This window comes from Leptosomus discolor, chromosome 4 (assembly GCF_034619465.1).
Source record: "Leptosomus discolor isolate bLepDis1 chromosome 4, bLepDis1.hap2, whole genome shotgun sequence".
NCBI classification, from domain to species: Eukaryota; Metazoa; Chordata; class Aves; order Leptosomiformes; family Leptosomidae; genus Leptosomus; species Leptosomus discolor.
In genome coordinates, this window is record NC_141394.1 from 4,299,599 (window position 1) to 4,443,777 (window position 144,179).

Sequence of the window (144,179 nt, forward strand, 5' to 3'; positions counted from 1 at the left end):
CAGCTAACTCCCTCCCGTTCATATACTGGGCGTGACCTCCTATGGTATGGACCACCCTTCGGGTGGTTTGGCTCAGCTCTCCTTGCCGTGTCCCCTCCTGGCTCCCTGGGCACTCCGTGCCTCCCCTGGCAGGGCAGTATGAGAAGCTGAGAAGTCCTTGACTTTGTGTAAACACTGCTTAGCAACAACTAAACCAGCAGTGTGTTATCAACATTTATTCTCATCCTAAATCCAAAACACAGCTACTAGAAAGAAAATTAATTTTATTCCAACCATAACCAGGACACTCAGAAAATTGTTTCTGATGTGACTGGCATGTTATTCATAAAAAAAGACGAGAAGGAAGTTCCACTGGGTGACTTTAATTTATGGTTTAATTGTTGGAAATTCTTTCGATTATAAGCATACAAAAGATGAATTTTTACAGAGAGCTTGAGAGTTCCTTGTTAATTTTGTGCTTTGTGTGCAAAAACACATGGTAATTCTGAGGAAAAACTGTTGCCACTCAGTTCAATCCTTTGTTGCTTTGTAGTGATTCATTGAGTCACATTCTTCCCCACTAGAAAACTCACTGAGGCCACTGAATGAGGAATAGGGCCCCTAGTTCTTCTGTAGGTTTGCTAAGGAACTGTGCCATACGGGGGAGTGTGCTACCAATACGGTTTAACAAGCATCTGAGCCAGAGTACGGCAAATAAAAATTCTTACAGTTGCAAACTGTGACTGTGTATGTGGTTGATGTGTACCAACCTGCTGGATGTAGATTTGGAAAGAATTTGCTGTATCCCCTGGTCCTTATTGGTTCTCTCAACTTGCTAAATCCTTTCTTATCCCTTTGATCTGAAATAGAATAAATCTGATCTAAGTGAAAGCTATTTGTCTCTAGAATAAAACCAAAATAAAATCACTCTTTCTGTAGAGAGGGCTGATGCTTTAGATGTGAAAACTTTTGGGTTTTTTGTACAGTCCAGGTTTTGTGATCTTGAATTTACAATAACTTAACTTTCCCCCCCCCTTTCTTCCTTTTTCTTTTCTTGTAAGACCTTCTTTTAGGCTGCTTGGGCATATTCCAATGTACTTTTGCAGCTTATGGGTGTGTGTATAGTTAGGAAGATCATAAACTGGAAGAGAGAGAGAGAGAAGATGGATGTATCTCAATTGTAGTAAACCAGTGGTCTAGGGTGCCCTCTAATTGAAACTGCAAATATCATCCTAGAACTGGAAATCTATCCACAGCCACTCATAAAGGAAATATTTGGAAGTGCTATTGTCCATAGCTGGTCCTCGGTGTTAGATGCAGTGCAGCATACCCTCAAATACACGGTCCTGCTGCACTGAATGTAAAGTACTTGTCAGCTGGGCTGTGACTGTTTGGCTGTGCTCCACCCCAATATGCTATTGAATTGTTTGTGAATGGGTCCAGTGTTTGTACCTGCAGAAATCTGCTGCTTTGGCTTTTGCAAGTATTCATGATTTTTTTGCATGCAACAAGGCTTCCTGACATCTGCTTCAAATCAAATATTTTCTTATAATATTCATCTATGCCCTCTTGTCCTGTCTTGTGTATTAAACTGGAAATAACTCTTGAATAGACATCCATATCATGTAGGATTTTGTGTACTTTTTATAAACGCCATCTGGATTTGATACTGCTGTAGAGAGGCAGGATGCTTTCTTTCTTGACAAAGTTCTGTATCAGAAACGTTGTCAGGAAGGAGTCCGTGGGCCTTTCTTCCTTTCAAACCTGAGATAGCGCTGTCTCTGTCTACAACTTTACTTCATAGGCTTTTCTGAAAGTCACCAAAAAAATCCATAACCATAAAAGGCTTCAATAGTCTAACTAGCTCGGGAGGGGGTTTCAGTAATGTTGCTGCAGACTCATTTATAGAGTCTGCAGAGCTGTAGCCGGCGGTTTGCCAGGGCAACAAATTAACATTATTTAACATTTCTGAAACTTTTAATTAAGCTTGGTTTAGGCTTGCAGGCAAACTGGAGCATATATTCCCATCCCCTGTTTGAGAAGGTTCTTGGCTTCTAGATGAGTTTTCCTAAGTGGTCCCAGCTCTAATAATGTCATCCTAACGAGCTGTGCAAAACATGGTGTGTTTTGTTCTCAAGGCTTCATGCGCAACAATTTTTGCTTTCAATCCACATAGGTCTGCACCCCATGATTTTTACTTTGAGTTTCAGGTTCAGTTGGGAAAGAAAAAGAGAAAAGGCACCATTTCAGAGGGTTTTATGTCGGTTCCATAAACTGGCCTATATTCTCTGTAAAGATGTGTGAATCTTAGCTAACCTTTTATGAAAAGTTTTGTCTTTGTAAAGAAATTCAAAAGGGGCATGTTGTGTAGTTTATGACTTCATTGTGAACATTTTTTACAGCTGTAATCCTTCCTTCTGAATGTTATGTTATGGCTGTTGCTCGTGCTATATGGGTAAGGTAACAAAATGGTTTCCCTTATAAAGCCCTATTTGCAGATGGCTTGTGAAACATTCAGCTTTGCAGATGAATTGTTCTATATTTTGGATTGTGGCCACATATACATTTTTTTTTGTTTTTTTTTTTTTTGAAGGCTTGAGCAAAATGAGTTCAATCACTTATAGGAGAGTGAGGAAAATGCAAGTCCAACATTTAGAGCAACTAAGGCTGGAAAGCTAGTTTTACAGGGAAGTATTTTACTCTAAAAAGAAGTGCCTGAGTGCAATTTAGAGGGGGTTATTTCTGGTTAAATTATAAGCCAAATCTAGGCAAACTTGGAAAATGCACCTGTGGAGAGAGATTGTACAGAACGGCTCCAAGTCTTTCTGGATATTTTCCTCATCTTTAATAAAGCTATGACTTGGTGAAGGAGATGCTCCTCATGTTACATCCTTCAGCAAAGTAATCAATTACTTAAGAAAGGTGCAGGGAGCAATAAACATAGGTTTTTTTTTTTTTTTTTTCCTCGGTCAGAACATAAAGTATTATCAAAGCTGAAGCTTTTCAATTGTTTTTAAGTCAAAGTGTATTCCAGTTGGAAATGTTTCAATCAAAGGAAGAATTGCATATGGAGGAAAACAGATGAGATCTGTCCCCCTCCTGCCCCATTCTGGGCATGGATTTGTAGTGTAGAGAAGACCCAATTCCAATTCTTTCTCTAAAGCATTCGTCATTGTTGTTGTAATAAGTGGAGTAGCTCCAACAGAAGTAACTGAAAGTTGATTTCAGCATAGTGAATTGTTTGAAGATGATCAGCTTGCTTGTGGAAGAGCAGTGGTGGTCTGCATCAGAAGCCTTTTTGGAGTGGCTTGAGTAACAGGCCGCTTATGAGTGTGCGTGGAAAGACTAGAAAGGTTTGTTCATTCATTGTATAATGAGGAAAACAAATATTCTTGAAATTTATTTTGCTGTGTAGCGCATCTCTTTTCAGAAGCTGTAGCTTTGGTCTTACTTCGTTCATTGAATAATCTTTTACAATTGTCTGCCATCCACAGCTTGGACCCTGGCAACCCGAGTGGCAGCATCTACAGATAATTCACAAGGAAGCTTTTTTCTGAGGACATGAGGTGCATAGTCTTAACTTATGGGCTTACTGTATCTTTCCTGTACTTCAGTATTGTCCATAAAGAATATGAGTATTCTCTTAGGAGCTATATGTAATAGATCCCTGAAGATTGACGTGCCTTTGTGAGTGTCTCCATTTTTTACAGCTTTTTTTCATTTATCTGTTCCTGTTACATGATACACCAGTGTCTGCATCGCACTGAGATAGCATTTACATTCAAGGGGCAAATCATTATGCGTACCACTGATTTAATACGACCAAACATGTCCATGGAGTAATACCTGATTTCTAGTGAGTTGTGCTAAAGTTTGCTTTCTTTTTTATCATAAAAAGTACATGGGAAATACTGTAGTACTCTTCTGCCAGGTAAAACTCAGCTTGATGTCATACTGAAACTTTTTAGTTCTAATTTGTAGTTTATGGTCTGAAAATAGGATAACAAAGCACGGAACTGGGAGAAAGTACTTCCATAAGAAATAACAGCATTTTGATGATTTTTGGTATAATTTTTAGAAGTGAGTCGTCTATTGTTAAAAACACAAGACAGACATTAAGGTTTTGCTGTCCTGATCCATGTGACAGTTAGTACGATAAGGAGCTGGTGAAGTTTGTGGTGTTTTCTGCTGGCTATGCTGATGCCAGTCTGATCAATGTTCTGGATGCTACATACGTTTGGAATAGTGTAGCTTCAGGTTGGCTGATTTGCACAGACATAAACATTGCTGCCTTTCAATAAAGCATAATAAACGTGTACGTTTCATTCAAATGGGCTTTTCAATCTGTAATTACTGAAATGAGAAACGTGTGAGAACACAACATACTTGTTCTTTTAGACAACCCTTCAGTAATTACGATGAGCTGAAGCTTTTTCGGGAAATTTTGCAAGAACGCCCCATATGAAGCGATGAGGAAGCAGCCTCCTGTTCTGGTGCTGTGAAACTTTGAGCCGTTACTATTTACAGCGTTCTGGTAACTAGTAGTAGAAGGGTTTTGTATTAATTCAGATTCACTGGAGTGGTTATTGTTTATGTTGTGGTGATGGTAGAATGTATTGTATGTGTCTCCATTTCATGGATGGGATAAATGGCTTCAGCTTGGCCTGCGAATATAAACCATCCTAATTTGAGAGCAGCCCTGTAAAACAGGAATGCACACCTCATTTTAGGTCCAAGCATTTATAAGGAATGTGTCCAAGACACCTGTAGAAAATTAAAGCCTTTACTCCCCTTGTACGCAAAATTTTCGGGAGGTAATTACCCTCAGTGTGAAACATAATACAGCTCCCATTAGGTGGAACACATGGAGTGAAAATTGAATGGACGTCGGGAATGCTTCTGAGAATTAATAGGGCTGGCGAAAGCAGCCGTAGGAGTGTTTTCTTTGCCTTTGTGTACAGCTATCCCTTATCTGCTGCCGTTTATGATGAGGCTGTTGCATTCGGCTCAGCAGACAGACCCAGGCTTCTTCCATGTCACTGTCTCCTGCCAGCTGCTTTGTTTCTGCAGAGCTGGCTGCTGCCTTGAAAGGCTCCCACTTTTGTCCGCAGCCTGCCTGACTCCTTTGCGCTCAGTTCCCGGTCACCGTGCCAAGGGCTGGCGCGGAAGCCCCGACTTTTCTGTGAGCTGCGAGGATGAGAGTGACAAAGTGGGGCTGCTGGGTTCAGTATCTCACTTTGTTAAGCCGTTCTTTTATCCTTCAGGGAACTTCCTCCGTGGAGATGGAGCTGAAAGTTAAGCTTTCATGCTTTGTTCTGGCGGCGGAGCCACAAATATCCAGTTTCCTCTCTTATTGTTTGACATTTTGTTTATGTCTCCTAGAGAAATAGAGCAAACGGTCTTTGTGTTCAGGTTTTCTGCTCGCTCTAACTACTGAATGATGATAAGGTTCTGGTTCGGAGCTTGCGTTGGTATTTCCTCCGTTCCTGCTGGTTTGAAGATCTCTGCCAAGTGGTTGAATTGTGTGCCCCTGTATCTGCAGTACCTACTTACTACTGAGTTTGTAGCTATTCAGTTCCACCTGATGGTTGTCAGGTAAACAAGGTGTGAGATGTGCTGGCAGCTTTTGGCACTTAGAGAGCTTTCGCTTGCACTTGGAGAGGCAGGTGGTGCCTTGGCTAATGTCACACTGTAATGGGGGTGTCTTGCTGTGCAACCTTCTGGGCCGTGTTGGCTCTACTCCAGAGCAGTTCAGTGTAATTGCTGAAACTTCTGCTTGGTTTGAACGTTAAAACCTGTTTAAACGTAAACTGAAATCTCTAGCCTGCAGTAGTGACTGTAAGTTTGACTGAAACGCTGCGAGTTGCAGTGAACTTGTTCAAAGGGTTTATCCATTAATTCATGAGCATTTTCAGCAGCTCTATTGTAGAGTTAATGATCAGTTCGCAGCCTTGCCAAGTGGAGTTTGAATTATCCCCAAGCCCTCCAGAACGGAGACTACAATTTCAGATGTCACGAAAATACTTCAGGTTCTGTCCCTCATGCTGAGTGATAAGCTTCTATGGTTTAATGCGTAGTGGCATGTTGATTGTGTTTGAGAGTGGGTGGAATTAAGGATCCATCCAAGCCTTTGACTACCTCAGTAGGAATATAGCAACCCCATGATGCCTGCTTCTCTTTGCTTTTTCCCTTCTCTCCTCTCTTTCTTCCCTGCAACATATATAATGATTTGTCTCAAGGGATAGTGAGGAGATGGAGTCTTCGTGTACACAGTGCTTTTGGCTTTCTTGGGCCAGTCTTACGACAAGCTATGTTCTGTCCTTTTGACAGCACTAAACATTGGCATAGTCAAAATGTCTGCTTCTGCCACTTCAGAAATAAGTCGATAAAATGCCTACAATGCTTTGCGCTGTCTCAAAATGCGTGTCTGGTTCCACTGCTAGCAGTGACTCCGGGTAATTTGCATTGCAGAGTTGCATTTAATGACTTCTAGATAAAACCTCGTTCATTTGTGAGCAAAAACTTGGTTTTGCCACATCAGCCTTGCAAGCTAAGTGTGGAATTGGAAAGCTAGATCTGGCTTTTCACGCGTGTCATTCTCACTGGTAACCTGCATTTTATGCCTGTTGTAAGAGTATCTACAGAGTGCATCTTGGCATGTATGACGGCTCTAGTACAAATCAATTCCAAGTTTGAACAAATAGATTTTTTTGATGTGCAAATTCAATAAAATGATAACATTGTGCAGTTACATTTCACTCTGTAGATCTTCCCTCAAAACTTCTGAGCTACTTGGATTCATATCTTGATTTTTCTTAGGGACTGGTTTCCATGTGAAATTAGAGACTCAGACACTTAATACACTTGTAATTCAGCATTTCCTTTTAAATAGTGGTTTAAAGATCAAAAGAGCTCGAAGCCTGTGTTGTCTATATTTTCCGGAATGGGAAACTTTCCTTATGCTGCTTGAATTGTCAACTTTTCCTGTCCTTTTCTTGCCCTTACTTTATTTCAATGTAACCGTGCTCATGTTTAATTTAGATGGTAAAGTTGCTTCTGTAGTTGCCTATGTTTTTGCCGGGCACTTTGGGTGCTGTAAATGTGATGTATATCAATTAGAATCAAGCTAGACTCTGAAATTATAGTACAGATTTGGACTTGAATGTTCCCTGGGTTCCAGGAGGTTTTGGGAAGGGTAAAGTTGTGCAGTTTTGGGCTTCTATGTGACTTTTTTTTTTTTCATTCTTAATCACGTTTTGTCTGAAAGTGGCCAAATAGCAATTCAGCTGCCCTTCTGGTCTGAATACTGATCCTAAAGTAGATTATTAGTGGTGGGGTTTTTGCCTCCTATACCTTTTTCTATGCACTTAAAAAGATTGTGCTTAAAACTTTTGGTATGGCAGTTACTTGTGATTTGTGAGGATACTCTCAGGTTTTTAAGTCTCCTGAACTGGATTTGCTGAAAAGTTAGTTTAAAATAAAGAAAATGGTGTGGGGGCTCTGTTACATGCTCTCACTGTGGTAGCCATTCGTAAATATATCCTTGTAACTGAAAGGCTGTCGTCTAGGAACGTTCAGAGCTCCCTGTGCTATGGTTAGATTTTAAAATTAACTTAAAGACCCAAGTTCACAGAAAATTTTAAAAGTATGGAATTTTTCCTGTACATCAAGTGTAATTATTTTCTTCACGTTACACGATGTCACTCTGTTTTTTCCTCGTAACAGGGGTAATACCCTGATTTGTACCTAAAGTGGCAAGGTAGAATGGAAACTGCTTGGGGCTGACTCCTCTGATTCTCTTGCCTTCAGCAGCCCAGCAGCATCTTGTTCTCATGGACCACTGAGAGGCCGAGGCTCTTCACTGCTCATGTTGCCACTTATGTATCTGGTAATCAGCACTTCGAGAGTTTGCCGAGGGTGGTTGAACTAGGCTGCTGCTATCCCAGCTACACCAGAAAAGCAAACCCACTTCTCCCTTTCAGTTGCGGTTTTGGGGCGGCGTTCTCCCTCTGTTTGCATCACCACAGGCTGCATTACAGAATGGTGTTGCAGGGTCTGCGAGTCCCTCCTCGATGGCAGCCTTCTGATCGCTTCCTGTGAGCGTCCCATTGACGGCAAACCCTCCGGCTCACTGCTTAATGGTGACCGCCCTCCCTGCAATACCTCTAGAACTTTTCCTTCACCTGTAATTGCTTCTGCTTCATAAACTTTTTAAAAAGATACTGCTGTAGTATCCAGCAGAACGAGACGCTTTTCTGGGTTTTAGAAAGGCAGTCATACAAATAATGATGAACCATAAAACATAGCAACCTTGACAATAAATGCTGGCTAGGACAACTTTTCCTCTCTGGATCATAGACAGGTGCTATCCTAATGGAAACTCCAAAAGTGAGGGGAGACTGAAGAATTGTTTCAGAATCTGATGTAAGAACCAAATGGCTGCAGTTCAGTGTTACTTCAGGAGTTGGAAAGTTACAAGTAATCCCAATAGCCGAATTAGTGGGCAAACAAAATGCTGGTCAAAGGTGCATAATAAAATGAATGTTGTTACATAGCTCTGCAATTTTCCATGTGTACTTGCAAGAATGCTGTGGATATGATTTGTTTTTCTGCACACAGACGTGTGCATGTCCTTTAGCTTTTCAGTACGGTAGCTTTCCAACAGAGGAGCAAAAAGCAGTTTTGATAAATAGAGTTTTCAGGGACACAGTGTGTAAACCGTTTGAGTGTAAGATGTCTTAATTACTTTCACAGGATCTATGAAAACCAAAGTAGTTTGGCCAAGGACTGATTTGCATGTCACGACCGAGCACTTTCTGAGTCTGTCCTGCTCATTTGCCTTAGCGCTGAGAAAATGTGATTCCAAATAACATGCAAATTTCAAAATCAATTTTAGTCTATAGGGAAAGATCTGAAGATGGTGCTTTCAAAGTGGTGTTTTATTTGTGGTATGCTAGCCTTCTGGTACTTGCAGTGGTGTTCTTTTTGTGGTTGTTTGGAACAGCTTTCGGAATAACGCGAAGGTTTCTGTGTGTATAGGTGGGGTGTTTATACCTATATGTGTGCCATCAGTCAGGAAACGGAGATGTGTCCCAGTAAAACCCATTAACTTTTCATGCTCTGTTCCATCTCTTGTTACTGTTTGTTTTGAATGGCCCTGTTGTTTTTACCCAAGTGGTGTGCTGGTTGCTCTCATGATACATTTTTTTAAAATATAGGGGTAGGGAGAGACCTTCCAGGCATCTGTTTTAAATCAAAGTGGCTTTAATTTCCACATATGCCATCTTCTATCCATCATCTATGCTAATCGGCAAATAGTCCACATGTGCAGGATTTCACATGCTGTCTCATAGGCACATCTTTAGCTTGTGTTTTCAACTAGTTCATAAACATGTTTGCTTTAACGTATTCTTAGCTTTCTCCTCTTGGTTTTGAAATCCCGAATGAAGAGCACAGTGTCCTTCAAGTGTCATTTCAGTGCGTTCAGCATCTTTTAATAAAACGCAAGCTAAACAAGCCCAGCTGGCAGTTCACAGGAGATGTTTGGACATTCTTTCTACTTAGATTAACAGGACTAAATCTTAGATGCATTTGTAATTATGTAAATCCACATGGACTCAAAGCTGTCATTCAGATGGTTTCAGAAGAAAAGCGCTTGCATCTCAAAATATCAGTGTCACTGTCTGGTCTTGATGGTCTTGGAAAATTTTCTCCCCTTCCATAGATGTGCGGAATAGATGATAGCAGTTGGGGAGGTAAAAGGCTAGATAGGGTTCTGCAGTAAACCGTGCATTAAACATGGTCTGTTTTGATCTGCTGTGAGCTGATTGGTGCCCGATTGTATTTAAAGGACAGTTTCCTAGTTCAAAATGGAAAAAAGATCTGAGCCACAAATCTGTGTTCTTTAGGAAGCAAGTACTTCTTAAAACAAATAGCTTGGCTTTTTTTTTTTTTTTAGTCTTTCTGGAGCGAGTAATAAGGTGTGGGACACACACGATAGTGCCTAGGCATAAAATAAATCCCAAGCTAGAACACAATGCTCAGTTTACCCAGGAGAGGGTGAATTTGCCCCCACACAGCCCGCAGGATATAGGTGCAACTCCTTTGGATGAGTTCCAGAAATGATCTGAACATTGGCATGCGTTTGATCTGAGTGGAAAGGTCATGTCCGTGGCGTTAATTTGTCCGGAGGTACTCCTGTGTGCTGAGGTCTGGGGAACGAGGGTGTGGAGGGTGGAAGACGGCACAGGGTTGTATGCCGTAATCCTGATGTGGAACAAAACTCATGACCAGCCATCCTGTTGTTACCTCAAAGCAAACACTTTTTAACAGCCTTTGGAATATTGTAACTGATGTAAAATACGAGGCTTTGTCTTTGTTTCCCGTCTGTAGCACTAATCTGTCATGAATGGTCACGTACAATACATAAAATCACTCCTGTGAGGCTCATTTGGGGTGAATCAAGAGAAAGGTGAACGTTCTGTAGGAATTCAGAATGAAGGGCTTTGGTCAGTGAGCATGACATTCCCCTAGAGGCTGCTAAACTGGGCTTGGAAAGCTGTTTTCTTAACTACTAGAACTCAAAGATAAACTTTTTGCTTGTATCACTTCTCTTAAATGTGAATAACTTAAATATTTGGACTCTGTGATCTGAAAGGTGCCAGCGTGAGCTGCAGTATACCCGGCAGTTTGCCCTGCCAGCAGAGCGGAGGCTTGCTAGCCCAGCAGGCGTAGCTCCTGGAGGTTTATAGAAATGCAAATTACATGCCAAATAACAAAATGAGAACAAAGAGAAGTGCGAAGCTACTGAAGTGGCTCAGCATGCTAATGGCAGCCTTCATTAGAGTGTCCTAATATGGACAAGTGCTGTAACTATGAGCAGAATAGATATAATGACTCTTCATTCACAGCAGAGTAAGCACTGAGTATTAGGGAATTATTTAGTGCCGTTTTCCTCAGAGTGTCTGTTGGACAGACTTGATAGAATGAAACCTTCTTCTTATAGGGTATGATTCTGAATGAGATGGGCAAACAAATGTCTTTCTTACTGTCAGTTTTCTTTAACTTGACATCTGCAATGATTTTTAATGTGCAAATTTTTTGGGGGGAATAGATGAACTTCAGAAAGCAGGAAAGGGTGAAAAGATGCAAGACCCACAGCCAGTAAATGTGAAGCTCTCCACACCGCATACATAAAATAACAACTCGTATCAGGAGGCCTGTTTGATTTACTGTAGGGGTTACTACAGCTTTCGGTCTCCTTTGGAGTAATGAGATAAAAGGAAGTGTTAAATTTAGTGACTTATAAATAACATCAAAAGAAAATTCTAGTAGCCATAAACCCTTCCTTCAGCCCCCAAAAGTTGGATTTCATGCTAAGTATCTTCAGTATTACATATATATATTGAATTTATTACACAATTTATTATTGAAATTATATCTCATCCCTTGTGCAGGTTGTGCCCGTGGGTGTGCAGATATGTATATTATCATTTAATACTGACCTTTTTGATTCTTCTGTTAATGATCATGGCAGAATTCCAAGCACAGGAGGTCATCAAACACATTCCAGCTGCAGCCTTGTCTAATAGAAGAGCATCAGCACAAATGTGTTTATGCCTCTGAAACGAAAGCGTGATCTGTTTCAGATGTGCAAGACAAAATGAAGTGTTAAACTACTTTCAAGCAATAGTCATTTTTTTCCCTCTGTTGAAAAAGGAAGGTGCTTTGGGCTTTGTACCATACACCAGAGGCACACAAATCTATTTTGCAGAAATCTGGAGTCAAAAGATCTATAACTCCTTATAGAAAGATAACGAACAGTAGGAGGAATGCAGTATTGAAGGGCTAACTGGAAAATGGTTCTCATTTAAGAACTCCATATGTACAGGTTGTAAATAGTTGCTGGATGCAGATGTGCCTGAACCATGTTGTCTCCCTCCTTTTGTTTTTTTTAAAAATAAACTAGATACATTGCCAATATAACTAGAATAAACACATCTCGCAAACAGAATTCGTTACAAAAATTTTCAGTCTTTTTTTGTAATCTGTTTCATTAATTGCCTATTTGGTTTTGGGCCTTCGTTCCTGTAAGTCATGAAGTGCACAGGGCATTTGGTGTATGTGTCCGTGTAATGCTCGCACCTTGCTGTTTGTCTTTAAATGACTCCCTCACAGCGAAACTTCTAAAAAAAATTTAAAAATACATTCGATTTTGGCAAATCTCAGCCTGTCTTAATACCTTTCCATGCGGTAACGGTCTGGGTTTTCAGAATGCTTGCTTTTTCCTCCTGGGCCTCAGGAACATCTTTGAGTGTTTTTTAAGTGTATCAAATAACGGACACCGAAATTTTGAAGTCACGGAATGTTTCTAAGAGACTCTTTTTAAAAGTCTGTATTTCTTCTGTTGCCTTTGTGGATTGCTCACCTGCTTCTCTTTGCCTTGCTCGGCAGATTTGGGATGAACGATACTAAAGGTGTGAAATCATATGCGTTCTGATATTACATACTAGCTTGAGTAGGTGGACTTTGGAGCAGAAAGTGGTATCACAGTCAGTATTAAAAGCACAAAGAACTGAGGAAAGCTCTTTGATATTATCAAGTGTATAGTTCAGCAAGAACTGCCAGAGGGAGTTGTTGTAGCCTGTGTAAAATACGTGTCCTGTGCAAGTGCAATAAAGTCGTGTCCCTTACATTGGGAAGTCAGTACTGGGGCAGCAGGTGAAATGTGAACAATCATAGGGAAATGAAGCCAAGGTGTCTTTACCTTCTTTCCTTCCACTCCTGATGTTTTTTTGAATATTTGTACTGTCGAACGTCTACTTTCAAAAACACGATTCTTAATTATTTTAAAAATCTAGCTCGCGTAGCTGCAAAGCAATGCTCTGTTGCAGGGACAGTTGAATTTATTGAGACTTTTTCTTACTGGTCCAATATGAACAATTTTCACCCTTGCAAATGATATACTGCCTGTGAAACAGAAACATTTAAGCTGTTCAACAAAATGTGCTGGAGCTCTGTACTTAGAAGACTTCAGTGGGGCTGGCATGCGGTTAGCTTTTCTAAACAGAGGGAATACTTACTGACACCGTAGGAATGAAGTAGGTTAATGTGAAGTACAGTGATCTTTTGCTGAAGAAGCTACTGTACTTCATCAGTCTGAAAGGCTCGGACATAGTATTTGTGTGCTTGCTTTTACGAGATGTGCTTGTTGTAAAAGATGAATTTTTTCTTTCTTACCTGTTTGTCTAAGCTGTGTTGCCTTTCTTAGTAAATGCCAGCTGGAAATCAGAGGCAAAACTACCAGCTGTGGCTTAACTTGGAGCAGATCTCACTGGGAAGGAATCGACCTGTCTCCAAACATTAGCTTCTTTAAAAAAAGGAAATAAAAAATTAGTATCTACAAGTACATGAGGTACTTGTACAATGATACTATGCTTGGGGCAAGGAAAAAGGGGTAAATGAAGAGATTATCCCTTGAAATGGGGAGCTTGTGCGAGCTTTCCTTATCTGATGAACTCTCAGATCACCCATTCAGGACACTTTTTTGCAATAAAGGAAAAATAACTTCTTCTATCTCAGCCAAACCTAAATGTTCATATTTGTAAATTGCTTCCTCATCAGATGTAGTGGTCGTTGGTGAACTGGTACGTGAGTCGCACGATTATTGCTAAATCGTCTATTAGATTTGGAAACAAGGGGACCGGCCTTGAGAAGCGAAGCACAGTGTTGCCACAAAATCTTTTAGGCAACTGAAGCTTATTTTGTGAAAGTAATTTCTTTTAAATACCTGAGTCATTTGACTTTATTGTGATACTTTTTGAAAAAGTTTATTGGTATATGGAGATAATTTTGCAGATTATGGGCGCTGTGACTGAATGCCCTGAGAAGACTAGGAACCCATCTGATTCATTAAATACCGGGGGCTTAGGGAAAGCTGAGTATGTCAGCCAGTCCGTATAATCTCTTTATAACACAGTGAGATTCACAGGCAGCAAAATGATGTATCATTTCCAGTCTCCAGGCTCTTCCTGAAGCCTCTTTGTTGCTTTCTGTAGGGAGCGTTAACTTCTGTGGAAATATTTTGATATGATAAAGACATTAAAAATATTTAGTCTGCACTGCTGTTTTCTCACAGTGTTTGTCCAGATGATAAAGCCATGCAATGGTTTGGGCTAAAATAAAGGTGATGAGGGACTTTGTACCTAAAGCCTTTGCGTGCTTGACTGCTATTCATTCCTCTTTATGGCTCCTGCTTTGACAAGTGAAATGTAGTTGCCTTTGCTTTCCAGACCGTATCCCAAGTGTTCCAGATGAGATGAAGCCAGCTCATGGAAAAGCATGGAGGCAGAGACAGCCAGTTTTTGTGTTGATCCCCACCCTGCATAATCCCCTGTGGTAGACAGGCCAGTTAAAGGTATAGGTCAGCACTGATTTTGGACAATAATTTCTCTCTTCTGTGCTGTTGCATTACATTTTCTCTCAGCAAGCTTAGGTAATACAGTATGATGAATTATGCTGGTGGCTTATTATCTTTATTATTTCTCATTTTGCGAGGCCTGACTGCGTTTTAAGCACTCCTTTGTGCAGATCATGGTCTGCTGCTTTTTTCAGAAAAGTTATTACAGGAACTCTTGGAGTGCTTGCATCTCCGAACCAGGTGTGCTGTGTGCCTTTTGGAGGACTTTAGCTTCTTTGCCTGCCAAGGAGGGCAAAGAAAACTGCCCTGAGGATGTCACAGCAGGGCTAAAACCTTCTTGGAGACCAGCAAGTATCATTATTGCTTCTTTCAGAATGAGTCCTGACTGTCTCCAACAGGAAGGTGTGGGCTTCTTATCCAAAGCAATGCTGACAGCAAGATTTTGCTGGTATTCAGAATGGACCTTCCAGGTCATTGGTCATTTTATCTTCATTTCTCTCAGATTTCTGCCGTTCCAGCAAAGAAAGCACACTTTGTTGGGAGTTTCCTTAGTGCTATATTTAACCTTCACATTCGTTCCTCCATGTTATAGCTCTGGGTGAACAACTGAGGTTAGAATATTTGATATTAAAGGACGCATATTGTTTAATAATGAGATCACTTTTCATTTAGTATGTTAAACTCAGTAATAGCTGAGTTTGTTCACATGATCCACCTCTGGGCATAAGTCATTCCGGGAAAACCTCAGCAGGAGTCTGAAACTACTGGAAGATGTGAGTGAATATAAAGAAGAGGCAGTGATGTACACTGCACTGTGTGCACGCACGTGCGTGTGTGCACATCTTCCCTATCAAGCATTCTAAGCTGATCCCTTCAGGACTCATTTTTCAAAGTTAGAAGTTTTTTTTAATGTAGTAATTGCAATATCTGCAGTTTAACAGATATAAAGAAAAATACCTGTTGATAGATGAGCTTAGTAGTGTTCAATAATGCTTAAAGGAGGTGGAGGTGTTTGTGGTACTATTTACCTCCTTCCCTGTATCTTCAACACTCTTGAGCATAAAGCAGTTTTCAGGACTTAAGACTTAAAACTTTTATGGTGTGTGGCATTCCTCTGGCTGACTACTGGGTAGCAGTTTGCCTCGGGCAAAACACGTTCTACTCTTGATGAAAAAAAGTGAAAGTTTAACTGTGTGTGTTATCTTAAAAATTGTTCCAGATGAACACACAACATTTACTTCAAAGGAAATCACACTGAGCTGATGGTACGAGTTGTCAGTGGTGAGTAGTGGCTCTCTGGTGATGGTCACCTGGTTGGCAATTTTGCAATATAATGGAGTATATAAATGGGATAACATTTTCCATTGCGTAAACTCTGAAGAGTTGGAAGGGAAAAAAAACCAACACCTAAACCAGAAATAATAAAGAATCGAAATAGGCAGAGGGTTATCTTCCATAGTTCAAACTTACATAGCTTAAACTTGGCAAAATTCTGCAGCAGTCCCTCAGCATAAATCAGTGTTAGCCTGTGTTCCATGGTCATTCATACCATGTAATGCTCCTCTAAGCCACGACCACCAGGTCAGGTGAATTCCACTCTTGTGGCCAGCTGATGGAAGTTTGCTATCTTGGTGGATCGAATACTTGCCACGATACTTCGCACTATGTTAAATTAAAGAGAAAGATTACTGGTAGGCAAAACACATCTGTCTAGTGCTGTGTGTCTGAAGAGAAATGCTCTGAAAAAATAATTGTGAATAGGTTGCTTGCAGGCTATTCTGCTGCCGCCTTCATCGGCTTCTCTCAGCGCTGAATGAAGAGGGCAGTGTGTGAGAGCTGGAGTCAGGGGGTTTTGCGCAAGCGGCATGTTTCTACAAAGCTCTCACTTGAACACAATGAAGTGCGAAGTGCTGGTTTGATCTAGCTTTTCACACAGCAATGAGTAATGACTAATAAAAGCTGCTTGCCTTTTTTTTTTTTTTCCAAAGAAGAAATGAGGGGAAAAAATGCTTTTTTGGATTTTTTTTTTCAATATTAGATGTACTAGGTTTCTGTAAGTTTGATGTTGCTGGTATGTGTTCTTTACTTGTTAGCTGTTTTCCCTTGATGGTGGTGTTGTGAAAGATCCTAAAAACACAGCGCTATGTAGCTCATGTAGGAGATATGCAGGTAGTTAAAAGGAAAGCATGAAGTGCAAATGTGTTTTAGGAATGCTCCCATTCTTCCTTATTCTGGTTACATTAAAGCTGGAGGAGTCTCTTAAAACCCAACTACCTGGCAAGCTTCAGGTGTGCAGACTTCATGACCACGTGTAACTCTTCCTACTTGTGGCTTCTTTTGAGCTTCTGTGTGGCCTGTCCAAGGACTCTGGCAAGGCTCCTGGGCTCGGGGTGTCCGTCTTCCTTACAGACGCTGAAAGGTAGGGGTGGATTATGTATCTTTTCTCAGAAAATTGAGATGTGCGATCTTGTGTTAACAGGTGAAGGAATTATCAGTGGTTAAGATTGGAAAAAAAAAAAAAGCAACAGCACTGGGGCAAAGAATATAATGTAATGCTTTTTGAAAAAAAGCAGAACTTATTGTCAAATGTTTATTTTTTTGGTACCTGTAATCTTGTCATTTTTTCAAATGTTCTGCGTGAACTGAAGAGATTGAACATACTGGAAAGGAAGGGATGCAAAGTATTGAAAAGACATTTAAAGCTAGGGTAAAATATTGCTTAGTGTTTATAGAAAATATGTGGGAAGCTGAATACTTTTGTATATAGTATGTTGATGTATTTTACAACACCACGTATAAACTATGGGGACGTCACTGAAACTATGCAGACGTAGGCCAGCTGAGTAGCATGCCTGTACTTCCCTGTCTTTTCCATCATATATAGAAAAATGAAACGCTTGCTGAACTCACCCTCTATATTGCAGAGGCTTGTATTTTTTGCTAATTTCTGTGGGAGTTTTGGGGAGAGAGAAAATGTAGGATCAAGCCCATTTTTTAAAAAAGGTAGAGTTACGGAAGAGAAAATGGCTATGTAGGTGCTGTAAGTAGGTGGTGACAATGCATGTAGTAACTGCTTTTATTATAAAATAAATCTGGGCAAGAAACCTAATAGTTCTTCATGTACAGCTCTGAGGCCTTCTGAGACGCTGATATCTGATGGAAGTTTTCCTGAAGGGTCTTTTGGACGAATTCTATTAATAAAGACTTTGGAATTAGGGTTGTGGTTTGAGGGATTTGTGAGAGGGAGGGAAAGGAAAAAACTATTCAGGCAGAGAAAAACATCTATTTAATAATATGTGAAAACAAAAGGTTGGCTTTGTGGGTGTATGGTGGACTTTAGAGAGAATGGCAACCATCTGTGTATGGATCTGCTGCCCGCCCTGCATGCTTTCCTCCCGATACCGGGCTGATAAATCATTTTGCAGTCAAGTGCCAGGTACATGACGTAAGTTTTGGGAAGAATTAAACGTTGCACGTAAGAGCAAGGAAGATGGAAAGCCTTTCATCGATGTCTGACAAGTGCCATCTTCAGTGGTGATGTCTGAACTACTTTGTACCTTTATATGCTTTATACCTTCCCTGTCTCATGTGAAAAAAAAAAAAACAACCAGAAATCCAGGCTTTGCTGCAGTACAGCAAGTAATTGCTGATTGTGTTATGTTCTGACTAACACTCGCTGCAGACAGGAGACAGAGCAGTGTAAGTTTTGGCTTCCTAAGCTGAAATTGTCTCAGCATTGGATTACTGTTTTGCCAATGAGCAGTGTGGTGATTTTTTTTTTTGTTTTTATTTTTTTGCTGTGGTCTTGTGGTCTAATATTAATACATTTTAAAAATGGAAACTCAGTGAATTAGATCATTTTTCCTCAGTCTGTATCCCTTGGGATATCTAACCTATGTTGCTTGTTTTAATTAAATTACCACATTTTCCATGTGATTAAATGCCTGAATAATGAAGACTTATGGGACTCAGTTTTAATGCACCATACATGAATATGAGCAACGAGGGGAAACATACGATTTTACTCTAAGTGAAATCTTTTAGTAGCAAACGTTTCACCTCATCTCTTTTCAGATCAAATGAAAGTTGCAGAACAGTAAAATAGAAAATGTGGTATCAGATGGTAGTGTTCGATGGGTGGGAGCAAATATTCTCTGAAGGAAGTAGGCTGATGGGAGAAAACCAGAAAATGGTGTAGTATATTCTGGGGACATGCCAGGCAAACATTTTCACAGTTATGGTATATTATACTTTGGGTTTTGGGGCAAGGGCCACTAACCATAGAGCAAGGTATGTTTTGGAGCAAATTTAAAAGGACTCAGTGTATTTCTTCATTTAGAGTTGCCTGGGGTTTAAATCAGGACAGGATTTGGCTTAGCACGGATAGGTACTGGGTATCTAATCTAAAAACCACGCCAGTCATTTTTGAAGCACTGAGCAGTAAATGCAGGCAAGAAGTCAGGAACTTCAAGTGGGGAAAAATGCATTTAAAAGTCCATTTAATTTTAGTTGCAGAGGAAGAAAGTACTGCAATTGGTTTGCTAGGTGAGCACATTCTTATTTCACTGTATTAGGCTTGGTAGGGAGAAAGTGTTATGTGTGATGATGGAAGTGGCAGAGACACCCATCCTTGCATGCGGTGGACTCAGGAGTAGCATTGCAGAAATAGTTGGGTATAGAATCATAGAATGGTTTGGGTTGGAAGAGACCTTGAAGATCATCTAGTCCAGCCCCCCTGCCATGGATGGGGTCACCTCCCAGCAGACCAGGTTGCTCCCAGCCCCATCCAGCCTGGCCTTGAGCACTGCCAGGGAGGGGGCAGCCACAGCTTCTCTGGGCAACCTGTGCCAGTGTCTCACCGCCTTCAGAGTGAAGAATTGCTTCCTAATATCTAATCTAAATCTCCCCTCTTTCAGTTTGAAACCGTTACCCCTTGTCCTATCACTTCCCTCCCTGCTAAAGAGTCCCTCCCCACCTTTCCTGTAGGCCCCTTTCAGCACTGGAAGCCGCTGTAAGGTCTCCCCGGAGCCTTCTCTTCTCCAGGCTGAACACCCCCAACTCTCTCAGCCTGTCCTCACAGGGGAGCTGCTCCAGCCCCCTGAGCATCTTTGTGGCCCTCTTCTGGACCCACTCAAGCAGCTTCATGCCTGCCTTGTGCTGAGGGCGCCAGAGCTGGCTGCAGCCCTGTAGGGGGGGTCTCACCAGAGCAGAGCAGAGGGGAAGAATCCCCTCCCTCAACCTGCTGGCCACGCTTCTTGTGAGGCAGCCCAGGATGCCGTTGGCTTTCTGGGCTGCGAGTGCACGTTGCTGGCTCGTACTCAGCTTTCTGTCCACCAGCACCCCCAAGTCCTTCTCCCCAGGGCTGCTCTCGATCCACTCATCACCCAGCCTGTATCTGTGCTTGGGATTGCCCCGACCCAGGTGCAGGACATCGCCCTTGGCCTTGGTGAACTTCATGAGGTTGGCCTGGGCCCACCTCTCCAGCCTGTCCAGGTCCCTCTGGATGGCCTCCCTTCCCTCCAGCATGTCCACTGCACCACACAGCTCGGTGTCGTTGGCAAACTCGCTGAAGGTGTGCTCAATCCCACTGTTCATGTTGCCGACAAGCACTGGTCCCAGTACCGATCCTTGAGGAACAATACTCATCACTGGTCTCCACTTGGACATCGAGCCATTGACCATGGCTCTTTGGGTGTGACCATCCAGCCAATTCCTGATCCACCAAGTGGTCCATCCATCAAATCCATGTCTCTCCAGTTTAGAGACAAGGATGTCATGTGGGACAGTGTCAAAAGCCTTGCACAAGGCCGGGTAGATGATGTCTGTTGCTTTTCCCCTATCCACCATCGCTGTAACCCCATTGTAGAAGGCTACCAAATTTGTATAGTGCAGGAACAGCTTCCTGTCCTGACCTTCAAACTCCTAAATATCTGGCTTTATTAAATTTTAAAGGCTGATAAGAGACTGTAAGCTGCTTATGAGGCAACCAAGCTGCGAAAGGAGAGAATAAAGGTGTCTGTCATATTAACCGTGGTGACAGCGTCAATCTCTCCTCTTTGGTAAAGCATCATGGACAATTTCTTTTATTTTTTAGTTAATTTCCTTCCCTGCTTTTGGTGATTATAGAACACTGTGGTGGCTTTTTCAGATCAGATGTTTTGTGTGAAGACATTTTTTCCAGTACAATTTGGGAGCCACTGCCTTATCTGCCATGCAGTCATCTTAATCTTGGCTTTCTCACTCCCACAGAACTGCAGGGTCTCAGACCATCCTTTTACCTTGTCTGTGTCCTACCCTAACTGCATCCAGGTAAATTCTTCCTCTGTTTCCAGATGGCTAACTCCCAGCCTACTGAATAATTTGGTGTTTTGTTTTGTTTTTGTAAATATTTTCCCAAAATGACTGACCTCACAGTTGGTACCAGTCACTTTCATCCCATTTCTAGCATCATAGTCTCAGGGACTGGTCTCTTTCTCTTTTGCACTGACCTAGCAACTGATAGTTCTTTCCAGTTTTCAGTCATTAGGAAGTTCTTGTTTTGTAACAAGCTGGTAAGTGACAATAAATATGAAATCGTTATCTCAGACCTCAAGAAACTTCATTTTCAACTTTTGTTCCAACCAAAATTATTCCTCAGTACAGCTAAGTCCCATTGTCATTTTAGCCATTTCTTGATGTACTTTTTGATTTCTGCAATTTTCCCTGTTTTTCAGCTACAAGCTCATCCTGTGATGTGCTCTCATTATCTGGAAGATCGATCAGCTTACCAAAGAAGGGTCTGCCTCATACTTCCTATTCTTATTAGAGCCATGTTGTATTTGATGAAATTTTTCAACCGCTTTTCTGTTTTAAGTGTGTTCTTTCCTTTTTTTTTTTTTTTTTTTTTAATAATAAAAGAAGATCCTGTGTGCTGTTGAAGCCAGACTTATGTGTTACTCCTTCTCTGTTATTTTTGGTTATAACCACTCCACTGGTTGTTTACAGGTGTAATTTCACTGCTCCTGTGTAGTTTTACTGGCATACTAGACCTAAAAAGATTTGAATTTCTCCAGTCTTTGGGGGAGTTGAAGGCAGCAGGAAGTTTAGAGGATTGTGTAAAAGAGAAAGGGGTAAAGAAATGCTGCATTGTTTTTTGAATCTGAGAGGAATTACTGCTTCATGACGTGGCATTTCAAATCTTCTCTGGTAAGAAATGAAGGAAAAAAAATCAAAAATGAACGGACACAGACAGACTGAAACTGTTTAAATCATTTTCTCAAAGGATTGTCCCATATTTTTGTTCATACTTCAGTGTGGTGGTTCTTTGGGATGCATTAGGTTTGTTGTAGTTGTTTTTCCATGGGGGTTCTATGCCTTCTCCTTGAGTGTGCTAAAAGGGCCGGGTAGATGATTTTTTCTTCTGGTATGGCACACCCTGAGAGTTTTGCTTTGATTCCTGCGGTATTTGTACACTTAGCTTCAGGAAAGGTAGCTTATTTTCTCCTTCTAAATTAATCTTTGATGTTTCATTCATGTTATATGAATGTTATTAATTGTTATAACAATTTGTTATAAATTCACTTTCTCTCCTGTGGCGGGGAGAGTCACTGATGTAATACTTTCTCAGAGTTAAGTTCTGCGTAGGACTTCACTACTGTGACATGATGGGGTGGGCTAGGAAAGGGAACTAGGAAAGGGCATTTTTCATTTTCTGCTCTCCACTTGCTATTAACAGGTTTGTTGGATTAGTCACCCTCCTTTTCTTGCTCTTGTTCTCTTTCCATACAGCTCACACTTTCCTTCCCACGATCTGTCATCCTACTTTCCTACCAAACAGAAAAGAACCATTTGTTATAACATTAAAAATAAATGTTAAACAACCAGGAGTAAAGAAAGTTAACAGGCAGCCAAATAGTTTTCGCTGATGATCTTTCCTGATCTTTGTCCCACTGCATAAATAAGGGAATAACTGAACTACCACCACATTCAGAGATGAGCAAAATGCATATGTGAATGTTTCTTAGCTTTCCACTTCAGAGATTTATTTCTCTACTTGTTTAAATATTTTGAGAAACATACTGCAGCATTTAAACATGCAAAGCATACATTTTATATAGCTTTCCAGTTCCTGCTCTTCTATGGATGAAATCAAAAGTATTTTGTCCTCGAAGCATCAGCATTTCCAGCCTGACCTCTGGATGCCTATTAAGCAGCAGTGAAAGAATTTTGGGGAGAAAAAAGTGTATTTCATCATTGCGTTTAATCAAGAGACATTGCTGTCCCCCAGGTTTCTGCATCTCCACAAAACGTAACAGTACTAGCTTAAAAGCCAAGTTTTAAGCATTCCTTCAACAGATAATCACTGAAACAAAAATTATAGTTGATTATTTTAAGTAGAGAGGACAGCATGGAAGAGCTGATCATGGAAGATATCTTGGCCTAAGCCATTCATAGGTGATTCAGTTGGATTTCGGTGTAAGGGCTCACTGGAACGGATGAGTAATTAGTGTAAGTGAAAGAAAGACTTCTTAAAGTCTTCTCAACCGGTTGAAGAACTTAAGGACACAGAAATTAATGGCAAGTATTTTGGGAGGAACACCACTGTTAGGATTGGTGTATAGACATTTCAATAAAGATCCTAGGAACAGTAACTCAAGACTCCACAAGAAGTTAACAAAGGGATTAATGAGCTTACAAAAGCTAAATCTTGAGTGCTGGGTGGATTTATTAATGGGATGGTATAAAGCTATTGCCTGCTGTATTAGAAGACCCAGCAAGTTTTTCAAACCCTATGACTGTCTGCTTGGGAATGGATTGCCACAAGCTAGGCTGTTTCAGAACTTGAGAGGAAAATGGAATCAGTTGCAAAATATGTTTAGCTACGTAAGTATTGCAATATCAAGAGGATAAATAGAGGACGTATGAAGAGCCAATGGAATAGAGATTGACCAGAGTATGATTAAAAATGCATACATGGAAATTCTGTCTCAGTTCCTAGTAAGCAAGTTGTTGTAGCTTAACGAGAAGATAGCAACTAGCAAGGACTTTATTAAAAAGTTGCTGTCATAATGGAGAAGGAGGCAAAATGCAGAGCTCAGAGTTAAGGACTGGACATCTTTCACGCAGAATGGTGAAGGAAATCTCAGGTGAATGAAGTCTCAGGTCCAGGTTCCAAGAATTTTTCATAAATCTTTCAAATTGAAAGGGTTAGTATACCTCCTTAGTTACAACTTCAGCGTCTCCCCTAAAGAAAGTCAAAATAATTATTGAAGTATTACTCTGCTCTCAAGAGTAGGCACTGCTGTACTTTTCCATCCCTCTCAAAAAGCTGATTTTGAGCAGAAAGGAAGCCTTTCTAGCTTCTTGTGAGTAGCTGTGGAAAACTAATTTTTTACCTGTTTTTCATGAGGCAACCTGTTTTATAGACAGTATTCTAGATCTTGTGTGTTTGGAATGACAGATAATAAACTGGCAAATGTTGGACTTTGGCAAAGGAAATGCAAGACTGGAGGGAAATTAATTGTTAGAGATCTTCCAATCAGTTTTGGGGCATGTGTTGTGTGTTTTTTTTTTTTTTCTTTTCAAGCTTGGAGGGGCTTAAAATGTGAAGGAAGAACAAATTACCACGTAGAAAGACCTGGGTGGTCTTGACAGCTAGACTCTTTAGAGACCTCTGAATACTGATTGCACATTGTGGATGTAGAGACTATTTCTGAAAGTTTCAAGTCATTTATGTGGTGAGGTTATGGAAAGAGTAAACGGCATCCTAATTTATGAAGCACAGTGTTTTCAGTAGAAATATGGAGTAATTTTAACCGCTCAAATACACGAGTCCCGATGCAAGACCACAATATAGTGCAATACCACATACAATTCTAGTCGCCTGTGAATTAAAAGACATGTGGTAAAAGGCAAGAGGAATATGAGAGGGAATGGAAAGTCAGGTTTTGATGACTGGAGGGCTTGATTTGTTTGCCGTGGCAAGTAATGGCAGAAAGCAAACAGGAGTTCTTGATACTGAAGCTAAAAATATTTTTTTCTGTAAGAAAACAAGTTATTTTGTCCATAAATAAATTCCAATTACAAATTAGAAGATTTACAGTCACGACAGGAAGATTTTTCTGTCAAAGCTATTTGTTTCAGGCTAGGCTATGTGTGTTCAGTTTGAGTTGTGTGAGATTGTCTAGACTGGAGTTGATGAGCCAAGTCATAGACAAGTTGAGGTCTTCAGTGTTTGTGGATTTTTTAAAAATGTAGCTCTAGCCTGATGTTACTGGCATGTCTGTTCTTTCTCATGATTCATTTTTGTCTTTTACCGTGTTTATATTTGCATCATCACTGACTCATTGGGCGTTTTTTGGTTGAAGCGGGATATTTTTCAATGTGTTGGGTGGAGGAGCTGTAGGGATTACTGAATGTGGTGTTTGCTGGGGATTACCTCCCAAGATATGAATGGACTGCCAAAAATGTAGGTACTTCAGGAATATAGTCATCGTTAGTGTGTCTCTTTTTTCCAAACAGAGGGTTTGGTCTTGACCTTCCAGTGTAAACAACCAAAGGAACTGTAATTTGTTACTTTGGGAAAGGCTCTGTCCTACAAACATTTATCCTCAATAATAAACTATCCCACGGATGAAATAGTAGCATAAACACGTAAGGTAAATTGACATCAGGCTTCTGAAATTCCCGCCAGCAAAATATTTTAATGCAAGTAAATGTCTAATATTCTTAACTTAATTGTCTTTTTCTCATTAGCACTTGTGACTTGAGAGACTGCCAGCATAGATGGTTACCGAGATGGGTAGGTTTTTTATAAATACTTATAATACAAATCTCAGTAAAATGGCTTTTTCCTGAAGAGGGAGACGTTCACTGCACTTTATCTATAAAGTTATACTGGTGTAAGTCGAGAACAACTGTTGATCTCAGGAGTGTTTAATAGAAAGATGGCTAGTTGGTTGTTTTCAGATATGCAAATGTGATACCTGTAGGGCTTGAATATTTCAAACAATTTATATTGCCGCCTTTGCTTCAAAAGCTTGAGAATTGTTACAGAAGAACTAGAATAATGCTATCAAAGAAGCCTTTCTAAGCAGAGAAAATAAACCAGCCAAACAAGAACAACCTTTATACAAACTGTCCAAACGCATCAAAATCAAACTAAAAAAGGTCTCCTGAGCTCTCTGTTAAAATCCCTGTACTTCATCAATGGCATGTATAGAACTGTAGTAATGTGGGTAGAAGAACTTAAGCATGAGTTACTTTGCCTCGGGCAGACCAACTTAATTTAACCCTGTCTCACTCTACTCGCAGGTACAGACATCTTGCCAGATGGGTGTTCTGACATCTTGCTTTTCGTGCCCAGGTGCTGTGTAGCTGGAGCCGAGAGCTCACAGTCTATACTGACAGGAAAAAATATTACTGCAGATTTTAAAAATGGGAAAAATGTGAGTGATGGGGAAAAATATAGACAGCTACTTCAGAGCATAGGTATTCTTTCTGATGTTAAAGAATATGACTTATAAACATTTGCTCCAAAAGGAGTAAATTGTCTTTATCAGCTTTTCCACGGGAAAAGAGGGAGATCTGAATTTACTCAGAATAAAGTCTAAATTTAGAAGAGTCCTGATACTTGAATGTGGGGGAAAATTAACGTGGCTGGCTATTTGTTTGAGGTATGTGCCAGTTTTGAGCAAAGAATAATATCAATAATAATTCCTTCAAGTGTGACTGTAATTTATATTGATCTGGGCTCCTTTTTCATCTGTGTGTCTGTTGACTTTGGTCTTGTAAGTTGTGTCTTTCCATGTCTTCAGTCTTTGCTGTAAAGTGACCTCATTAGGTCTGGTAACTGCTTAATTTTGCTGGGGTCTTTTGGTGGTTTTTTTTTTTGTGGGAGAGGGGTGGTGTGTGTATATGTCTCATATTTCTTTTGTTTATTAAAATGCTGATAATACTTCTGCTGCCCTTTTTAAGTAGCTTTGCAAAGCAAAACCAAGAGTAAGCTGGAGAAGCTCTGTTTTGAAAAGTGAACTTTACCAATTGATGCTGTTTGCCATCTGCTTTTGTTTACCTATTTTTACCCCCAGTGCTTAGAACCAACCATTACATTAAACAGAATTACAATAGCTTCACTCTGCAAAGTTGTGCACAGTTTTGACCCTTAAATGAGTAGGCTCCTTTGCGCTTGCCTGACAATAAAAGTATTTGTCAGCATTTAGAAATTCAGGGCAAAAATAGTTAACCGCAAGATGGGAGGGGTGAAACTCTTGGCCCCCCAAGTTAGTGCTATAGAGTCCAGGGCAAATAAAAGACTTAAAATTCTGATTCTCGGGTACGTATGCAATTTAGTGCTTAGGAATAAATCTTTTCAAGTATCCTCAATCTCCTCTACTAAACACCCTGGATAAATCCATTTAATAAAGAGTAAGAGTTGGAGATAAATGCAATGTTTAGGGGACAGTTGTTAACTCCCAGTAGAAGACTTTCGAAATAGTCTCTTGAAGTGTTAGAACTGTTCATTACTTGTCTTTGGTCACACTAGTGTACTTTTAACCATACCTTTCCAGTATGTTTTTGCTGAAAGGGCAGAGTGCTGTCTGGGTTTTTCAAGTGTAGTAGAAAATCCGTGGTTCTGTCACTGGGGTTTCTGAGACGAAGACACCTCGGTCAAGTGTCAAAACATGGTTTAATACAAGTTGCCGCCTTCTAACATGACTGAAGCTTTTGTGTATTTCATGGATTTATATTAGTCTCCAAGCAATCAGGGAATGAGGGTGGTGTATCACTAGGGGAGACTGGGCTCGTGGTTTAATTCCCACTTTTGTTCTGTATGTTGTTGGTGTGAATTTATTAAAGTAGGTTCTTGAAAGGAGCAGCATGTATGGAAATCTTAGGTGATTTTGGCATCTGCTTCTTTCTTAAAAATCTTATCCTCTATGCCTTTGGTGCCCTAGTTTTGTTTCACCTGTGAAGGGAGACATCTCAGGGATGCGTATGGTACAAGTGATTTCAGTGTGAATGAAGCACTGAGACACTGAAGTAACAGCGGTGCTGTTTGCCTCCGCCAAATGCTGCCAGAAATCTTGCTTGCACTGAGATACATGTGGAAAAGAGCCAGGGAGGGAAATGTTGCTAAGTGAGTATGATGCTATGTATACACACATGCTAGATGTTGGCGTGAGCTTGGACGAGGAGACAACACCTGAAGTCAAGAGGCGATACCAGAAGAGGAAAGGCGTTATACTGTGACCGAGGGAGACAGTGGTCCAAACCCCCTGGACACCCTCCTATTGCCCCAGCTTAGCAGAGAGGGTCTTTCAAGCAGTTGAGAACATGAAAAGCGAAATACCAGCTTTGTGCAAGAGGGAGATAGACCAGAGGGGTTATTGTGCTGGCTGCGCAGCTGTTTAAGGTACAAAGCAATGGTGGGATTGGGCTGGAATGTGTTCAGCAGCGGATGGAGGATAGGGCTGAGGGGTACAATCTCCCAGCAGAGGTCTATGATGTCAGTCTCTGCTTAGTTAGCAGCTAAGCCTTCTCGAGGGGGCTTAGGCACCGCTTGCTGAATTTTGGAACAAGACAGATGTCATTTGCTATCTCAGTTAGGGCCCTTAAAATAGGCGTAACAAAGTTTTATGTTTGGTTAGGGGCAAGGAGCTAGCGTGCCAAAAGTACTCAGTCTAGGCTGATAGAAAAGGATTGTTGATGTTTCTTACCTACGTTAAGTCTTGGGAAAGACAGGATGTTGTTAAACATCAGAGGGAACCAGAACAGACAAAACTCCTGAACAATTGCTATTAATGTGCTGCGCAGAAGTACCCTGTTCTACATGAATTGGTTTGCTGTTGAAACAGGATCTGGGAATAACTATGGGAAGTCATCCTGGAAAGCACCATTGGAAAGCTCCACAAGAGAGAAAGTTGTCTCTTAGGAAAGAGGAGAGAGTGGGGGGAGTGGAGTGTGAAAAAGTCAAAGAACTACAAAGGATCTGTCAGTCTTTAGCAGTTTGGGATGAGGGAGAAAATAAATAGCTGCTATGCATTGCTCTCATCTAATTCCTGATTTTTGGTGGTGGTGTTGGAGAGCGGATATGTGGTAGTTAAAGGCTGTTTGCCAATAATATTAATGGGGTTATATAATTCAAAATGCATTCCTGAATTCTGTAGATTTAATGGTTTTTGGAATTGGGTCTGTAAGCCTGTTCCCATGCTGAGATGGAGAATGCCAAGTTTAAATTATACCAGTTAAATGTGCAGTGTCCGAGTGAGGGAATTCCTGAAAATCTATACATGGCTAACCATTATTTTTTTTAAGAAGTTTATTAAATTTATTTAATATTTGTAAGTAGTTGATTATTTTCCTCCTGGTCAAAGACTCAGATTCGTGGGTAAGTTCATGCTGTCTGCCTGGAAGGACTTTCAGAATATCAACTGGTGATTTTCCCTGACCCCAAAGCACATGCTTTCTGATTGTGGTAAGAAAATCGATGAGCATTCAAGAGAAAATGAGTGTATTAGAGATGCATCCAGTTTTTGTTGTTGATCTGTACACAGAAGACCTAGAGGTAAAGGGAGCTGATGGAGTATCCTTCAGTACACTTGTTGCATCTGTGTGTAGTTGCTGGGTTTTTTTCTATACTCTTCTCAAAGCAGCTTTTGTTAGCTATATGCCTACGGAATGTACTGTCAAAGGAGGTGGATTTAATTATGCATCTATTTATTTAATTTAGATCTTTGTTCTTTTTTTTTTTTTTTATTGGGAGCTTGAGAGAGTACTATTATTGAAAAATAACTTTAAGGCTTCATTTACAGAATTTCTGTGGCGCCGAACCTCATCAGCTGTCAGACAGAGGCACAAGAACATGGTATTGGCAAATGCTGCGTACGTGTGGCCTCTTCTGCTGTCTTGCTGCCGATAGTGGCTACAGAGACAGTGCCCATTGACTGTGCGCTGAAACGTTCACACTGTAAGAATTCCTGATTTACCTGAGATTTCTGGGATGTAAAGTTTTTGTCTTCTTTTAGGAGATCGTGGCACTTTGAAATAAGGACCTGTCTGTCTCCTACTTATAAAACAAAGGAGTAGCGAAAGGGTCTCCAGTTGTGGAGATAGCTTTGTCACGATTCCTCTCCTTCAGCATGTCTTTAGCTTGCTGCCATCTCTTTTCTGAGCAAGACACATGAGATTAAGTAGTCATTGCTGCTTTTTCCACGTTACCTTTGTATCAAGTTGCTGTCTTTGTTTTTAGGTGAATTCTCAGGATGATGAAGCATCAACTTTTTTCTTGCATGTTTCACTTCGAAACGCTACAATAAAAATATTTCCAGGGTTGCATTTTCATTTAACTTGCTGACATTAATAAAGTTTGAAGATACAGTTGGGGGCGGGGAGCCACCTTTTTTTTCTCTGTTTTGTTAAGATTTGCTTTTGCTGTGCCTGAAGTTGCTTATTTTAGTGATATCTGCATTTAAAGGAAAATATGCAGCCCCAGTTTGCTTTTGTTGTTGGAAGATCAAACAATAGAACATGGACCTCTGTAAACAGAGAAGACAAAATTTTTCCAGAACCCCAGAGAATCTCCAGTGAAGTGAGACAGATTGCTCACCTTTCTGTGAGTTTGGCTTGTCAGTTGATCATCCCTGTTATTGTGTGCATCTGGTATCCGAACTAAAGAACAACTCCCATTTGGTGCTAGCAGACTGTGATCCTAATTACAGACTGATTCTCTTGCCTGACAACTGACACTCGGTGTAAATTTAGTACACTTGTACCAATTGCAGTTCCATCAAGAATGAAAATAGGGTAACTGACCGTTGGGAATTCGAGGGGAAAATCAGGGAGGAGCCTTTGGCTGGATTGTGATGATTTCCGTGGTATCTTCCAACTGAAACTTCTTTGAAGATGACATGTACAGTAACTATGTCAGGATGAACGCAGGATATTGGCATGAAACTGTTGTAGGTACTTCACAGAAGAAAACTAGGTTGCATGCCAACTCAGCTGGTTTTTGGTACTTCATTCTCTCTGCTCTTTGGCCCTGCACCATTGCTCCCCCATCCCATACTGTGCACGTTCCTGCCCTACAGCTGGAAGGAAGGCTGTGCTACTTCCTTCTCCCATAAAAGCACCCCCCCCCGTGCCCCACAGAACTTTGAAAAATACTGGCTTTTTCTCTCATCTTGAATTCGAATAATGTGAAATCCAGATTTTTTTCATCTTGATTTTTGCCTGTATACAAGAGCTATGTATAATGCACCTGGATAAGAACAGTAATATAATATCCGACACTGTCTGAGTTGCTTTTTCATGTCTATTCCATGATGGCACTATAACAAATGACCTAGAAATACTTAAGAGATTTTTTTTTTCCCCTTATGAGGAGTTTGTATGTATAATTGTGGAAATACTGGGACAACATTTTTAATAAAGTTCTCATCCAGCCACAGAAAACATGTCAGAGGTAAGGTGCTGCAGTACAAGTTCCCGTGTATACTCTTGATGGCGATGATAACAATACTAGGTCTGGAAGGATTATCTGTTGGCCCCTGGATCCCTCCTCCGGGTGGCTGAGCTCCCTGCTGGAACTGTTACCTGCGTGGCTATCTGTGCCTGCTGTGGTGGTGCTCCCAGAGCTGTAGCATCCAGATCCCCGAGTCTGAAAACTCTCACCTCTCCCCTTTCGCTTGTGACATCTTGGCTGAAGGACCAAGCATGGTGAAAAGAAAGATATAAGCCTTTACCTATGAGCCACCTCTGCTTCTTAGAAGCTCTGAAATGGGCTGGTTAGAGTAGGTTTGTTTTCTCCTCAGCTTTGGTGTCGGGCTCTGCCTTTGCATGGATGACTTGATGCTGCGAAGCTGATGTAACGCCAAGCTGTGCTGAAGTTTTTGATCCAAGTGTCTGTTAGCTGCCATTGCTGGGAGCAATGAAGAATGCCTTTGGTGCCAGTGAAATGCAAGTCCAAGCCCATTCCTAAATGCAGACTCACTTTCCATCCTCTTTATTTTTGTGTTTGCAGCTCTGGGTTCAAGGTCGGTGTTATGAAGACACCAAAATGGATCCAGTCACTTGGTCATCAGGTCTGGATGAATCATTACAGTACAGTCTACCACCAGGTAGCCTGAATTTGCCTCAGCATGGTTTAGATGCTTTAAGCCAAAGCTACAACCAGGCTTTTGATTACCAGTGTGGTTAGGAAGCATGAAGTCACAAGTGGCATGCCTGAGGCTGCTTTTCAGCAGGCTATGAGGGCATAGCTCTTGAGTCCTTCTGTGTGTGCAACAGAGCTTTGAATGTGATACGGGGTCCCAAAGTGTCGCCTGCTGGCCTCATGGAGTGTCTGTTGTGGTCCACCAAGGATGTTTTAACCATGGTTTCCCTTACCAGAACTGCTGATCCTTGGAGGAACAAGGAGATTCTCTCCTAGGGTAGGAGTCTGTGTGTGTGGAGGGAGTGTGAGAGCCATGGAGCCGTTGGGGATGAGGCATCACGGCAGCCATGTCGCATATCACGGACTGTGCTGCCAGCCCTCATTCATCTGCTACTGCAGGAAGCGTCCTAAGGGACGGGAAAGGAAACGTCCTCTCCCGTGCTCGTAAGCTCTGGAGAGAAGAGGAGAAGGGGGTTGGAAATCTTCTTGTCTCGCTTCATAGCACCTGTATGTGGGCTGGGTTGTGCTTGGACGGAGAAGCGCTTCTGCAGAGCCTGCAGCTCCGCGCGGCCTGAGCTGTGCAGGTGCAGCGGTGGGAAGGGCAGAGGGGAATGCTATACATCTCCCATGTGGCTTCTTGAGCTGCAGGGAGGCAGCACATCAAACCTCTGGGCTGCTGAGTCTAAAAGATAATCTCTGAGTAGTGCCTGGATACTGATCAGGAACAATGAGATAACAGAAAATGAAATGAATCGTGGAAAATATAACTGGAAAATACCGGTTAGGTCATCTAATACATCAGCCTTTCAAAGCGGGATTGTTCTCAAATGTATTTGCTGGTGTGTTGTCCAGTTTTATTTTAAAGAAACCCATTAAAATGTTTAAACTGAGTATTGTACTTCACTTTGGAGTGAATGTATGCTGCATGATCTCTGTGACACTGCTGCATAATTTAGATTTCTTGCCATGCTATTAATAAATCTAGACAAAGACCAGATGCAAGCAAGCTGTAGCTGAACTCAAGAATCTGTGAAAGCTGGGCTAACTTCTTTAACAGTATAACATATGGCTGTTACATTAACACGGCCACTTTTTTTTTTCTTTTTTTTTTTTTTTTTTTGCTAAAGCTAAGCAATTTATTGAAAGCATGAGGAAAAACCCCTAAGAACAGAAATAAAGCATGACCTTTGATATGAAGTCTTCCCCTTTGACAGTTTCACCATTTAGTATAAATTGACGGGAATATACATCCAACCTACTGTTACAATTTTATAGTCTACACTTTTCTTTTTCTCGGTATCTCCTTTTTCATTCTTTTCTACATTTAAGTCACGGAAGTATTTTAGGAAAAGCATGTATAAACCTTACGTGGCTATATATTTAAAGCGTTAACAAGCACAAGGTCTTTACAAATGGCTACCATCTGATAAAGGAAACGTTATGTCACAGGGTAATTATTTGTATTTTTTGAAAAAAGCTGTTTGAGAAACTTCTAGTGGTGGTCTGTAATCTTTTGTGTTTCCTCTTGGAAAACTGATCCAACTGTGGGTTTCTTAGTGGAAACTGGTAATGTGTTACAACTATAGCAAGGCAAGCGATGGGTTTTTCTTTATGGCAGTACAGAAGAACGCAATTAATGACTGTTTCATTTGCATGAATGAACAAACATAATGCAAACACATGTGAAATGTTGTTAACCCTTTCTGAGAGGCTCCGTTACTTCATCTTGAGAATAGCCAATTACCAGCAATCTCTGATGCATCTTAACTAAATTGTACTTCTCCTCCACAAAAGCGCTTGTGACAAATCTATGGAAAGAAGTCAGAGGAGAGTCTTTTTCTAATTTTTTCAGACTCATATAAATATTGCTTTTCAGGACACGTATAGGTCTGTGTTCTATAGCTAGCCCCATTTCCCTACCAATGCAAACCAGTCAGAAGCCACCTTAATCGGGTAATTAAAGATTTTCCCTGCTGTGAGTGCAGGGAATCCCCAGGGGGAATAGCAAAGGTGTGATGGGTCCAGGTTGTAGTTGGAGCCCGGCCAAAACAAGACAGGGCCAGGCCATTGCCATGGTACGGCAGCCTCAGAGGGCTGTTGGGCAGCCAGCCCAACGTGGAGTTTTCCTCAATTTGTGTTGGTCCAACAGCGTAGAAAGGGGAAAAGGCAGGGCTGTGACAAGGGCTGGAAATGTGGCAAAGGAGGTTTTGTGGGTGTTTGTTCCTCACCGCAGCTGTATCTTGGTGCCACTGTATTCAGATACGGCTCAGCTCATGAACTTCAGACTATGCTTCTTTAAAAATGAAGAGTTTAGCGTAGATTTGAAACAAACAACGAAATTGTAATGTGGATGTTGCCTTCCTTTTGAGAAAAACTCGGGACGGTATAAGATTTCCAATTAATCAGCATAGTTCTGTGTAGTTTTGATGCAGAACTGCGTCCACTTTGTTAGTTTTGACTAAATTGCTTTGACTTCTTGGATTGCTTTTGAAAGACATTGGTTGAAAGCCTCTTGAAATCCTTGTTAGCAGTATTGTGGAATGTTTACACTGCTCTTATTCAGAGGTTGAAAAATGTAACAACCTATTTTCTGGTTGGTTTAATAAATAGTAATTCACATGATATAATTTGTACTCAAACATATAGTCTTAGGCAGTGCTTTCACCATCCATGAGGCCCAGATCTGTGGTTTTGTGATATGGAAAGAATACACTAGTAATGGATTTGAGACCTTGGCATAACATTGAAATATTTTCATGGAAACTAAATTATTGAGGTAAAGTGGTTAAGGTATTTTCATTTCAAGCAGACATTTCCAAAGGAAAACAGAATAACATTGTGTCTTTCATCTTGTTTTCCATTCTACATTATTTTAATGTTGTTATTTTTTTTATATGTGGCACATACTATTAATAAGCCATAGTTTACCTCAAGTATATGTCAAATTGAAGGTAACATGAGGAATTCACATTGCTAGTTGGCAAATAAATTCTCAAATTGTATGTAGATAATATATGAGGAATTTTATTTTTAAAGGTAAATTGTGTCATTTTAGTGTTGACCACGAGAAAGAAACCAAGCTACAAAATAAATTGATTTGTTCGAAGACGGTTATCCAGAAGGGAGAGTTCCAGTGTGTGAAAGTGTGACTTCTTCCTCTGCCTATTCATTCCCTGGCAGTCAGGGACTGTCACGAGGAAAGTGACTTTGTCACGTTTCAGCTGTTCAGGTCGTTATCCAATGTATCTCATCTCATTTTCGTTATGCTATGTGATTGCTAAAATCCATATCTGCTTTTCCTTTGTTTTGTTTAGAAGATTTTTACTTGTCTCCCATCTTATGCTGCACAAATGGAGTTAGTCTGACTTCCTAAACACAGCTCTTGCTCTTTTCCCACTGGGATTCCAACAATTTGTCCATTTCTTTCTCTTCCTCTCCGAAGTAATTTTAAATTCCTTGTGCCTTTTAAGATTATGATTATTTCTTTATCCACAGTAGTGGTCAAAAGTAATTTAGGCTTTTGCCTAATTTTTTTACCTTGCCTTACATGTTTTTGTTTTGTGTTTTTTTTTTTTTGTTTTTTTTTTTTGGTGTGGGGGGGGGTGGTGGTGTGTGTTTTGTTTTCCTGTAGATGTTTGCTTTGTAAACCTTCTTAATCTACTCATGTCAGTAAAGAAGGAAGATAGATGAGTGTTTTATTTCTGAAAACACGGTATTAGGGTGTTTCATATGGCTTTTGACTTCAGCTCTTACTCTGTTCTGTTAGTGATGAGTCCCCCTGCAGCTAAAGTAGAATCTCCTGCTCTCTTTGTATGAGCCCATCCTACCCCATGAATTTCCTTCTGGTCCCAAGCACTCTATGCAAAGTGAAGCAATTCAGTATATAGAGAGATTATATTCCAGTTTAGCCTGTGCCTGGTTGTAGGGGATATTACCTGAAGGGTGTGGGTGTGGGTTCGGTTGGCTTAGCAAGGTGGCTCAAGAATGCTCCTCTGACTCTTGTGTAAAGAGTGATGCTGCTGACGTGTTTTGTGTTAAAAAACAACCTTCTGTTCCCTCAATCCAGGAAAAAAAATCCAAACTAAAAAAGGACCGTGAGGCATGTGTGGTTTTGTAAGTAAAGGCCTTAAGACAAGAGTTCAAAGCTGTGAATCTTGAGCAGCAAGAGGCATCCTGCTAATTCAGGTGGCCCAAAGGCTGCAGAAGCATCAGGTGCTGTCTCCGCTGGTGGCCACGTGATTACAGCTTAGGAGCTGTGATACTGAGCACTCTGTCACTTCCAGCCCTTTGTAGATTGAGGTAAATTTCTGTTTATGTAGATTTGTAGATTTTTGTCATTCTGGTTTTGTTCATTTAGGCTCTAGTTAGGCAAAGGTTATATGCACGTGCCTCAGATGTCTCTGAGTGCTTTACAAACCGAGAGCTTAAATAATAGCATCTGGGGGGCGAGGACTTCCCTCAGCTTCCTGCAAAATGTGCGTGATAAGTTATTTCACGTGGCCTGTTTTAAGAAGTTTGTGTTGGATTAATCAAATTGCTTTCTAGAGTCTCAGAGCCACCTCTCCAATTAATCTTGTCTATGGTATTTGAAAGAAATTTATATATTCATTTGGGCCTCCTGTGCATTGCTAATGAGTTAATATATTGTCTTAAGTAGAATGAACACGGTATAAAACTGCACTGACATTGTTTGGCATGTCAACAATTTAATAGGAGAAAGCTATCAAACTCAGTTACTGTGATGATAAAGAAAATCCAGGGTTGGAATTGGCTGGTAGTATGTAGCGTGCTTACCATAGCAAGAGAGGAGATAACAGGCACAGTTACAGTATGACGAAGGATAACATTAATCAGAAGATTCCCTTTGCTCAGCAGTGTAGTTTTGTGCTACTGTTTCACAAACCACTCAACAAATAACTCCTCGACACAGAGGAGCTGCAGTCGACAGGACAACAGCATCAATCTCTGCATGTTACAACCTGGCTTGCGACTTGGTAGGGAACGACTTTCTGGCACATTTGCCCAGTATGTCACCTGCAAGGTAATTTAAAGGCCCACATATCTGATGCTTTGGAAAATGATTTTTCCCCTCTCAACTGGATTAAAAAAGAGGGCGGGGGGGGGGGGGGGGGGGTAGAGCACAGCACTGAAACACCTGGGAATCCAACATCTGATCAAAGCTCTTCTGCGAGCATGTAAAATTAGTTTTCCTTGGCTGCAAGTGCAGCAAGTTAAGCTTAAATGGTATTTTTCAAGTCTTTTCCGTTCATTCCTGATGTCATCTTTAAATCTGATAATTGATCCTTAACCGGTGAGGCAACGTTATTCGCAAGAGGAATTTACTCGGAGAAGGCTTTCTGGTGGCGTTTCCTTCCTGCCGCCGTTTCCCAGTGCCCAGCGCGCTGCTCACGCTCCTGGAGCCTGCGGGCAGCCGATGGCTGGGATGTGCCAGGCGCAGGGACGAGGGCCACGCCAGGAGCGCCTGGCTCCTGGAAATGCCGGGCTTCCTACGGCCCTCTTAATTCATGGCAGCCCAGCCAGAGGAGCGTATCGGAGCTCCATGGAAAGGAAAATGTTGTCACGTTCTGGGTCATAGTGGCCTGTGCAAATTAGAAATTAGAAATTAATTACCACCTGGACTTTTTGGGGAAAAAATGTGTTAAATACAGTGGAAGGCATTTTTCACAGAAAGTATAGAAGAAAAATATGTTGTTTCTTATGGTTTTAGTGTCATCCTTTGTGCTGATGTAACTTAGGATTTACTGCATCTTGTTGTGTGTGGCTCTGATAGTTGCAGCACTTCGTCTTTCACTTAGGAGAATTTAACAAATCGGGATTTAATTCAGACCTACTAATGTGGTTCCCCTGTGCTAAGTACAGAAGTTTATTGCAAGCACATTTCTTCAGATTTAATCATGGAATACTAGGTACAAGTAAACATATTAGCTACATTTGTTTCTTATAATTATATGGTGTTTAAACAACACAGGAGTAATGTAACTGGGTAGTTATCTACTAAGACTTAATTACAGGATTGTTTGTGTACGCCAATTACTGAAGTATAAGTACAGGAGTTTAATATAATGAGATGTCTGGAACTCGGCTATATCTGCCATCTAGCTAAGTCTCAGTAATAATCATACAGTTTAGAATTAAGTTTCTCTGAAATGAGAATATAAAATGTGCTAGTTGGTGGTTTCCAAATTGACACTTCTATGGTTTATCTGGACTTAAATTTGTTTTCCCATTTTCTGTCATCTTACTTTGTGAACAGTGTCCAAGAAACATTTTTGATGCCATATTGGCAAGTTTCCTCTTTCAAGCTGAAGTCCGCTAAGCATCTTTCTGGGTCCCTGCATTTGCTTTATTGCCTGTATGCCTGCTCTGATGTAAACTCTCGGTCTTCTAGTGCACAGCTAAAACAAGCTAAGAGCTGTTACTGCGTGTACATGTGTGCAGCAACAGAGATTTATGATGGTTGTCTGCATTCATATAACCCTTAGGAAATCCTGTCAATTACTGGGATTCATCTTTATCATAAGGAGAATTCCCCTCTCTCACCATTCTTCTCTCCACAAACACCCTCTTCTCTTTAACCTTGCATGTTATAAGAGGGGATTTAATCTCCCTTTCTTCACCACCCTGTCCATCACTTTGCTCTTCCAGATCTGCAAACCATGTCTTCTGCTCCAGTGACATAACTCTTGGTACCTCGCCAAGTGCTTAGCTTAAGCTGGACTGCTGAAGTGATGACATGAGATTTTCTGAGCAGCTACGATATTTATCCAGGGAGTCAACAGCCTGTCCCAAGATGCTGTACTTCAGTTCGGACTGGCTACCTGACGTTTCGTGATACATCACAATGCCTCAAGTAGGAATTTGGAAAAGGGATCTTGGACTTCTTGGGTTGGGCGGGAGAGGCTGAGCGACAGGTCTGTGGCAGCACTAGCATAGTCTTTGCCAGAATACTCGAACAAGAGTGCGTGGCTGGTATGAGTGACACTGAGGTTTTAAGTTTGTTTTTTGTCTAGATATTATGCTTTTATGGATTGCTGGTTAGCACATTTTGAATGCAGAACAGCTCTTAGTTTTATGAGCTGGTAGGACATAAGGACAGCAGGCATATATTAGTGTTAAATTATAGTGTTTTTCTGTTTTTATGCTATGCACTTCCAGTTAGTTAGGAAAACACATTTTTATTTAATTTCCTGAAAAATTTCCTAATTAAAAAAAAGCCCTTTTTGAGATCCTACAAGTGCCTAGATAACTTACTCAGATTTTTCCAGAAGTGCCTAGTGCTCAAGTATTCTAACATTTGCTTAGTTTATGCACATCGTTACGTTAGAACATACATTAGAAAATGTACGGGTCTTTCTCATCTCGGCTGTCTGGGTGGCAGATGAGATTTTCTGTGTTTTCATTAGCGTACCCAGCTTGCAATGTGATTGCTATTCAATATGTGTTTTAGAGTGCTATAAATAAAGAAACCCCAATCCTTCTGGGTTGGGTTGTCATTTTTTGGGGGGTTTTTTGTTTGGTTTTGTTTTTTTTTTGCTGTAAGAGTAGTAATACCAAGAGAAGTGAATTCTTGCTGTCCATTCCCTTGACCTGTGTGCCATGGTATGTGAGAAACACTAAAATGTTTCCAACCAGAACACCCAGACCCAGTGTCAGTAATACATGTAATATGCTGCCTCTTTTTTTTGTTTGTTTGGTTGTTTTTTTCTCCTATTGACACGAGTTTACAGCAGTGTGGGGTTAGGGCAGCAGAATCTGTCTAGAAAGGCGCTGGTGCCCTGTAATCTTACGGAGCGGAGAATGCTGCTTTGAAGCGAGGTAGCAAAGACTTTGAACAGAGGACGTAGCGCTACCTGCTTTCAGCACTGTATTGGCTGTTCCACGGAGAAGTTTGTTTCATCCATGGCAGTTGTGCTGCTTCTGGTCAGAGGTGATGATTTCAGGACTATAATATTATAGTATCTAAATTCTGTTAAATACCTTTTCATTCATTTGTGTTTCATTCACTAATTCTCTGATTTCTGTGTGGCGACCCCCACAAAGTTCTCTTCCACTTAAAAAAACACTCTGACTGTCATAAACGAGAGCTTTCCTGACAGTGGTTTCTTTTAGTGGGGAAAAAATGACAATTGTAGTATAGAATATTTTAGAGCTGGAACTTCTGAGATAATGACTGGAGGCCATTACTCTTCTAAGGATGCTTTCTAGACACTTTTAGAAAGAAATATGATACTTTTAGTTTTAAAGTAGTTTTATTTGCGTTCTTGCTCGCTGCCCTTGCTATGGGTTTCTTCAGTGGAGGAAAATATTCTGTCAGTCTTGGATGAAACGTTGTAGGAGGGAGTTTCGCTTCCTGAAGAGCCTGGAGCCATAGGCAGTTGCCTACACTTGAAGACAATGCTACTGTCCAGAATCCTTGCCTTATTTTCATGTGTGGGTGTATAAGCCACTTACGCTTTCAAGTGTCTGGAAAACAATTGAGAATAGAGTGAATTAGCTTTGCTGAAATTTGGTCAGAGTGGTGAGAGGTTGTGGGCCCCTGCAGCAACGCGAAGCAGTCTGGTGTGCATGTGTCCACGACCTGCTGTGCCACGTTCTTCACCCAAGCTCTTGGGGAAGTGTCTGTGCTAACTCTGCATAGGCTGTGGTGATTCAAGTGCTGGTGGTTTCAGCTGATTTCAGTTCTAGTCTGTAAGTAGTAATCTTGAGAAGGAATTCAAAACTTGAACTATCATGGAAGGTAAATTGAGCTTTTCAGGCCATTGAGGCCGTCTGCTTTTTTCCTAGTATAATTCAAAGTGCTAGTGTGGAGTAGAACAAAGATAATTTGCGATGAACATTCAACTGATTTCACTGTTGAACTTGTGGCTTTTGTGCAAAAGCCAAATGTTTTGAAAATACCGGTGAAATTCCTTCAGCAAACAGTTTCTCGTTTGACAGTTTCTGTAATTGTGTATACGGCCTTCTTTAAATATAGCACACCGTGGCTATTTGGCAGACTATTAAGGGACACTGCTCTGTTCACCACCATATCAGCTAACTGTTCAGGGCAGATCTAAATGAGAAAATGCTTAAAATACCATTGGTTTTACTATGTGAAGGTTGCCAATATTGTAATAGCCCCGGATTTGAGCTACAGTAGTAGGGAGCGTTGGAAAATGGTTCTTTGTTCACTGCAGTCACAGAAATGTTTTTATTTCTTGATCGGATAAGCTGCGCTGCAAAATGGAGTAGTGCCTGTTGCAATTACATATGCAATTTGATAGTCAAAGCTAATTATAATTGAATTTTCTTGTAGTGAATTTACAATAACAACAAATTAATATGACTCATTTGTGGAAAATAAAGATGAAAACACAGCAATTCTAATGAAAGTTTGTTTCACACTCAAATGACTATTCTTCATTTATGCTTTGTCCAGTGTTCACTCACAATATCTATTTGATTCTTTTATAGTTTAGTTTGCATCGTGGGAATTATAGGCCAGTTGTAAATTTGTGTGGCTATCGGAAGTTGCTGTGGATTGCTGTTAGTGCTGGTGGTGGGGTGAAGGTGTAGGGGGCTTGTGATTTCCTTTGATCAAGCTTTGGGAGGTCTTTGGTAGTAAGAAATGTAGAATTAGGAAATCTGCGTTCGCCTAAGCCTGAAACTCTGTTCTTGTCTTTAAGCATATGACTACCACAAGGCTTTTCTTGGTCTGCCTCTGAGAACGTGAACCTATTTCTACTTAAAATCATGGGAGAACTACTAAGTGGAAGAGCGGGGCATATCCTATTTGGAATCTGTGCTCTGTAGTTGATCTACATTTGAAATCTGTGATTCCAGTAAGAGCTGTGATCTTATACTTAGATCCGTAATGTGTTCATAGATGTATCAGACCAAATTGGTGTATATTAGTATGTTTGAACTCCTACTTAGCTTTTCTTTAAAAAGTATTTTGTAATTGTTGCAAGGAGCTGACATGGCATGAGAACTGGGGACTGAGGACAAGCAGGTAAATGGAAGGCTGGGCATTCAGAAAGAGTATGATTTTTGGTTTCTCGTTTGAACTTGCAGCACATTAGTTAGTTCTGGAGTAGTTTTCCTCTGGAGAGTGAAGGTATGTAAAAGACAGGAGAGCAGTCTTTGCTTGTAAAGGTGCTGCGATGAAAGGTATGGAGCATTTCAGGGGAAAAAAATATACATAGGCTGGTGGAAATACTACTTTTTTTTTTTTCTAAATTATTGAAAACATTTTTTTTTATTTTGTAAATGTTCTGTCAGCAATCGGAATTTTTATACATTGTGCTAATCCTACCTTTATATAAAAGTCATAAATCTTGTAAATTAATGTGTCAGGCGGTTAGCAGACCTCTTCAGTCTGTTTCTTTTTATGGAGTGATCTGACACGTTTTGCAAACAGCAGACCTAGGTGCTCTGCATGAGTCCCAAACTGGATTTTTAGCGATCAGCTCACAGGAATGGACTCTGGCACTACTTCCAATCAGGCGAGAAAATGTGGTTTAACTTAAAGGCAATAATACTGGAAAAAAGATATGAATTATTGACCTTTTGACGTTGGATTTTAAAGTTTAGCACAATGGTACTGTGGCCTATGAATTTTTTTATTGGTACTTCCATTAGTTCCCTAATAATCTTGACATTTCCATTACATTATGTTTTCTGGAGCATAGAAGTCGTCTTTTTTTTTCATATCCCTATTTTCAGATACATTTAGTGGCTAATCAGCAGAACTAATTTTGTGGCTTACATTGCTTATGAAATTTGAGGGATATGATTCTGAACTTTTAGCTGACCTCTAAAAATATCTATGGAACTATTTACAAACGCAAGTCAGAACTTCTTTGTTTATTCTGTGAAGAAAATACAATAGTGTAACTGCCAACAACTAAAATCTGTGATAGAGGGGAAACAATTTTGCATTTAATACCGAAAACAGAATTCGTGATATTGTAAGGCAATAAAAGAAAGGTCCAGTCAGGGTCTGTCCTAAAAGTAGCAGCATTTGTGGGCAATTCAGAATAACCGATATACATTGCAGAATAGATTTTTATAAAGATGTTTTCATTATAGCAAATAGCTTGGATCTTTTTCCTATAGATTTTTGCATATTACACATTTCTGATAACTTCTGCTGACATCCAGCAAGTTCTGAAGTCCTGGAATTCTCTTGAGGTTTTCTGGTGCAGAAACTAAAAAATAATAATTGCTAAATGCTTCCAGTGCTCCAGCCCTGAAGCAACATTCTGCAACCAGATGATACATATAAACTTGCTTCCCATAAGAGAGCAGTCTAGTGCTGAAGAGGGAAAAAAAAGTTCTGTTTTTAATATCAGATGTTTTTAACCCAAGCATCTGTTTTGAAATTTTTTTAATTCAGAAAATGTCATGTTGAAGAAAGTGCAAAGTACTTTAAAATCATTAGGGATGAATAAGGCGATTTGGAGGAATGACAAACCACTCGTTTTTTTTGGAACACGAGGAATGCTCTTGCAAGAGCCCTGGAAGAGCGATAGCGCCGGAAGAGTCATCACTGCCGGTACCTGTGGTCCCTACAGCATCAGGGACGGTGGTGCTAACCCACCAAGCCGAGACGTTGCAGTAACGTGTTGCCACCTCTGCGGCGACTGAACACCCTGCGCCCATTTCACAGATGTCTCTCTTCTTGCCTGCCAGGTAGCCAGCACGGACCTCGGTCGCTGAGAGGAAGGGAATGGAAGTCATTGTTTTTTACTGACAAATGCTTCTGGGTTGTGCCCGAAGAGTTGCTGCTGCATTTGCCAGTGTCTTCTGCAATTTTAGGAAGATTGTTTTCACTGGAATAAAATCAAGAAGTAAGAACATGGTGTAGGTGTGATCTCTGTCTTTAATTAACTGCTTCATAGCACTAGTTCTTTGATCTGTGATAATATCTAAAGGCACTTTAGATTTAAGTTTGTGCGGATGACACCTAAATTTGCAATTTTGCTGAGAGTTGGTCGGGTTGGCCACGTCAATACCACAGTGCTTTACTGCAAAAAGCCTTTTTGACCCTCCTGCTTAAATGTTTGTTAAAATAAACACCAACGGATAGAACCTTTTCAGTGCAGGACACTGAGTGTAATTTGATGCATCTGGCAGTAGTGAAACACGCTGTCATTCAAATATTAAAGGAAAAGTTTGTCATTTTAATGCCAAACAGGTAAGTTTTGGCCAATTTTTTTGAAATCAAATGTGCATAAGCCCAGTGTAAAATGGAATTTTATTTTCTTTTAATATTTTTAAAGGAAATTATTTTACTGCAGTGTCCTTTCTCTTGTGTACTGTGATGGGCTACTTCAGCTTTTGCCAGTTCCTTCAACATGTGTTTCTGCCAGCATAAAGGAAAGCAGCTACATTCACTGCAAATTTCATAGTTTGTACAAGGAGAGAGTTTAGTTCTACTTGACCACAGAGGTTATTTCTCAAACAGCCTTTTTTCATTACTCGCCATAGTGGCTCTTTGAGAAAAGCAGTATGCATCAGTAATGCCTTGGAAACACTCAGGGGCTGTCTGTCCCCGCGCACACACATTTTCCTCCTTCCAAGGGGCAAATCTTGATCAGTTGGATACCTCATTGTGGCCTTTGTACCTTAGATTTACGTGAAATGTGGGATTCCAAATAGATACTTTATTTTAGGATTGCTTTTCTTACAGAGCTTGCTTGTTCGCTAACTTATTTCTTGGGGAAAAATATTTCAAATAATTGCCTTCCTTATAAAGACAATGGAGAGCACAGGGTAGGCCATCTCCTTTGCTAGCCTCTTGAGAGGTCACCAATGGCAGATAAATATTCTCTCTGTTTTTTTTGATAGTGTCTTAACCCTACCTCTTCTGAGATTTTATTCTTCCCTCTTTTCCTGCTCGTATTCCAGAAACCTGTGTGGACAAGGTGAACAAAGCCCATCTGGGAGCCCCCTCTTTGTCCTTGCACAAAGGTTGCTGCAGTAACTTTGTAGTTACATTTTCTCTGTGCCCTTTTGCTGGTCCCTTGATACGAACTCTTGCTGAACTGTTAAGGCACCTTGGAAGCAACCAGGCATATGCTGCCTTTTGGCTTAGCATCCAGGGAGAGCTTCTGGGAGATGCTGGGGGTGTCCTGGCAGCACGCTGGTGTGGGAAAGAGGAGAAGAAGAGTTACTGCAGTGAGGAAGTGCAGAGCATACAAGTTCGCAGGTCTTCCCTTTGCAGGACAGTTTCTTCAGTCATCTTGGTGGTTTTCTGCCTGATCCTGGACACCTCTAGGCCTCTTCCTTGCCAGTATTGGTATTATTTTTATTCATTTGTCTTTCGTGCTCCTGCACTGAGATTGTGGTCTCTGAACAGAAGGATAGCATGGGGTGTGTGTGCTAGATGTGCTCCAGTAGCACAGAGGTTCCCAAACTGTGGTCCCCAGAAGGCTGCTTGTATGTTGCTGGCTCTCTCTGTTTGTTTGCAGCTGCTAAATTGCATTAAAGACTGCTAAAAATAGACTAAACATTTCCCCATTTACTTTCGAAGCCAGCAATTGCTATAATTGCTGCTTGTCATGGGGGATGCAAGTATGTGTGTGCAATTGCGTGAGCATCTGTGACTGATGGGGGAACTGTGGTGAAACAAGGTCTCCAAGAGGAGATCCTCTTTCCTTATCTCCTGCTGTATAAAGAGTTTTAGGGAATACTATCCAGGAATGGGAGGAGTTTTCCCTTCAATTCCCCTTTTCTTTATGCTTCATGGGAGTGAGATGAGATAATGGTGATTGACAGGTCAGGCACTTGTGAAGACACCAGCTTGAATAAAGAGGTAGTCCAGGCTCTGAAAAAATTCAGTTCCCTTACAGCAGGTCAGTTTTCATTGGCACAATTTGTTGCCAAACCTGTTAATTGTTTTGACTTCGGTCCCATAGGGGAGAGGGAAGGTAACGCCACTCTTTGATTAGTAGCTCCAGGCTGTCTATAGACTCAATGGAAGGAATTTTGAGGGTTTTCTCTGAAACCATAAGTGCAGGATATTTTAGAACTACAAGCTCAAAATATCAGTTTAACATGAACATTTGATCTCATTATCCCCCTCAAAAATCCATTCAGTCTCTTTTGGATCATGCCGTGAAGAAATAAAGATGACGTTAACCCCAAATAAAAAAAGGCACATCGTATCTCACACTCTGTCAAGTACCCAGTGTACCAGTTATTCTAGATTTGTACTCTGTTTTACTGAATTACTTTTGTACTCTTTTATCTGGAATTTTTATTGGGAAGATTTTAGCTCACTGTTTTTATGGCTTTTTCAATTCTTCTCTGGCTTCTAAGCAAGCATTCTGCCTGGTGCTGGCAGGGGAGGGATGGAGGCTGGGGGGAGGAAGGAATCAGTGTCTTTTATTAGAACGAGGTTGGAACCTTTTCCTTTCTCCCAATGAAGTTTTAGGGTTTTCCTTTAAAAAAAACCCAACAAAACCACAGAACAAAACACAAACAAACAAGGAAACCTAATTGTGGTTGCATAAACATGATCATTTCGGAACAAAAAATCCCCTAAACCTCCTGCCCAGCTGTGTCCCCACAATAAAGCCCACTGCAAAACTTTGAGCATTTTTTGATCAAGAAATGAAGAGATTGGCAGTGAAAATGCTCAGTAAATTGAAAGTTTTTGCCCCCTGTTTTGTTTTTTAACTGTAGGGACGTTTCAGTGGAAAGAACTTCAGTTAATCTCTATATTTCTCCCTGCAGTAAGGTTCAGAGGAGATGTGAGCAGAGATCGCCGGGAGGAACTTGCAGAGTTTCTCGTACAGGCTTACCTGGGGAGGACTGGGGTGATGTAATGGGTTACCAAGCGCATGAGCACAGTCTGGGCGTGGGAAGAGACAGTTGAGCGTAAAGGAGGAGCAACTGTCTCCTTGGTGTATGGTTTGTGCTGGCGGCTTGTGGCCTGCAACCATGCAATTGTAGCTGTATGAGACTGGAGGGAGAAGGAAGCAAAGGGGAGGGGAGCGAGCGCAACGTTCGAGCCAGACAGTCATGGGAATTGAGATGGAGTTGTCGGGAGCAGAGGTGAGCGAAACCTTAAAGTCGGGGAGGCTGCTCTAATTCGAGAGGAATGGTGCTGTGGAGCCAGTTAATGGATCTAAGTGGAGTAGTTAGAGGGGAAGGTGAAGTCGATCTCGGGCTGGATTAATCCCTGATGTAATCTTGTTGGCATCATTGAGCTGGCTTCCCTCCTTTTCAAGTTTCAGTGGAATTCCTTCAAAGATATATTTGGCCCTTCCAGTTCTTGTTTTACCAGATTCCACTGAATCATCACGTTTTACCAGATGCTGCTCGGAGCCTCTGCCCTGGATTACATCAGTGGTGTCAGGGCAGCGCGTCGGGTTACTGGGAGAGTGGGTTTCCTTATAAAGAAGTTGTCATACTTGTGAAATGTTTTGCCTAATGAAGTTACGGCTAGAGCTGTTAAATTTGCTGCTATTTTCAGTGCCAAGTAACTGGATAGATCAACAGCAAAACTCCATTTATGTGTGTGTGGGAGGCTGACAAACTGTTTTCCTCATCTCCTAGCTTAAACGCTGAAGAGACAAGTTCTCTTTGCAGCTTTGTCACCACCGTGCTTTGTGATGTTGGACATTTCACATAGGACGCGTGTCCCGATTTCAGAGTCCGTAATGTGGGAAGGATAGTATTCCCTGTGCTTAGAATGATGTGAAGCTTCACCCCCAAATTATAATTTACTTTGGAACCCTTCAGTACCAAGCGCTATGAAGTAGTGGTGTTACAGGGTGCTGCTAAATAGCCAGCATACTGGCTTATTGAGCTGACATATATTTAATCTGGTTCTAGTAATAAAGTTTAAATATAACAAACCTGTATCAGTATAGATGGCCTTCACTAAAGGAAACGAACAGATGAAGTACTGGGAGAGGTACATATCACTGGGATCTAGCTGCCTATCAAGTGAGGAATGCATATTTATTTCTGTAGGAAACCACAAATCCTTTCTCAACAGAACTGACAGGTCATCCTTGAGTTTTAATCCACAGAATGGCCTTATTCATTTTAAATTTGCCTTGTGTTACGGCATGTGAGTTCAGAGTCGGACCTGAACGTTCTCACCACATGGAAAACATTTCAGTGGAGAGATGGAAAGCATTATTTTGTAAATGCAGTTATTAACAGTCCAAACCGGAACAATTGAGCATGTCAGGCCTCAGTTTGATTGCACCATGTCCCATGAATTTGTTAGCAATGGTTTAATTGTAGCTGAAAAAGAAGGACAGCAATTTCAGTGAAGAAAACTCTACCATAAGTGTACCTCTTTTTTGCTCAAATACAACTGTAGCTTGAATAATGGCTTTTTTGCTAGTTGTTTTTTTTTTTTAAAATTTGATTTTCTATTTGAGATGTCAAAATATTACTGTATTTGGCCACTGGTCATAGAGTTTGTAGTCAGACTCTTGTTCAGTTTCATGTTGAATAGGACTGATACTAATAGATCTACTTAACCTCATAAATCCAGTTTGTGAGCACCACCGTGATTATACCTGAAACAGAAACACATTCCCAGGTTTTTCATGGGAATCTTGCTAGGAACAGCCTTTCTCCTTGGAGTGTTTACACAGTGGACCTCATCCATCATGAGAAAGACATTTTATTTAAAAGTTCTCAAAGAATTTAAATCTTTTTCATGAACAATATGTTGAAAAGTGGGATATTTACTTGCAGGCAGGAGAAGTGTTGTGTCAAGATGGACTCTGTGTGAAGAGGGTGAGAAATGAGGCACAGATCCACCTGCTGCTTTTGCAGTATGATCAACAGTTTCCGTAATTGAAGAGAACAACCCAAATTGAGCTAAACCTGCATGTTTCTAATAATAAAATGGAGTCAATAAGCACAAGCTACACGTACAAAAACTGTGCACCTGTTGAAGAGATCACTTTTCGTTGTGAGTAGCATCAGATGCCTGCGTGGCTGTTTTAAACCATTTGCATATTGGCTTCCCTGAAATGCTACACGTTTTAGAAAATGTCATGAGGATGATAATTAAAGGAGGCTAATTGAAGGCCTCCAGATGATGCAGGGCGACTATACTTTTCTTAGTATTGCTTGAAGAATGGTGGAAGCAATCATCAGCTGTTTGTGTCAGTACCTCTCTGTTAGTTCCCCTCCTCTGCTGGCCCAGCTGCTTGCTGGCTCACCTTGGTGTCCCCCTTAGCTTTCCCAGCTATATTTTATTTGTATATATTATATTCCACATACCCCATGTTGGCAGAAAACCTTCCATTTCAAAGACCAAGCAGTCACAATGAGTGAAGGGGAGCAGAGTGCCTGGATGAAGGTGGTTCTGAACAAATGCGTGTCTGAAGGTTCTGCTTGAACACGGCACAATCTTTGTACCTTTTTAATCGAGCGCTTTTTGAGCGTTGTTTGCTCTGAGAATGTCGTGAGATTTTTCAGTACCTCAGAGACCAAGGAAGTCAGTTTGTAGACCTTGCATGTCGTCTGTGTTTCGTATCGTGTCTATTTAGAGAATCCTTGACGAGTGATAAATAATTTCCAAATGTATCTATCATGCATTAATGCTTCTGCTGCATCAAAAGAAAATATTTTGGTTGAGATAATTTCAGAGTATTGACATAACGAAGGCTTGAAGCCAGATGACAGGCATCGCTGTAAGTTTAACTCTGTTTTGTTTCAGTGCAAACAAATGCACATATGCACACAGACATAACACCCCCTGTTTTGCTAGTGATGATCTGGGGTGGGCTTTGTCCACACTATGTCAGTACATACTGACACTACATCACTCTAAACATGACATATCCCATAGTGAGTGTTAATTGAAATAAAAGACGAGGAGAAAAAGGAAGAGTGGATTATTTATGAAATGAAGCAATCTGAGGAAAATTTCTTGAGGACAGCTTGAACATTGGAGCACTTTCCATTTGTGTAAATGCCTTAAGACAGTTTGTGTTGTACAATCAATCTGTGCCATGGACAGGGTGGAGTATGTTGGTGATTGTGAACCGGTGTCCTGACAATAAGGCAAACTCAAACAAATATTTTATCTTTTTCTTATAATCCTCTTTTATCTTACTCCCTGACTTGGTTAAAGTTAGGTCTTTAACACAAACAGCAAACATGGACCAAAAGCCAATGATGCAGGTGTAAGAGTACCCTAGTGTGGAAAGATTTTTCTGTACCTCCATGTGCTTTACATGCCAGCTGGAGCTCCCTGCAGAGAGGCTGCTTTGCCTGTGCAGGTTGGCCCACGAGTTCTTCAGAAGCTACTTCCGAATTCCAGTGTGATGTCTCCTGCAATTGAGCCTTCGCTGGAGCAAGCTCTCTGTTTCTGTCCTTACTCTGCTCTCTGATGCAAAGAAAGAAACTGTTGGCCCCTTTATCTTGTATAGTGAAGATGCGATTTGTACTTTTTTCTCTTAAGAATGTTTTTTTTAAAGAAATGATGTAACTTTCTCTGAACTACTTTTCTACCTAGTATTTTAGAAGGCCTTTCCGTTCACATCTCCCTGTCTAAATCACAAGAGACTAATATGTGGTGTATGGATTTCACTTAGCTAAGGTAACACTGATCAGAGCATGAGCGTGGCTGGATTCTTAAGGTTATCAAGGAGCACCTAGAAGATGTGCAACAAAATGGAGCTTCCTTTGGTGGCAACCTTAATCTAGATGGTGGCTAGAGGCTGAAACTGCAGTTTTGGTCTATTTTTCTGTGGATGCTCAGCTAGGGATTCTGCCAGGGCAACTCAGTAACGCTTAATGGGATGCTTGTTTTGCAGTCTGGAGTTAAGACACGAGTTTGTCCCATTGACCAGTAACGACTGTCAGAGTGAAACATCTCCGTGGTTAACTGTAGTGATTTCTGAGGGTTTCTAGAGTAGGTGCCTAAACCGAGAGAATCTTCTGGCAGGCAACTTGGGATATTTTACTTGGTAGTTTCTTTCTTTCTTGGTTTGTTCAAGCAGGCACACTCTCCTGAAATTCAGTGATGTCATTGTTCTTCTCTGAGAAAAATAAAATAACGTGACTCTTAAAAATGATACTTCTAGCCAAAGGTAGAACCGGGTCTGACTAGACTCTGAATTTGTAGTGAAACCTGGGTGGCAAACTGATGAAAAAGGCTTGGAGCAGGCACGTGTGTTCACAAAGGACAGAGTGAGAAAACTGAAACCTGAGTCTCTAAGCCCAATTTAAACATTGTGACTTGGTGTGTCACTCTGGCATCAGGTGTTGGAAGAAGCACATTCATTGCTAAAATCCCAGGCTACTGGAGATGTTACAAGATTCGCTGTTACGCTTTTTGTCATTTACAGTACTAAATCTTTCATGAGAAGAAACCTTTGTCAGCAAATGTCCTGTTGCACGTTGTTCTGTTTAATGAACTGAAAGATAATTTACTTCCTTTTTTTTTTTTAATATATATATTTACTTTGTTTCACTGCCTGAGGTTAGAATAAATTACTCAGTTTTATCTTCAGGAGGACAGCCTTGTCCTTTTAGTTTAATCTTTCAACTTCTATCCTTTTTGTATGTGAACATCCATGGTATGTAACAGAGTGCTTTCTAGTGTGATCTTAGCTCTCACGAAGGCTAAGGAGCAGATTCCTTTCTCTGTTCTTAGACTTTATCTTGTCCATGTCTCTCTTGCTCATCCATCATCCTAGGAAGAGCTGTCTGCACTAAAATCCATGTCTGAGCATTCGTTAGCATAGGAAGCGATTTTAGCTTTTTAATTTTATTTTTTTTTTTTTTACTCAAAGCTGGCAATGGCAGTGGCTGAAGGTCGGGTTTCCATACAGTGGCTGCAAATAAATGTTTAAGTGCTTAGACACATAACAAATGCACTCTTTTGGCATCTGAAATTGGGGATGTGAAATTGCTCAACCTTACATAACGATACAGTATTTCCCTCAAGGTACTTTTCTCTCAGGAGGAGCCTGTTATTATTTTTGCTGCTACAGTCAATGGCAAAAGTACTGAAAGAACCGTGTGTAAAACTGGAGGACATTAACACATACAGCACAGGACTAGAAATAACATTGATGAGACCGACTATTCCATCTCACAATTTTGGTTCTTTTTATAAGGTAGAAAAATTTAAGAAGGCTCTAGTGTAGTCTATATCAAAAGATTACTTCTGAGAGCCTGAATAAATATTGCTAGAAACTATATTTCCACTTTCAAGTGTTTAACAAAGGATTACGGGATTGTCCTATAACCATGAGCTAAAGTATGGGAATTTACATTTTCCTTCTTGCAGGATAGTTCCTCTTAAAATTATACTCTGAACAATGGCTTATTTTCTTGTGCCAGTACTCGCTTCCAAATACTGTGGCTTGGCGGCAGCCAGGTCTCAGATTTCAACCACATGTATTTCAAAAAATCAAAAGATCCTTATTTGGCACTCCACTCACATATCTGAAAAAGCTGTGTTTGTGCGTCAGATTTAAAAATAATTGAAACCAGGGGTGCAAAACCTGAACTTTTCTTCCAGGATGTTTTGACTTCAATTGCTTCCAAAAGCACTGAAGGGAAGAGAATGGAAACCGTGTGCAGCAGGCGGCATTGACAGGGCGCGTGGAAACCTGACTTCGTGGAGCACACATACACGGTACTGCGGTGGCCCTTCTGAAAATACACAGTTTTTCCTTCTGTTACGTGTTTGAAACAAAGATATACGCACAAGTGCATGCTTTCATGGCAAAACACTATGCAAATTTCATTTGGTAACTAAAGGATCACTTTGCCTAAGAAAGTGTTGTGGATTTTGTTGACTGAGAATTGGTAGCTATATCTGTATGTGCAGTAATTTAAGACTGCAAGTGTAGCTTATGTGGAACTAAAACTGGTGAGGGAATTAGAATGGTGTCAGGCGTTAGTTCAGAATGACGGGATTAATATCCTTATTTTTGAAAAACGTCTCTTTGGATCTTTAATATCTATGAATCTTTTTTTTGGCCATTAAAGTAAAATATTACTACTTGTGCCAGAAGTCACAATATACAAGAGGATGTGTCTCTATTACTTACACTGTGTTTTAGAAATATTTGGAAAAAATGATGTAAACTCAGTAGCTGGCCTCCGGTAACCCATTATACAGAAACTTGTCCTTATTCCCAAGGAATTTTTGATTTCATCTGCAAAAAATTATATGAAGAGACGAGACTCGATCTTCTGGAAGTAAAACATCCACCAAGGGAATGACTTAAAACAGACATGTAAGTGGAGAAAACTCCAGCTTGCTTCTGTTCATTATTTATGGGTGAAGCAAAACGTCAACGAAGAGAAGGTTATCCCAGAAATTATCAAGCAAAGCACAAATTCATAGCCTATTATGAATTATCCTCTAGGATAACATCATGACAATACAAATGAAACCCAACATGTACCAAGCGTTGTTCTTCCATCTTTTCATAACAAAAATTCTTGCGTGGCCGATGGTGACTGTTACAAGCCTTACCCCACCCCAGCTATCTGGTACTTCCAAAGGGCGGAGGGGTGTAAAGAGCAGCAAAGGGTCCTAGGTGAAAGAGAAGAACTACAGGGCTGGTCAGACACCCTACATGACAAATATGTAGTCACGTCCACACCACAAAGCAAATGAGGAAAAACAGTTGGGGAATCCAGAAGCAACAGTCATCCACTACAGCTAAAGGGATTCTTTGGTCACACACATTTTAAAAAAAAAAAACCCACGAAAATCACAAACCAAAGATGGAAAAAGTCCAGCAAATTCTTACACCCCCGCTTACTCATCTTACGTAGCAGAAGTAAAGAAAATAAAAAAACTATGTACCAGATGGCACATTGAGGTTTGATCTTAGGCCAGCCTTGGGCCTTCCATGAATTCTTTTTAATAGTCTTTTATGTTTGCTAAAGGTTCCATTGCACAGAAAATTAATCTGAAGTATTGTAATTCCAGTCACTTACTCATCATTGGAAAGAAATCTCAGTGGCCAAGTGAAAGGAAAGCAAATGCATTGCAGTGAGTTCTGTTCATCAGCATTTTTTTTAATCTCTGAGCTTTCTTGGCAGCCCGATGTGTAGGGATACATAAAGGCATAAATAGAGTCAGTTGCTATGAATGGTGGTGAATATTTTGTCAAATACTGATAGATTCTTTCTAAAGAATTTTGATGCAGATTCGGTTTGAATTTGGGCTGAAGAGGAAAGTCTTATTTGAATTAAATTAAATTTGAATTAATTCAAATAAGTTGGATCAATTAATGTTTTCCTCTCTTGACTTCATATCCTAGCTTACGATTTCCAGTGTGTTGTTTGTTCTATTACTTTTGTCCATATCCTTCAGGAAACATCTTAATTCAGAGAGAAATCACAATTAAGGAGATTGTGGCCTTTGTTACACCTTGATTTAACAGCTCAGCGGGAGCTGTATTTGAGAGAGAGGGAAGACTTCACAGTGCATGCGGAGTTGGCTTAAAACAAACTCAAAATCCATCTTCTCCTCCAGACAGACAGAGGGACAAATCTGTCTTGTTTATCCTCGCCCCCTCCCGACCCCCAAATGTGCATAGATAATAGTGAAACCAAAACACTAAGGAAAAAAAAACCCTCAGATTTCAAGCTGGCCTGGCCTGAGGGAGTACCACTTGTTATTCTTGTGTAAACATCTGCTCAGTTGTACTGTGCCTGAAATCACGTGAAAGACGGGGTGATTCACTGTAAGCGTGAAATATATTTCATTTCCAAATGCATGACTCTCCTGTGTTTATCTCTTTTCCTTATTGAAATATTTTCCCTATTACTGGTTGGTGCCTTCTATTTTTGCTTATATTTTTTTGCAGAACTGAAATGGAGTGGAATATGGATCCAGCCTCTAGGGGGAGCATGAATTTTGGTTCCATTTCTCAGTCATCTTTAGCTAGAAGTAGTGATACTGTCCCGATGTATATTTACAACTCCTATGGTCTGGTTCCTATAGATTCTGATTTTTGTTAGGCCTACAACTAATTTTCATGTCTTTTTACGGAGGAAAGCAGAAGTATGGAATAAAAAAAAAGAAAATGTATGGTGCAGTCAACTGAAAAGACTAACACAGTTCTTATCTGGGTTGAGGCAACAAACAAATTCTAAAAGCAAATCCCAGAGGAAGCCCGTTCTAACAAGAGCATGATGTGTAGCCCCGATGTTATCAGTATAAAGCATTACTAGGTGATCTCGGCCCCGCCGAATTCTAATGGCCAAATTTGTTACTTTTACCAAGAATGCGTATCGTATCATTTATATTTCTGTCCGCTGCCACGTAGTGGGCTTCCTGACGTTTATTTGATGGGGCTGCATTCCAGTTTACAGCTCACTGAACTGTAAAGATTAGATAGTGTGTTGTGAATTAAATTATACACATTATAACTTAGTATTGACGCTGTAGTTTCTGAAGTAAATTTTGCTTAAACAGTAGGTATTTTCTGTGTAATTATCACCCCGTGTCAGCTGTTGGTGGTGCACACCACATTGTATAGGCAAAGCTGATGACTGTATCTCAGTAGCTCTGCACACAAGTGCTTGGTCTGATTTCACTCCTGGTCCTCTGTGCATGTCTCACATGTCGTTTTCTCCTCTGCACTGTTACCAGCAATAGCATCTTAGACAAAGTGAAGTCCTTGATTTCCAGCTTGGTACGTAGTCCATCCGAAGTGACCTGATGCACCACTGAAGTTGGCTGTGCTTTGGGCTGGATGTTGGACTAGATGACCTCCATCAGCCCTTTCCATCTGAAGTTACTGGAGTTCGATGAGTGGGCCTGTTGGTTAACCTGTGTGTAACCAGGTCCAGTTTCCGAGTTCACAGAGAAGTAAAGTTGTGGTTGGCGTTCAGAGTTCCTCTTGAAGCATTTTTGCCTTTAAAGAGAGAGAAGTCTAGCTTTAGAGAATAGAATTTGATTCAATTATTTCTCCCAGACATTATGTGAAGACAGTGGCCATAGCCAGCTCGTGAGAGCATGGGATTTAAAGACGCAGCCTAGAAAGAGATTGGAATTAAAGCAGAAGACAAAATTAGGTCTTCTGAAGGAATACAGAATGTTTCCCTTTTGAGTTTCTTTATAGCACTTCCAATTTGCAAAGAGAAAAAAAAGTCAGAGTAACATTTTAAACACAGTATTATCTTCAGTGTTACTACATCTGTCAGAAGTCTTCACGGCTGTATTTTGCATGGATATAATAATTTGAAAATGTGCTGTTAGCTGGAGCTCAGCATGTCTGTACACACACACAAACATATGAATCATGTGCATATAATATAGAATCATGTGTAAAAATGAATTAGCTGGGGGCAGACTTCACTGTTTCTGGATTGACCTTGGTGTTTGTGAGTTAAATCCAAATGGTGCAGCCTTGTCACTCGAGAAGCAAATAGGAGACCAATAATTGTGGGAATCCGTGTAGGCACGCACAAATGCATTACGATAGCTGCAGTGTGCCTGAAACAAGTGAGATGTGAAAGTGTTCTACAATCAAATTTTTTTTTTTTTTTTTTTTTTCATAGAGCCAGGGACTAGTGAAATATTAAGAAGTTCAACCCAAGCCTTTGGCGTATTTCTGTATCTTTGGAGCATCTGATAGGGTTACTTTAAAATTTTTGTTTGGGGTCAAGGAGGAATCTGTGTGGAGCTCTCCAAGGTTCTCTGGATTTGATGAGTTATTCTTTGACCTGTCTCTGGGGCGTCAGTAAAAAACAGAAAAAAAATACCCCCCCCAACTCCCTAAAAAACCCCACCAAAACCCCACAATGCCAAACACCACCTAAATTAACACCGTGTTATATGGTCAAACCTTCTATGACAAAAAGCCAGGGATTTTGGTGTAGTCAAAATCGTAGCATCTAATCAGAGACTCTTTAATGATTATGGAAAAACCCCTGCTATTGCAGAAAAGATATTCTCAGCAGTAATGTAGTTAAAACTGAGACACACGCTCCTTGTATCTACCCTTTTCCTCTCCTGTTTCATTCATTCTTCCATTACCCTTCTGGTCCTAAGTCTTCCTCAAGCAGAAGTCAGGGGAGGATGTGAGGTGCTGCAGGAAGTCATCAGTATCCCAAGTTCTTGGCTAGAAGGTATGATGAATAATGGAGTTGCTTTTTCCTTACTCTATGACCTGCTTGTCGCTACTTTTGCATGGTTTCTAACATGCTTTGACACCTTGCATTTTCTTTCTTGGTTGCAGTTCCGTGTTTCTTTAGATTTCACTGTGAATGGTGTGTTTTTCATGTGTCCGACTTTTAAAAACTTATCTCTTTATTTATTTGTTACCCCCTAGAGCCAGTTTTTCCCAGCTCTGTATTTCTTTAACTGTCTGTGGTTGAATTGTTTATCTGGGCATGAGCAAAGTGTCTCCAGTGTCAGCCCTTGCCCCTTTTGATTGCTGTCTCATGCTGGTATTCCTCTGTACTGCATCCTCTGTGTGTGTGCATACATGTATTTTTAAACATAGGTATATACATGATGTGTGCATATGGATATATAAAAACATTGATATACAGTGCATATACTGTGAGTATATGTATGTATAAAATCTTTTATACCATATGAAAATTAGATGTAGGTGATTAGAAGAATTGCTGTGACAGTTAAACAAGCTAATACTTAGCGTCAGGTAGGCGATACTCTATCTGCTTAGCTATAGGACTACATGTGAAAGGAGGAAACTGAACTGGTAAAAAGGAGCTTATTTACTCTATGGCTCTTCCTCCATTGTGTACTAATTATTAAATGCATGTAAGTGCTTGATAATTTCACCTTTTGTTTATATCTCTGCGTCAACTTTGTGTTGATATACTGCTTACTGGAATAATAATTGGTGCATCTCAAAAAGCTATAATCCTGTAGCCTACTTATTAATACATTTCTCAGAATAAAAGCACTGGCAGATACTAATTTAGATGTAATTGCTTCAGTGAATTGTAGGCTAGCCAAGAAGTAAACTCCAGTTTGTTTTACAAAAAGACCTCTCACTCCAGTTTATTCTCCTCAAAGTGAAAGTGTACCCGCATTTTTGGGTACTGAATATCTAAGGAGGTTTCAGTAACTTTCACAAGCAATTAACTCTTCATCTTTCTTGTAGATAAAATATGTCAAGTGTGTGGGATAGAAATGCACTTCTCCTATTTTGATGCCCTTCTGGGGGAAGTATAAAGGGTTTTTTTTTTTTTTTTTTCTAAATGTGGAGTAGTTAGCACCATAGAGAAAGAGATAACTATGCAGCATTTGTAACCTAGCAAGTCATTCGGAAGCTATTGCATCTTCCCACTTTAGGAAAGAGGTTTCTACTAAACAAATCAATTGGCTGATATTATTTCCTTGTAGCCTCTTGTACCGTGGAACCTAATCACAGCACAATGAGGTTTTTTTAACTTAAATCTGGCGAAAATGGATTGTGGAACTGTAAACAGATTCTTGGTGTAGCGTCTGACTTGTTGCTCTACGCAAGGCATCAGTGCTTGTTCCTGTCATTTCTTGAGAATATTGACTACGTGACAACAAAGCCTAACAAGTCACGAACCTCCAAGGTCAGTTGAAGTCAGTTGTAGCCTGACAACAAGCAGAGCCTTTAAGCCCTGTTTGTCCCTGTCCAGCCTGTTTTAGGGGCAGTTTTATGAATCCTACCTTGAGTCCAGCTGTATTGTTAATATTTATGAGCGAGCTAGCCAAGAACTGCTTCATGTAAGTACTTTGTTCTGACACCCATCTTCTGAATTGCTTCTGACTCCCTGCTACTGCCACCAGACTCTTTATCCTATCAGTACTCAATCCCACTTCCTAATTTGTCAAATGACTACTCCAGCAGTGAAAAGGAACCCGCAGACTCTGTACAATGAAAATTATTTATTGCTATCAGTTGAAAATTAGCCCACCCATGGATATGTAGAGGATGATAAAAATTAATGCTTCGCTCATTGTTGAAAAGTCTGGCAGCGCTAAACAGGGAGATGCCAAAAATCATTAGAAAAACAAACTCATGAAAGGCACTGTAGTCCCAAACTCTGTCTGCTCTCCACCCTGCTTGGTAGATTCTGGAGAATTTACTGCCTGCCTGTGGATGCTCCCATTTCCCGGACTTTTTGCAGTTGGCTATGGATTTGTGTATAAAATTCAGTGACAGTACTATCTCAGTGCATTTTTATGCTGCCTTTGCTTTGCGGCACCCGGTTTCCTCAGCTGCAGAAGCAAAACCGTGGAGCTGCTTTGTGAGCTCGATAAAAGAACCGCTCCCGTGTAAAAATACTCCTGCAATTATTTATTTTTGTTAGCTTGTACTTTGATACGTTCCAGCAATCTCACTGGCGTTTGTTCTACTACAACTATGGGGGCAAAAAAATCCTGGTGGGGAAGAGGAAGAGCAGGTTTTGTAAAAAGAAAGAGCTGGGGCATAGGGCTGGGCTGGGAATACTTGTGTGGGATAATAATGCTCAGCTTACCTGATGCTACAGGTGGGCTCTGGGACCACTTAGTATTTACCTTGGATGTAGCCATGCAGAACGGCTCTAGCAGAATGCTCGAGGTGTTTATCAGGTGACTGCAGACTGCTTTAGTTTGTCTTATTTACCTTCTTGAAGTACAAAACCCCCAAGATTTTCAAGTCACTTTAGGCAGAAAATGTTGTAAACTCACCTGAGCAGAGTACGTTTGGTCAGTCCCGTTTGTATGCGTGCCAGCTTTGTCCTGAGGCTGCTGGTTGTTGGAGCAGGAAGGGTTCAGCTATTTTTGGTCCCTTTTTTATGCTTTCTCTGTCTCATGTCAGTCCATTGGGAAGAATCTTTCCTGTTCCAGAGCAGAGCTTTGTAGTTTTTTTTTGTAAGTCTGAACCCTGTCTTGGCCAACAGGTGTGTCACTGACTAACGGCTTGGCAATACGATCTCCAGCGCCTGCCGTGGTTGCTGCCATACCACTAAAGCATGCTGTACTGGGGCAGTCGTCTTCGCTTCCAGAGATGTTCCTTTTGTTTGTGACAGATTTATGCGCCTAATTTGTCGTACCTGTACTGTGTTTGGAAATATCTGCTTTAAGTGGTCGTTTTCTTGGCTTTTTTCCCCCCTTCACTTGATCTACCTCTGTAGAAGACCCTTACAATCCTATCCACGGTCATTTCATCTTAGTGACCAAATTGCACCTATTGTTGATATATCCATTAACCCTCAGTATCGTATTTCTTAGCAGCTTCTTACCTGTTACAATGCTTCACAAACTCTTAAAAAAAATGAGAGAGCACCAAGCTGAGCATCTCATTTTGAGAGAAATATATAAATACAGTGGTGTAGTTAGGAGAGGTCAGTAATGCTGTGGAAGAGGCAGTCAGTTGGAATGATTTGTTGGCAGATGTGAATATTAAAGACAGATTAGAAGGTGTTTGCTTGAAAAAATTAACATTGCGATGTTTTTTGTTTGGGTGTTTTGGGGTTTTTTATGTTTTTTTTTTGTTTTAATTATTTTTTTTTGTTTGTTTTAATGGCTTTGGTTTCTACTACTTTGCCTAGAATTATCCTCTTCTAAAGCTAGTATTTCAGGGAGTGAAATACGATTAAATTCCACTGTTGGGTGGAATTTAATGCTTCTGCATGTGTTTGGACCGACTGAATGTAAGTCATTAGAAATGCAGGATATTTGGATACTATTCATTTCTAAGGTTTACTAAAGCTTCTTAGCACATAGTGCTTTAAATAGAAAAGAAGTTGAAATAGCTCTCCTCAGACTGGAGTTTCTCCAGATTTTGCCTGCTCTAAAAGCCTGTGCCAGGATATTGGATCCCTGAAATCTTCTGCATTGTGAAGAATAACCATATTTTGACTCTGTCTGTGTTTTGATGTGATGATACCAGGCTGGTCTTGCCCGGCTTTTGTGGTGTACTGTCCAGTGTTGCTACATGAGTGAGCTACAGACCGTGAATGTACGTTTGTTGTAGCCACCTGTATTTGTACTTAACTTCCATTACGCTGTTGCAGCCCAGCTCTCCTCGTGAGGTATGTCTTGGCCCTCCACAAATACAAGCATTTCGTGTCAGCGCTCAAATGAAGCTGTTTATCACTCGAAGACACACCTTTTCTACATTTTAACGCACGTGTAAGTGATAAACATATTTATTTTTTATTCTTATGAGATGGTCAGTACGTGCATTGGTCAGACGTAACGTAGTCCACTTCTTTTTATGAGGTTTCAGAAAATACTGTTAGATGTTTTAAATATTGGCGAATTATTTGGAAAAGTTTATGGATCCTCATTGTAAAAGATGTATCTGAAAGTCAGAGCTCAAGGAAAAGGTAATCTGTAGTTCAGTTTTAAATTAAGTTAACAAAGAGCTGTACCCTGTATTGCTGCCCTTTTGGTAAAATATTTATTATTTTTTTTTTTCTCCAAAGCAATATTATGCCATTATTTGTCTGGATCTCTGTTATGGGTCAAAATATGGGTCAATCAATACCAGGAACTGATTAGTTTACTATATTCTGGATACCAAAAATAATGGTAACTACTTGGGGTCATTTACAGTTACTGAATGTGTTGACAGTGACAGCTACTCAACACTCTTTGCCTTACGATGTCTGATGGGGTTGGACTTAATATCTAAGCCCTGTCTTGGCTCCTCAGCTGCCCTGCAGGTCACCATGTAGAAGGAGGGCATGTGAAGAACCCTATGCTTTTTCCCAGAGATAAATCTATCAGCTGGTCTTTGAATCTCTGATTTCTTGAAAGCTAAAACAATAAAGAAATTGAAAACTTTGGGTCTACAGGGTAGGGCAAAATAAAGATAAAAAAGACTTAAACCAGATCTGCTTCCTGCCCACTGTATCCTTGCAGGAAGATTGTTCTCTCCCTGCTCTCAGCCCAGCAGTTTTTCATGGCTGTCTGAGTTATAATGAACTCTAATCAGTCCCCTCTATGATGCTAAGAAAAAAGCTTGAATTTCTCTCTTCCCCAGGGCCTGCATTTCAGCTCCCTGTGCTTTGCAGAAGTGCCCCAGTCACCACCCATATACTACACTCTGTTGCCTCACCTTGTCCTCCAGAAGGATCTTTCATCTGAAGATACCCCCATACCTCTGAGGGGCTTCCAGCCGGCCACAGGTGAGCTTTTCTGCTGATGTCTCTGTTTAGCACGCAAAATAATAACAAATAATGCCAGTTAATATGCAGACAGATTGGGTTCATCGTTTCTCACCGTTTCACATCAGTATGCATATGTGTGAGTGATGGAGCCTACAGAAAGGAGCAGGTTATTGTTTCAGGTTTTGGGGAGATGCGGTGGGTAGCTGTGAGATCTCCCTGAAGGTACTCACTACAACAGAGAAGTGCGTTACAGCTGGTGCCCAAAGCGTCTCTTTCTGTGTGCAGTGGAAAGTCTTCATAAGATGTTCCTCTCCACACTCACTCTTCGCTTTCCCTGTTACCACCATGTCTAGCTGAGTGGGGTCCCTTTCAGTTACCAAGTGCTATGCAGAAATACCAAGACAGCAATTCCAGATCATCCTTTTGCAGCCACTGGTTTGTACCTGCACTCTTTCCCTCTCTTATCCCAGACAGGGTGATCCTGCTCAAAGAAACTCAGGGATACCACCCTAGCACAGACAAGTTTCACCTCATTAAGGCATTCTGTTGTAACCCGAAGCGGGTATGAATACTTCTGTTTTGCAAATGCTTGAGAAGATTTTACCAAAGAAACTCTATGAAGCTGAAGTTCCTCTTTTGATAAAACTTACGAAAAAAAGAAAAGTAACTGCTGAAAAAATGATACTAAAGGAAATGGAAGGAAAGCAAGCTATGTTTAGTGGGTGTAGTGGTTTTGAGGGACCTGAACCAGTTCTCAGAGGACCAGATACAGGTACATCAAGACAGAGCTAAGCTCAGATTAAATAACTCCACTGAAAAACCTTGTGTGCTGAGATTTGGCTGATTTTTTTTTATTAGGGATACTAGATGACTTAGTGTGTGTTTTAGTTCAGTAGCTTGCTTATTCCTAACGCAGGCATACCTGCCTGGTTCTGCATTGTGTTCTGAGTAACAGCATGAGCATAAGGATGATTTATTTTGTAAAATACAAAACAAATTTTAATGTGTGATGTTTGGGTTAATGTTTTTTATTATTTGGGCTTATTAATTCACTGAGTTTCTATAACTATATTGAATGAACTGTCTTTTCTTGTGAAATGACTACCAACAATAACATGTTTATTTACTAGTATTGTTTATTTATTGTCTTAAAAATAGTGGATGATTTTGACATGTTTTAGAGCTGTCAAATAAGGAAGAGTTTTTCTTCATGTGTTACAGTGCTTATGAAAGCTGTCAGCTTTAGCATATTGTAGATTAGGAATGATAATTTATAATGTATCACTGTATACATTACAAAAAGGATTATGTAATGAGCAGAAGCAATATTACAATTTTATTCACACTTCATCAGGCTGTTTCCTCTACTTCTGTCTCTATTTGAAAGATCATCTCAAAATACAAGGTAAGAAAAAGCTTTTGACTGTGTCCACTGAAGTATTAGTTAAGGAGCATGCCTTGCCTACCAGGAATGAAGACTAATTTTATCCAGGTATCAGAATGGCTGTTAGATTTGTTGGCCACTTGTATGGTACTTGGGCTGACCATGTTACAGACTGTGTAAAACAAACATCACGGTCCTTAGGAGCAAAAGATCTTATTTCAGTCAGGAGTCGATGAATGAGAGCAAAAGCGTCTGTGCATGTGTGCGGGGGGCAGGGAAAGGAAGGGTCAGGGTTACAATAATAATGACGTTCAGGTTCATCTAGGCGCGCGTCTTGATTTTATTACTCCTTTATTTAAATGTAGCACTGCCCCATTTTTTCCTGACCAGCCTCTCCTTAACCCCAGCAACTTGTGCAATAAATGTAAAGCAAGTGAGGAGGAGATTTGACTAGTGAGGAGTAGTGTTTGTGAAGCTGGTGGAAGAAACAGCTTCTTTTTGGCAACTTGAAATCTGAGATAGAGCAGGGGTGAAATGCAGGACTGGCAGAGACACTGAAATATATTACGTTTATTGGCTGAGAGGAGAGGAGGAGCGATACCAAGGGGCATTTAAAGCCATGACCGTAGGCAATGGTGATATAGTGCATGCAGGGCAAAATTTTAAACATGCCCAGTGATACATATGTATATTTGGGGTTTGTTTTTTTTGGATACAAAATTTAAAAAAAGCTGAGGAGGCCTAAGTTTCAGAATGGTGTTTAGTGCCTTTGAAACATCTCGTCACTCCATTTGTAATGCATTAGGTCGAACACTAGAAAAAGTGAGGAAACCGAGTCCGTTAGTTACGTTACAGTAATTTAGGCTCACTTGGTCCTAAAAAGCCTGGGAAGAAGTTAAAAGCCTGGGAAGAAGGCTTCAAGGAGGTGGCGGGAGGAACACTGGGATGAGAGCTTGGCCAAGCTGCCCTGTAGGAGTAACACCTTCTTTCTTGTGATAGATGACCTGAATGTTGCTTATATGTAATTTAAGGTTTGCTTGGAACTTCCTTTTGTGATAAACTGGTTTCAGATTTAAATTTTGCCAGCTCATAGTAGCTCCCTCTAGTGTCACACATTCTTAGAGTACAACGTTGAAGGGCTTTTCTTGAAGGCCTTTGGATGGTTTATTTAAGGGGGGGTGGGGCGGGCAAGAAAAAGAAAAGAAGTGAGAATCTTGCTTAAAAAACCCACCACTACCCACCGCTCCAAACTCAGCAAGTAGCAGCTAGTTGGTCTTGCCAAAAATTTAGAGATACTTTTTGGTTGGCTTCCGAGATGAATGAAGCTTCTGTTGCTCTCTTTCAAAAATGTGAAGTAGGCACATAATTTTTTTTTTTTTGGAGGTTATTATACCTTTGTTTTTCATCTCACCCACTTGTTGTATGAAGCATAAATCTTTAAGTTCTGCAAATGTGTTCAATTCCTCCCTGCCATCAATATGAGGGAAACAGCCTCTTGTATAAAGGTATTGACCGAGTGTCTTAATGCGTTTTGCAAAATCTTCCTCTCTTCTTGAACTGGAAACTGCTGCCACAGATAGCTTTTTTATCTTTGCTCTTTTTTCTTTTAAAATCCCTTCTCCGTAGCTAACTGTCTGTTGTTTTTGTGGTTCTTAGAGAAGGTTACCCCCACCCCCCCAATTCAGACAGTAGTAATTCTCCTCAAATCAGCAGCAGCAACATAGCACTACTTTATTCAGACTCGAGAATAACATTACGATGCATGCGAAGAGAAAGTGCACTTCGCTGAATTCATGAAATGGTTAAAACGTAATTGAAGTAGATCTGATTCTGGTGATTGCCTGGACCCTCCATCCAGCCTACGGGTGGCAGAGTTACTCTGTTTGATTTTAAAGTTTGAGCTCAGTTTCCAAATGTACTACAAAGACAGTCTGTGCTCACTGAATAAGCTGCTAACCGGACTTAGGATTTATTTTTATTCCTTGTAATTCACATGCCTTATTTATTTTATACTATTCAAGTCTTGCTCCGAGTATAGTTTTAGCAGTTTTCTTGTGGGGTTTTCCAGCTCCCTTATTACCATAGTGTTTCTATTCTTAGTTTATAATCCCTGTGAGATAATACAATCATGTTATCTCCTCTGGGGAAAGGAGGCATGAAGATTCTAGTGCCTGAAGTGGCTGATGTTAGGTGCCTAATTAGTTGCCTATAGTTTGATTCCTCACACAGCTTACTGTTTTATAGCCCTTCCTGTATTTGTTCAGAATCTGGCTCCTTTTAATAACTTGTAATTATTAACACAGAGCTACACAAATCAGACCTCTCAATGTGAACACTTTAAAAGCAAGAGACAATCCAGTAACTGACCAGCTGGGAAAAGCTCTACTTAAATGGTAGCCCAACATCACATACCGTTTTTGTTTGTTATAGTTCAACAAAATTCTGATGATGTTTATTTTCTCTCTCTCTTTCTCTCAGTTTTTTTTTTTTTTCTGCCATTTAAAGTGTCATATAATAGCAATTACTTTTGATCGCTAATGTTATGAGCGAACCACACAGGAGGGATGAACCACACAGGAGGCATAAAAGCCTTTATATCTGAATATTTCAGCTTTCCAATCGTTTGTCCGTCCTAGGGCTTTCTTGTAGAAAGTTCTTGAGAGGTGCCTAGATGGCATATTAAGCCTGTTGGGAGCTGTCCTTACCCTTCAAAATTTAGGACATTTTAAACAATGTGTCTTCAGTCTTTGTATCTTGTTTCTGTGTGCAATTGCAGTTGTGAGGGCCTGAAAACTGTTTGCGCTTCCAAGGCATGTTGCACGACATCCAGTATTAAGATGTGTATACACAGGCTGTTTAAATTAAATCATGACAGTTGATCGTACCTCTAGGCGGGACACAATATAAACAACTTAAAATTATATGGGATGAACAGCTCTGTTTTGTCCTGGCCAAAAAGAGAGCATCTTGGGGACGGACCGTCATCTCGCTGATTAGTAGCTGGCCATGTGTCGGCTTCGTCGACACATTTCAGAGCATAGGTGGCTTAATGAAGGGTGGAATTGGGGAATAATTCATTCCGTGCCATGAGGTTAACCACAAGCCCCTCAGAAATCACAGCGCTCGCTGCTCCAGCAGATGTGCTGGAAGTCTGTGCTGTGACTGGAGGTTTTTCAGCACTCTGTTCCCCCCACCCTTCTCTTATTGTAAAGCACGCACCCATCCTGCTGCCAAAACTTTTAATAAAAAATAGATTTGCGTTTGCAGTTTCCAGAATCTTTATCAACCTTCCAGCCAAAGGCAGAGTAATAAACCCAGAGAACATCTAAGCGTGTGCTTTGCAGATGATTGATTTTTGCACTCGGGATGTCTTACAGGCAGTGGCTCCCACTGTTATTTTTACGTGGTGTGCTGCAGGGGACTCTTGAAAGCCCCTTCCATCCTTGTTGCACACAACAATTGGAATTGGTTTTTGACTTTGAAGTGAGTAATTTCTCTGTAGAGAATTAGTTTTCTCTTTCTGGAGAAGGTACCTTGTCGTTAAGTTTTGAATGAATAACCTATCTCTTCATTTATGGATTTCAAAATTTCGGTTAGATATCAGAAAGTACCCTGAAAAAATCCATAAAAGAAAGCCTTCCAGGAGACTAACCTTGTGAAAAATCTGTTCAAATGTTCAAGAAAAATCTATTTTTATTTCTCTTCACACAAGACAAGGTGGTTATCACATTCAGCCACTAAGCATATTACGCTGAATATAGGTTATGTAAGGAAAAGAAACACCCCCAAATCTAAACCCATTGAGTTAACATAAACTGAAGTTTAACGTGATTTTTCAAATTTAAACTTTTCTGTGAATATTGTAAAGGTGTGGAGTGAGGACGATCTAACTTTAAAATGCTATCCAGCTGTTTAGTATTGCCTCTCATCTGTGACTTACAATCTTCTCACTTGAGATGCTGGAATTGCATGTGTAAACATTCCTCGTTTGCTTCAGTGTAGAGTAAACCAGGTTAATTTATCAGCTTTGTCACTTGTCAGTTTAAACTACTCTGTCTCACTTTTCACTGAAACTCAGAGGGTCCATTAACATCCCAGGGAGGAGGCTGATAACGTGCAGCTGAGGGTGGTGATGAGGAGCTGGAAGTAAAGAATTCATAAAGCTAGGGCCTCAGGTATGCTGTTGTCCATGTCCTTGATCTGATTGAGCTAAAACCTGTTCCCAATTGAAGCAAACCCGATATTAAACCAAAAGAAGTATTTGTGCTTTTACACCTCTTATTTTGAAGCAATGCATTTTCTTTGTGTGGGTAAGGCACACGGAATCTCCAAGAGCCTTATTTTCAAGTTATATTGCATATATGTTTGTTGTTGTCCCTTATTAGGAAATATTTTCAAGTGGGAAAGAAATGAACACATTCTTCACTTTCTTTCTGCAGGATCCATATATACCCATGGGCTGCTGACATGCAGGGAGTGTTTTTGAGGGAACCTGTATTAATAAATTGGCAGATCTTGACTCCAGGAAGTGCTGAGCTTCCCTAGATCTTCCTTTAATCAGTAGGTATTGAGGATATGAGGTGGGATTTGGGATAATACCTTAGGTTGTCAACGGTGTAGGATGCTGCCTGCTGCCTCTTTCAGCTGTGACAGTCCCAGTTGACTTGCTCGGGGGCCTGCTCTAACCCTAATGAATAAATATATTTACACATAGTTATATTAGGCTATGTAATATATATAGATTTCCCTAGATATTTATAGGTGATAGACTGTAACATTTCAGTGAACGGAGAGGGGCACTTGCTTCAGTAAAAGGTCGTGCAAAATATTTATGGAAATTTAGAACCATAGTTGTAAAGGCTTCAAGTATCAGTATGTTTGCTAGTTGTTCAAGGGAAAATGTGCTGTGCCTAATCAAAACCGTAAGAAGATCATTTGCTATTGCAGCACTGGAAAAAAGTGTCATTTGAGACTAAGAAAGGTGCATTTTCTCCTTAATATCTTGGAGGTGCTCTAGCTCCAGTATATTTCTGAATTCCTTTTGTATTTGTTGTCAGTGACACATGTGCTACATACAAAAATTTCAGTCTCTTAGTGTGCAAAACTGGGACCCAAGTTCTTAAACTTAAGTAACTTGGAGAGGTGCTAACATCTCTAGCTGTTAGATATCTTATCCCTCAAGCATTCAAGTTTGATAGTGCTGGGCTAAGTTTTCATTTATATACTTGCTTTTTTTGGAATTTGCCAACTGAAATGGCATAATTTTAACGTTTTTACCAAAAAATGTTTATTCTTAAATTGAGATTATTTTGACTTCTCTGCAAGGAGCACGGATAGACCAGACTCTGTGCTCCTATAATACTGTTCACCAGCGTATTTGCAAGCATTCTGGGATTAGTCTAGATGTAGTAAAGGTGGGTGTTTCTCCCATTTCTCTATAAGTGTTGATGTCCATAGGAAAGAGTTTTACCTTGATTCCGAGTGAGGCAACTTTTTAACTTGATGCTTTTATTTAACTTTTCAAATTATTGTTTAATATAAGAATTTACTCTCACCCTTGCCCCGATTCTGTTTTCACATTTATTTGTGTAAATTGGGAATAACTTGGTAAATTACTTCACAGGCCTTGATGGGCGTGCAGTTGTGTAACACCGTGTGAAGTCAGGTTGAGACTCCTGACTCCGCCGTGAGGAAATGGTTCCATACGGACAAGGTGGACACAGGTTAAGCCCGAGAAATGTGCAGACTGAAGCTTAGAGACGCAGAAGAACAAAACAAGCTAATTGTATGGTGAAGCAAGAGTAATTCCCAAGCCTATTTTATTGACCTATCCATAACATTAAAATTGTTGTCATCAAACTAAGGTTAATAGAGTTGTGGTAAGAGATAGCAGCTGTTTGAGTGACATAATAAGCGCTCAAGAATGTCAGTAAAATAACCTTACATCTGCCAGCTCAAACAGTTCAGAAATGGGCTGCTGCAAAACATACAGCCAACTCAGCCTCTTCTGTACTTATGATTATTTAAGATTCCCATTCTTCTTTTATGACAGTGTGAAGTCCTTCCTCCTCCAGACGTAGCACCAAAAGCAGTGCACCCCATCAGCATTTACTGTCAGCTATATTCACTGATCTGTTACCATCTTAAACCATTCCAGAATTCTCAGACTGGTACATGCTGAGGTTCTGCTACTGGGTCATCTGGAAAAAATAAAATAAATGAAATATACTTTCATATCACTCCTATATGTCTTCCCCAGCTGTTTTCCAGAGTGCTCCTTCTGCAAAAGATCTGCGTAGGAGCACTTTCTGTGTATTGGTTCTGCAGTCACTGACAGATGCCTGCAGTATACTTTCAAAAACATTTTTTTAAAAACAATGCAATTTTTTTTTCCATCTGTAGATCACTGTTGCTTTTCAAAAAGGGGGGATGAGGCAAAGTGGTTTTGCGTGTAGACGCTTATCCTGGGTTTTAAGTGTTCTGTTGGTAAATTCTTCACCTGTAGCAACGCTCACCACTGAAAATTATTTTTTTTCCTCACAGTATATCGAGGTATATACTATACCAGACCTACACATTTTCAAATCTAGCTCAATCTGTCCAAAACCTTTTAATGTTATGGAATAGTGAATATTCTTCCTGAAAGAGGAAAATCCACTTTGGCATTGATTGAGAAAAGGAGATTTCCTTTAAAAAAAAACCCCAACAATTTTTTCATCTTCAGTCTTCTTGTGTTAGAGAACCATGGAGAGTGTGTGTGTGTGTGTGTGTGTGTGACAAAACTCCAGTGTACAGGAACTCATTTTGACTAGCTGTGCCACTGAGGGTATTTCCTTTTGCTCACACAGTCAGGAAAATAGTCTTCTGATAAGAGTAGAGGTAGGAGTTCCTTATTCGGGTTCCAAAGCATGTGAGTAGTAGCTTCGGCTTCAAACTTCGCCTCCTTCTTCATTACTTTACAACAAAAAAATAAGTATTTATTATGTATTGTGTAGTTCCTGTATTTTCAGCATGTCTAAAACCTTAAAGACAGTTTTGATACAAATTAAAAGGTGGTTCGGAACAGCCTGTTGTTTCAATAAACCAACTTCAGGATTCAAGCTTCCTTAGGACTTCTTCCAAAGGGATTCTAGCTTTAGAAGTGGAGAAGAGCGATTACTTCATGCTACAAGTCCCTCTATCTCTATTCCAGCACATTTATCAGTGGTTAGAATCACTGACTTCAATTTCAGCGCAGTGAAGAGAATATTAAATTCATACAGGTAGAACTGAAATTTTCTCTTGGTGAAACACACCATTTTGTGCCAAATTAAAAACACGTGGAGGAGCTTGATGTCTGACCCTTCTCTTTTTACTTGTCCCTGAAATGGAATACTACAAGAAAAGTAAATGGAGTTGGAACTCTTGGAGAGCTTGAATTTTCTCTGATCCAACTCGACAGGGTTAATGCCATAGTCTTTTGAGTGGAAGAACAATCAATCCGTTCTCTTTAAGACAATAAATCAAGAGGATAAATCAGACGTTTGTATCATGTCTGAGTAAATAGATTACATCCAACACTACTTTATCCTGTATGATTTTTATTTCCTTTTTGATTTTCTCAGGAGGTGGTGTCAAGGCAGAAGAATTTAATTTATTAGTAACACAGAGAGTAGTGTCCTGAATTGATTTTTCTAAAACACCCCCCCCCCTTTCCATGATTGTGTAAGATTGCTTTCTTGTTGGCATGAGGTTTCCTTTACCAAGGAATGAGACGTACTTTAAAGTAGATTTTTTAATTTTACATTTGATAAGCATGTGTGCCCTGACTTCTGTTGGCAAAGCGGTGTGCCCATTTCAGAAGGCTGTCAGCGGAGCAGGAAGCGTATCGCTGGTTTGGAAAAAATCTTTGTCCTTTTGGCCTTGCAGTTCGTCCTCAGATGAACGGGGTTTGTTCATGCTCTGTTTTCTTTCTCTGCCCTGTTCTATTTCTTCATTCCTGTTTTTACTCTCTAATTTCTTCTCTTTCCAATTTCAGCACAGTTACAAACGTGTGGGTAAGGAGCGTGTAGTAAAACTAGATCAGTCCTAGGTGGAGTATGTTGTATTGTGTGTGCATTCAGAATACTTTGCAACACATTGAAACTTACTTCAACATCTTTTAGACACTTAAAAGTTTTTTCACAAATTTTTGTCTGCTACCTTTTCTGTTGGTACCTGATGCAGTACAATGCACTCTTAGAGCCATATTTTGTATTGTTAATATGGTAGTAATCCTGGGTTCTTGGATGGCTACTTTATGGTTAGTAGTGAAAATAGCAAAAACAATAATGAAAAGAGTTACATAAGCTCTTATGTCCGAGGACTGTAAACTTGCAAAAAAAAAAAAGTCAGTGTTCTTCTGGTTTATGGTGCCATTCAGCTGGAGTTGTAAAATATTTTGGGCTAAGAGTATGAGCATAATTGGCTGTAGCAGCTAATCTGTTGGGCAGTTACGTATTGCACAGCTCGTATTCAGTTGCATTCCAGCATGTGATTGCTGTTCTGCAAAATGTCACTGAGGGGTATGATTGTATGCAACGGTTGCAAATTTGGCTTCAGATTCCTCCATTTCTTTTCTGCATTTTCTCTGTTTCACTTGTTTGCCTTACACCAGCCTCTGCTTTACTCCTGGATGGAGAACACCGTTACAAAATACAGCTGCTCTTCCTGTGTACTTAGAGGGGGTTTCACCTGCAATGATAAATGAAATAGGTTTTCCTTCTTTTTGTCCCTGCTGGCGTGATGCAAAAAATGAGGGTGGTTAGTGCTATGGCTTCGTGGCCTGGTTTTTATACTAGAGTCCTGAACCTGTATTACAGAGGGTGCTTGTGTTGTCCCCGCTGTCTGAGCGCTCAGCAGAAGGAGGGAGGAGTGCAATGCTGATGTTAGGAGCTCGTCTCTCTCCTTGTTTTATTTAAAGCAGCCTAACTTCGTATCTTAGGCCCTGAATGAGATAACTGAAGTTTGGCTGCATGAGGATGCATCCCACTCCTGTGCCATGCCTGAAGGCTGGGGGACTGCCTGTATTGCCTCTCCTGCTGGCGCTGCTCCAGGAGAAGGAAAAAAATCCAGCTAGTTTTTAATCATCTAGTGTCCCCCTTTTGGATACAGAATTCATTGAGAGCCATGAACACAGCACATAACCTTTATTAAAGAGTAAATGTAAATTTTAGACAACACCTGTAGCTGCTGTTGCTTGGACGAATGTGTGCACAGCCTGACATTTCTCCTCATCACCCCCTACTATTAAAGTTAATTTCTGCTGTTTTCCTCTTCGTTCCCGTTTGAACAAAGGCAGAGTTTGTGCCACTCAGTTGAGAACATCCTTCTCGACCATCAGGCAACTGCCACAGCTCCTTCTTCTTCATCTCGCAGATGTGGATGGTAACACCCACAATGCTTAATGTGCTGACTGTAGCAGCGAAGTTTTGGCATTGGTGGAGCTGAAGGACTGCAAGGCAAGGAAATAATTTTTAAAAAATTTCTTACTAATGTAGTCAAGGCCCTGAGTTTGGAGGAATGATGGAATAAACTGCAAAAGTTTTGCTTCAGGCACTGCGGCAGATGATCTTCTAATAAATAATATTGTTTTGAATGTTATTGAGCTAATTCATGTTTGGTTTTTTTTTTCCCCTTAAGAAAAGTTGATTTCTCTGTACCTTAATAGTGCAGCTTTTGGATGGGGTGGGTCCTTTTCTGTTCCTTCTCCTCCCATTTATTATGTTAGTGTGTCTTTTACTGCGTGTCCAAGAACAGCTTTTATTTTTCTCATTTTTAGCTTCACTTTCTAGTTTTTACAGCTAAGAGCATTTTTAATGTTGTAGGTCACCTGTCAGATTTCACCAGGGCAATATCTGTACACTGGAAGTAATTCAGCCTCTCTCTCTGTTTAATTTCATGTTAATGTCTGGAAGATGTTATCTGGGTTAGCCAGGCTAAAGAATGCTGTGTCCTTTCCTAATTTTCTTTAACTTCTTGGCGTTTGGCTGTGTCACCGCCCCTTGGCATATGATGTTGGTCTCGATTTTACAGATATTTATCTGAAGTGTGAACTGGCCAGATGAATTGTTGCCCATTGGAAATTGCTCAGTTTATATTTAAATGCTACACTGAATACAGCTTAAAACGTTGTGTCCTTAAAGAGGACCCACTACTATTTCTTCCTGCAGATACTGTAAATGGGACAATGAGAAACTCCTTCATATCACTGTTGAAAGTCCTGGCCAATTATTTGTTGTTTCCCCAGTTACTTTTAAGCCGAGTTCTCCAGAGGAGATATGTAATGTAATGAATTTCATTTGCCGTGGTGTCTATGCCATACTTCCCTGTATTATATCTGATTGTTTATAACGTATGTATATGTACGTTTTACTTAGGAGAAAAGGGTTAGGAAGTATGGTGTGTTCATCATACCTATTCCATAACGTATTTTCAGTGTATATCAAACGTGAATGGAAAAAGGGAAGCGCAGCAAAATGCGTATGTCATGGGTGTCTCTTGCAGATGCTGAACCCGAAGAGGTTCCTGAGAAAGTTTTATTAATGGATGGTGCATCATTGCTCTTTTGTAGTTACAGCTGCTCAGCGTGAAGGGAACTCCCAAGTCTCTCATACATTTGTTGGAATACTGTGTGATTTGTTGTTATTTAAATTTATACTGCTTATTTCTCATTGGACTTCATTTTTCTTTGCACTATGGTCCACTGGGGTAATGTGAAACAAAAGTGAAATGCCTGTTCTGATGTAATGATCAAGTAAAATATAAAAGAATAATAATATTTAAGTTAGATCCTCTCCCTGCTCCTTGCCAGGAATAGTTGGTTCATTAAGTCAAAGCAGAATGGAAGGGATGAGCAATGTACTTGCTTAATGGACTTACCTCTTGAGAAGGTGGTGGTGTTACCCAGATTCTTATCATCATCATCATCTATTGCTTGCTGATTTCCCGGGGTGAGCTAAGTCTTAATGACATGTTACTCATCTGTCATCTGTCTGCTTTGGGAAATTGTTTCTTTCTCTTACGCAACATCGGTTTAGGGTTATTAAGGAAAGGAACAGGGAGGAGATTGCTCCATGCAGAGGACAAAGGGAAACGGGAGAATAATTTCTGCATAAAATACAGAACGAGGTGTACAGATTTTGGACCAAGCTACAGCCATGATGCCATGCGGTTTGTCTCCTGTGGGCTTCAGTGCGTGCTGCAGGGCCTGAGTCTTGGGGATGAAAGGGGTTTTTGTGCACATATTTGCTGGTAGGTAGGCTTCCTGTGAGTCCTGAGTTGTGTCTTTATGGGTACCTGTTTAAATAAAAGCTGCCACTTTATATATTAAATCATTGTTTTATTAATTTGCTGTCCATTGAGGAATTGGTGGTAGTAAAACTTAACCAGTTAAAATTTCAGAATAGGAAACACACCTGGTGTCACTAACATCCTAACTGAGCTCATGAAATTTCAAGGTGATTGTTCAGAAGCATCAATCCTCATCCTTCTTGAGCCTCACCAAGTTGTATTTGAACCAGAGAATGTTCCTGAACATTGGCAGGTGTTTCTTACTTCAGTAAGAAAGATGAAATAAAGGCGATATTTAACAAAACACAGAGCAGTTGGAGCATGGGAAGACGCCCCTTTGACCCGTCAGATCCAGCCCTATGACATGAGGGGCGTGTGATTCCCCATGGGAAATCCCTGCAGATGATTTGAAAGAATTCTGTTGTCCTGACCCAGCAGCGATGTGCCCGATAGTGCCGCTCCTGCTGCGCGCGCTCTGTCCGTGCCCTGAGGGCAGCCTGTGACAAGCCCTTGCCACCTGCTCCTCTTGACTTGGATGAAAACCGCGGGGTACGGTCAGAGCAGGAGCGGGGTGCGTGCTGGAGTTGTGTAGTCTGGGAGAAGAAGGGATGGGGGCTGAGGAGCAGGCAGCAGCCTCTGAGAGGTTTCGCCCCGGGGCAGGTGATGCAGTTCTCCAGCCGTAGGCTGTTCTCAGAATGGTGTAGTCTCATTTCCAGCCAAACGTGTTCGTGGCCTGCCAGTCGTTGCTTTTCTGTCAGCGTTGATCTTTGGCTTCAGCAGTGCTCTGCCCTGGTTGATATTTACTCTATGATGGTATTCGTACGTAACGCTACCTCAGCCACCTTTGGAAAACACCAAACTAAGTTCTTTTTAGCCCAGAATTAAGAATAAGTTCTGTGTTACTCCTGATAGTCCTGGTAGACCTGTCCTGCACCTTTCACGTAAAATTTGAATTTCCTTGAACACAGTGTGGTACTGCTGTGTTGTTGAACTTTGTTGCTAAGAGTTACAACACAATCACGCACATTTATTGAACACGAAGGGCTACCTGATTGTCCGGGGACTTGAAGTTTATGGGTGAAAAGGTGAGAGCATATTATTCATCGCTGTACAGTTGATTATGAAAGTGTATTTGGTTCTCTTTCATACATGTATGTATAGTGAAACCACCTCTTGGGTCTCAGATTTTCTAATTAAGTACCTCTCAAATCAAAATTGTGGATCAGGAGCTTGGCTTCGAAATGAATCACAGACTGATTTTTTTTTTTTTTTTTTGCCTTTAATTTTAGAAAGGATGATTGACATTGAGTTTATTTGTTTATTTTATATATTTGAACATGTGCATGTAATTATATGCACACATACGTACGCAAATACATGTTTTCTTCTCTCCGATGGAGGCAGCAATACTAGATCAAAAATGTGTCGTAGAGGCTGATGGCAAATTAAGAGAGTGTGAGAGCAGGTAAAATTGTGTGACTTGCTTTTTGGATTGCGGGCTCAAGAGGATTTAACTGGTACTGGCTTTCAGAGAACAGTTATACATTGTCAGTAGAATGCACTGATTTAAAAGAACATAAACTATTTTAAATAGGGAATCTTGGACAACAAGATCTGCACTGAGAAAAATCACTGTTAGATGTTGATTACAGTATTTTAAGGACTACAAAGGACTATTGTCTTAGAATGGTTTAGGAAATTCAGTTACAGGTAGAAGTGATGGAATGGGTTAGCGTTTAGGAAAGAAAGATTAAATGTAGGGTGTAGGGATGTGAAGATATTATGTCAAGGTAAGGAATAAAACGAGGACACAAAAAGGAATCCTGTGCAGGCTGGGTGCTTGGAGTGGGACTTGTGTTCTGGAGGGGAGAAAAGAGTGGCATTGCCTTGGTAAAGAACTTCAAAAGAGTTGGGGACTGAGAAGCGTGAAAAGAGACTGGAGTTTGGATAAATGGATGGAAAATGTAGAACCAGGGCAGAAAAAGAGAAGCAAACGACCCAACTTCCTTTTTTGTTCCCTGACATATGTATATATATTTATTGCTCCCTCAGTAAAGACTTTGCACTTTTTGAGGTAAAACGGTTGCCATGCTGGAATATCAGTTTCCAGAAGGCCGTTTCCCTGGGACTAACACTACAATCCAAAACCTTTCTTATATGCTGGGGCTGAACTGTGTTGCATGCATTGACCCCTTTCTGAAGAATGGCATTCTCAATCCTTATCCCAGCGTATGGCTTGACTAGCTTTCAGTTAAATGGGGAGTAGGAAAGGTGATTGTTTTACCAGAACTCCCATTTAATATCTCATAGATATGCTGAAGAGTTTGAAAGAACTGTCTTTCCACTTTCCATTGTTGGAAATTCTTTATAGCAGATATTAAAAATATATATGAATTGATTGCTTTTAGTCCCAAACAATTGCTTTTCTGTGTAGGCCAGCTTCTTTGGAATGAGGAAAAAGTCGTGTCCTCTGCACACTCAGAAATGCTGAGTAGCTTGAATCGGAGAAGATGAGTAAAGCAATGAAGTCGTAAGATTATAAAGGTCCACTCCTGATTCTGAGGGAGAACTTGATCGCTGCATTAAACATGTGCTTCTGCACCTTCAACACACTCAGAAATGGAAAAGATAGTACTGGTAATCAGCAGGCAGGAGAAAAAAAAAAAAACATTTTAACAGATTGAGCTGTGAGACAGACTGGAGACATGTAGCTCTCTTATGTCTCCCTGAGGCTCTTTTCCCCAAATCTCCAATTTGGAGTACAGTGCCATCACGAGACTAATACTTTTGTTTGGTAACCTTTCTGTTTAGTCTTACAGACTCTGAAGACAGCCCTAACCTTGTCCTCTGCTATGCTTCAATATGGGAAAAAAACCCCCTTACTTGTGTTCATCTCAATTTTGACCTCTGCTTGAGTGTGAAAAGGAAAGAGGAATGAGACTTGCTTATTATTTTTACTTTCAACTTTCTTCAGATTGTGTTTATTTTTGCTTCACTATCTTAGACAAAGGCTGGTGTTTTGGCTCTGCATTTACACTTTGGTTCCATGGTGTGTGTAAGACAGTGCATGACCTTTTTCTTAGCAGAATGAAAGATAAATATAGCCTGATGTGTAGAAGGTAAACCGCTGCTACAAGGAGCCTCATCAGCATGATCATCATCTGCTTTTGTGTTTAAGTTTAATGAGGAAACTTGTTCAGTTGCACATAGCCAATCTGAAAACAATAAAGGCATAGCTGCTGTGAGCTAGACTATTAGAAAAAATTAAAATCCTCCTCATTTCATTTGTTGAAAAACAAGGAGAAGGGATAGACATGTGGCCACCCACTCGGTTGTGCAAATTGTAAGAAGTGAAAATAACTTGTGACAGAACTGCCTGAAGGTTTCGTTTAGCCCGTCACACATGGCCTCAATAACACTGTGAAACAGTTTCTTTTACCCCCTCCAACCTACCCAAGCCCCTTCTGCCACGAAATCTGCAAAGCATTTTTCAGATTAAGTGCGCACTGGTTTCCTTTTAAGTTGCAGGAGCAAGTGGCTGAGAAAGACATGCTGAGAGATTGGAAACAATCTGCATCGGCAACAAAGGGAGAGGCCTGCTGCTTTGCAAGCACCAGAGAAAATATGCCAGCCATGCAGAGCGCTCCCAGAGCTGGCTGGTAGTGATTTGTGCTGTGCACTAGCCTTTCTCAGACCGCTACGGGGAGGAGGGTGCATTTAAGAGTCCTTGAAAAAGCTGTTGCAGTATAGGTTGTATTTTATTAGCACGTTGTCTGGGATTTGGAACTGATGTTTTGCCTCTTGGGCCCGGGTCATGAGCTTTCTGGAAGTGCTGTGCCTTACTTTGCTGTGCGAGGGCAGGTGAACGGGTACGGGTTTGGCGCAGGTCTGAGGGCTGGGGATTTGACTGCTCAACACGCCGTTATCAAAACTGTCACTCTGTCACGGCAGAAGAAGTTAAATTGGGCGATTTGTGCGTTCTTACGGAGAACTGATAGTGTCAGAAATAATCTTGGCAGCCATTTTAATTTATGGTAGAGGAGCAGCTTTTGCATCCTAAATAAGCGAGTCGTCTGCTGATAAAACTATCTGACAGAGCAAGAAGTGAGTACGAGGAATGAATCATAAGAACAGTAGGGTTGTCATAGCTGGATCATTCCAGAGAGATAATGCATGAGCTTATATTGCCTGTGGAGACATAAAGTATCTGAAAGAAGAACATGGATAGCTCAATTCATGTCTGTCGTCTAGATGGATGGAAAACATGGGGGAAGGCGCGGTAGTTCCTTCTGTTTTGCTGCTGGATGCATCATTGGAAACTTTTTCCGTAAATGGGTTCATACAGATGTATTTACTCAGGCTTGGTGGACTTTTGACTACAGCCTGTGTTAGTGTTATGTAGGAGCTGCTCCCTGAGCCTTACCCAGGTTCGGTAATCCTCTGCAGGCACCGACATACCCCTCTGCAGGGTTCACCTCTATTAGATCTTTCAAGACAGCCAGGGGGGCCAGAGCAGGCGTCAGTCAAGGAGGAGCCAGGATTGTGCCAGCAGCCTGCTGACAATGTGTGTTTTCTGGCTACTCCGCACCGCTCACAGCGGGAAGCAGCGGGTCCTGCGGCAGTCAGGGCTGCGGTGCTGCGGCTGCCAAAATGCTGCGTTGCGATCAGCCCACAGGCTGGGGAATGAGGGGGCTCGTTCCTTCCAAACCCCCCGGTCTGGTGCTGAGAATGTTCCCCAGATTGAGGATCTTGGTTTTAGTGAGCTAATGAGCAGGTAGCATTGCAGGGGTGTAGCATATTAATGGTTTGAGGGAGAGCTATAAGCGCTCTCTTCCAGCCAGGAACAGATTAAACATGTAAATGATGTAACCTAATTCAAAAAAAGGGCAAGGTTCCAGAAAATATTCTAGCTTTGCTTTCCTCTTCTAACCTTGCTTTTGCATTTCTCAACTTTGGTTAACAGCCAAGCAGCGAGAGAAGGGATGACATTCTTAAATGGGTGTCAAAAAGAAAGCAGCGTGATGGGCTAGATATTTGCACTGATATTTAATCTTTCTGCTATGAAATGGCTGAGGTTCACATAGTCATAAATAAAATACAACTATTGGCTTTAACCATTGCAATCGGAATGTTTTGTCACTTCGATGGTAATATGTGGGGCTTTCTGGCTGGATGAAAGGTACTCCTGCAGAGCTTCCGTGCTTCCGCGGTGCCTAAAGTGACCGTGCAGATCTGCAAGCGACGGCGACAAATACTGGGAGTCCAATGCACCGTCCTTCAGCTTCTCGGTGACCATCCTCTGCTAGACAGAAAAGTCAAGCTGCTTTGAGTAGGACACAGTGTGGTTTTTGATAACTGGATCAAACAGAAAACAAGGTGGTACAGTGCAGGGGCAGGAATTTACGTACAAATGTAGTTGTGGCAGATAGCCAAGGCTAGTTATCACCCTCCTTTTTTGCCCCTGCAACTTTGCGCTTTATCAGCTGCCTGTGTTGAAATTAGTATCGAGAAGATTTTAGAAAAACAAAGTAATATAAAGAAGCAGCTTAGGAAATTACATAGCACTCGAGGAAGCAATCAGACTTCATAGCTGGCTGACAGAAAATCAGAAATCAGCATTGACGTAAAATACACAAGAAAGATTGTTTAGTTCTCTTGTGCTTTGGTACGCTGCCCTGATATAAATGGATTTATGTAATCATCAGTATGAAAAGAGCTGGCAAGACAGTAAATGTAATGGTAGAATTTCATACCAGATCCTTTTGTAATTTCTCCATTCATATAGCTCAGAATTGTCAAACCTATTCAGTATAAAAAAAAGAAAAGGAGTCAGAGGGCTGGCTTAAAATTAGACCATTTTTCTTACTAGTTTGTCTCCCTTGCCTTCCCTAGTGTGATTTAACACTTGTAGTTGGCAATCACATTATATTTTTGAGTTCTCATCTGCAAGTAGGAAGGTTGGATTTTTAATTGATTTTTTTTTAAATAGTAAGAACAGGTAATAATTTGACATCAAGGGTTGATATTAAAAAGATGAGCAAAAAAATGAAGCAGAGGTTTGTAGTAATTTGAGGTTCGTCATGAAACTTTGTACCAAATATGAGGAAACGGTGCAGCAATAATTAAGAATAATTTTCAAAAGAAGGGTTTCAAAATAGTGGGAAGTACATAAACTTGAGTTAAATACCTTCAATTCTCAAACATTTTCTGTCATATTACGTGGCTGGGTCTGTCTACTCAAAATGTTTCTTGACAGAAAGCTTCAGCTAGAAAACATTTGCAGACAATATGCTGATAGTGGATATAAAATGCTTTTGCTTTACACAGAAACTATTGTTTCTTTTGCATCTGACAGAATTTCTCCTGGAAATAGGTGGCTCAGGGAAGCAGCTTAGGAAGAAGCAGCTATTAAGTTTTTCTGTTTCTTCAGGAAAGTTTGTGTATGTCAAGAAGCCAAGTCCAGGTGAAAAAGATTCGACTATCCCCAACGTATAGAGTTACGCTATTTAGCGTTGTGCTTAAATTATTTTAGCTTAGGTTCATCATGGCTGTTTGCATTAAAAATGTCTTGCTTTTTCCCGCTTTTCTGATGAAATACTGTCTATTCCTTGTGCTCCAGAGCCACATAACATTATTCAGGCTGATTTTTTTTTTCTCTTTTGTGTACATAAAGCTGAATCCAGTGCTTTTACCACCGATGTGCAGAGGCTTCCTAAATTTCCAAAGCAATGTTGACACTGACAAGAATACTGGGAGGGATTGGGGGAGGACAGCTCTATGTTCTGGGAAGTGACTTCTGTGTCTTCCATATCCGATGTCGGGAGCAAGCAGTATTTGGGGCTAATGCCGGGTTTCTCAGGGAGGTTAGGTCTGCACTGATAGAAATAGTCACTGTGCTAGTTAAATTTCACATTGGAATTGTAATGTCACACACGTCTTCTGCTAGACCTTTCCATCTGGAGTAGTTTGTGACTGTGAAAGCACTGGAGTTACCTTTTCCCCTTTCATGGTAATTTAGGAAGTCATCTGTGGTCCGAGTCCAGGTACCGGCTGCGTCGTTGCGATGTTTTATTCGTGACACTGCTTACAAGGGGAAGAGCCACACAGAATTCTCCAGGCTGTAGTCCATAATAAATAGCATGTTCCCGTATTAAAACAGCTGATAGCACACAGCTCGTGAGGAAGAGGAATACCTGGAAGTAGAAACTGAGAAATAGAGAGTTGAAATGGAATTTTTCTCCCAACAGTTCTACTTCCTATAGGTAGAGCCCTCAAATTTCTGAGCTCCAACTGACCTCCAGCTGTACTCATTCTGTGTCTTTTTGTTAGACTCTGGGTTGTTAATAACACATCGTTCAAAACTCACCCACAGACCCAGCAGACCTTTTGCCTGCTGTGGGAAACACATTTAGGAGATTGTGAGGGCTCTGTTCCCCCCCCAGAGCACTGGCTGGTGGTGGGATCACAGCTATGGAGACCCACCAGCCTCATCTAGATGCAGCCAGGAAAGCTGAGGAGGCAGCGTATCGACTTTCAGTGGGTGGTTTCTGTGCCAGCTGTCTTGCAGCAGTAGAAAGCACAGTTTTAGGAGAGAGGGGCACTGGATAGTGGGAAGCAGGATTCTCTGGGCTGAGAGTCAGATAAGCTTGGCTCCCTCGTTGCGCTTGCTTTTGTGGTTCTTGCGCTACTGATGTTTATTCTGGACCTTTTGGATTTCAGAGTGTGATTTTATTTTAGACTAGTGCCAACTTTAATTACGAAGACAGCTTCAAACAATCAGAAAATCACACACGCTCACACCTAAAGCATATATATTTTATTTAGTCAGGCTACAATTTTTTTCATTATTATTTCAGACGTTTAAATATAAGGTGTAGCGTTTAATGTCTTCATTTTTTTCTTTTTCCTTCTTTCCTACCATAGAATTAACAAACTTTTGTCCCATCACTTATTCTTCTTGCCGTTTGTCATTCCTCAAAACTGAGGAATAAATCCCAAAATTATAGAATGAAAAAAAGGGAAATGGAGACTTGCAGGAAGGAGGATAGGGAGAACTGAGAATGGGAGCTGTTGTATTTTCCTGTTGTGCTTAGTAACAGGAGAACGGGTGGGGGACCAGCGTTTTTGGAATATTTAATCTTAATGAGAAATACAAAACTTCCGTGAAACCTGGTTTTGAAAGCAGACCATTTCCAAATCACATTTCCCTCAGCTCTAGCTCTAGCAGCTTTTGGGTTTACCTGTCAAGTAACGGGAGGCTTCAAAGGGCTGTTGATTCACTGCAATCCAACAGGAGTTACAAGCATTTTCAAGCAGGCTTTTGAAGATCAGCTTGGTTGATGTCCTGCAGGACTCTGGGTGCAGTTGAAGTACGTGATTGAGTGGTTTGTTGGAACGAAGCGAGAACACTTAACACCTTGCAGAATACACTTAGTCTGAATGTGCGTAATATGCAGTCATGGGGAATTGTCTCTTTCTTCTAAGAAAAGAGAAATTTTCCTATTCCAAACCCACTGCTCTTCCTTGCTTTCATTCTTTAAATGTACTCTCTTTCTAAGCCCACCTTGAACTCCCCTTCTAAACATAGAAACACTGAAACGCAGAGGCTCTGTATTTTTTGACTGTGCACAGGTGAATGTTTTCCTCTCTCCAGCTGCGTCGAAACCAAATGTCAGCTCAGCAATGTTACTTTTTTTTTTTTCTAATTGATATTCCAAAATGGCTTTTCCACAGAACTCTCTGTTAAAAATGAATAGCCGGAAACAAGTAAATTAAAAACCCTCATGCGTTTTCTATTATGATAATTTTTTTCACAGTAGATTATAGCATATGTTGCTTTCCTGGGACACTGATAGTTTGCTTAGGTGTTTAGAATGTGATAATGCTGGTTTGCATTTACAAGAAGTAATAACAGGGATCCAGAACAGATAAACATGACGGGGGATTTCCATCGCCTCAGCCAGCTATTCAGAAAGTGGGAGAATTAAACAATACTTACAGTATGTTTTTTTAAAAAAATAATCCTGGACAACTGGACTTCAGCACTGCTTGTGCTGCAGTTAATTTTTGGATAGGAAAAGTTCAAGCAATTTTGGCAATCTCATCAGGTAGAATCCTGGGATCAATTATTATTCAGTAATCAAGGGTGGATTTGGTTTAATTTTTTTTTTGGGATGTGTTTTTGTTTTTTTTTTCTTGTTTTTTGATAGGAGAGCTCTGAGAGGAAAAGCTATTACATTGTCATATTGTTTTAAAGGCTCAGAGTTTTTATTTGGATGACTCTGTTATGAACCTTTGACAGTTAGGTAGAGTCTCTGTTTTCAGCGCAAGTTGCTTGTGTTCCTTGCCACGATCCTTTGCCTCATCATCTGAGAAGGTGCAACTGCAAATCGTTATTTTGTACTTACATGACTGCATGATAAAGTTAGCTGGCACACAGCATGGAGACAGTAAATCTAAAGCTTTTATATTTAAAAGCATTTTGCTTTTATTAAGCTTTGTTAGTTAGAACACTGCTACGTTTCAGAGGTACCAGAGAATTTCACCTCCTCCAACTCTTCTATTACAATGGCGGAGCTATGTGTGTTCTCTAGTACGTAAGGAGAAGCGTGCTCAGCCTCGGGCTCCAAGTATTTAACAGAGAGCAGAATTTAAAGACAAACTGTGATACCTTTATTTCTGCTGTAGAAAATTTTACTGTGTGACTAGTGCTAGTACAGTCTACCAGCGCTCAGCCTTTCCTGCAAACTGTGAATCTGATATTCAGATTTGGATTAGGAGAGAAAAAAAAAAAAGTCCCTATGCAGTCTGCTGCTTCAAAGAACATATGTATGTTTTCCTCGACTGTCTGGAGCAGGTATGCTGGTATCCTCAGGTTTGCTGTTGCCAGCCTGCGTCCCTTCGCTGTGTTCACTTGCATTACTCACTTTTGAGCAATCCTAGTGACGGGGAGTTTTCACTTTAGTCCAAACTTGCTTGTAACTGTAAGGGAGAAGTGTGGCAGTGGTAAGGAAGAAGTAGGGGAGCTCGAACTAAGGTGATGCGGGAAGGCGTGGGGACTCAGAGTGCTGATACAACTTTTACTTTACCTTTGCATCGTTTTCTTTCAAATTCTAAGTGTTTTGTGCATAGAAATTATTTCCCTTTGCAGCTGTTGCGTTTCCAGTGGAGTGATGTGGACGCTGTACGGAACCCAAGTGGCAGTCTGGGAAAGAGGTTCCGCTAAGGACATGGTGACGAGTTTTGGTTTTTGCAATAAAGACTTGCAGATGTGTTAATTTTATAAAATAATTCCACATCAGCCTTATGTTAAAGATGTTTCCATGTTAGGAAACAAATTTTTGTCCATTTTTTATTTGATTCTTCTGTATCTTTTTAGAAACAAAATGCCTGCGTTTCTGTGACAGTGACCTGTAAATATATCGATTCTGTCGAGACCTCTGCTCAGTATGGGATTCTCAGAATAATGTGCCTACCTTTTTCTTAAGATCTTAAGACTTTCTGACTGTATTTTGCATTCCAGGGATTTCCTGAGTCCTTGCAAAAGTAGCCAGCTTTTTCCTGAACTGCTTTGCTGTCCCTCTTTTCCAGTAAGCTTGACCTGTTCGTAAGAGGTGGCACCTGTTTCAGTGCAGCAGTAGCTATTTCTGTCTTTGAGTTGGCTACACGTGGCATCTTTTCAATTTCTTGTTGACTGATACACATACTCTTCCTTAGTGGGAGTCCTGAGTCTTTACCCATTCATCTTCTACTGCGGCTGATTTTTCTTAGAGAAGTAAGAGCACTTTTTTTATACCATCATGTGAGCTTCTACACTTGTTTCCAATATACAAAGGAAAAATGGCCTGTGTTGTTTTCTAACTATGAGTTCATGAATCTTCCTCTGAGATCCTGTCTTCTCTGAGTAATTGTTTTGAGATAACGGTTGGTATTGTCACGTTTGTCAGCTCAGCGAGGGCCAGCTTAACACGCGCGAACTTTGTCGCCGAGTTGTGAAACTCTTCGTAGTTCTTATTCTGAGCACTTTTTGGAGTTGATATTGGCTACAGTGGTTTTTTTTGGTTTTGGTTTGTTTTTTTTTCAATTCTGAGTCTGCAATCTGTATGTCTTTTTACCTCATTTAATTTTCTTAGCGCGTTTTGGATTTTTAATAATGTCTGTAATGGCAGAGGACCATCCCTCTTCCAGAACCCAGCTTATTTTGCATGGCAAATTCCACATGCCTTGTCAAGGGTTAGCTCTGGGTCATTTAACAGCGTGTACTGGAGTGTTTTGATCCCAGTTGTGATGCCTGCTCTGTTACCGGAGCCAGTTGTTATGTGCTTGCCTCTGCAGGCTTGCACTGGCAGCACACAGTTGTGTGTTAGTTGCCTTCTTGCTGTACTCTGTTGAGAAATGTGTGTCTTCTGCGTTTCATGTCTTTGCATGGAGTGCCTGTCTCCTCAGATTCCTGTGTTGCCATTTCACAGTCAGCTTTCTGTGCCTGACTGAGCTAAAACACCCCCCGAATCCCCAGGGCTTCAGTGTACGCTACTGTCGGGCACCTTCGGACAGCCTCCCGTGATGCTCTTCTCACGTGAGGCCGCTGACAAGTGGCTATTGGGGAGGAAAAAAGATAGTGTGTGTTACATGAATAAACTGCTCCTTCACTACTGATATGGGGCCAAGGAGTCATTATGTATCTCATCCCTGCAGTCAATATAAAAAACGTCATAAAAAGGGATTCTCTGTTTTCAGTTTTCAACAGGACTGCATTAAAAACCAGGTACTTGTTTGTTCATTCAGCCAGTAAAGGGAGATAGTTGTGTGTTAGCATCCTAATGGCGTTTTTCAGGTATTTTATATTAACTAAATTGGTCTAACACATCCTAAAAAGCGATGTGTTTCACCTGTCGAGGCAGGAATATGAAAGCAACTAATTCACTGCCTAGCTGGAAAATGGCAGAATGGCAAAGGCGGCTCCTGTAAATGCGTTGGGAGTCAGTGAGTGTTACTTTTGCAGATATTCTTACACAGGCGGTTAAACTGTATGGGCAGATAGATATTTTTGGGAAATTAAATTGCCACAGGGTGGTGGAGACAAGGCTGGCATTATTCATAGGTATTGAACTGTGATCAGTAAAGCTTGTTTCCTTTCTTGGACTTTCTCAGCTGGAATAGTTTTATCTACAGCTGCTTTGCAGGAAGACTTGCTTTACAAAAAAAAAAAAAAAATCCATTTTGTCTGTTTGTCTGTACTAAAGTATAAAGATTCATATACCAGAATTAATTCATTTTAACCCAGGATTAAAGCTGGGCCATGCTGATAGTGATCACTGTGTGTTTCCTCTGCTTCCTCCAACGCATACTAACGCTGGAGCACTGAAGAGATTTGGGAGTGCGGTGCCCCAGCTGGTAGCACGAAGGCCTTGGGAGAACAGGGGTGCTGGGACTGTCCCAACAGCCTGGTGGCAATTCCTTGGTTTAGGTTATTCCCCGATTAATAAGATGGATCAGCAACTCAAGCAGGTGCCCTTTGGAGAGCCTGGCACAGGTGAATTTTGCACCCAGACTAGCCCGACCCTAGAGTGCTCGCTGTTCCTCATCGTTTTTATCCTCCGATGACACCTGATGTTGGTATTTCAGGTATTTCCTCTGCTATGTGTGCTGTGTGCTCCTGTCTCTGGCCTCTACTGAGGGGAGGAAGCCAGAGGAGGAGGTGGGGAGTGAGTAGGTGATCACTCTTTGGGCTCTTACCTGGTTGCCTGTCGTTGAAGATGGCTGACCCAATGTAGGTGGTTCTTTTCCATTTTATTAAAAAAGTATATATGTTTAAGAACAATGAGGTAACTGACCGAAATATGCTGCTCTATGGAATTTAAAAGGAAATAGGTTTGTCCCATTACCTCGACCATTATAGCAGATGAAGTAGATTTTGACATCTGCTGTCTCGTTGCTCTGTGAAGGCAGATTTCTCAGTCTCTTGCTGTAAATGTTTCAAAATGCCGTGTCATAAGAACAGTCCTTTTATCTTCCTTCCGGTGTTTGGGTTTTTTTTTTTGTTTGTCCTGACTGCCAAGGACTAATCTGGGCAGAGGGAAGGACCCTCAGAATAGTTTCCTAAAAAGCTGGAGGAACTCAGAAGAGAGGGAAGCGGGAAGTGGGCCGCAGTTCCTGCCAGCTGGCCGGAGCTCAGCCCCAGCGAGACAGCCCGTGCTGCCAGTCCCCAGGAATGCGCTGGCAGCCAGCACCTTACCCAGCCCGCCCGCTCCCAGGTGGGGGAAGGCAAGCGAAGCAGTCCTTTCCTTGCTGGGATTTGCCGTGTGATATATTGGACTATTTTAGATATATTGCGTTAATATTTCTGGCTTTAAATTGGGAACGGCTGTGGTTAAAGTATCCTGGATTCTGTGGTCAAATAGTTGGTGTTGGCAATTTCTGTGGTCACATATTTGGTAGCTAATGCTTTTTATGAAATCCAGATTTTCCTCCTCTTGGGATAATTGCACTTCCAGAGCTAATGCTGGAAGGCTGTCGCTTGGTCATGTTTGTTGCTTTCTTCTTGAAGATCACAGCTCTTTCTTTACTCCTACCACGGATGCTGGTGGGAGAACAGCAGAACATCCCCGTAGCTACAACTAGTACATCCATCTGTACAAGTGAGACACATTTCCCCCACAATATGTTGATTCGTGCTGTACTGTCAGTGTATTGATTTGCTTTAAAGCTCGTGCTGAAAGGGCTCCTAGTGAGTGCTATTGGTTTGCTTAGGAGGTGGAATGACTCATCTTTTCTGAAGGAGAAGGGCTGCGTTCTGAAATACGCCGTTTTAATTCAGCAAAGCTGGGCTGATTAACCCGAGCTGAAGATCACAATCAGTGAGGTCATCTTCATTCAAGGGAGAAACGGCAGTGGCCGACTGCGAAATGGGACAAATAAAATGAGCTGTTACGAAAAAGAAAAACATTCCGTGAATTTCTGCTCTATATTTGGGAAGGCCCTGCATGGGCCGTTTCCCACCAAGAACATGACGCAGGCGTGGGTTTGATGCCAGTGCAGAAGCTGGTAGCACTACATAGTACTGTCCAGCCCTTGCAAGGACAACTCACAGGCACGTATCTTAGCAAGATATTTTGAATTCTTTCAGCCTTTGATGGATGGATTTTTGTTACAAATCTAGGAACGTAGAGAAATCTGGAGAAATTATACGAATATATCAATATTTAAAGGAAGCAGATGTGGTGATTTGGTTGACCATAGCCTGGTTAAATGCACATCATGTAAAGTCAGGCAAAGGTTCACAAGACCTATGGGGTGTTTTTAGAAAAGGGAAAGAAAGGGGAGGGATAGGAGCATAACTGATGCCAATGAGCTCAAGGAAACTAAATCTTTTCAAAGGAGTCTAGTTTTTGTCAGATTGTACATTTTGCTGGCAAAAGTATTGTATTATAATAATATATTTAGCTATTGATAAAGTTAGGAATTTAGTAATGCACCGAATTTTGTTTAGTAACCACCAGTATACAATAAATGCCGTATATTTTATGTGGATTTAAAGTGTGCTTGAGTAAAGTTCATATATATATATGTGTGGACAGGAGTACTCGCTTTATTTTTGCTTGTACTCTTACACGACTGGAAAAAATTGACAGATACCCCTTGAAAGTCTTTAACAATCAAGTTGTGCAAAAGATGCTTTTCATTTACCAGTGCCTATTTGCTGTTGGAAATCTGAGTATATAGCCATGAATGCCAGCTGATTTCTCCTGATGGTATTAGTAAAAAAGAAAAAACCAAAACAATATGCCTTGTTTAGAGTATTTCTGGGACAAATTTCCCAGAATTTTCCTACTGCTTTTTAATTTCTTTACATAAAATACCCATAACCCCTCTTCCTTGATGAGGTGGCAAAACTTCCAAATACACTGGCTGATTTTTATGAGGTCGGTTTCTAGATCTCCTTTCCTTCATTGTCCTGAAATGCATCTTTCTGCCCACTAATTACTGAAAGGATATGCAATCTGTGAGTATTGGGCATTTCTGTGTTTCATTAGATTAGACTGAGGCTGCTGTGAAAAAGTGGAAGATGATGATTCTTGGCTGTTCTCTTCTTTCGTCCTGATGTACTTGGGGAAAGAAAGAAAAAAAATCTCCTTTGCCCATGTGAGACTGGTGTGTTTGCGTGCAGGTTTGTGCATGTATATAGGTATCTGTGTATGCCATGTAACCATGAAAACCACTGCATTAAAAACAGTGAACTTAGTTACTTTACTCTTTTTTTGGTTGGCTGGAATTCACATTTCAAAATCATTCAGCAGATTAGTGCAAGTGAGAAATTTCACTGTCTGAAATAAAAATCTTGAGACTTAACAGCAGTTTGGAAAATTAAGGACAATATCAAAAGCTGCCAGACTGGCTGTGAAGTTGCAAAATTTGCAATGTTGTGTGCATCTGCTGGTATGTCTGCTGTTGGATCATTGGAAGAGGGCGCCCTTGGAGCATCAGTCCTACTGTCGTGTTGTTATAGTCCTTTTCCACCCCTGTCCTGCGGCTGAAACTTGGCCTCTCACGTACTGTTAGGGGAACTCGACCCTCAGTCGTCTTTGAGACTGTCCCCCCTTCGAGTGCTGTGTTCTCGGTGAATAAATGCAGAGTATGACATTCCCATCCTTTGAACTCCAGTTTGAAGATGAAAAAAAATTCTTAATGGGAAGGAGTGTATGTTCTAGAGCAATAGTGAAATTACAGGATTATTGTTTTCAATCCCATTACATCTCTGGGCAGACCGGTTCAATCCATGAAGGAGTTTATTCCTGTTTTGGCAGGAAATCTCATCTGGGTTTGATCTTGATATGGGACATAGTAATACAAGAGATAGACAGGAATGAATTGTGATGGCCGGATTAAGAGAAAGGTACAAAGAAAGCCAGTGAGAGAACAGTTTTATAAGCAAGCAGGACAGAGAACTATAATGAGTAAGTGAGAAAAGCTCAATAAGAGATTTGGAAAATGCATTTTGTGGAAAGGAAGACTTCTGTTTTAAAATACATTTCATATTACATTATGCATCTGGCAGAACTTCTGATTCTTCTAGCTTTAATGAGAATACAAGCCAATGTCCAGAATCTCTGTAAACTAAGAATCGACCCTTGCAGCGTTTCCCTCCTCTGTTCTTGCTCATTGTTTTCCATGAAATTCCAACATGTTGGTTTTTATAATATTACTGTTCTGACTCTTGGATTGATGCTAACAAGGGTCTCTTGCCTTTCTGTAGCTCTCGGATGCTAGCTGGTGCTTTTACAATGCTTTTGATCTTGCTGACACTTCCCAGGCATTAATCTTAACACCACCCTGTCAAGGAGGTAATGTTATTCAGTGATGTTATTTACAGATGAGAAACCAGAGGAAGGGAAGTGAAGCAAATGGGTCAGAAAGACAGTACAGCTATGCATAAGGGTCACTGGTATATGCAGATCTGCCTGGCAGCCAGGTAACTAACGTATTTCTCGTGTTTAAAAGCTGTTCTGATTATTTGCTCCTAAATGCAATTTTTCTTTCCTAGTTTTTGATTCTCATTTGGTTTAAAAGAAGCAGAAATGGGCTTATGAGTAATTTGGCAAATTTTAGCAACTTTTTATTAAAGGCAACCTTGTTCACTAGAAGGGTTTCTGGCATTCTTCCAGTCCTTTTGAGACCATTTTAAGATTCTCTTACATGTAAAGGCTTTCTTAATTATTATGCTGTTCATTTTGCCATACAGTATATGACATTAAATTTAACATTCCCCTCATCTGTCTCTTGAGGAAATACAATAACAGTTATGAGAGCGATATCTACTGAATTGTATTTTAAGTAATCTTTATGCACTTTAAGTAACTTTCCAAAAATGAGGTTAAAGAAGTGAAAAAATGGTATTGTCAGAGGAATAATCTTTAATAAAGGCAGTATGGCCTGCTAGTCAGGAAATAAAGTATACTTTTTAATATATCATATAAGTAAGAAGGCATCTACAGTGAACTTCAGTTACAAAGAAAAAAAATTCTTACCCTAGCAATACATTGAAAAGTGAAATAACATCCTCGCTTTCAGTTGGCCTAGTCTTTCGTAATTAACATATTTGCTAAGTATTTATCAGGTCTTAAAAGACTGATAGGGGTGCTCTTCTATGTAGAGTATATTTTGTTCTGTTTAATTAACTGTCAGGCCACATGTAGACCCTCAGTAAGTCTGTGGTGGACATGCTCAAAATGCATACTGAGCAGATACATTTTCCAACGGGGAAAACCATTCTCCTTCTGTCCTTTCTGTTCACCTAGAGTTTATGTTTGCAGTGACAGAGCTTGCCCATGCACCGCTGAGGGAGGGGCTATCAGAACTTAGGTTTTCAAAAGGTTTCTTGTCATTAGAGTTCACATATTTTAAGTTTGGGGGTGTTTTTTAAATAAATTTTTTTTTAGCTGCTTGGAAGGAGCTGTAAAACCTTTCGCTTCCTCCATCCCTCACCCCCTACATCCCATTTCCCCAGGAAAAAACCCACTCTTTCTCAATTACAAAGTCATTTCGTGGCCCAAAATAGCCCATGCTTCTCAGCAACCCTTCCTTTCCCCCTCATCTCAGTTCTCCCCCACCCCCCTATGCTTTTAAATATAGGCTTGAGTACCCGCCAGCTGCATACCCAGCCCTCAAAGCGCAGTCTGTGGGGGATCATCTTTCTGGCTTCACTTGCAACCAGTGAGGAAAAGGATCCTGGAACAGTGGAGGATATTTCATATTTTGAGTTCTATTATTTAATTCAATCTCCTCTTTGCTTACTTGGCAAGGCAGCTGATCCACCAAGAACTGCACATGTCAGATGTTTTGTAGCTCGCTGTGGTTAGAAGGAATCAATGTTGTGCCCCTGGAGGCTCAAGTTGAGGATGCTTGACTCCATCATCTTCCCTAGGTCTCCAGATAAAACAACAACAAGAATTTGGGACTTGCTTACAGTAGTTCTGCTGGATCAGTACAGCAGTTTGGGCGTAGACAGCTGTGTTCCTTTCAGGATGTGGGGGAGTTGAATCATGGAGTGTGAGGGCAAAATAATTCCATGATAGAGGCTTTTAGGGAAAATTTATCTTAATGGAAGGAGACAGTTCCAAACAGAATGGAGAAGTGAGTGGTTATGGCTCTAGGTGAACTATCAAAGATGATAATTTGACAAATTTGCTTCTTTGCTCCATTCGTATGATCCCAGGGAGCAGACTTGTGTGTTTCATTCTGTAGGGTTTAGTCTAGCTATATGCTATGGGTAGATGAGCATGATCTCAACAGTGAAATGTTTCCACCTGAACAAATTCCATCAGGAATAAATCAGTTCAGCTGTTCACTATTTGGTGTTTCTGGTCTGTGGTTCATGCCCGTTGGAAGTCACGTTCTCTGCGGATGCAGTGTGGCAGAAGCAAGTGAGAAGTCAAGACAGCCACTTGAGCCCCCTTAGTGAAACCTGTCCCGTGAGTGTCTGTACAACTGTTCATCCGTCACTTCCTGCAGATGTTTGGGCAACAGCAGAGGTACACATCCACAGAATAGGAAGAACGTAGCAAATGCTATAACTGAGAAATTGCCTGTAGATGTTAGAATTGTACAGGAGTAATAGTCTTGGGAAAGTGTCCTTCTGGCTTGCGTAAGTGTGTGAAATAACTCCAACGGACTGAGGAGCAGAGGCATCCTCTAACCCTTTTGTGTGCCGTGTTCTACCGACATGTTCTGGTTTTGTTTGGACAGAAACAACCAGCTTGGTTTGCTGTGGCTCCCCACCTCGAAACCAGTGCTGATCGAGGCAGGAGAATGATTTTGCCCAGTTTCTTCCTTTTTAGAGGGGAGTCAAGTCCTATATGCTTGAGCGTGGAGACATAGATGATCCCTGAACTAATTTTTGGTTTTAATTTTAGTTTCATAAGCATGAAGGAATGGGAGGAGAAACTTTTTGACCTGCAGCAAGGGATAAAGTCAGGTGGTCTAATGATAACAGCCATCTTTCACCTCCTTGGGTATTTAAAACCATTGAAAGCTCTTTAAACTACCCATGTGGCAGCAGACGTGATTGATGAGAAAAAGTCAAGTACTGCATTGATAACATCATAGAAATTGATAGAAAAGGCCCATTAAGTCATCTTGTCGATCTCCTTGCCAGCACAGGATTATTCCCTACAGTATATTTTCTAATGCTCTGTTCACATTGTATAAGAGAATCATGAGTTTTATGGCTTTGGCCTTTTGACAGTACACACTTTATGGAACTTACTGATTGTTTTAGAGGTCTGAGTAAGACCATGTTTCATTGCCTGAAATTGGAGCAGACACATATTAGAAAAAAAATTCCTTAGAATTATGTAAGATTTTAATTAAAATTGCTGAAGTGCACAAGGGCAAAGCTGAGCCATAGCGGATGAACTTTGCAGCTGACAGTTCTTTAGCTGCAGACCGTCATTTAGTTTTCCTGATAAACTATATGATGTTTAAAGTAAAATAATCTCTGTGGCTCTCTCTTTCTCTCTCTCTCCCCGTCCGCTTTCCGCTTTGACATCTTCCTGTCTTTCAGTTCTGTCCGTCTGGAGCTGGAGTTGAATTATGGCATATGATTCGTATAGATTTGTATCTCTCCCCTGTGGATCATAACCTTCTTATTGATTCCCTCAGCTCCTGGTGCTTACTCACAATCTTGCTGCTTCTCCACCCTGATTTTCTCCCATGGTTTTGTCTGTTTCCTTTTACTCTGTGGGCTTGCATTCAACTCAATTTTCTTCCTTGGTTTTAGAGAAGGAATGTATTGGTTTTCAGTTATGAGTTTTTCACTTCATAATTTTGATATTTGTCTTTATTTTTCCTTCCCCCCGCCCCGGGCTAAAATGCTGTCGTCTTGCTCCACCAGAGAAAGAATTAGAACTGCTTATCTTGCTGTGAAATGGAAAGACTCTGTTCCAAGTTGCCATCCGGAAGTTTCTGGCAGTGAGAAGAGGTGTTAACAGCTGCTGTGAAAGGGCTACTGAACTGGGTATTAGTACAGAGGCTATTTCTGCCTCAGCAATGTGAATAATTTGCTAAATTAATTAAAAATGTAGTTGCTTCCCTCCAGAAAGAGCAGTGTACGTCCACATGGAGTTTTGCTGCGTGAATGGAACAAAAGAAAGTAAAACTGAAACAGAACAAGAAATTCTAGAGCAGAATACCAGTATGTCGAAATATTGCCTTGGGCTGTGAAAATGACTCCTGAAATGGACGCTTATTTTTCATGCACAACATTTAATGTTTAGTTTTGGTTACTGATCCTATCAAGGCAAAAGATTATTGTAGCCTTAAGCCACAGTGTAACTCAGCGCAGTGCTCCCCTGCTGGAGTTTTCGTTAAAAAGATGTAATTTGACATTCTAGAGTGAGTGCACTCACAAGGAGTGCAATGTTCCAAGTATCAATTATAGCTCCTCCAGCTTACGAAGCAGGGGCAGACTGAAGCTACTCCAGGGAACTTCACTAAAACCTCTGAATTCTAGGGAAGTGAAATTGAAGCTCCTTGCTTGCGTGGTGCATATCCCAGAATGAATTTCTTAATGATATCCTTGAAAAATACGGGGACCTTTTGTTCTGGGTAAAATGTCTCTGAAACGTTTGTTCACCCTAACCTTAAACAAAAGTAGGAAAATCTGATCTAAAAAAGGTAAGAAAATCTGGCATTTCTCTGAAGGCAAACTTATTTACTATAATAATGCTTTGTTGTTTTTTTTTTCCTAAGCTTTAATTAGAAAACTCCCCGTCTCACTGTTTAATTCAGACGTGAAGCCCTGAAACCCTAGGAACACCAAGCAGCGCTAATTAAATCGGAAACGTTTCTGGATGGTGGCAGTGCCTGCTCCTGCACTATGTATGTGCCTTCCTCTTTCTTCCTGTGATCACTTTAAAAGTTTCCCCCTCCTGCCCACCAAACCCCTAGGGGATAAATGGGAAGGAGCTGATCTCATTGACAGGACTGGAGAGTCTTCCTCTGGGTGCAAGTCTTGCCCACGTGGAAGGAATTAAAACCACACCTTACATCTTGCTTTGAGTAAGGGAGCGATTACTTGTTAATCCCGCTCTAAAGCCTCACTGAGCAGTACCCTACAAAAATGTGTGCCTCCGTGAAAAATCTTGGAAAATAGGCTGTAGTTAGAGCCGTAAACCATATTAGTTTGTTGTTTATAGCAAAGAGATAATCATGCTGCTGGGTTACTGCTTTTCGAAGGACAGAAAAAGCTGTACAGTTTGGCATGCAGACTCTTAGTTCCTGAGCAAAAGGCAGCACGCAGAGTTTTATTACCTCACAGATTAATGAAATTTAATATGATGAGTGCCATACTGTGGTGACAGTGTAGCCCCTGTGTTCATGAAATAGCGCTTTTTTTTTTTTCAAGGAACTGCTCCAGCTCCGACCTTGCACTTTGGGTTTTTTAGAGATCTGAGCCAAAGTGGCTTTTAATGGGTGGAAGAAATTGTTTTGATTAAACAGAAGCCAGATACGAAATTAAAGAAAGTTCAGAGGTTGCTATTATATTTTGGCAAAGGTATTTCCTTCAATTTTTAGCTTTTTATTTAGAGACAGCTACACTTTTTAACACTTACTTTCTTATCTACAGGGAAAGGCCTAATATTTGAAATAGCATTTAGAATTTATAGAAGGAAATACAACTGGCCGTTCCTTTTAGAAATATAAGAAGGTTAGGACTGCCGCGACGGCAGGCTGATTCCATCTAGTTTGGTATCTCGTTTTTGACATCTACCAGCCTCAACTATTCATAGTGCAAGAAGTTTTATTCCGCCATGGCATAGCATACTGTGTCCCCTCAATTAGGTCTCATCCTGTCTGACTTTTGTAACCACATTTATCCTTCTCCCACTCAGGATTAGATTGTACCTTGTGCCATAGCTCTGAAAAAGGATACAGCGAGTAAAATGTGTCAAAGAAGTGTTTCTGAGCTCGAAGAGGCACTGCCTCCCTGGGACACCCACGGCTTTTCCTGTTTCACATGAAGTTGAGTAACTTCTGTTCTGTTTTCGGCAGGGCTGGCTGAAGTGTTTTAGGTTTAGGTTGGTGGTGAGTTAAGAAAGATGTGTTGCTAGTCTTTCCTAAAAGGATCACAGTCACGACCTTGGTTTTCTTTAAAGCTTTTAGGACTCCTAATTGTATGACCAGGCCAGGGATATGGGACGAATTTTCTTCTTCCAGCTTTCAATTTCTAATAATTTCTAAGAAAACCGAATTTCTTGCAGTAGGTTTCAAACCTGCAAGAAGCTCTGTAGAGCATGTGAGAAGGGCTGGTTCCTTGCGCTGAGGAGAAACTTGAGACAAAGGTCCCAGGGAGCGTCATCTTTGGACACGGCGTCGATGTTCATGCGTATGGAGCAGGTGACCGAAGCGAGGGCAGGTTGGAAAGGTCTCAGATGTACCATTCAAATTTTCCCACTGGTTTCTCAAATACACTGATACTGTTGGCTTCAAGAGCCCTTCCCGTCTTTCTCAGCAAACCTAGAACAGAGGGTAGCATTTTGGCAATTGAAAAGTTTTTCCGAAAAGCGAGCTTTAGACTTGAAATCTGTCTGTTGCAGCGCACAAGAAGCCAAATCGTTCTTCTGTGGAATTTGTTTCACTTTTTAACGGTTTGCGCCCGTGACAAATAGGCAGGTTTGACATCTGTGTGGAAGCCATTCTGGCAGATCCCGGCGACGTGATTTACCTCTGTAGTCCTCCTGAGACTTCATCCGGACGGCTTTAATAGTGGTTACGGTGTTCCCTGGGGAGCAGTCCTGCAGGCTGGGCGAGAGCAGAATCCTCCCCAGCGCACCCAGTGATCACCAGTAGGTATCTTGTGGTGTGTATTGTTTGGAGTGGTGAGAATAACAATACACCATACGTACCCTGTACTCTGTAAAAAGAAATTGGTTTGGATTTAGGATTTGGTTTTGTGCTTTTAATCTGGAATGTGCATTGAATTTTTCTGCTGCTTTGCATAGCTGGATTAAAAAAAAACCAACAACCTAGCAAATACTGGATTTGCAGTCCTTTGTGTAAAGAGGCAAAATTGGCAGCTTTAGCAAGGAATGAATGGGCATGGAGACAACTATCCACTTGTGCCTCCAAGGCAGCTCCTTCAGATAAGGCCTGAGATTTACTGGCAGTTGAGACTTTACTGCAGAACCTTCTCTGGGGAGAAACTCTTGTTGTCTTTTGGCATTTTCCCTGTTCTAACGTCTTTCACACGCACATGTGTTTCTGCATTTTTAAAGACTGTTTTCTAGCATGCTTGAAGGAGGACAAAATGTAGGTGTTTGCGGAGAAAAGCACCAAAGAAGAGGTCAAAACGAGGTGGGTTTGCAGGCTCCTATCTCTTCAAAATCAATCCTGTCCCTTGTGTACATACAATACAGAAGAAAGCATGGGGAGCTGTGGTCAGTGACAGTGTTGTTGCACATCATAACATTTTTCTACTCCATTTAGCAGTAATTTCCTAGATGAATGGTGCTCTCAGAATCGGTGCTGAGTGTAATATGGGAGTTAGAAGGAACTCTGTAAACAAGGGAAATGGAAGGTTTGGTTAAGATATTGTTGGCTAAGAGAAAAAGGCTTATTACCAGTCTGAGTTTGTTTTGGGTTCTTAGCTTGGAATTCAAATGTAGGTTTTCTATGACTGGAAATATAATAAGAAAACTCTGAAAATTTCCTCTACGTAGCAACGTTGGAATTTAAATGTCTGTGATATTATTCCATGGTTTTTTTTATGAGTGATAAATTTTGTTGTTAAAAACACTGGCTTTTAGATTATACATTTCAAAAAGCATGAAGGCTGGGCTTGGTTTCCTGTGTTCTTACAGTAATGCACAAGAGGTCCAGTTGTCTTGAAAGCATTTGGGTTTCTGTAAGTGTACACTTGGGGGCAAGAGGGTGAAACAGCTAAAATTTTAACCTGAAATTTTAGGTGGGAAAAAAATGAGAGGGGGAATCACCCTTAAATCGTGATAAATGAGCGCATGTCTGAAAGGTAACAGTAAGAAGATATGCAGCAGCAAGAATTTTCAGAAGAAAACCAATGAAAGTAAGCGGGGAAAAATGGGTGTTACCCTGAAAGTTCCAGGTTGTGGGGTAAATAAGATTAGGACATTATACATAAGCATGCTATGAACAAATCTCCTGAAGTCCTAGTTTACAATAAACTTAATCTAACATAATGCTTCAAAGAATGCACTGTGCTACTTTCCTCAGATTATGATGTGGGGAAAATGTTTTCAGTTAAAGTTTCCCTGCCAGTTGGCTTATTGCTTAAGTCTTGAAGGTTTTAATATCTCTATGAATGGAATGGTATAACTATAACATTCTAGATAGTCTTGATATATATAGAAGGGAAATGAACTTGTTAAATAAGAAAAAGGAGTCTATAAATGGAATACTCATATGCTCTAGAAAATAATGGGAATTTTACTGGGAATTTTACCGTGCTTAAAGCTTTACATAGACGTGTTCTGCTCAGATACTCTGACAAGGCTATGGGAATAAGAGGATAGTGGAGATGCCAGTTTTTGCATTTTATTGTTTTTTATAATTAAAATACTGGGTATGTGCTCTTAGAAAACCTCTGAGAGATTACTTCCATGAGTTTTGCATTTCCAGCTTTTAGCTACAGCCTAGTAGTCTTGATTATAGCTTCAGATGCAGCTTCTGGCAGGAATTGTGGTCCTTCTGGGGAAAGAGCGGGACTGAAATCTCTGATAAAAAAGGTATGTGACCAGCTGTCTGCTTTGTGTGTCACCAGTGTGGGACTGAGACTTAATGTAGTTCTCTGTGTTACTCGTATCAGATTTTGATTCTAATGTAGTTCGAGCAATGAATTATTCTGAGAGAATTCTGCTTAATCTGGTGACTTTGTTAGGAGAAAAGTTGGGGTTTTTTTTTTTCAAATCAGAGTATCGTTGAAGCCTTCATTGACTTTTTATGTAATAAATTTTGTTACTATGGAATTGCTCTTCCTTGACTTCAGCAAATATTTATTTCTGGTGCTTGACATTTAATTACTGTTTCTCCGCTTTGGTTTCCTAAGGGTAAATTGTGTTTGAATCACTCGTGGGAAATTCTAACTGAAGTCATTAGTGCTATCACGTAAACTCTCAAGGACTGAAATGACTCTTGAAAATGGTATTTAGCAATTAAAAAAGTTTACTTTTGTAAAAAGACAAATGTTGGCTACACGATTGGAAGAAAAGAAAACAAGTTTCCGCTTTCATTGCTATGTATTCTGCAAAGGACCAAGACTTGACATGGTTCATGTGATCTGCAACTGTCTTGAAGCTATATGACAGCCAAATAATGTGAAAGTTAAATACATAAGTACGTTTTTTATTTTCACTTTGCTAGGAAAGAAATGTTATTTGCACCTTGAAACAGCCTTACTGCTCCAATGGGGATTTCGTCAATCTATAAACTATGCTAAGTCATTTCCCAAAGAAGCTGTGTGAAACAGTAAGCATATAGCAATCAATCTTTTTCTAGTGTTTCCTGTGTCCTAACTGGACTCTTTACTGAAATAGAGGTAGAACATTCATTTGCAACATCTAATCATGCATTCAGTTAAAATGGAACAATCATTTTATGGTGGTTTTTATTTGGGGTTTTTTTTTTGTTGTTGTTGGGGTGGGTTTTTTTTTGTTCCCCCTTCATTTACCGCCTCTCTTATCCTCCATTAAAAGCTCTGATAAATAGATGGCAGATCTGGGAACTCTTTTATTGTTCATGGGATCTACCCTCAGAAGTTGGGAAGCTTCATACCCTAGCTGGCTCTCCGCAGATACGGGTGGGTCCAACCACGTCTGTATTAGCAAGTAATTTGGTGCAAGAGGGACGAATAAGTTCATTGAAGGTATTGATGCCAAGGCCTCTACATTTACCTGATAAGTGATTTTGAAGGTTTGGCTTTGTCCCCAAGAAAACACTTCCTTAACCCTCTTGTGGTCTGAAGCTTCCCAAAGAACAAGTCTTTGGTTTGTACCGTTGTGTAACAGATAGATAATAATATAGATGCAGGCTTGCACTCCTTCCTTCCAAGTAAAAAAGGAAAAAAAAAAAAGTCTGATAATATCTGTAATTTTTTCCCTCTGCAAACATGATACATTTTCATGTGGGTAGAGAAGTGGATGAGAGCGAAGGAATTTTTGGCAGTACTAGATCTGTAATTCCGTTTAGCTATACATCTGTTCTCTTTTAACTAATGACCTTCTTGAATTTACAATTAATATTTTATTTGAATTTTTGTAGAATTCTACAGTCTGTTTGCTAAAGTTTCCTTCAGTAGGGAATGGTCATGGCCATTTAGAGATTTATTAGTAGTCAGAGCAGATCTTGAGATGGTGAATCATGAGATTCATTCATTATTAATGTCTTTTGAAAGGTACAAGACTAAGCAACACGGTATTGAGCGTTGAATGTTTTCACAAAGTAGGATTGTTGTATAGCATTTAAATCTTGTGTTTTCCTTCTGAAGACGTGTTGAGTGTTCACTTTAGAAAAATAATATTAAATGAGGATCCTTTTGAGCTCTTTAATTTCTCTATTTTCAGAGTTTTTATTTATTGGAACTAAGCTCAAGCAAAGCTAGTGAGCTTGAGATGGGGGCTTGAAAAAAATTCAGGATGTACTTGCCACATTACATGCTTTTTTCAAAGAAGCCGGTATTCTTGCTGAATTGCCCCATAACTCAGATTTAGTCTTCATGTCGTCACTTGTATCTGAGGGGGTGTGAGAACACAAATGGCAGCCAAGGAGAGGTGGCACAGGCTGGTGCTTGTTCACTGTAGCGCTGACGTCATGAGGCCTGGCAGAAAGCAAAGTGGTTTTTTCCATGAAGAGGTGTGACTTTTTCTCTAGGGGTTGCACATCTTTTCAGGTGTACTGTAGTAAGACTTGTAGGTCCTTAGAAGTATTATGAAGAGAATGTTTGGGGCTTAGCTATGCTTTGAGATGTAGGAGACATTTATGCTTTTGTCTAATAGTGTAACTACCACAGTTACCTATTTGGTCATCACTGTTTGTATCCAAAGGCAAATTCTTCTCTCTACCCCTCCAGAGCAGGAAGTTCTTTTTTCCCCCGCCTTTATTCTTCGTTCAAGTATTGTCTTTCCTCTGTTCTCCTCGTTCCTATCTGAAGTAATCTCTACTGTATCATGGCCAAAGCAGGACAGTGGTGTTGGAAGGGACTCGCTGTCTCCTGTGATTTGATCTGAAGACTGTCTTCATTCAGTCTGTTCTCCACTGCTTACCTTGGGGACAGGTTTAGCTCCAGATAGGGTTCAAGCTAACCTGTGGGCCTTCAAAGCCCTGTTTTAGCTTGTCACTGAATGGTGTTCTGCCCAAGCTGTTCACCAAATGCCGCTTGGAGTGATTTAGTGCGTGACTTGTGTTAATACAATCACAGAGAGGTGGCCTTCAGCTTCTGTTTTATAGTGTTCAGGGCTTACAGCAGCACGAATAGACTTTCTTCAGTCGGCAGGTCCAGAGCGACCATACTGTTAAGTAACCAACACAGTCCCTTATAGGAGCGGGTGTGCGCTTCCCTTGTGTAATTCATCCGCTGCAAGGACTGTTTTTTGTGAAAGTGGGTTTTTGGAGACTGTGGTTCTTACAGCTTGTCAATGAAATAATGAGACGGTACCTGTATTTGTAACACTGGTTTAAGAGTTTCTCTTCCCTCCCTTTACCCTCAGCCACATGTACATTCACGTGTAGTGGTTTGCCATCTCGTTGGATGTGCCTCTTCAGCTGCTCTGTGGGCCTGCAGTGTTAAATATTCCTTCTGTCCCTTTATTCAAACTTTTAGTTTAAGGGCAGATTTTATTAGTCTAAAGTGTCACAGCTGATGTCACTGACCGCAGTGTGTGGCTGGGAGTGAACATAGGTGGGCAGGAATTTCTGAAGCTGATTTTGTTGTGGAGGTAAAGTCTTGTTAAGCTCTATGAGAAGCTCGTGTTTGTCTTTTTCTGCGTGTAATAGAATGAAGAAAAAATTTCCTCTATTTTTTTTTCTCCAAGTACACTCGGTTTGCAAGTTGGAGTCTGTCTTCGAGTCTTGTGCTTTACTCACCATTGCTTGTGATAATTGATTAATAGAATGAAAATAAAATGCTTCCTACACACTGTGTTTCCATTGTTATTAACAAGTAAAGTACTCTTTTGCTCTAAGTGGAAGATATTTGAAACTCTTGATTAAGGACAAACAGATGGTTATAAGAATGTATGAAAGTGCTTTTTGCTAGTATGATTGTATCATTTGCCTGTCTTGAAGGAATAGTTTAGATGAAAACATGATGATTATGTTATCAGAAATATGCTAAGTTTTTCAGGTAAAGAGTGTCTTTTGGAGCTAGGCAACTTGCAACCTAAGGCATAGTACTGCTGTGAGTTCCACGTTAAGTGGTGCTAATCCATTTGTGCCGAGTTTAAGGAGCAGACGCTGCTGAAACGTAATTCAAGTGAGATACAAAAATGGACTAAAGGTGACTATGAATACCAGAGAATGCAGAGAACAGCTGCATCAAGGAGATCATGTTGCTATTCGTACGTGTCCAGAGATGTAACCATCAAAGGTGGTTAACTTTCATCTCTTGCTGGTTTCTTTGCAATCTGTTTTTTTTTCTTAGTCGAGGCAACAGATGCTTCTCCTGGGAAACAGTATAGCGGGTAAAGAATGGTTTGGGAAGTAGATTTGCAAAAGCGTGTTGTGTGTTTGAGAGAGCATGGAAGAATAAAATTTCAGATGGTTAAATGCTTATTCTACTTGTATTTTTCCATCAAGATCTTGATCTGAGAATCCTTTTGGTGTAACTTCAGTGGCACTTTTGGGTGTGAAGAGAATATATGGATGACTGTTACTAAGCTATGGAAAACAGATGACTAAACCTTCATGGTTTGCTACTTTATGCATTTTGAATAGCACTGCCTTTTCTAGTCACCCTGTGATACTAAGAATCATATCATTTTTTTGGTTTAAATTCACACAGCACATCCTACGGGCTTGTCTCTCTGATCGTCTGTCTGATCTCACCTTAAGCATGCCTTTCCACCTGTAGTCTGATCTGAATTACCTTGCGGGTGAATTGGGTCGTGGGGAAGGGGATACTTTGTCATGATATTTCTGTCACTGGAAGAATTTCGGTTAGGTACGAACAAGACATTTTTTTAGCAACCAGTTCTTGCTTTCTAGCTTTTTTCAGACCAGAAATGATGCTGGACAGAATGGTGTGTCTCATTCCAGTGCGTGAATTGATGTCTAAGTTAAGATGTGTTGGGGAATATTTATATCATCTATGCAAAGCTGTGACACTGAGATACTCCTGTCATCTGCTTGTTCATAAAAGAATGAAAAGTTCGGTGATTTCCTCCAAATTGCTTGTATTGGCAGAACGATCTGAGACGCAGAATTCATACAGCATGTGGTATAAACTGCCTCGTGTTCTCATTTTAGAGTGCAGTTAAGATGCTTTATGATATTTTGACTGCATATAGCTGATGCTGTAAACTGTTTTAAGACTGTCATGCTTTTGTAATGTGCTGGTGTTACCTTATTAGTAGCTGCATTTTTTTTTTTTCCACAGAAGCATTTAGCTTATTGGCATTTGTTTTTACTGCTGACATTTTTTTCAGCATTAATATGTTGCTATGCAATTTCACTAGAAAAATGTTATGGTAAGCTGACTGAAATGTCATCCTCTCTTCATTTCCCTACAGGCTTTATGGGCTTAAATAAGCACCTGAATAAGCTTTAGAAACGTGTCAGATAATGTAATTTCACAATGTTATTACACGCTTGTTTCAGTTGGCAATTCATGCAACAAACTGTTTGTGTGGCTGTTTGCCTTTCTGGAGCATTTTAAAAATAGTTCTGAACTAGAACATAAACATATTTGTAAGAGGTATAATTATTAAGTTATTTTTACCAACTAATTTTGGGCAAGAGATACGTTGGCTCTGGAGTATTTTTCTGATACTGGTTTATGTTTTAGTGATTTACTGTATGAAAAAATTAATGGTGGAAATACTTCGTATTTACCCAGTTGGGCAGACAAATGCCCTTCTCGTCAGATTTCTTATTAATAGTTCTTGGGAAAGCCAATTTTTTGTTGGCCAGGATTCATTTTTTCCCCTCTCCCATTGGCTGTTCCTAGGGAAACTTGTTTCCAGCCTAAAGAGTGCTAGTCGCATTTAAATGGCGTATGCACGGTGATTTTTAATCTAAAATATATCACAGAGGCAAAACCTTATCCGTATTGTGTTTCCACTCCTTGAAGTTGGTTGTATTTTTTTATTTTTTTAATCTCTAAAGAACACATAGAAACTGCTTAATAAAGCTGCTAGCTGCACTAGCTGAAAACGGGGGAAAACACTACCGTGGTTTGTTCCTCAGACGGCGACAAAATATTTTCATTTGAGTAGTGATATAAGACCTTGTACACAGATAGGAAAGTGAGAAAAGATGTGGTTTGGCAACTGATTATTTTTTTGATCTTCCTCACTTCAGCGTGACTGGGAGGGAGCTGAGCGGGGTCAAATTTTTGGTTTCTTAATTTTTATGTACGTCGTTATTTACATCACAATATTTTTCCAGATATGCTAAATCTTGATTCTCTGTGTTATCCCATCAAAGAGCTGTTTCAACCTTCCTGTCAGAAGGCCCCTGACAAGTCAGTACTTCTGTGTTTCTGTGGCTCTTCAGCATGAGGTTTTGAAGAGAAACGTGCCTGTGACAAGCTAAAGTTTTTCTTACTTACCATCGAGATTGTTATGGGAAGAAGAAGGGAGGCCGTAAACATTCTTTTATTGTTTGGAAGGCCTCACGCTTTGCTGCGTTGTTTAAAAGAAAAAGGAAATTGTCTCCCCTCTGCTTATATTTGTTCCGAGCATTTACGAAGTAGCCTTTTCATCTTTTGTTAAAGTTCATTATAGACATAGGTGAATGCTAGAAGTTTCTCAGCACTTAGGAAAAATCCCAATGTATTGGGACACATATATTTTGGTTTTACTGGCAATTAGGTGAATAAAACACATTTAGTCTAATTGGATTCAAATTTTAAAGTACAAATATGTGTATAAACTTTTTTCTAAAATGTATTAGATGAGTGCAGAAGGGCTTCAGGATGGTTGAGGCCTCTAGGCATGACTAAAATATAATTGACAATGCTGCCAAAGATACCAGTGTGAGTGTTAAAGCTGGAATTGAATGATGAGGTCTGGCCATGGCACATTTCTTCCTTTAACCTCTCTGGCTCTTAATCCTGTCTGAGCACTCTTAGTCTTTCCTGTTAGCTTTGAATGAACTGTGCTCTTGTCTCTCTTTTCTGGGAAACTCATTCTTTCAGTCCGTACTTTTTCTCTCTTTTTCTGCCTTGAGGGCTTCCTTACTTCCCTCATGGTACTCTCTGCTGTCTTTGATCGTGGCTTTGTATTTCCTTCATCCTTCATTTTCACACATTTCTGGGGGGACTGTGCTGCGTGACCCCCCAACAATCAAAAGCAAACAAACTTCTTCCTACTTCTCTTTTATATTAATGAACTCAGTGTGCTTCCCAGCTCCCGTGGCTTTATTCTGCTCCCAATTCCAAGACAAAATTCAGGCATTCACCATCCTTTCACTCCTACGTTTCGGTTTCCGTTGTGGGAGCCACTGCACAGTCCAGTAAGTTGTCCGTGCTGTTTGGTCCGAGGACTAAGATTAGGAGTCTGAATGCCTGTTGTCGCTGCGTTTCTCCTTGAGACAAGCTGGACCTTTCAGAAAGTGTTACTTAAACGAGTGGAAATGACTCTCTAGTACCAAGGCCTCAGTTGCATAAAACTGGTTAGTGAAACTTTGGTCAAAGGTACTTTGCTGCTGGGTGATTTCCAAATAATCAACATTTTTAGGTGTAAAATGAGAGATGAGTCTTAAGTTACGGAATAGACACATGAAAACACCGCCGGAGTCAAAACTCACTGCAGCTGTCGGAGGCTGCTGAGGACCTGCAGAGAGCAGGATGAGTATATTTACAGAGCAGTGACCAGGGCCTGCGCTTGAATCGCGGAGACCCCCACTCTCCCGAGACTCGTTCTTACGGGGAAATTCCGCTCAGTTTCAACAGGAGCTAAAATACAAGCAGGAAAGGTTCAGGCCCCTGGGCCTCGCCATACCTAGAAGCACCAGCCAAGTGGATAGACTTACTGGTCTTTACACAACAAGCCAGACAGAATGCTTCATTTATGTATAGGCCCAATATAATTGAATAACTAAAAATGGAACATTTTTCCACTACCTACGAGGGGATAAATTCTAGGGCTAGGGGCTGCTGCCAAATGCTTTCCTGCACTTGATGCATCAGCAGGGATCTGGCTGGTACCCTTACAAAAACAGAGCACGTGTTTGCACACGTTCAACATCCCCTCTGAGACAGTTTCCTCAGACTGCCATTTAGGTTGTGTTTGGCACCGGAGGTGTTTCAGAGGAAAATACAACACATTCTTGGTGACGTACTAGGGCGAGAGTATTGAGGTCTGCATAGATGGGGTTCTGATCCTGGGGAACAGTAGGTAAAATCATGAACAGGGGTTTACCATAGCTGAGAGCCTGCACCTCACAGGGCAACTGATGTGAGGTGTGCAGTACCCGTAAAAATCGAGCCCCGTTGGGGTGCCTAAAGATGGCTTTAAGAATCTACCATTAGTCATGTATGGTATAGCGCAGGCGTTTATGTGCTGTCCCTTATAATTTAGTAGAGGTCAGGGAGTTTATGATTAGCAAGATGAAAAGATAATGAGCTCTTTCAGTTTACCCAATTTATTGTCTAGTATTTGCCCTTCTTTCATGGCTTTCTAGGCCATGAAAGCTTCTTATTTCAGGCTGCAGCTTTGTCACATTACTCTTGCCATTTTCTCTTGGCAAGATACCTGGAGATGTCTGAAAACAATTAAAAAATATATGTATTATGTATTTGTGATTTTATTTTTTGTGGACACCGAGAATTAGCATACCTACAAAATATTCAGATGTCCATGCCATTGAAAATGTTTATCTTGTTTTTCTTGTCTCAGTTTAGTCTCCAGCGATTTAATCTAGTCTTTCTTATCCCTGTGTTGAGAACATTGTCAAGATCTCATAATTTTGAGGCATGTTAGCATCGTTTACGCTGTTCCAGTATTTCCATCAAGTTCTTGATTTTAAACATGTATTGTTCCTTTTAAGTAGCAAATAGCAGCTGACTAAGCAGAAGAATCCTTGTGGTCTTTTGGAAAGCTTGGCTGTAGTATTCAGAATTAGAGCTCGAGCTTGTTGGGAAGTTTTCTGACAAAGTCACTTTAACATCAAGAACCGCCAATTTGTCAAAACTTAAACTTTTGATGGAAGTGTACCAGTTTCAACAAAACTTACAGCTGGAAAAGTTTCTTGGCTCCAGACTACAGTTCCTGGTGAAATCCAGACTCTAACACTACAGTCCAGTTTGGGGATTTGGTAGACACAATTTGAGTTCCTGTTCATTTACTTAAGTATGTAAAAGTGGAAGTGCAGCTGGAGAAGAATCTGCTATAAAAGCCCATAGTTAGGGAACTCTTTTATAACCTTGAGCTTGGTTCTGAGCCCCTCGGCCAGTGCTCTCAGGACCATGTCCTGCATGCTCTGATTAGAGTAGGGAGTCCTGCTGTTGTGCAACACCTGAGAGAGCTTGGTTTGGTGACTAGAAAACTGTTTTACGTCTCTGAAGGTGGTTCAAATGAAAGAACAGCTTCCTGTTCACACTATTTAAAAGCAGCTTTGGATGCAGAAACTTGAGGCCAGTCGTCATTTAAAATACATCTCCTCTTCCCACACAAAGGATCACTTCTAATTTATGTTATCCTGTAGATCACGTTTCATTGTGTGAAGGAGTTGACTTTATTACTATTACAGTTCAACCCGGTGGTTTAAGTGCATCGATATACCAATTTTGATTATTTTTTATTATTATTTTGAAGGAGAATAGGTCTTAATAATAAAACTAGAATTATAGCTTAAGGTATAAAGTAAGAAATACTTGGGAAAATACTGCTGTAATGTACCTCCACACTGCTAACTAATCTGCTAGAACAGTCTTGTAAACATCACACCAGGTTAATAAAAGGTCGTGCCAGTTTTAATGTAGTAAAAGTACAACTAAGTAAAGCTTAAGTAGAGTTTTTAAGCTGTCTGACGTGACTCTTGCCAGAAAGCATCAGAGGACTGTGCCACTTTCTCAGGCTGAGAGATAAGCAAGTCAGCAGCCGTTTCGGTTGCTTCCCACCCAGCTCTACTCTCAGCTGCTCAGTTAGATTCAGATGAAGGCTTGTCTGTACTCTCAGCAAGGCTGAAGCTCAAAGGCTGATCATAAGTATTTGGGATAACAGTAGAATTTAGTCTTTCCCCGTGTGTGTTCATGGTTAAGATACTGGATTCCGGGAAGACAGTTGTTTGACAACAAATAAGATAATGTATCTTGATTTGAGCTGTTATGGGAGTCAGAAGAAAGCTCTTAAACCTTAATGCTGTAGAGCAGGTTCTTTTGTGTGCCAGTATTCCACGGTCAAATAGTTCCTTGGTTAATATTCAGAAAACTGGTAAGTTCTGTTCTGACCGAAGGGCTCCCTGAAGGCCGAAACAGTGTGGCTAAAGGCAACATGGCAAAAGCTGTTGAAGGAAAAAAAAAAGTGAGTGAGAGTATGAGAAGCAAAGTGATATGGGAACCTGGCAGGGTTTGGCCAGGGCAGCAGTCATGTCTAGTCACTGAAGCAGGGGAAGAGTCAGGATTGGGGCGAGCAGCCGTGGCAGGAACTTGAGGAAGAGATTGGGTCTGAGTCAGGACTCCTGGCCCCAAGGGTCTGCGCCGCACTGGGAAATGTCACAGTTGCAGATGATGAGTTGTAATCCTTCACCTTTCAGCAGTCAGAGCTAAGCTTAAACCATCGTTGGAGATGCAGTTACTTTGTTGGGTCTACCAGGAGGTTTTAGCCCTGCAGACAGCGATAAAATGAAGGGTTGATGTGGTTGAAGTAGGCTATCAGTGATGATCGCCCCCCGTAACACCCAGGAGGACTTGGTGAGTCAGAAGTCTTTGTTCTTCAGCCTCCCATCTTAACAGAATTTGACGTTGGTTCATTGTTATATACTTTTTTTGAAGTCTGAATCTGAGATAAATTGTCCAGTTAGACCAAGCTGAGAAGTAATTTCTTTAACTGTAGTGTGTTTAGGAAGGGATACAGGTGCAGAATGGCGATGCTGAGCTGCTGATAACCGATACCTGCCTGATTTCGGAAACTGTAACTGCTCATCACAGCACTTTTTAAATATTAGAACACAAAGATACAGCATTAAGTATACTTCTGACCAGTTATCTCGAGTGGTTGTTCTGTTCAATATCATTTTGCTAGCTGTAACGCCACCGGTTGAGAACTTTAGCTGCTGAACATGTCATAGAATATTCTCTGACATCTCAAGTCTTACAAATGGTGTAGTAAGGCCTCACAACATGTTGTTTGTCTGCCAGTTTGTTGTTGTTTTTTTTTTTTTTTATTGGGATCTAGTGAGGTACCTGCCAGGCCTTTCAAAAGGAGGAACCTGGCATGGTGGAAGATATGATGGGTTAAATATTAATTTCAGTCATAGGTGAATTGTTTATTGAAAATGTTGTCTGAAGAAAACTGCTTGATGTAAATATTGCTCTTGGGGTGTGAGGGGGAAAGCAGAACTCATCAGGAGGGAAAGATGGACCTTTTGCTTTTGTGAGGTTCCTCTTGTTCTTACATCTGTACCACAGGCCCAGCCGATTTGGAAGTGATCAGTCTGTGTAGAGCATATGACTAGTCATTCTCTTCTGAAGCAGAAGCTTATGGAATGAGACTTAGAGAAATCACTGGGTCCCTTTACCAGTATCCTAAAATACTCCTTCTCTGTGCTTGTCCATGACTCTAGCCCCTGCATGGGTCCATAGACCTTGGGGAGGGGCCGACATACAAAATGTTATTATGTTTTTTATGTGCAAATCTTGAGCATGTCGTTTGGACACCTATTAAATGATAACCTCCTCCTGCAACTTACTGAGAGTCTTGAAATCTCATAGAATTGAGGCTCAGAGTGTGAAACGTGCTGGTTGCCAAGAAATGAAAACTCTTAAGAGAACGTTTCTAAAGTTACCTTTGTAGACACCTTAGGTCTGCTGCTATAAAGGAGTCATTGTTTTATTATTTTGACTAAAACGGCACAGATTACAGATAAAAATAGAAATTGTGAAGTACTTGCCAACGCGTTTTGTGGAAGTGGCTTCCTTTAAAGAAAATTTTTAGTTGGATCTAAAACAATAGCGCGATTAGGTAGCAATTTGGTAAAAAACATCTGCAAAATGAATGGAAATCCTTGAGATCAATATCAGTCTCAAGAAGCGTGGATACAGTTAATTTTATTGAATGGTGGGAGTCTTAGAACCAAAAAGAGGAAAAAAGCTTAATGACAGCGGAAATAAGCCAGTTCAGGAAAAAAAAATCATAAAAGTGCTATGAGTTAGGTCTGATCAAAACCACACTGATGAGAATACTGGCAGAAGAAAAGACAGAGGAAGATTTATTGTGTCTATCAAGTATTGAGTTGTGTTCTGACAGACTTGCGTTTCCATGGGCTGAGAATTACTGGAATAAAACATAATGGAGTGAACATGCAGCCATTATGCTGATTATGGCATGTTTCTAGAGAAAAGGAAATGTTTTGCAGGCAAGGATGGGTTATTGCACTGGGATACATGGTTGATTTCTGTTACTACTGTAGGCCAGATTTCAAGGAATAGCTCTACACTGCCAGACATGACATTATTGACTGCCAGCCACAAAAACACAGCAGAGGAGGATGCATCTTACCTGAATGGACCTTTCAAGACCATCATAGGTATGTACAGGGTTGGAATGAATCACTATCTGAAGGTGTTGTCTTTCACTGCTCTCTCCAGGGGCTACCCACACGGCTAGTTCAATCTAGATGCCAGCATCTTAGGCAGATACGTGGAGATGAGCTCTGTCACAAAATTCACAAAATGTGATCGTTGCAAAATTTGAGAGCGCCCTGGCTTTTTTGTTTTTCTTCTCCTTCCACTCAGAGGGATTGTTTATTGTGTTACCTTGTGCTACTCTTCCTGTTTCAGCACTGAAAAAGACTAAGATTGTTACTAAAACCAGTTTTTGCAGAGATTTGAGAGAAACAGGGTGTTTAAATGTTTGTGAGTCATTTGGGAGTTTAACTAAGTTAACTGTCTTGCAGCTGATAATTTTTAAAGAGCTGTTTGGTTAATGAGATGATAGTTATAATAAAAAGGAGAGGTTTTAAGAAGTAAAGGATCAGCTTGTAGCAAATAGGGTTGTGGATCCATGAAGATACTATTTCATCTGTTTTCTAAAGTAAATTGGTCAACAGACCATAAAATAAACCTGTGTTAGGGGTCACACTAACTGGTAAAATCGGAGAAGTTATTGACAGTAAGGAGATAAGGGAAGTGGGCTGTCTGGGAGCACCGTACAATGGAGCTAAGAGGGAAAGATTGAAAATTAGTCGTCCCTAAAAGAGGAAAAGGGCAACTGGCATGATGAAAGAACTGTTCTTGATGAATAGTCTGAATGTGCAAAACAATACAATACTGATACAAATCAAAGCAGAATATTACTGGTAGTCTAATTCAGACCCTTTGGAATTGTACTGAAAAGAACCTTTGACTTGAGTGCTCTTTGCGTCTGACTTAATTGTAGAAGGCAGAAATAACGTTTTGGTCAAGCTTTTGATAATTTGTTAACCATTTAATACAAGGCAAATTACGGGACAAAACTCTTGAGAGTCACTGCATTTGCATATGGAGTATTTTTGTTTTCTGAAGTTTTCTTATTTCCATATTATTTTCAAGATACTCAGACTTTAAAAAAAACCCCAAAACAACAGTGTTTCTATTGCTCCCTTCAAATAACTTTTGCTTTGCCTTACTGTCAGGAGAACAACACACGACAAACATGAAGAAGAAAGCCAAGAACATGAACTGTACAAAGGATTTATAGGAAACATATAGGAAATCAGCTTTGATGTTGCTAATAAAAGAGCATGTGGAAAATCTAGCAATAGCGTTGCAAAAATATTACGCATATAAATCATTAAAAAGCAAACAGGGCCAGATGCTGCTGGTACAGTCTCAGCTTTGTCTAACGTGTGAGGCAGGTGCTTTGGGTGCCTGAACGTTGGTTCTGCATTCGTGTGATTTGGTGCGGGGCTGGAGCTTGCTGCACGTAGCGCCCAGTGCGTGCAGAAGAAACCCAGCCAGGGTACGAAGCAGGAGAGGGCACAGGACCTTGTGTCAGCACCTGTGGGATGGACCTTGTGTCCACCTTGTGTCTCTTGAGGAGTCTGGTAGAAAAAAAGTGTAGTAGGACACGTGTAGTTAATTTTGTTTTGGTAATCATTTAGATGTTTCAGGTTTATCTTAATTTTTTGAAGCCATCTAACCAGCTTTATGGTGGTTTCTTACCCTGGCCAGCCCACAAATATTCTGTCCTATGTCCTGTGTTTGAAAGATGGACCTTTTAAAGCAATTTCTTAGCTCTTCAGGATGAAAAGGCTTGGGCTGTCTGCTGATCTCATGAGACTGCCTACCTCTGACAAATGAGTTTTAAGTTCTCACTGCACTCACTGTGAGGAGAGAATACCAGGTGAATTCTTTAAAGCTCCTGAGATTTCTAGACTTCTGGTTTAAAACTCTTGTAAATAATTTTGGGTTTTTTTTCCGATTTTCCTGTCTAAAATAGAGATCTGTTGTATTTAAGTTTGTAACCTTGTATGAAAAAGAATAATAAAAGATCAGATTTCAGTTACTTTTCAAAAAAAATATGTAAATGAAAGGCGGTAAAAATCTATTTAACGATATGACTACATAAACATATGCGCCTTTGAAAATCTTTTTTCCGTGTATTAGCTCACATAACTAGATGTTAGAGCACTCTTGGAAAAACAGCTATGGGAATAAAGGCATGGCACTCAGTGCAGCTGATATAAGGCAGGGGTTGTGGTGCAAAGATGCCAGAGAACATAATAAAAAATATCTGTTGTGATCTAAATTTAGTATTATCAGAATCTGGGGAAAATTATGACTGAGAAGTCATTAGGACAAGAACAAAGTCTAGTGCTGCAGAGAAAATAGCTGGTGCCAAGCTAAAGGCATCTTTATTTACAGATGATTCGGATCTGAATAGTAGTTCAGAAAATTGCTGGCTAAAAATGGAAACCATCATCGTATTAAACTGCACATGGCAGTAAGAAAACAGGAAACAAGAGCCCTAGTACTGTTGAAGCAGTCCATGTGGACCTATATACGTATATATTTACTAGGGGACAGCTGGGTTGTCCGTATGTGCCTGTGGCGGCGATGATGGCAGGGAATTTGTGGAAGTCGGATGGGGACAAACATTAGCAGAGGTCAAGGGCAGGCAGCCATGGCCAAAGAACATGGTGCTACGTGTCTGTGATCTGAGCAATGAAACACTTGTGGTTTTGTCACGAAGAGTAGATTTTCTTAGTGTAAAATCACCTTTTTGTTGTAGATTATTGAACTTAAAAAGTGCATGCGTATGGAATACAGCTCTGAATGCCAGAGTTTTGGAGAATTTCAGGATTTGAACTGGTTTTAGATCCGTGGTTTTCATCTGCCTTCACTTGCCGTAAGGGGTTTATCCAAACCCCAGGTTCAGATAGTTTCAAGATTGCCATCATTCCAGATGCCATCTTGCATTTCTGTTTCTCAGGCCCATAGGTGATAGTAAAGTTTTCCGTTGCGTTGTGCCTTTTGCCGCATTTTGGTGAAACGATTTTAAAATCAAATAATATTCTCAGTCTTTCAGAGGTTTTTCAGGAATATTGTCAGTGACGAATTTTGCAGCGTACAATCTGTGCATTGAAATTTGGATGCAACTTACATTTAAATTGATCAGCTTAAAATAAGATCAAAGGAATATATCAGAAATATTCCACATAATAATTACTCTAAGAATTTTTTGATGGCTGTGTACCTTACGTGACTGTAATATGTCTTTAGATATTTGATGACTGTACAATAATGCTTCAGCTCAGATTAAACTTTGACAGGCTTCAGTGTATGTTTTTTTCTGAACTGGGCCTGAGCTGTGCAGAAATGGAAGTCCTGGACAACACAGCCATGCCTGTACTTTCTGTGGAGTGTATTGGGTCGTTGGAAACTTGTTTGAAGTCATTATTTCAGGGAACTCAGTCTTCGTTGGATGAGAAGGTTACGGGAAAGTTATAGAAAGCAAAGAAACTGTCTAATTAATGAGAAAGGTCAAAGCTATGCCTGTGAAATGGATGAGAAATCACACATCTCAGTTTTGTGAAGTGAAGCTTTCTTTGAAAAAAGAAAACCGATACTGAGCTTATCTCTTTTTATATATTTATTTAATGTCTGTTTCCGTGTCTGTGCACAATGTGTAGTTTAGTAGATTTTGTAGTCAAAACAATAGATATTGCCCCCATTGCCCTGCAGGTTTCTCTGAGTTTATAATATCTTCAGTTGTTTTCTTTCCATTTAATATTCTCTATTTATGGTTCACATGAACAAACAGTCGCTGGGGATTTGGAACGTGTTTTTTATTATCTGGCTGTTGTCAGTGGTGGTATATGAAAGCATAAAACATCTTGGATTTTGTAAGCTAAGGTAATTGTGCTGGAATCTTGATAATGAATTCTTGTTTTGACTAGTAAATGATGTGGTATGAAATTTATCATCATGATAGCTAAAGTGTGCTCCAAAAAGGGGTAATTTTTCATCTTAGAAGCACTTTGAAGTGTACGGTACATGTTTTCTGTAGTATCTCTTGACAAAAGAGCAAATTACAACGGGGATGATGTTTTACTGCTTTCTTAATATGATTCCCTAGGCAACGCCTGAGTGCTGTACTTAATCTGAGCGCTCTTTTGCTTGGAGCCATCCGAGTGTCCTTTTTCCACTGTAAATCTAAGGCTGGGGAGAGAAACCGTTACCTGACCCAGTCATCGCCACAGTTTCTCTTTTCCTGCTTCGCTGGTGGGTCCCTTCTTAGATGGGTTTGCAACTTCTGAAAGATAAAACTGCTTAGGCAACTGGGACTGGGGAAACCGAATGTGGTGTGGGAAGAATGTTTGAATTGTTTTTAATCCGAAAATGAGGAAGTTCACTTCGGTAGTAGTGGTCACCAGATGGCACTGTTATATATGATGTTGCACATGTTGTTGTTTTTTGCAGGGTCTTTCTGTTGTCTCCAAGCAAGATCTTCGTAGTTGTTGTTACCTATTATTATTATTTGTACCCTGAGGCAGTTGCTTGAGGGGAAATGTAGCAATAACCCAAGTTGCTGCTATGTGGCCCCTATTTTGAAGGACTGTTTAGGCAGCGCTGTTTCCAGAGAACCAGAAGTTTGTAGACTGAGCTTACTGCAAAGCGCACACTGCTTGTGTGCTATTTGTTGTGGACACCGCATCAGGATTTGGGCAGATGTGGGAGACAAGTTACAGACCGCTTGTGGAAAGTGGTAGATGAGGCTTACACTGAGCGGTGGTATTGTGTTAAAATGATCCACTGATAGTCTCGTTTTCACACTTGTGTTCTGTAGGAATAGTCAAGGTAACGGGAGAGCTGCAGACATCTCTGTTGTGCTTTTATGGGAATGGGGATTGATTTGTACTTTTGTTTTGAGGTTCTTTATGCTGACTTTATTTGGTGTTTTGGAGCCTTTTTTTTTTTTTTACTAGTGAATTTCTTTACAGTATTTAGATTCTTCAAACCTTAAAGCAGTTTTGTAAGTAAAATGTTATTACTTGTACTCGGTTCTGTGCCAAGCCCAGTTCTGTGCCAAGCCTTAGTCAGTAACAATTTTTAACGGAATTATTGAAAAACTGCTTGACTACTAAATACTGCTGTTAGCTTTCACCTATGGCTCTTGTACCACCGGCAAATCCAATGTCTTTTCACTAAAACTAGACATGCCTCACATTGAAATTCCTCTTCATTTTTGGGTGTTTTATAACAGATGGGTAATCAGAACAGCACTAACATACCTATACTGCAAGCCTGCGTTTGAAATGTGGTGTGTGAGAAGAACTAGAAAGACTTTAGCTATTTACAGCAGAACATTACTAGATCCCTTGGCTTTTTTGATGGGAGACACGGTTAAAATAAAATGTATTGAAGGAGGAGGGAGCATTTTTGTCCTTTCTATACTTTAAATAGTTATCCAGAATCTAGCAGAGAATGAAGTCCAAGTAATAAGGGAGTAAACAACAGGTGAAATCTGATGTCACCTTTCACAACTGCAAGGCATTCAGTTATGCTTCACACCTGTGATGTGGGTGGCTCTTAAAAGTTCGCTGCTTCTAGGAAAATGTTACAGCTCTAGAAATCTACTCTATTATCCTTTAATAGTGTCTCAAACTGCAATATCCTAAATGGCTCAGAGCCAACAGGGAAAATGGTCCTGTAGTAAGTGGATTGTTCTGGCACTGGGGAGAGCATGTTCAGAGCTCCTGGTTTGTCCCTGAGGAAATCGCTGTGTGTCTGAAAGGCCGTCTGATGTGAATCTGCTGTCATCTCACATCAGGAAAGGGGAGGAGGCTACTGGAATATGTTAAATAATAATTAGAGCAGGCCAACATTCAGAATTTATTCAATATACATTTCTGGTTGAACTGGGACTAAAGAACTGGGACTAAACAATTTTTTTTCTTCATGATTTCCCACAAAGTGAACATGGAACCCCAGCTGGGGCTCCAGGGGTCCACGGGCAGCACTGAGACATGGCAACCTTCAGAGGTGGCCATCCGTATGGAGAAGGTGGCACCCTTCGCTCCCTTTTCAGTAAAGACCCCCTGCCTCAGCCATTAATTCCAGCTCACTTGCAAGTATTCCTTGCTTGCAAACAAACACTTCCCATTAGAAAAAAAAAAAAATCCTAACCAGCTTTTATTAAGGTTTGTAAGTGACCACAGTACCAGAGATCGTACAAACCGCTAGAGATACAGAAAGCTGGTAAATAAAATCAGCTGAATAGAGAGAGGGGATTTATTAACATGTTACATCTAGCCTCATTTCAGGGCTTTTTCTGAACTCTGAACGCTGCTTTCTTTGTCTTAAAGCTGAGCTAAGGAGAATAGCTGATTGAATCGTTTAGGCTGTGAGATGCTACTTTCTCCCTTTTATTCTCAGGGGACTATTGAAGTCACTGCTAGTGACTTTCCAAGTTGGGTATTGATTCTAATTAAAGAATTTTAAAGGATGCCTGGTGCCCTAGATCCACGCAGCTGCAGGCTTTTCTATTGAAGTGGTCAGTAGAAGTGACAAGGACATTTCTGGTCATTTTTTTAAATCTGTAGATTAACAATTTAAGCTTGGAAAAGGACAGAAGTTTTTTTTCGTGCGTAACACTTTTCCATCAAACCCTTGAAACGCACACTTGTCCTGGTGTGGCCGGGACAGAACCCCAGCCCAGCCGTGCCAGGCAGCCCGTGGGCAGTTTGGAGTCAGCCAGGGCAGCTGACCTGAGCTGGCTGCAGGTGTAGCCCGTACCGTGATGTCGTGGTCGTTATAAAGGGGGAGGGTTTGCTGAGGAGGGGGAGCTGCTGTGGGGTTGCTGTTCTGGTTCTGGCTGGTGTCCTGCTGGGGTTTCTCCTGCTCCTCCTCTGGCTTCTCCCTGCTCCTGAGGACTGCTCTCCTGGTGATTGTGACCTCTGTGTGTTCATTTGGTCGAGTATAACTTTGTGTAGCTGTGTTGGTGGTGTTTTGTCGAATCTGGTTTTGCTTTGACCTGTGGGTCTGCTCTCCCTTTTCCCAATTCCCCTCCCTGGCTGTTGAGGGTTTGTTGGGTGATAAAGCAACCGTTGTAGTTTAGCCTTGGGCACAGGCTAAACGTAGACAATACTCCAGAATTTCTATAAAACTATAATTGGTAAGGGCATGAGGCTATGTGAGGCTGTGCTTTGATTTTGGTGGTTTTTTTTTTTTTTTTTTTTTTTTGTGGGATGTGGTGTGTGTTTTAGTTTGTTTTTTCATTTTTTTTTAATGTACTCGTGAAAAGTTTGAAAAATACTATGTTATTGCCCAGATACTTACTTATTCATTTCAGTGGACCTTACTTGTTCCTAGAAAACACTTTGCCAAATTATGTGTAACTATTTATATTCAGTATTAAGGTATATGTTATAGCTGATGATCTGGCTCATTTGTGACCTCTGTGTTTGATTGGTTCAGTGTTGGTACCTGGGCAAGTGGAGATGTAAGCAGTATTTGGTAATGCTATAGGAGAAACTGTTATATCAGTCTTCATGTGTAGAGGCCTTTCAAAGCTGTGTTCTTCAGGAGACTCAGAGCCTGTTGTGGTGAGACTGAGATACAGAGACTTGTTTCTGACAAGGCAGACCTGTTGTAGTAGTTTACCTACTGCTGAGGATCAAATGTAGTTTCGTGTCTCAATGTTACCATGTCCTGGGTGTGAAGGTGCATCAAATGTGGGGTCCCCTCTCACGGCAGATAGTCCCCCATGACTTCTCCAGTGTGAGTCCTTCCCATGGGCTGCAGTTCTCCATGAACTGCTCCAGCATGGGTCTCCTCCATGGGGTGCAGTCCTTCATGAACCGACTGCTCCAGCATGAGCCCCCTCACGGGGTCACCAGCAGCAAACCTGCTCCAGCGTGGGCTGCTCTCTCTCTCCACGGGCCACAGGTCCTGCCAGGAGCCTGCTCCGGTGCAGGCTTCCCACGGGGTCACAGCTTCCTTCAGGGATCCACCTCCTCCGGCGTGGGGTTCTCCACGGGGTGTAGGCAGTCATCTGCTCCCCCACCCACGGGCTGCAGGGGCACAGCCTGCCTCACTGTGGTCTTCACCACAGGCCACAGGGGAATCGCTGCTCCAGTGCCTGGAGCATCTCCTGCTCCTCCTTCTTCACTGACCTGGGTGTCTGCAGGATATTTCTCTCACACATTCTCACTCCTCTCTCTCGCTGCAATTACTGCTGCCCAATCACTTTTTTCTTTCTTAAATGCATTATTACAGAGGCACAATCACTGTTGCTGATGGGCTCGGCCTTGGCCAGCGGCGGGTCCGTCTTAAAGCCGGCTGCCATTGGCTGTGTCCGACATAGGGGAAACTTCTAGCAGCTTCTCACAGAAGCCACCCCTGTAACCCACCCAGCTACCAAACCCTTGCCACGCAAGCCCATTCCATTCCAGTTGTTAAAATGCAGGCTCCAGGTCCCAGTTCTCCTCTGGGGAGGTGAATTTGTCAGTTTGTGCTTGGCGTGACATAGGTGGAAGTAATTTGAACCATTTGCAGAAGAATCTAGCCTGGCATCTTTCCGTTGTTACTGCCAGTAAAAAGTTACTGAAGTCTGTGCGTGGCACTTGAGCATGGCAGCGGGTGGTGTAAGGAATGTGTGGATAAGCAGAATTAATTCCATGCGAGTTTTGGAGGGGAAACTTGAAAAAGTCTTTAATCATTTTACATTAGTTCTTGCCAGAAACCATGACAAGGCTGTAGTAAAATATCTTTTTATTTCAGTTTAACATGAATGTGAAAGGCATGCGCTATAGATCTTTAGTAATTTTATTTCTGAAGGACGATGCTGTTTTGGCTCTTGTGACTTGTTAAATCGCTTGCAGACTAACAGACAGTTAAGAGGTTTGCTTGGAAGAACTGGTGCTGTATATCTGTCTTTCCCTGGGTGGGCACGATCTCTGTAAATGTAAAACGGTCTACTTATTTTACACTATGGATGAATTGGTCTCATCAGTTAAAGACCAGTAACAGTTGGGCGGTCTCTCCATGGCAAGCTCCTGGAAGGCTACTGCCAAGGTTTGGAGGTGGTAGTTAACTAGTGGCTTCCAGAAGTTCCTCTGCTGCGCTGTGAGCTGTGTTGCAGATGGCTTGCCTAGGGTAGTTAAGGGCACAGCTCCCTAATTCTTCCCAGGGCCAGTGTTGAGTAAGTGATATTTATATAAACACTGAGAATTCTAAAAAATGGTGTGGAACAAATATTTATACTATCAGATGAAAACTTTGATTTCCCTGATTGGAGGAATTTACATGGCGCCAAGCGTTGAGTATTAAAGAACAAGATTAGAAAAATACCGGACTTGGTGTGTTTTCTATAAAACAATTACATTCCTAAACCAGATATATTCTCTCCCTTGTTCATACTTTAGTTGTTGCTGTTAAAGTACACACTGTTTTGCTTTAGCACCTGACACTGCCTTCCATGCATTGCTTGCAGTCCCAGTAGAGCTGAAGAAACTAGCCCTTTGTACAAGAATTTTGCTTACTCCTCATTTCCGTCTTCAAATTTAATTAGGTCCAAAGAGTCTGAAACTTTTAAAAGAAAACAGCAACTTATTTTGAGAAGGAGGAGAATATTTGCCCCCTTTTTACCTTGTCTTTGATCCAGGTTTCTCCTGCCAGACTATCTCAGCTGATGCTGGCTGCCTGTAGCAGTCAGTAACACCATCTGCGGCTGTGTGTTCAGCCAACAGTCGGTCATCTTCCGTGAGGTGGCCCGTAGTGGGCTTCTGCCCTGGTGGCCAGTTTATGTAGTTTCTCTACGTGCCACCTGCATGCCTGCTTTAGGTGCTGCGCTCGGCCGTGGCTCAGCAGTCGAGGGCTGGCTTGCAAGGTGACTTTAAGTCTTCCTTTTCCAACCAGCCGTATTTGCCTCCAGCCATGAGGTTTGGAACTTTGTTCTTGCTGAGTTCAAGGGGAGATGGAGTGGAAAGGTGCTTTTACAGCACATTTGTGCCTGTCTAATTTTGGACTGACTTAGGCTAGATTCCAAGATACATGTTAAGGTTTGTGCTAAGCCATATCTTTTTTTCCGAGGGATTATCAGAGAGGCAGGAGACCCAAGCATACTCCTGGTTGTCTGCAGTCTTCTGGGGTGCCACTGTATTCTGGAAATGATGTGTGCATTGAGGGTGGGAAGCAGGAGGGGCATATGTGGTGGCTGTCTTTGCTGATTACATAAATTTTCATGACCCTTAGGCTGTTGGTATTCCCTGATGTCCTTTGTAAACCCTTTATTTTCAGGCCTTTTGAGTCTCAAAAGTTTGGAATGAAACTCTCACTGTTGACTTCTGCCTCCTTTCATGCCCTTATGTGTGCATTTAATTATTTTCTCGTGTCATGGGGTATAGATGAACAAGCTATGTTATAGGTGGACTAGCTGTATAGCTGGCTGTGTGCTCAGAGGAGCTCTGGTAGGCATCCAGCCTAGCATCTCTCTCCACTGGGCTGCCCAGCTTCCTCTCTTCACATCTTGTGAGCTCATCTTGAGGTCTTATGCTTGGGATGGAGGTATAGGAAAAATCTATACTCGTACCTGTTCGTTAGCTTTTGAGTTAAGATGATCAAATATGAAAGGACTGGGTCGCTTTGTGCTGCCCCATTAGTGAGTACAAATTGATACGCGGCTGGCTGGTTTCTTTGGCGAGGAGATAGTAGCATCTTTTGTGACACCTCCCTAAACGCACAAGCAAAGTAGTTCATCAGGCCAAGGAGGCATGTGGACATTTTTTAAGTTCTCTTTTTCTTCCCTGTCCATATGGAAGCTGTCAGCCAGAGCAAACCCCAGAGTCCATAATTTCTTGTAGTGTTGAAGCTTTTTTGCACTTTATTCTGTGCGTTTTAGCCTGTATCAAATAGATCTGAGGACAGGAAGGCCCACAGCCAGCTTAGAATCATCGTAGTACCATTTATATTCATCAATTGTATCGTATGTTCCCGTTATGTTCATCCCTCTTTCAAATAATCAGGTTTTGCTCACTTACTGCTTGTCACCATCAAGTAATCATCAAGCTGCTTCTAGCCTTCCAAGAGAAACAGGGCTAACCAGCTGTGAATTTCTAGTGTAGAATGCAAGTTGCATTTTATCAAAACTTCATGAATGCAAAATATTCTGGCCGTTGTTGTAAAAAGCATTTTTAATAAGGAACAAATTACGTAAAAAGTTCTAAACTTGCTATTTTTATATGACTTAAGGATTCCTTCTTAAATACAGCGTGTCCTGTACAGGTGCTACTGAAATCAGAATAGTGTCATACGTTCACGTATAGCATGGTATCAGGCAGGAGCACGGGCACTGCGTGTCCACATGTAGTGGGCATCCGTGGTGAAAAAATACTGGCAGAGCTAGTTGGGCTTGGGTAGTAATGAAACACAATCATAAACGTGACAAGTTTTTTGCAAAACAAGGCTTTGTTGTTGCTGTTAAGGCCAAAGCATGAAACTGTGGGAAGCCTGGATATAGATCAAGCCCGTCTAAATGGATTTTTGTTTGGGCTGGTGTTTGTGGAAATACTGTTTAAAGTTCCTTTGTGCCTAATAACAAACGATTTGCTGCACAGCCCCAGCTTGGTCCCTCTAGGCTATGTCCAAATACCCCAGTGTTCTTCTTGCGTGATTGAAGGAGCACATCTTGCAAAGGGGAAAGCCTGAGAGCTGAAGCCAGCTGTTTTTTCAGTTGTCATGGTTAATAGAAAGGTTTCCCTTTCCATGTCTCTTTTTACCTTTTCCTGAAACATGGGAGTCTGGTATCGGCTAAGTGTAATTGTGTTTAGAAATTGAGTGTGGTAAAAGTAGCTTACATAGTCTTTCGTAATGTAAATATTGCCTCTGGGTGATGAAGATACTTCCAGAGCACAACTGCAGAGTTGCTGTCTCTAGAAGCCACGCTACTCCTGAGAACAAAGCGTACCAGCTTTGGGAATCGGAAACCTCTTGACAAATGATTGTATGTCTCCCTAGTGACTTTTGCTACCTGGTACCAGCAGAAAGATTTTTAAATATCCAGTGATTGAACCTCTGAGGCAGTACAGAGTGACATATGCATCAGATTTGGGTTTGAGAACCACTGATGTTCACATTTAACCAAAACGGGCTTAATTCAATCTTGCAAAATGAGTACAGTGCAAGGTTGGGGTTTTTTTTTGGTGACATAATGTCTTTTCTGAGGTTATATTTTTCGTGCAGGTCATTGAATACTAATGCTAATGCATCCTGCCACAACAGCGGAATGAAAATCTGTGTGCTAAAGAAATGTGGTCTGTGCCAGGTGCAGTACGGTGTCTGTCATCTGTACTTTCCTGATCCCCACCCCAAGTTAGTCTTCTCTCCAGACGTGGGATATGAAGGACTGGAAAAGAAGAGGTGGTGCTTGGTAGGCAGAATAGATCCTGCTCTCTGGTGGCTGTAGCCAAAATAAACAAACTAGAGTAATTGCCACCACAGGCATTTTACAGTAGATCTGCCTTTTTATTGATGTTGTTATTAAGCTGCTATAAATGTTGTAGGCTGCTGTTGGAGATGAAATTCCCCCCTCCCCCAAGTTCTCAGTTGCTGTCTGTCACTAAATGCTATTAAGTTTATCGTGTAGCAAAATCAGACGGTGCAGGAAGCAGTCTGAATGTTAATGTTAACCTATAATAGGTTTTAAATAGCTATAAAGAAAAATTAGGCTGCAGTGAGACAGGAAGGCTAGTTTACCTTAACATAAAGTAGAGGAGGACATGTTAACCTGATTTACTTAAATGTAGCTATTATGTGCTCTTTAGGGAGGAAACTGGTGTACCAAAGCTTACACAGGCAGGAAAAATGTCCTTTACCTCACTCTACAAATGACATAAAGGCTCTTGCTTTAATTAAAGAGTAAATCCATAGGTGTTGCGTGTATATATTAATACGGATGTCACCCTGGCTACTTTTTATATGAATTCCTTCTAGAATAACAATGGAGCTGTAAAAAAGAGTATTCTGAAACGTGCTACGTCTTGTTGGAGCGCAGTGCTTTTTTTTTTTTTTTTTCAACAAGTCCAGTACGAATGATATTTGCAATGGAAATGTGAGGGTAATGAAAATGGATCATCTGTCATTGGGGAGTTCCCATACTGTCTGGGCTGGCCGAAAACTTTATGAAAGTGTGTGGAAAAGTCATGTGTGAGCCCAACTCACTTCCCTCCAGCTCTCTCGGTGTTTGCTTCCAAGCTCCTCTCAGCCAGCAGCTCCCGGCGTGCTCTTCATGCCAGCTTTGAAATGCAACCACAACAGAAAGCGTGTGGGTCCCTTAATGTATAGGGAGGCGTAACTGAACTGTGTAGGGGAGTCAAGAACAGGTCACAGGTATGTGATGAAAGCCCAGTACTGAAGGAAAAATTAGTCTAGTTTTCTATGGTTGCTCTGAAATTTTGGAAAAAGGTCATGGTTAATGACATGTCTGCTCAGAAGCATTATAACGTGAGGCTGCAGTTTGTGAAAGGTATCGTTGGAGACTGGTAGAGGACAGGGTACTGGCAGCGTCAAGGTTCTCGTTTTGCTCCTTTGGGACGTCCGAATTGTGGGACCAGCAAGGTTCAGGATGGGAGGGCTGTGCATCTGATCTCTTGATGCTGGGGGCGCTCCAGGCTGGGTCTGGGTGTTTGCTTTGGTTGTGGTCTGCTGGGGAGTTTTACAGGCGTTTTGTTAAGGTGGAGTTTTACTGGCTTTTTCTGTACTTTGTGAAAAACAAAAGCCTATAGCTCTAAAAGTTTAAGCGCAGTTCTAATACGTTTTATTAAAATCATTAAACAATTGAATGTTAACTCGTACTAACTAGTCCTAAGACATTCTTTAGCCAGCTCTAAGAATCCAGTTAACTGATTAATTTAGTTTAAAAAAAAAAAAAAATTAAAATCGAGTTGTGCCGAGATGTATTGGGCATCTTGCTTGGGTCAGTCTCCTTAAAGGAAAATCAGATGATTACCTCCAGTCTCTTAACAAAGCTTCTGAACTAATTTTGAGTATTTATTCAGGATTGTATTCTTCCTGAAAGACAAAAGCTTTTCATTCCCTATTTATCTAATCGGCTTCCTTCTGTTGCTGGCAGTATCCGGCACCGCACACACACACACACCAGCTTCCCTATTATTAGTAACGAGAGGCTGGATTCAGTGTTTGTGTATCTGGGTGAAATTCAGGAGCTGTGGTATGAGGAGGTCAGACTAGATGGTTCGAGTGTCTCTTCTGGCCTGTGGCATGGGTGCAATCCATGTTAGATTTTGTGTTCAGTCGTGAGAGTCCAGAGGGATATGGGAACCTGCTGGAGCACGTGATTCATGGAATTCTCTCTAGGTTTGCTGAGTCTTCCCAGGGGTGTTTCTAATGCTTTTTCTTTTGAGTTTTATATACACACGTGCAGGGCACAACCTGCTCTGGCAGACTGCACTGAGAAAGACTTTACAGTGGGATTTGAATTTAAAATGTTTATTTACTCTCTAGTTTTTAGATAGTGAGGCCAGCCTTTTGAAGCAGGGTTACATTGTGAATGATGTTGACAAACCATCACCTTTTATTTTACAGACTTCAAAATGTAGGGGTGTTTTTCCGAGTAGTTGCAACAGGACAGCAGGACTGAAGCGCACTTGGGGTCACGCACAAAGCAGGTTTTGTTCACCCAAACCTACAATAGTGGTAATGAAAGAAAAGAAAAATCAAAAACTTTTGCTCTTAAATGTGTGGGATTTGGAAAGTTCAGGAAGATAAAAGATAGAAAAAGGCTTCAAAACTGTGATACTTCAGATAATTTTTTAACAGTGACTCGGTGAGCAGCAAATGAAAGCAGTAGAGTTTTAGTAATAGATTAATCCTTAAATAATTTGTTTCTAATAAAAGAAAAACAACAAAACAAAAAACCCCACCAAAACTCACAAAGTAGTGCCATTTGAGCCAATGGAGTTGTAAAGGTAGGGAAACTCAAACAATCCAGTATCTGTTCTCAGTTACATGGACATGGATTGGGATTAACTCCACTGAAGTGAGTAGTTTGGTACTGATAATCTGCCGTAGCAAAACTTCACTCACTGAGAGTCAGTCGTTCTTCATATCCCTCTGCTGATTTCACTTGGCTTTAGATAGGATGAGTACGGTTTCCTGCTGCTTTGGAAGATGTTGTCTGTATCAAATATATTTTTAATTTTTTTTTTTACCTCACTGTGGAAGAAAAATGTGGCACAGGCAAATTGCCGACAATTTTTGTGGCTTTAAAAAAAGCATCTTCATGGTAACAATGAAGTAAAATGTAACTACACAGAGTGATACTAATGCCAAATGAGCCCTCCTGGTGTGAAGAAACCAACAATCTGAAATTTTTTTCAATTCAGGTTGAAATGTTAGGAAATAATGGTCAGTGAGCTTGTTTTTTGACGTGATGTAGAAAGCTGGTGGTTGTTCATTGTGTATGCAGTATACAAATATACCTCTACTAAGGTTTTATCTTTAAAATACTAATGGTTTGAGTGTTTCACCCAGCTTCCAATGTTACGTAGCCTGCTCAATATATTTGCTTTTAAAAATCAGATAATTTAAAATTGCAGGGTTTATATTTGTAATTATTCATCAACTTTTTTTTTGGTTCAGTGCCAATAGAGACGTTTCAGGTTGGGATATTCCCTCCAGCTCCTTAGTGATGCCGCTCCAAGTGTCAAGAAAGTTTGGGAAGTGACAGGAGAAAAGAAAGGGAGTCTGTGTAACAGAAAGAAAAGTGGATGAGCAGAACGTTATTTGACCTGAATTTGCACATACATAGCCTGTAGTAAATGTAGTTTTGCAAAGATACAGCCATGTATAACTGTGACAGGTGAGATTTTATTTATTTTTCTTTGCAATGGAGTCAGGGAAAAGCCAAATTCCTCTCTTACAACAACAGGAACTCTTGTGTATGTCATGTATCCACTAGAAAAAAAAAAAAACAGTAATAAAAAGAACAATGATAAAATAGTCAAGAAAGAAACATCAGGTATTTCACAGTTGATTTCAGTGCCATTGTATGAACAGTGTATGTCCTAACTGAAATAAACAAATTAGAGTGTATAAATCAATTAGTTATGTGCTTATTTCATTCCAAGAGCCCATTTCCAGGCTGAAATAAATTCAAATAACAGATCTGTGTATACTTTTGGTGACTTACTAACAACTTTACATGCCAGCTGTTTGCTTGTGATAATTAGAATTCAGAAAATTATTACTACTTCTGTCTCTGTAAGTGAGAATTTGTGGAATTGGTTTTTTCACTCTACAGCTTATCGGTTTGCATTACTGTGTTTAATTTGATTTTCTTTCTGTAAGTTACTCTTGAACAAAAAGCCCGGCGCTAACTCGTGAAACACTGGTAGAACCAAAATGAAACAACCCAAAATATCTTGAAATTAATTGTACAGTTTCTTCTATAAGCTGGGAAGGATGAGAAAAAAATGTGATGTTTATTTCCATTTTAAAATATTTAGGAATTCTTCTTTGTGAGACTTGAGTAGACATTGGTGTGATAGAAACGTTGACTACTTGGTTTAGTAAGATTAGTTTAGTAAGTAAAATTAGTTGATAAGATTAAAACTTTTTTACACTTTAAATGCAGTTTTAGCTTTCCACTGAACTGTAAGGAGAATGCTTGCTGGGAATTGTTAATTTTACTGCAGCAGTAAAGTCAAAATCAGTTGCATTGTTCTAGATTGTATTCTTTGGGATACTTGCACTTTTTTTGCCTTTTAGTAGGTAATTTGAAACTTTTTTAGAACTATATCAAAATGAGATTTTAAAGGGGCAAAAAGAAAATGCAGAACGTCCCAGCTTAAAGCTGTTGCACAGGACAAATTGGCAGAAGTCTATTTTCAAAAGTTAGCAGCTTTTTGTAATAGTATATCCACCGTGGTGAGCTCAGGATAGACTATGACCGGCTTCCTAGATCAGGCGTACCTCCAGCTGTAGGCTTCCTTCAGTTTGCAGGGAGGTGCTTGCCCTGCAGAAGTCCTTCAAAAGCTCAGCCTGTCGCAGCACTTTCCAGAAAAGCACTGTTTGAGGAGACAAAAGTAGAGTTATTTATGATTTAAGGTAGTAGAAGATAAAGCAAACATTAAAAAGGAGAAGGACTTTTGGGTGTGCTGCTGAAACTGCTTCTGCCTTGTTCAGCCTGGTGCCCTGCTTGTGTTGTCTGGTACAGAAAAGATAACTTTCTGCAGCAGAGTTCTTTTTCTCTTACCTGTTTCCAAATTGTGGAATCCTGAACGTCAGATGGAAAGTGAGATACAATTACTGAATAATTTAGGCTGCAAAGGACCACAAGGAGTTGTTTGGGCCCCAGATCCACGCCCAGTCAAAGCAGAGCTGACTGTAGTTAAACGGTGCTTAGAAGTCAGTTGAGGTTGCTGGGGCCTTTTCCAAGCGAGTCTTGAATAGCTCCAAGGATGGAGTTTTCATGGCAAAGCAACTCGTTCCGGTGTGTGACCACCCTTTCTGTAAGAGATGATGTTTTTTTCCCCCCTGATACCTCATAGTAATTAATTTCCCCTTTGCCCTCCTGCAACTTGATTCCGTTTTTGTTCTCCGAGAAGAGTCTCTCCCTGTTTTCTTGTAGCTGGTGCGCTCCTTGGGCTGCCACAACGCGCCTGTACTCGTACTTCTGTATTCCCTTCTGCCTGCCTGCCTTGGAAAGGATGGTGAAGGTTTAGTGAGTTAATGTCTGCACAGTGTTTCAAGCGTCTGCAGTACTTCATAAATACAGATTATTTAGCTGCTGCGTCGGTCATCTTGCTGTGGTAATTTGATATTGGTCTTGAAACAGCTATTCTGTAGAAATAAATGCCTAGACTAACGTGAGATGGGAAGGAATGTAACATGCCTTCCTGTGTAAAATGGAAAGCACACAGCAGCAGCCACGTGAATTGCATCAACATCAAATTGTTCCGCTGCCAGCATTGTGTATATCACTGCTCTGTAAATTATTTTACGCTTCCATCCCGAATCTTTGCTACCTCTGGAGCTGTTGCTGAATCTTTTCCAATTATCCAGAACCTTGTAACTTAATATGCCCAAGTTATAAAAAATGGCTGTAAAATGCAGGTTTAATAAAGAATTACATAAATAAGGAGTAGTGAAAGGTGCCTGAAACTTGATATTCTGGCTAGACACTAGAAAAGATGCTGGAATTCAGTTTGGTAATGAGTTTGTAGACTGAGATTAGCAAAACCATTTCCCAGACACTCTGGGAAAGCAAACTCGCTTAGACATTAGGAGTGTTATGGCTGCTGAAGTAAAAACATGGATGGCGGTGACTGGAAAACCAACTTCTTGTGGCTGATGATCTGAACGTTAGAGCTGTTCAACATGCACAATAGAGATGAAAAGGTGGAGTAGTACTTTCTCATCGTCTCTATGTTTGATATGCATTTGTTAACATGTTAATTAAATTGCAGCACTGTTCCTAGAACATTAGCAGATACAAGAGTGCTGAAAGCCTCTTGCCAGACTGTAACAACTGAAGCCAAAAGTCACGTTTACTGTATAACAGGCATTTTCCTGTGTCAGAACCTTATTGGTAGTTATCGAAAATTCAATACTGAATTCAGTCTCTTTACATTGTGTTTGGATACAAGCATCCAAAATCAAGACAGGAACGGAGACTTGCCTAAAAGCCTTGTGCCGACTTAACTACTACAGGATATTGAAAAATCAGAATTTTCAGGGTATGAATAACTCTGATGTTTCAGTATTGGTTTTCTTCCAGAACTGGAAAGAAAACTCAAGAGTGAGTTCTGATCTACTAACTTTCTCAACTATGTTTGATTTTTGTTTTGCTTGCATACTGCCCAGCACTCGGAAGACTGACGCTCCACCAGTTCTGAAAGGTGGAATTTCCAGTCTCCAAGACAGGAAAAAAAAAAAACATGGAAAAGAAGTCTGAAGCCATCATAAAAACAATGAAAACATTTGTTTTCCAGCAGAAGTCTTAATGCTCCCATCTTTACCAGCTCAGAATCTGGAAGACTCTTTGAGCATGATTACCTCCAGGGCTTCCGTGTTTCTCCCTCTGAACATTGTGGAATGAGTTAACACAAATGTTCATCGCCCCAGTCGGGATGTTTGTGACCTTCAGACTGTCTGCAGTAACCTGTGACTTTTTGTGACTTAATGGCACCAACATCAAGGCAGTCTGTCTGGCAGAGCTGTCCTAGGTTGAGGACCCCAAGAGTCCTGGATGCTGATTCTAGGGTCCTCTAAGTGATGATGCTGACTTAGAGCTGTGAACCTGAAAGAAGCTTAGGGGTTCCTGTTTCTGGCTTACTAAGGAGACTAGCAGGAAACCAGGCAAGCTGCTAATATTCCTCCACTTATTTTCAAATTAATTTTATTATTTCAGATTTTTTAGAAAAAATAATTTTTTCCACTCAGAACTTGTTTCGTAATGAAACTGTGAGTACTTATCTGTACAGAAGGCTAGGAAGAAAAATTTCAGATGTGATTCTTTCCTTTTCAAAATGTTCTGAAGCTCTTTTTAGCAGCAAAGTATAGCAGGCATATATATTTCCTCTATGTCAGCATGAAAGGAAGGATGTTGGCCATGATTCCGATGTTAATCTGCAGTTAAGAGACTCTGATTTTCTTGTTAGAACTTACAGTCTGTGATCTGGCCATGCCTCCTGTTGAACAATTACAGGTGTGCTCTGATTCATCTCTATTTCCCATTTGTAGGAGTGATTTGATAAATGATGCTCTTTAGTCCCTTTATGTATTAGTTTGTGACAGTCTTTGATTTGTGAATAGGCACCATCAAAATTCCCATTCCCTTATTTTTCACGAGTATAGACAGCTCAAAATAATACGTGTTTGTGATAGGGCTATGTTAACATGTTGTTTTTTCTTCTTAAGGATTTTATTCTAAAATTGACCTCTGGATTTGAAAATGTGTGATCCACGGCCAAAAAACGTGGTTTGCTGCCTGGATAAAATAATTCAAATCTGAAATGTTGTAGTTGAAATAGCGTACTTGTGTCTTCTCACTATCTGGAGAATTAAGTTCTGGCTTGAGTCAAAATGGAGATAAATTTGCTTTTTTTCACAAATCTGTCGCATAATTTGATGTGATTATCCAGTTCTTATCAAAGGAGGTCTTGCAGTGAGACTGCTCACCTTCAGGGCTGAAATTAGGGCAGATTGATACCTCTTGGGAGATGTGTAAGGTATGCCGGCATCCACCCTTCCTCGCTGTTTCTGGCTGCTGAACTGGTAGATATTTTTCTGTCAAACATAAAAGAAACTTGAATACAGTGTTGAAGTCAATGGATCTGTGCCAGCTTAGCAGCTGAAGATCTGGCGTAGATTTTACCTAGAAATGCAGGAAGCATCCAGGAAGACAGGACTTGTGTTGCTAAATATAGGCTGCTGTGGGAGTTCTGGGTCTAAACTTCTGTTTAGGCCATGTAGCAAAAGTAACAGGATACAGTAATTTATTTTTTTTTTAATGAAAAGTACCCACTGAAATCGATAAACATTTGTAATGTTCAAGAAAGATAGGACCAAAGACTCTATTTTCAGTTTTCTTAAGATAAATTTCTTGAAAGAGGAGCACTGCTTCTAGGCAGCAACATCTATCTGTCTGTAGATCCATTTTAATACATGCTTGCATGTATAAAAATATGCCTGTGTGAGACATACTCCTACAGACGTTCACATGTGTATAAAACATTTGCAGCTTATGCGCAGAGAGACATGATTTGTAGATGCTGGGGTACAGAATTTTCATTATGGACGGTTTTATCGCATCTCTTTACATAAAATTTCAAAAACAAGTGCTAATGTTGAAACTGGCTATTAACCAAAATGTTTGCTCTCAAATTAAGTGTTCCCATCTGAGATGATAAATGGAGGCTACATGGCTATAAGCTGTGGCTTATGAAAAATAATTCTTTGACATCTGGCTCTAACATCTGGTTTTATAATTGATGCTCCAAAGCAAATGGAGTATGGGCTTTAAGGGTTTGGTTTTAATTAGTGTTCAGAAGCGTGCATTTCTGCATCGTGTATCTATCATACAGTTACAGGAGTCTGAAAGACTTGAATTCACACCGATACCTGCAGGTATAAAATGATATAAATACTACTGCTTTACCGTTTAACACTGGGCAGCACGAAACAACACCCAGGGAGAAACAGGAGGGGGTGATTTAGCTCTTGTTCAATGCCTACCAACACAATATTTAAGAGAATGTTCTTTTTCTACTCAGGATTAAAGAAAAATGAGCCTGGTAGTTTTGTCATTACTTTTATCGTTTTATTTCGATGTATTTAGTTTAAAGACAAGGAAACCTGTGTCAGAAGGTTCTCCAGGTCACTGAGCAGTAAGGGACTCTTACTTTTTTCTTTTTTCCCCTTCCTTTCTACTGCCAGCATCTTTAAAATTGTGAGCAGTCTTAAAGCTTCAAAGTGGTCTTGCATCTTGGCAGGACTTGCACACGGGACTAACCTCTAGACTAGTCTTGGTGACTAATCACTTACCTTCCTTCGTGACTTTTTCAGAATAGGTTCTGCAAGCCACGTGCAAGCTCCTGGTGCATTTGGCAAATCATTTATATCGCCGTTGCACAGTCTAAGAGTTCTCATGATACGTTTAAACATTATTATTATTAACATTGCTGTATTTTTTTCTGTGTTACAATAGCACCAGGAGACCAACTCCCCAAACGTGTGTGAATTGTTCCAGGCACGTGGTGGGAGCTCCACTGCTTTGAAGAGTTTATAGAGAGAGCAGAAAAAGAAAGATAAAACGTTTGAATAAAGTGCTTGTTACAACCATAGATACGCATACTTTCAATTACCCGTATCTCCAGTTAGTTATCTCTGCGTCTAAAGGTATTTGGAAGAATAAAACCAGCTTTAGTTTATGCATGATGTACATCACATCACTTCTGAATGTATTTTCTACACAGGACACCCCTAACGTACCTGTTTATATGTCATTTGATTTCAGATGGAGGCCTAGAAGTTAAAGTTAAGGAATTAAGAAATTTTGAAGGTCAGTTTAGGAACAGGTTTTTTTCATGCTTCAGAGTTGACACACAGAGTCAGAAAGTAATAGTGCTTTTTTCATGTCCTTTTCCTGTCATCTTTGATTTTATGACTCCTGTTATTCAAAGTATCCCTGATTAAAAGAGGAACAGACAGAGGCTGAAGAGGAAGGTGAGGCCGCAGGGGACTGCCTTACCAGCGTGCTCTTAGCAGATGCAGTAATGGAGGAGCCCTGGAAGTTGTAGCGCAGCACGTGCCGCGGAGGAGCGTGGCAGCCCAGCCGTGCTGCTGCCGCCGCCCGACACCCTCTGCGGCACAAGCTGGTTTTATTGGGAGGTAGTGGGAGAGGAGGTCATGGATGTCGGTTGGTGAAGACCTGCCCAGACACCAGCGCTATTGTTTTCAGTCCTATGAGGTGGTGATGTTTGCAACACTGGACGTTTTATTGTTGGATTGGTATGGGATCAAGGAGAAGTCTACATTCATTATCAGTATGTACATCCTTTAAATAACTGTTTTCTTCCTTTTAACCCGACAATGTTCCCAAGTTTTCAGTGACTGTGTTTTGACACAGCTCAGGCTCAGCCCGTGCTATAAATTTTGCTAGTTTTAGGTGTGTTAACTGGGAAGATCATGTTCTTCCCCTCCTTGCCTTGTTACTAAGATCTTGTTGCCAGCAAAAGCCTTGGGTAGCTACATCCCAGTGGTGAAATAAGTCCTGTTGTTACCTTGTTTATATCTTTATGTGACTGGTGTAGCTGTTCCAGCATGTGCGAGGGAGTCTCCTGGCATAGATTAGTTGGCCGACTTATTCTGTAGTGTAGATACACCTCAACCTGTTCTATTTTCCAACAGTAAAAGTGGCCACATTCAGAGAGCATATTGAAACTGTCATGAGTACTCAGTGACGGACACATGAATGACAGATTAGAAAGCTTCTGCCTTTTCCTATGTAAATTCCTCATCTTTGAATGTTTGTTTGGTCATATATTGAAAAACTTAGGTTTTTTAAAAGTAAACTGTATTCTTACTGATACTGAGATTTAGCTCGTAAACATCCATGTGCTGTTAGTCATGTGGGTTTATGGGGAGTAGCTTGATACTGCGGAAGATCTGTAAGTCAAGACAAAAAAATGGACAGGACATGCGTGAGGATTTCATTTCAGTGAAGCTGGTCAGTGTTTTTTCCGATCGGTCCTTCCCCAGCTCTGCGAACCAACCCAACAGATCTGAAAGCTTCTCAGGATTTCTACTAAAGTAGTTGTCCTGTTAACAATGATTTATATCCTTTGAGTTTTCCAGTGATTAGGCTCTTCTTTTGTTGATTTTTACATTTTTGGCTTCTTCAGTGCACCTAAAAGCAGGGCTGGAAAAAAAGGGATGGTTTCAGAGAGTTTAAGAAGGAAAGTGCTCTGTTGTGCTGCCAGCAGCTCTGAATAGGAGATATTGTTTCCCAGCTGTGTGAAATATATACATTTTATTTTACAGTACACAAAGAGAAATTTTTCATAGCTTTGCAGACAGACCAATTAACTGCAGTTCAGACTTGCTGGGGCAGGGGTGAAGGTTACATGTTACTGTCAAAGTCTTACTGGGATCAGCAAAAGCACTTCCTGAAGTTTTCTTTCAGCCTAGGAAAGAAAACCCTTCCCCGAACCAATTTCAGTTGCTTTTCTTTACGTTTGCCAGGGTGATAACTTAGGATGAGCTTTCAAATATCCCTGAAAACACAGAAGCTGGAATCCTGCATCGAACTGGCACCTTGCTTCCAGTCAGACAAAACTGGCTGTTACAAGGTGAAAGTGCAAGGAGTCCTTCAGTAGGTAATTATAGAGTGACCTACCTAGAAGTGACCTGTTCTTAATCTTCATTTCTCAGACATGACTGAAGAATGCAGTAGGAAGTCCCTCCTTTTTTTGTTTGTTTTGTTTAAAAATCCTATGTAAAGATGTCCTTATTCTCCATAGGTTGTTTTTGACAGATGAGCGTTGTTAGGGTTATTGCAGAACACACACCTTTTAAAAGGGTTCTGCTTCTGGGATAGATCATAGACCGCTCTAGGAAACAGGAGCGAAGTGTAGCAAGACACTTCTTAAGGAGGTATCAGTATATCATCACATGAGCAGGGCTGCTTTTTAATGGAGTGTTGCCTTCAAGTGCGGGAGTACAGTGTAATGACCACCGAGTAGTTATCTGCACTGCTGTCTATTTTGAGAGACACGAAAGAAAAAGATATTTTTTTTTTATTCATAATGCGATTACAAATTTCAAATACAGAGTTTGAAATCCTAACTTAAATAATAATTGCAGTAGGTGAAGTACATGACGTAGGAAGAATTGCATTCCAGTTTCAAGTCAAAATCTTTCTGATCTCCGTCCTCTCTCATCTCCCGTTTTTGGTCATACTTTCTATTCTCTGGTTCATTTAAAATCTTTTTTCATAGTCTCTTCTTTAATCCAAAGTATAGCTGACTATAAATTTCAAAGAGTCTCATTTGCCTACGACTCATGTAACGTACAGCCAATGCGAAAGGAAATATAAATTATTTTGGTAATAATCTGGCCTTCCTACCTCCCTGTTTAATCCAGTACACCATATGTGTAGTTCTCTTTTAACTCAATCCAAGAATATTTCAGAGAAAGAGAAAAGGAGGTCATAAAGTATCATAAGACCTTGACTTCAAAATTATTTTCAAATCAGACCAGTTCAGACTGTAATGATAACCATGATAGGTTTCATCTGCCTACAGTGAACTCAAGAATAGAGAAACAAATGTGAAGTTTTTTTTGGTGTATTTTAAAACCAAAAAGCCTTCACTTAACCTGCGTGCACAGTTGAGTGTAAGTATTATTCTGCCTTTCAAATTGGTGAGGTTTTAGGTTAAAGGCTACAGTCCATTATTTATTGCTTTCATTAAGTATTGAAAGTTTATTTTGCTGTTGTAGTGAATTATTTGTTTAACTTTCAGTCTTCTTTCCTGTTAGGGCAATATGCAGGAAAACCCACGGCAGTTCTCTGCAACCAGGCAGTGATCCTACATCTCTTAAATCCAAATTTTGCGCTTCAGTTGCAAAACTGTCCTTCCTAAGCTATGGCTGGTTTCTTTTATCTTAATATTTTAGATGCTCATTTGATCCAAAGGGAAGAACTGGTATTATGATAGGTACACAAGTCCTAAGGGGCATGTTTTCTATACATACGCTGAAATTATATTTATAAACTATTTCTGCTATAAAATTAAATTCCAGTGATATGTGATTTTATACATCAGATAAACCACGTACAAAATATTCATTGTTATCTTGGTAGAATTAAGAGGGGTAAAGGGAACATGTAGGATAAGCATCAGAGAATAACAACAAGGGATTGACATGGTCGGGGAACAGACTATTTGAAGTCTGCAAGCAGCGTGGTCAGCCTGAATGAGCTGAATTAAGTAACTTTAAAATGGCTTTTCCACAAATAGATGATAAGGAATTACCGGTTTCATTTCATATCTCTCTCTCTCCCTCCCTCCCCCTTTCTCTAACCAGTCTCAAATATCCGTTTCCTGAAGTTGCCAGGTAAGATGTGCAGAATCTCAGTACTTAAATAGTTTTCATTTAACTGTCACGTCAGAAAATTGGAAATGTTTTTAAAAGACTCTTCAAAGTATATGTAATCTCGTTTTAGGTGGCTCAAGAAACAGTGCTACTTAGGAATTATTTCCTAAGAGTTCAGCTGTTTATTTGGATATACATCAACTCGTTGGCCCTCAAGCAAACTAACCTTCTAATGCTTTTCATTTTGATTTAAGAAAAAGGATATATTCTTTTCTGATGTCTTAAGTATTTCACAGTACACAAATTTCAACCATGACAGAGACGTGCTGGGCTTTGAGAATGTTTTCATTGAACTGTAAAATTTTACAATTGGGTCCAGGTCCTTCTCTGTGTTTGTAAAGCACCTAATAGAGCAGAGCTTTGATTCTTGTTAAGAACTTGAGGCATTACCACAGTGAGAATAAATAATAAAAAAACCTTCCATCGACACAACGCTATTTTTATTCCTAATCTTACTCTACGTATTCTATTATTCTTTTATGTTGTCTGTATCCTATTGAAACATCATAACTGGATTTTTCCTGTCTTTGTGCACAGAGGGAAGTCGTCTTACAGAAATTGGCTTTTGCTTCCTTGAAAACTAATTAAAGCCGTGAGAATAACGAGGGTTCAAGGCGCTTGCGGGGTACGCCGCTGTGACACAGTTGATGTAACATCTAGGGCTGCGTCTGTATTGCTCTCTTGCTGTGAACTCTTCCCAGCAGCCATTCTCCCTGAAGCTTATTGGGCTGTGCCTGAGGGAAGCGACTCTCGGAACAGCCCCATCCCTGCGTGGTTTGGAGAGCTGGCAGCGACACGCCTGAGACCATGCTTAGGCTCAGCGTGCGTGCAGCTCGTGGATCTGCCTCTGCTGGCGATACGGGCGTGATGCCAACTGGGAACTGGAGGGTTTCCCCAGTTGGGCTTGCAGACTTGTGCACAGAGCAGGGAGCTGACAGAAACGGGCCTGGAACTCCTTAGGGGACTTTCAAAGGAAGGTTTATTTTTGTCCCTGGGAAACGCAGTTTGCTGAAATCCAAACTGTTTACAAAGAAAGGTTAATTTTAAATAGCATCCGATAAAGGATGGGTTTTTTTTAAGTATACTTGTATCTGTTTCTGAGTCAAAATAATCAATATAGGAGGGCTGAAATTAATTTCTTCCTTTGGACATGCACACTGATGATAATGGATGTATCAGTTCAAAGTGGAAGCACCAGTCTTCAGAATGAGCTGGTGACATTTTTGTTAACCAAAATCAACGCGTCAGTTTACAGTGATGTTTTAATTCATCATCATTTTCCAAATTTTGATTGAAAGGAAAAGGAAGAAGTCTCGAACCGCCTTGCTGAGGAGGAAGATGCCCTCCTGCCCAGCCATCACTGCCTGCCTTGGGTTGAACAGGTTGGAGCCACGTTCCCATCCTCCCTTCCATGATGCAGGTTGCAGTAAGGGGTATCAACGTGGGGCTACGTGTTTAGCCATCAGCAGCTTAACATCCACCCTGCTGGCTCAGCATTCCTCTCCCTCTCACCCAAGTGCAGCTGCTGCACCTGATGGGCCTGCGCTTTTCCCTCCCACATTTGAAATGCAGTTTGTTTTTATTTATAACCCTCCCTGGAACAGAGAGTAATGTCCATTGGAAACTGATGCCGCTCAAGCTCGTCTGGAAGAACCCTTGAGCGTTTCCCTTTCGGACTCAATTGGAAAGTTGCAGTTTTCCATTTTAACTAAAAATGCTCTGTAGGGAACAATCCTACATCTGCAAGGGTAGACTGTGTGACTCAATGCAAATCTTTTCCTTCTTTAACTTCCGTTGTTCTCATTCTGTTTTACTAAGGCATTTTAGTCTCAACTTTCTTCTAAATGAGGGATTCATGAAGAGGAGAGCTTAATGTCGAAAGAGTAAAAATGTGTAAGATTTTGAAACCCCCCGTCTGTAGTTGACCTCTAGATTTGATAGAAAGAAGAAATTCTTGCTTGCTTGCTTGCTTTCTATGATTTGTCTAGGATTGGGGTTCAAAAACACTATTAAAGTGTTTGTTTGGGTTATGCCCTGATGTTATAATAAGAGTAGAAGGGAAACGTGCATCTAGAAATGAAAAATTTGCTCTTGATCAACTTATAGGTCCACAGTCGGACAAAGGATCAATTCCTTGTCTTTGATTCTTCTATTCAACATGTGGAAAAAGTGGTAGCTAAATATTTCACAAAAGGTATAAGAGAGCAAGACCTGCACACACTGAACAGGAGCACACGAGTGTGTATTAACTGTTGAATGAACAGAATTTGTAGAAAATGAAGATTGCTCTGGAAGAGAGTGTATAGTCTCAGGCCGTCCGGATAGGTGGTGCAGGATTAAGTGACCGACCGCAGAGATGCAATCTTTGGATAAAGCTGTGCTGTGTTGCCACAGGAAAAGGCACTTAGGGGAGCAGTTGCAACAGCTCCAGTGGTGTCTGGTGGGTGAGGCTGTGCCTTATAAAGCGTTAGGCAGCGCGGTGGTTCTGGGTCAGCCGTTCACCTCCAAAGCCTGAGTCTCTTGTGTTGTGTTTGAAAATATTTGACGGGTTGAGCTAGAGATTCCAAAAAGAAATTCAGTTTTGGTGTTACCTTGAAATAGAGTTGCTCATGAATAGTTATAAAAACAGTAAGGCACCTGAATAGTAATTAATCCAACAGAAAGGGTATGTTTTATCCAAAAATATTGTAATTGCCAAAAAATTTTTCGTTTAGCTGGTGTCTGATTTTTTTTTTCCTCTGTTTCTTTCCCTTCTTTCTTTTTACCACTCTACCATTGAAGAAAAGAAGAGGTTGAAGAACAAGCTAAAGGGAACAGGACCTGAAAAAAGATAAAAGATTTTTAAAATAAAAGTGTCTTTCTTAAGAATATGTGGTTTTGAAATAAAAACCATCTGAAAATACATGACCAGTATGTATGTGATGATGCAATTTGATTAATGTAATTGCCTTTGCTGTTGCAGTCTTCGTATAAAATCAATATACAGTTATTTCTAGAGATATGGCTGGCTAGTTCAGATTTTAACAAAATAAAGAAGGGCAACTATTACTGCACGGTAACCTTAGATTTACTTTTTAAAATAACGTGCTTCAGAAGATGTGGAAAAAGAAGGAAAATGGAACTTGCATTAAAGGCACTATGGAGCCCTTACAAGAGCAGGACTCGGCAGGAGAGGAGGAACAAGTAGAGAATGGAAAGGGAGCAACAAGAAAGAATAGATGGTAATTGGAGCTCAGCACAAACTAGCTTTTTTTGTCTGTGTTGTGAAATTCTCTGACTTTATGAATATGTGCCTCTATCTATGTTAGGATAACTCCAAGACAGAAGCTTGATGTAATCCTATTTAATCAAAAAAAAAAATAAAAAGCTAAATAGAATGTAGGCTTTAAAGTCTACAGTCCCGAAGTTAGGAAAAAATTGATTCCTTTTTTTTTGGTCATTTTTATTCTAGAAGTTTCCCGTCGCAGCATAAAAAGGAGGAGAGCTTGTTCAGAGGAACATTTGATGCTATAGCTGCTTGAGTACGTGTGATGGTACTAGAAATATTTAGTGATGTTCTCAAACAGCTCTGGAAAGAGAGGGTCTTAGATTGTGTTCGTGTTTCGTAATCCCTTTGCCCGTGAAACAGGGCTGTGGCTGCTGGAAAAAGAAGCTGGAACTAAGGGTCAGTGGTTTGCCTGATCTCTCCTGTTTTCATTTGCTGCAGGGAGGCACCCTGCTCTTCAGGTTATATAAAATATTAAAAAGCATGGTCCTTTGGTGCTTTAAAACCCAATGGGTGTATGTCTTTGCATCAGCTACGCCGAACGCAGTCCCCTACTCCACTGCGCTGAAATGCGTCTGTTCGTCGTCATTGGGTGTCACAGGGATATACATTTTGCAATGTGGGACTGAATTAAAATGTTAACGTTCTTATGCAGATGCACTTTCCTTTTAGTATTCCTGAAATCAGCAAGCTGACTTGCCGTTTCCTCCCTCCAAAAAACCCCCAAATCCCAACACCGCCCCCAAGAAAACTGCCTGCCAACATGAAGGAGAAAATCTGTACATGCTTGATGAATATTTATCCCAGCAGATTTTTCAGGCTGAAATATAATAGCTATATACAAGGAAAAATTGCTCAGTACATACAATGGGTTTATTTCAGGAGTTTTGGCATGTATAGCCGGGATTATGAATATATGCAGAAGTATAAAGACACTCAGTCCTTAAAATCTATTTAAATTTATCTTTTTTGATGTGCAAAAAAAAATCATAGGGAACTTAATTTGTAGTTTGGAATACCGAGAGAGTTGTAGGAGATTAAAAATTTCCTGTTTTTTTTTGTTTTGTTCTTTCTTCATCAAAGGTACTGTAGTGAGAAAATGTCCTAATGCCTGTCTCCTCATCCAGATATTCTACATTTGAAATGATGCCGTCCTATTTACAGCTGGTATAATACTTATACCTTACAAGGAGGTTATTTTAGAGGCAATTTCATCTGATCATCTTAAGCGCTTTGGGTTGCTTTAGTAAAAAAAAATAATGTATAAGCTAAAATTAATTAGAGTGTTAGCTTTCTATTGTTGTGTTTTAAGTTCTATTCCTGTTTTCCTCTCCTGAGGCGGGGGGGGGAAATCATTTTGCTTGCAAAATGCTGTGAGGAGATTGAAATAGTGTATTCCAGTGTGAAACCGTAAGGCTCTTACTGTTGAATTATTGAAGAATGAAAATGCTATATTTAAAACCGGACCTCTACTACGCTTTCAAAATCCAGTGTACAAAACTATCACAGTAGTCATTGCAGGGCTAGAGTGTGAAATTAGCAGCATGGATGGGAAACATCCTTTTCAGTTTTGGGGTTATTTTAGCGCAAGCTAAACTGAGGACAACTCCATGTTATGTGAGTGATGAAAAAGTCCTTGTTTTGTGCTATCATCGTTATGGTGCAGTGACAGTTGAAGAAAATGTTAGTTCTATGAGGGTGGGAACTGAAGTATTTGGAAAATAAGCTATGAAGTGTCAACACGGAACTGAGGTTGATGTTCATGCTTTTTAAGATCAACTCTGTGTGATCCATTGCTTTTTTTTTTTTTTATTGACGTCTTAATTGAAAAAATAGATGGTTTTAAATTTCGTGAAATACTTATGGTATGAATAAAAGGATGCATAATCACACCCAGCCGAAAATTTCCAAAGCAGGCTCTCCTCTTCACTCTTTTTCCAATAATATAGTGGTATTTCCACTAACACAACTGGTTTAACTTAAATGTACCCTTCTGGAGCCCTGAAAGCATGGCTCAGTTTTGGAGAACATGATTAGTAAGTTTTAGTACATCCTTTGTAATTTCTACCTTGGAGCATCGGGACCTTAAAAACCATCAGCAAATTAAGTCCTGTGCTGCTGCAACAGGGATGAGTTTTTTTCCAATTAAAAAGCGCAAAAGTGCCTTTTCTGTTTTGGCTCTCCTGTCAGGCAGCTAAGGCTTTGGGTTTCAGCGACGGTAGGGATTCGCAGTCAATGGGAACTGCAGGTAGCCAGCTTTTCCTAAACCAGTCTCCAGCGAGCAGATACTCAGGAGATGTTAGTATTTACAATTGGGACCGGATTTTGAGAGAACTCTGCTCTTGTTTAGGTGTCTAAATATATCACTAGGTTTCCACAAGCTTAGCGTGTTGAGTGTGGCAAGAGTTTCCAGCTGCAGATCATTTCTGGAAATCTGACCTTTATTTAGGTGCTTAAATGTGTTCCGGTCGCTTCAGAAAGTCTGGCTTCGTGCATCTATATATAGGCATCCAATATTAGAGATAATATTTAAAAAACTTGGCCCTCCCTTTTCCCCGAAACGCTATTACAAGTTAATTTCAAAAGTAAAAATGGAATTCAGGCCTTCTAGTGCCATGTGCTAACTGTGATAAGATTTGTGCAAGGAGCCAAAATCATTCAGCATAAGGTCCTACGTTTGGAAGGGCTGCAGAGCTGGGGCTGAACTGAGGTTTTTCCAAGTCTGCTGGAGGAGACTTCTCATCCGAGTGGAGCGGACAAGATGAAAGCGAGCTTTCCGTTGTTGCGGTGGCACTGAATGGGAAAGGAAGGATCAGAAACCGGAATAACGTAATGCGTCTGCTTGAGAATACCCAGAAGTAGTTAATGAAGATACGGTCGAGAAAACAGAGCACAGTGGGGTTCTACAGTGAGGCAGAAGTTGGCACTTCCAGAACAGGTGAAGCGTGACATCAGGTTGCAGCCCAGTGAAATACTCTGAATATGGGTGGTTGAACTGGATACCCCAGACTGCTCTTTTGCAGAAATTAAATCAGTAGGTCAGCGTATGTGGTTGATTTGACACCCCACATCTTAATTATCATTAATTTTAGTCGTCCTTCTATTCTTTCCCTGCATATCGAATGTTTTCTATCCCCCATGCTATATTTATGGTTTTTATTTGCGTAATTTCCTTCTTGCTTAAAAACAAAATAAAAAGCTAATTTTCATTTTGAGAGTAACAAAAAGAATTGATTAGAGAGAAAATCCTAGACTTCAGTGGTCATGATCGTTCAGCCAGGAAAGACCTATTTTCAAGAGGATTTACACTGTTACAGCCTGAATTTACAAAGCTGCAGTTCTCAGACAAGCACCATACTGAATGAAACTTTGCCATAATTTACAGTAGATTACTATTTTTCCTTTAAGAAATATACCATGACATCTGAGGATGGAAGAAAATGTGAAGTATAGAATGAAACCATCTCATGTGGTTGTAAGAAATGTCTGTAGCAGATCAGAATATTCAAGACTGGTGAAAGGGGAGGGAGGGACGGAGTTCTGTGCTAAATTCTGCTGACAAGGACAATGAAATATATATAAACAAGAGAAATAATGTGTAACAATGTCTAATCCTACAAAGTCTACTTCAGACTTCTCTCTAGTTTCCTTTGTAGGTCCTAGCTAGGAGAATTCCCCTGAGACCCTGTTCTCGCCATTCATCTCTACCCAACGCCCTATTTCCAAAAATGGCTTTTGGATTCTTGATTGAGAGATGTCTTGTTAGTCTCAGAATAAGGAATCAGACCATCATTTTTCTTTTGCTGTAGAACTTGGATGAAATGGGAGCAGCCATCCAACTGCTTCCTGACAGGAGTAAAGGGGTGGACCGAATCTTTCCGAATTTCTCTTTACTGATGTGTTTGCAACTTGAGGTGCAGACTACCTGCTCAGAGTTCTGCATTTGTAGTTTGGTCTTTGTACACCACCTTTTTGTTGAGTCAATTGTTTTCATTGATTTTTTTTTTTTTTTTTTGGTGATAATACTGATTTTTCCTTTCACTAGTAAAGCATCCAGGAACAAATAAGAGCTATGTAGGGCTTAGCAAAAACCCCAACACTCACAGC